This window comes from Halichoerus grypus, chromosome 3 (genome assembly GCF_964656455.1).
Source record: "Halichoerus grypus chromosome 3, mHalGry1.hap1.1, whole genome shotgun sequence".
NCBI lineage: Eukaryota > Metazoa > Chordata > Mammalia > Carnivora > Phocidae > Halichoerus > Halichoerus grypus.
The window spans coordinates 84472372-84616550 of record NC_135714.1 but is presented as its reverse complement, the minus strand read 5'-3'; the positions used below and the strand labels follow the sequence as shown (position 1 = coordinate 84616550).

The 144179-nt window shown below is 36.1% G+C and overlaps 1 protein-coding gene and 1 pseudogene across 1 annotated transcript; one reads left to right on the top strand and one right to left on the bottom strand.

The window, feature by feature from the left end:
* Positions 1-36160: 36160 nt before the first annotated feature.
* Positions 36161-36681, bottom strand: LOC118549229 (translationally-controlled tumor protein-like; annotated as a pseudogene).
* A 3884-nt stretch (positions 36682-40565) lies between these two features.
* On the top strand, positions 40566-119751 carry TACR3 (tachykinin receptor 3). The gene is made up of 5 exons (XM_036113512.2): positions 40566-41439; positions 80156-80344; positions 82794-82944; positions 116291-116487; positions 117955-119751. Exons 1-5 carry the CDS (start codon positions 40904-40906, stop codon positions 118265-118267), a joined length of 1386 nt encoding a protein of 461 aa, XP_035969405.2. The 5' UTR covers positions 40566-40903; the 3' UTR covers positions 118268-119751.
* Positions 119752-144179: the final 24428 nt, after the last annotated feature.

Below are 144179 nucleotides of genomic sequence, written 5' to 3'. Positions count from 1 at the left end.
GGGTCCTCTAAGGAAAGAAAGAGACTAAAAGCAACATAGACCAGAAAGGAACACAGACAATATACAGTAACAGTCACCTTACAGGCAATACAATGGCACTAAATTCATATCTTTTAATAGTTACCCTGAATGTAAATGGGCTAAATTCCCCAATCAAAAGACACAGGGTATCAGATCAGATAAAAAAACAAGACACATTGATATGCTGTCTGCAAGAGACTCATTTTAGATCCAAAGACACCTCCAGATTGAAAGTGAGGGGGTGGAAAACCATTTACAATGCTAATGGACATCAAAAGAAAGCTGGGGTGGCAATCCTTGTATCAGACAAATTAGAGTTTAAACCAAAGACTATAATAAGAGATGAGGAAGGACACTATATCATACTTAAAGGGTCTATCCAACAAGAAGATCTAACAGTTTTAAATATCTATGCCCTTAACATGGGAGCAGCCTATTATATAAGTCAGTTAATAACAAGATCAAAGAAACACATTGACAACAATACAATAATAGTAGGGGACTTTAACACGCCCTTCACTCAAATGGACAGATCATCTAAGCAAAAGATCAACAAGGAAATAAAGGCTTAAATTACACACTGGACCAGATAGACTTCATAGATATATTCAGAACATTCCATTCCAAAGCAACAGAATACACACTCTTCTCTAGTGCCCATGGAACATTCTCCAGAATAGATCACATCCTGGGTCATAAATCAGGTCTCAACTGGTACCAAAAGACTGGGATCATTCCCTGCATATTTTCAGAGCACAATGCTTTGAAACTAGAACTCAATGACAAGAGGAAAGTTGGAAAGAACTCAAATACATGGAGGCTAAAGAGCATCCTACTAAAGAATGAATGCGTCAACCAGGAAATTAAAGAAGAATTAAAAAAATTCATGGGAACAAATGAAAATGAAAATACAACTGTTCAAAAACTTTGGGATGCAACAAAGGCGGTCCTAAGAGAAAAATATATAGCAATACAAGCCTTTCTCAAGAAATAAGAAAGATCTCAAATACACAACCTAACCCTACACCTAAAGGAGCTGGAGAAAGAACAGCAAATAAAGCCTAAACCCAGCAGGAGAAGAGAAAGAATAAAGATCAGAGCAGAAATCAATGAAATAGAAACCAAAAGAACAGTAGAACAGATCAATGAAACTAGGAGCTGGTTCTTTGGAAGAATTAATAAGATTGATAAACCCCCGGCCAGACTTATCAAAAAGAAAAGAGAAATGACCCAAATAAATAAAATATGAATGAAAGAGGAGAGATCACAACCAACACCAAAGAAATACAAACAATTATAAGAATATATTATGAACAACTATATGCCAGCAAATTAGATAATCTGGAAGAAATGGATGCACTCCTAGAGACGTATACACTACCAAAACTGAATCAGGAAGAAACAGAAAACCTGAACAGACCAATAACCACTAAGGAAATTGAAGCAGTCATCAAAAATCTCCCAACAAACAAGAGCCCAGGGCCAGATGGTTTCCCAGGGGAATTCTACCAAATATTTAAAGAAGAATTAATACCATTCTTCCAAAACTGTTCCAAAAAATAGAAATGGAAGGAAAACTTCCAAACTCATTTTATGAGGCCAGCATTACCTTGATCCCAAAACCAGACAAAGACCCCATCAAAAAGGAGAACTAAAGACCAATATCCCTGACGAACATGGATGAAAAAATTCTCACCAAAATTCTAGCCAATGGGATCCAACAGTACATTAAAAAGATTATTCACCATGACCAAGTGGGATTTATTCTTGGGCTGCAAGTTTGGTTCAACATCCGTAAGTCAATCAATGTGATAAAATACATTAATAAAAGAAAGAACAAGAACCATATGACCCTCTCAGTAGATGCAGAAAAAGCATTTGACAAAGTACAGCATCCTTTCTTGATTAAAACTCTTCACAGTGTAGGGATAGATGGTACATACCTCAATATCATAAAAGCCATCTATGAAAAACCTACAGCGAATATCATACCCAATGGAGAAAAGCTAAGAGCTTTTCCCCAAAAGTCAGGAATATGGCAGGGATGTCCACTATGACCACTGCTGTTCAACATAGTCATAGAAGTCCTAGCCTCAGCAATCAAACAACAAAAAGAAATAAAAGGCATCTGAATTGGCAAAGAAGAAGCGAAACTCTCCCTTTTTGCAAATGATATGATACTTTATGTGGAAAACCCAAAAGACTCCACCCCAAAACTGCTAGAACTCATACAGGAATTCAGTCAAGTGGCAGGATATAAAATCAATGCACAGAAATCAGTGGCATTTCTATACACCAACAACAAGACAGAAGAAAGAGAAATTAAGGAGTCGATCCCATTTACAACTGCACCCAAAACCATAAGATACCTAGGAATAAATCTAACCAAAGAGGCAAAGGATCTGTACTCAGAAAACTATAGAATACTCATGAAAGAAATTGAGGAAAGAAACGGAAAAACGTTCCATGCTCATGGATTGGAAGAACAAATATTGTGAAAATGTCAACGCTACCTAGAGCAATCTAAACATTTAATGCAATCCCTATCAAAATACCATCAACTATTTTCAAAGAAATGGAAGAAATAATCCTAAAATTTGTATGGAACAAGAAAAGACCCCGCTTAGCCAGAGGAATGTTGAAAAAGAAAAGCAAAGCCGGTGGCATCACAATTCTGGACTTCAAGCTCTATTACAAAGTTGTAGTCATCAAGACAGTATGGTACTGGCACAAAAACAGACACATAGATCAATGGAACAGAATAGAGAGCCCAGAAATAGACCCTCAACTCTATGGTCAACTAATCTTCGACAAAGCAGGAAAGAATGTCCAATGAAAAAAGACAGTCTGTTCAACAAATGGTGTTGGGAAAATTGGACAGTCACATGCAGAAGAATGAAACTGGACCATTTCCTTTCACCACACACAAAAATAGACTCAAAATGGATGAAAGACCTAAATGTTAAACAGGAGTCCATCAAAATCCTAGAGGAGAACACAGGCAGCAACCTCTTCGACCTCAGCTGCAGCAACTTCCCCCTAGAAACATTGCCAAAGGCAAGGAAAGCAAGGGCAAAAATGAACTATTGGGACTTCACCAAGATAAAAGGCTTTTGCCCAGTAAAGGAAACAGTCAAAAAAACTAAAAGATAACTGACAGAATGGGAGAAGATATTTGCAATTTGCAAATGACATATCAGATAAAGGGCAAGTATCCAAAATCTATAAAGAACTTATCAAACTCAATAGCCAAAGAACAACTAATCCAATCAAGAAATAGGCAGAAGACATGAACAGACATTTCTGCAAAGACATCCAAATGGCCAACAAACACAGGAAAAAGTGCTCAACATCACTTGGCATCAGGTAAATACATATCAAAACCTCAATGAGATACCTCCTCACACCAATCAGAATGGTTAAAATTAACAAGTCAGGAAAGGACAGATGTTGGCAAGGATATGGAGAAAGGGGAACCCTCCTACACTGTTGGTGGGAATGCGAGCTGGTGTAGCTACTCTGGAAAACAGTATGGAGGTTCCTCAAAAAGTTGAAAATAGAGCTACCCTACAACCCACCAATTGCACTACTAGGTATTTACCCCAAAGATACAAATGTAGTGATCTGAAGGGGCACATGCACCCCAATGTATAGGAGCAATGTCCACAATAGCCAAACTATGGAAAGAGCCTAGATGTCCATCAACAGATGAATGGATAAAGAAGAGGTGGTATATATACACAATGGAATATTATGCAGCCATCAAAAAATGAAATCTTGCCATTTGCAATGACATGGATGGAACTAGAGGGTATTATGCTAAGTGAAATAAGTCAGTTAGAGAAAGACAAGTATCATATGATCTCACTGATATGAGGAATTTGAGAAACAAGACAGAGGATCATAGGGGAAGGGTGGGAAATGAAATAAGATGAAATCGGAGAGGGAGACAAACCATAAGAGTCTCTTAATCTCAGGAAACAAACTGAGAGTTGCTGGAGTGGAGGGGGGTGGGAGGGATGTGGTGCCTGGTGATGGACACCGGGGAGGGTAGGTACTATGGTGAGCACTGTGAATTGTGTAAGACTTATGAATCACAGACTTGTACCCCTGAAACAAATAACACATTATACGTTAATTAATAAAAAAGAAAAAGAAAAGAAAAATGTTAGGTTGAAGAAGCAATTCATGGAAACCAATGAGAATGAAAACACATCGGTCCAAAACCTATGGGATACTGCAAAGGCGGTCCTAAGGGGAAAATACATAGCCATCCAAGCCTCACTCAAAAAAATAGAAAAATCCCAAATTCATCAACTAATTTTACACCTTAAAGAACTGGAGAAAAAACAACAAATGTTGCCTAAGCCACGCATTAGAAGAGAAATAATTAATATTAGAGCAGAAATCAATGAATTAGAAACCAGAAACACAGTAGATCAGATCAATGAAACTAGAAGCTGGTTCTTTGAAAGAATTAATAAGATTGATAAACCACTGGCCAGACTTATCCAAAAGAAAAGAGAAAAGACCCAAATTAATAAAATTATGAATGAAAGGGGAGAGATCACGACTAACACCCAGGAAATAGAAACAATTATTAGAAATTACTATCAACAACTATATGCCAATAAATTAAGCAACCTAGAAGAAGTGGACGTCTTCCAGGAGACCTATAAACTGCCAAGACTGAAACAGGAAGAAATTGACAACTTGAATAGGCCAATAACCAGTAATGAGATTGAAGCAGTGATCAAAAACCTCCCAAAAAACAAGAGTCCAGGGCCTGATGGCTTCCCTGTGGAATTCTACCAAACACTCAAAGAAGAAATAATACCTATTCTCCTGAGGCTGTTTCAAAAAATAGAAACAGAAAGCTTCCAGACTCATTCTATGAGGCCAGCACTAACTTAATCCCCAAACCAGGCAAAGACCCGATCAAAAAGGAGAATTTCAGACCAATATCCCTGATGAATATGGATTCCAAAATTCTCAACAAAATCCTAGCTAATAGGATCCAACAATACATTAAAAGGATCATCCACCATGACCAAGTGGGATTTATCCCCAGGATGCAAGTGTGGTTCAACATTTGTAAATCAATCAGTGTGATAGAACATATTAATAAGAGGAGAGAGAAGAACCATATGGTCCTCTCAATTGATACAGAAAAAGCATTTGACAAAATACAGCATCCTTTCCTGATTAAAACTCTTCAGAGTATAGGGATAGAGGGAACATTCCTCACGTTCATAAAATCCATCTATGAAAAACCCACAGCGAATATCATCCTCAATGGGGAAAAGCTGAGAGCCTTTCCCTTAAGATCAGGAACACATCAAGGATGCCCACTCTCGCCACTATTGTTCAACATAGTACTAGAAGTCCTAGCAACAGCAATCAGACAGCAAAAAAAAATAAAAGGTATTCAAATTGGCAAAGAAGAAGTCAAATTCTCTCTCTTCACAGATGACATGACACTTTATGTGGAAAACCCAAAAGACTCCACCTCCAAATTACTAGAACTCATAGAGCAATTCAGTAATGTGGCAGGACACAAAATCAATGCCTGACACCCAGGCACCCCTAAATGATTTTTAAATTTAAATTTGCGTACATTAAGATTCACTCTATGGTTGTAAATTATCACAGATTTAGACAACTGTAGAATATCATGTATCCAACATTACAGTATCGTATATATCATAATTTAACCACTCTAAAAATATCCCTTTCCACAAAACCCTGGCAACTACTGATCTGTTTACCAACTTCATGTTTTACCTTTTCTAGAATGTCATAAAAATGGAACTATATGGCACTTTCAGACTGACTTCTTTCACTTAGCAATATGCACTTAAATTCATCTATGTTTTTTATGGGCCTTGATAGCTTATTCCTTTTTATCACTGAATATGATTCCATTGTGTGGCTGTCTCACAGTTTGTTTATCCATTTTCCTATGGAAGGACATCTTGGTTACTTCCAGTATTTGGTGATTATGAATAAAGCTGCTATAAACATTTATGTGCTGGTTTTTATGTTGGCATGAGTTTCAGATCAGTTGTGCAGCTACCTACGAGTGCCATTGCTGGATCATGGTAAGACAGTGTTTAGCTTTGGAAGAAATTGCCAAACTCTCTGTCAAAATGGCTGTACCATTTTACATTCCTACCAGCAATGAATGAAAGTTTTTATCATTCTGCATTCTTTCCAGCAATTTGTATTGTTAGCTTTTTGTAATGTAGCTGTTCTAATATATATATGTAGTAGTTTATTTGGGGAGGATGGGATCTAGAATCTGAGTAGCTGAGATAAGTCATGTAGAAGACATCAAGGCTCACATGGGATTCCCTGATTGACAAAACTGATCATGTGTTCTCACATATCATTTCTGGGAAAACTAAGTGTATTCCTGTGTCACTCCCTGGGTAAGGATACCAAGAAGTATATGTCTGTTTTCTCCTGAACTTTGCCCCAGGTATCATTTCCTTTGCTGATTTTAATCTGTGGACCCTTTCACTGTAATAAACTTAATCGTGTATATAACATCTTTTTCTAGATCCTGGGAGTCTTTCTAGTAAATCAGTGAGCCTGAGGGTTGTCATGGGAACTTTATTACAAGCTTTTAATATATTAATCATAATTATTTTGTATTTCCTTTCTGATAACTCCAACATGTGTGCCTTATCTGAGTCTAGTTCAGATGACTATGTTGTCTTTTCCCACTGTGTGTTCTTCCCTTTTTGCATGCCTTATAATATTTTGTTGAGAGCTGTACATGTTATCTTCGGTAATAGGAAATAAAGTAAATGTCGGCCTTCAGTGCAAGGCTTTATATTCATCTATTCTTGGAGTTGGACTGTGTTTAACATATGTTGTGGTTATAGGTGCCAGAGGCCTCAAATTCTCCTAATGACCTTGTTTTTGTCTTCTGTCTTATCATAGAGGCTTCCTAATTATTCCCCAGACAGAGTCTGAGCTCTTTCAATTGTAGTAATTATTATTATAGGAGAGCCCTTTTGCTGTGGTGGTAAGGTGTGAGGGTGGGGACACTTTCTATAATCTTTTGATTAAACCTTAATCTTTTGGTGGGACTTTGATTTGGACTGTGTCCTTCACAAGTATTCCAGACCCTCTTCCATTTTATAGGTTTCTTTTTTTGATGTTTCTCTTCCCTGTCTGTGGCATTCCTAATTCATATCCTTAAAGCCCTGTCCCTGTTGATTATAGTTTCTTCCCCATAGGTGAGACAAGAAAGTAAGAGGGACTGCATTCGACAGGAATTCCTTTCACCCAGCTGAGATAGGGTTTCAAAATTCTGTTCAGGCAAAGATTTTCTTCCCTGGAAAGTAGGCTTTGGGAGTGTCTCACAATGGCTACTCTTCCCCTCACCCTGCCAGAGCCACAAGGGGAACTTTCCAGGATCGTTACAGTGAGCACCTGGTAGGATTCTTGGAGTAGAAGCCTATGAAAGCATGAGTCCCTCTAAGACTACAGTCCTATTCTCATGCTAGTCTAGTCTCAGTCTCAAAATTACCATCTTTCTTCAACTTAATGGCTCTATATGCTTGTGCTCCAGGTAAGCAAATCTTGGTTGCCATACTTTCTGGATACTCCTCTTTTTCCAGATTTTGGGATGACATTTGCCCTATGACCTCAATTCTCTGATGGACCCAAATGAAGGCACCAATTTTCACTTTCTCCCATTTGTTTTCATTGCCAGGATGAGAGTGAAGACTTCCAAGATCTTTACATGTCAGGGCCAAAACTAGAAGTCTTCTAATAAAGTTTTAGAGCATTTATTTCATATATTTATGCTATCTTTTGTGTACCTTCAAAGCAATGATTCTTGCTATGTATTGTTATATGTATGTATGTATTTCACAGTCTATTCAATGAAAAATTGTGTGTTAAAATGATTAAGTGAAATTAGAATAGACTACATTTCATAAGGATCATTAAAAATCAAGGCAGGTCTTCTAGAAAGTTGAAACAAAAATAGAAAAGGCAAAGTGTGTTTTAACACTTTGTTGTGTTGTTTTTGCCTGTCAAGGAAGGGAATGAGGCATGGTTGCTTAGTGAGAAATATAGTTTGCAGATGTAGGTAGTCCAGGGGGAGCAAATGGAGTTCTATTATTTGGATAGCATGATGACAGGACTATGTCAGGTGGAAGAATGTAAGATGTAATTACACAAAGAGTAACAGGGTTAATTGCAAAGCAGGACTGATCATATAAACAAAGATTATAATGGTCAAGAAAAAAATTACATCAAATATTGGTGGATGAAACCCAGCTGTTGAAGAACCAGTATTTCAAAAATGGCCTATTGGCTAAGGCATCTTATCCGTGATTCAGTGTGCTTCAGCATCCTTAGAATGTGTTCAGCAAACAGACATAACCATTCAATATAAGAAATAGCAATTTATGATGTAAGGTATTTTTAAGAATTGAAATAACTTTAGTTGTTTTATTTTTATATTTGAAACTTACTATTACTAATCTACTTAATCTACCCATTACCAATTTATAATATGCTTGGACACTAGACAGTATATTCAGAATTGCTGTTCAGATAACAGTTTTCTTTATTATAAACTGGTTTTTTGAAACTAATCTTTTCTAGTTTTTCAGAGAAAGAATGCTATATCTAGCAACTGATATCCAGAAAATATTTTTTTATAAAGTGAGTCATTTGTTTTGAATCAGATAGGCTGGCAGGATTTTTCATTTCTTAGGTTTTAACTTACTTAAAGGTAATAAAGAAGTGTTCAAAAGATGTTTAACATGAAAATGGAAAACTCATTCTTTCAATGAGTAGCCTATAGTTTCCACCATTCTTTTTTTAATATATTTTCTTTTCTTTAATTTAATTTTATTTTATTATGCTATGCTAGTCACCATACAATACATCATTAGTTTTTGATGTAGTGATCCATGATTCACTGTTTTTGTATAACACCCAGTGCTCCATGCAGTACATGTCCTCCTTAATACCCATCACTGGGCTAACCCATCCCCCCACCCCCTCCCATCTAAAACCCTCAGTTTGTTTCTCTGAGTCCATAGTCTCTCATGGATCATCTCCTCCTCCAATTTCCCCCCCTCTTCGTTTTTCCCTTCCTTCTCCTAATGTCCTCCATGCTATTCCTTGTGTTCCACAAATAAGTGAAACCATATGACAATTGACTTTCTCTGCTTGACTTATTTCACTTAGCATAATCTCCTCCAGTCCCATCCATATTGATGTAAAAACTGGGTCTTCATCCTTTCTGATGGCTGGGTAGTATTCCATTGTATATATGGACCACATCTTCTTTATCCATTCATCTGTTGAAGGGCATCTCAGCTCTTTCCATAGTTTGGCTATTGTGGACATTGCTGCTATGAACATTGGGGTGCATATGGCCCTTCTTTTCACTACACCTGTGTCTTTGGGGTAAATACACAGTAGTGCAATTGCTGGGTCATAGGGTAGCTCTATTTTTTTATTTTTTGTGGTACCTCCACACTGTTTTCCAAAGTGGCCGTACCAACTTGCATTCCCACCAACAGTGTAAGAGAGTTCCCCTTTCTCCACAGCCTCTCCAACATTTGTTGTTTCTTTCCCTGTCCATTTTTGCCATTCTAACTGGTGTAAGGTGGTATCTCAGTGTGGTTTTAATTTGAATTTCCCTGATGGCTAATGATGATGAACACTTTTTCATGTGTCTGTTAGCCATTTGTATGTCTTCTTTGGAGAAGTGTCTGTTCATGTCTTCTGCTCATGTTTTGACTTGATTATTTGTTTTTTGGGTGTTGAGTTTGAGAAGTTCTTTATAGATCTTGGAAATCAGTGCTTTGTCTGTAGTGTCATTTGCAAATATCTTCTCCCATTCTGTGGGTTGCCTCTTTGTTTTGTTGACTGTTTCCTTTGCTGTGCAGAAGCTTTTATCTTGATGAAGTCCCAAAAGTTAATTTTTGCTTTTCCTTCACTAGCTTTTGGAGATGTATCTTGAAAGAAGCTGTTGTGGCCAATGTTGAAGAGGTTACCGCATATGTTCTCTTCTAGGATTTTGATGGATTCCTGTCTCACATTGAGGTCTTTCATCCATTTTGAGTTTATCTTTGTTTATGGTGTAAGAGAATGGTCAAGTTTCATTCTTCTGTATATAGCTGTCCAATTTTCCCAGCACCATTTATTGAAGAGACTGTCTTTTTTCCATTGCATATTTTTTCCTGCTTTGTCAAAGATTATTTGACCATAGAATTGAGGGTCCATATCTGGGCTCTCTATTCTGTTCCATTGGTCTATATGTCTGTTTTTGTGCCAGTACCATGCTGTCTTAGTGATCACTTCTTTGTAATATAGCTTGAAATCAGGCAACGTGATGCCCCAGCTTTGTTTTTCTTTTTCAACATTTCCTTGGCAATTCGGGGTCTTTTCTGATTCCATACAAATTTTAGGATTGTTTGTTCCAGCACTTTGAAAAATGTCATTGGAATTTTGATCAGGATGGCATTGAAGGTATAGATTGGTCTAGATAGCATAGACATTTTAACAATGTTTATTCTTCCGATCCATGAGCATGGAATATTTTTCCATCTTTTTGTGTCTTCTTCAATTACTTTCATGAGTGTTCTGTAGTTCTTAGAGTATAGTATATATATTTTTTTATTTTTATTTTTATTTATATATTATAAATATATATATTTATATACTATGTTTAGATTATATATAAATATATATATTTAGCTAACACTGAGTCCTAAATGTGTGTCAAGCAGAAGATTTATGTGAAATAAATACAGTATCTTCTCAAAAACAATAATCTTAAAAGGCAGGTAACAGTAATGTCTCCTTTATACAGATTAAGAAATTGAAGCAAAAGGAGATTGCAATTTACCCAGAGGTATACAGCTATGAAAAGTTCAGAAATAAAAGAAGTAAAATCAATGAATTACTGAAATAGTAATTAGTAAAGGTTTATTGGGCACATGCCAAAAAGACAGTTTACAAACCTGGAGCACTCAAACCCAAACATTGGATGAGGCTGGGGCTATAGTGTTGTATATAGTGAGACAACAGTGACTGTTCTTCACAGTGATTTGTTATATATTAGAATTTTCCTAAATGATAAGGAATTGGTCAGGGTTACTTCATATCAACCCTGGGAAACAGTGTAAGCTTTGCTTATGATTTCCAGAGGCATAAGCAAGAAATGACCCAGGTCAAGTTAGTCTTGCAAAATAAACTAAATTAAGCTTTGTATGACTAAACTGGTTTTGTCAACTCAGGGAATTTTCAAGACTGGTCTCCATTTATTTTTTAGTTCAACACACCTAATAAATAAGAATATCAAAATTAGGGGTGCCTAGGTGGCTCAGTCGGTTAAAGGCCTAATTCTTAGTTTCGGCTCAGGTCATGATCTCAAGGTCATGATCTCAGAGTCGTGAGATCGAGCCCTAAAACCGGCTTTACACTCAGCACAGTCTGCTTGTCCCACTCCTTCTGCTCCTCCCCCTCCAACTCCCACTGGCATTCTCTCTCTCTCTCTCTCTCAAATAAATAAATAAATAAATACAATCTTCTAAAATGAATATCAAAATATAACTGATAAGATTATATCAAAGACTTGCACCTCTAAATTATTGTAGAAAAATGCTACTGTTGTTATTTGTTTTCTCAATTTTTAAAAATATTTTATTTATTTATTTGAGAAAGAGAGAGAGCAAGAGCACAAGCAGGAGGAGCAGCAGAGGGAGAGGTAGAAGCAGGCTCCTTGCTGAGCAGGGAGCCCAACTTGGGGCTCAATCCCAGGACTCCAGGATCATGGCCTGAGTGGAAGGCAGGCTTAACCAACTGAGCCACCCAGGCACCCCATCAATGGTCCTTTTTTTTTTTAAGATTTTATTTATTTATTTGAGAGAGAGAGAGAGGGAGAGAACGAGTGAAGGGAGGGGCAGAGGGACAAGCAAAATCCCCACTGAGCAGGGAGCCCGATATGGGGCTCCCATGGGGCTCTTATGGGGTTCCGTATGGGACTGGATCCCCACCTGAGATCATGACCTGAGCTGAAATCAGATGTTAACCAACCGAGCCACCCAGGTGCCCTGTTTTCTCAATAGTTTTTCAATCTGTTCCCTACACACTGTTTCCAACACTTTCCATCCACAGCCATTTTCAGAGTTCAGTGCCCAGTGCTTCTCATTCAGATTTACAGTAACCTGTCATCAGCCCTCCTCACTCATCACAACCTCAAAAAATAAAAAAAAAAAATTGAATTTATAAATATGATAAAAACACTTGCATAAAAATGTTTAGTTCTTTAAAAAAAAGATTTTATTTATGTATTTATTTATTTGAGAGAGAGAGGATGAGTGCACAAGGGCAGGGAGGGAGAGGGACAAGCAGACTCCACGCTGAGTGCAAAGGCTGATGCTGGGCTCAATCTCATGAACCTGAGATCTTGACCTGAGCTGAAATCAAGAGTCAGATGCTTAAACGACTGCACCATTAGGTGCCCTAAAAATGTTTAGTTCTAATCTACCAAATGTAATGGCTCTCAAGATTTCATTCATTTCAACAATAATTATTTAAAGAATAAACTATAGCTTTTCATCTTTTAATAATTTAATGCTCAGTTATCTTGGTTCCTGGCTCACATATTTAAAAAACTAATGATTTTATATGGTACAAAAGGGACACAAATCTAATTGCCTAATGACCACATTACCTCTGAACACAACCATTGTTCTATAAAATGGTTAAATATTGTCTTTCTCTTTTATAAATTATAGCTTGTTTCTTTTGAAAGAAATAAGTGCAGTAGAGGAGAATATTATTGTCATATTTCATTAGGCAATTCGGAAATAACCATTCTGTGGTGGGTTGTTGTTTTTTGTTTGTTTGTTTTGTTTTTTTGGTTGAATATAGCTGTTGTCATGCTTTATCATATCTCTCCAAAAACTACTGAGTAGTCATTAAATAACGCCTACCTCAAGTCATGCTCCCAAGGAATCAATTTTATGATGAAGTAAATTGAAAATTGTCTGAATATAAGAAATATTTTTAAAAAAAGAAATAATCGGTTTTTAAACAATGTGTTTTTAAAAGAATACCTCTATGTGAATGGAAGAATTAAGCAATCATATATTTTTCTTTTTGTGTGCATTTGAGCATCAATTGATCATGGTTGCCTAAATTAAATATTATATTGTGACTACAAAATGATGATTTCTCTAACCATGTCATTCCTTATATATGTATTTGTTGGCATTTTTCTGTAAAGAAAAGTCTTCTGTCCCACACCACTTCTTTTAGTATTAAACTTATGATTTCATTGTATTCAATACAGTGTATGCATTATATTTTTATGCTGATTTGGCGCAATTTGACCATTAGATGCCCCTTCGAGCTGGTTCTCTGTCCTTTTGCTATGATTCTATTAATTTTTTAGCACCTCCTTGCTTTCTCCATAATAAGACTGAATGATTTTATCTTGCACTTTCCCTACCTTAGTTCTGAAAGCTGCTAATTCCCTAATAATTTGTGGTTTCTTTTAGTGGACAACAGTATTTAGAAACCAAGAGTTAACCTCTAGTTGTGCATATTGATAGTGGGATGTCATTGTTTCTAGGCTCCTTCTGTGAGCAGAAGGGAAGTTAAGTCAAGGGTTCACACTAAGTCAAGATACCACCAATTCAAATCCAACATTCTGAGTCTTCCCTATCTCTCTATCATTCAATATTTGTGTCTCCCATCTCCCATTATGAGAACCTTAGTTACAAATATATTTAATACTTATGGATTTTCTCTATCTTACAGTGCCTTTAGAATATAGGTTCATAATTACACAACTAATACCACTTACTAAGAGCAAATCTACTATGTAAAGTTCAAAATTCCCTTGCAGTTCTTTCTGTCCTTATAGTTTATCTCATTAATGGTTTACGGTCAGAGTCCAATACTTTGAATCTTTATTAATATTGATTCAAAGTTATTGGAATGAAACAAAGGGAAAAATTTGATGGAGTGTATTTATTATGGCAGCAAAATCTGGAACATTTAGAACAGATCTCATTTTGCTCATCTCTGAATCTCACCTCAAGCATTTCTATTAATGTGTGAACCCAGTAACCTTCCAAAACAAACAAACCAAAAATTTTGCCTAAGTTAGAAAGAATTGGTTTTGTTGCAATCAAAGAATCTGATTCAATACAAATGAGGTACCCACAGCAGGACTAGTTAATATTCCCTAACCACATACATGCTTTTTTGTTGTCCTGCTCACTTACACTATCCCCTCCATCATAAATTTTTTTCTCCCAGTATCCAGAGAGTTAAATGTATGGTTACTGGAGCCAGACTCCTGAGTTTGGATCCTTCTTCATCCACTTAAATAGCTGCAAGTTATGTCACCTTAACTTCTTTTAAACTGAATTTTTCACCAGCCTGAATTTCACCATTATAAAATGATGATAATAAAAACACTTAATTTATAAGGTTGTTATGATGATAGTAAGTTAATAAGTGTAATACTATCTGACACATTTATGAATGTCACAAAGTGATTATAAGCAAGCTAAATGCACGACTTTCTACTTCTCTGATTCCTATTGTGACTTCTGTTAACATATAATATATTTGGTCTTTTAATATTATATTTCCTAACAGTGCTAGACACAGAGTAGATGTTTCAAAAATACATGTTAAAATGAATTAATTTTACATTTGTTGACATAGTATTTAATTTTACTTCCCATAAGGACAAATTCTGTGCAATACGCATAATCATTTTCAATAATACTTGTTAAATTTAACTTAATAGAGACACAAAAGTGCTATATATCATTCTGGTGAAATAAAACTTTGACCCCATATAAATAGAAAAGGGTCTCATTTAACCAAAATCTGGGAGTAAATTGCTTACGTTATTTAGTCCATTCTAGGCCTGAAAATTTTTACTGTGATAATCAGATAAGTTTCATCCAGTTTGATATCTGATAGACTCTTTTTATGGAAAGGATTAAAAAAAGTACAGTATTTGTTGAGAATTACTGAGCCAAATTATAGTTTTTGAGCTATATATGATCTCTTATATGTGCATATAAAATTATCAGTGGGTTCTAATATACAGCCTTTTTCTAGTCTCAGAAAGAAACAGATAATAACCCACTACCAATATGTCCTTTTCATTCCTAATGTAATCAATATAAAATTATTGAGATATTTTAACTATTTTCATAGTAGGTGCTTGAAGTCTAATGTGTATATTATAGCCACTGCCCATCTTAATTCGGACTGACGATATTTCAAGGGCTCACCATCACAAGTAACTAGTGGCTACTATGTTGGACATGGAAGACTTAGTGTCTTAACATTTGTTTATGTTCTTGCTCAAAATAAAGCCTTTGCGCACTGTTTTTTGTCTGTTTCCTTGTTCTTCCTATTGATATCTACTGAAGTTTTGCTTTAGACTAGGAAACTATCCAATTCAAGATGGTTAACTGCTATTCAGTTCATGAAATCATTTTTGTTCTGCTGAATTTCTCTGTCTTATATCTGTGCTACTCCAGTAGATGTTGTATTCTTGGCAATTGCTTTTTATCTACATGCTTTAAAAAGAAATAATGTAAATAATTTTTAGTGGAAAAAAGAATGGCCCAAATCTGTAATAATCCTATGAAGCACTTCTAAATAACACTATTAAATATCCTCCTAGAAGAAAGTTAAGTGACATTATCTTATAATCACTTCCCAGGAAGAATAAATTTGATGCGATTTGAGCTCATCCAACTCTCCAAAATGTAAATTAATAATTTAGCTTTCTAGAATATTTAAAACAATTAATATGTACTTCTGACCAGCAGGTTTTGTTACTTACTCAGCCCAATTTGAATAGTCTCTTACTGAAATTGGTCACCATGACCTCTCTCATTTGAGATTAACAGACCCTCTCAAATACTGTTTTTAAACTTTAGAATGGTAGAATTTTTTTAAATAAAATATTTAAAGATAAAATCTAATCTTTGAAGAGAGAAAACAGGACTTCAATTCTCTTTCTCTTATTAATTCCCTCTGAGGCTTCAGAGAAACTCTCTATGGCATCCCCGTGGTGATGCAAAATACAGTGAGAAAATAAATAGTTTAGAGCAGTTAAGAATAAAATCACATTCAAATTTGAATTAGGTTTCTCTCTTACTTCTTCAATCTTAGAAATTCATGTACACAAAGAGAAAATCTCCATTTTACTCCAAATCCCCCACGAGCAGTTGTAACTACATATGATATCCAAAACCAGATCCTATCCAGTTAAATATAATCTGCAGAGCTATACTTATGTATACTAACTATAATAGGAGCCATCACACAAAATTTTTTTTTAAAAAAATACTGTACAAAGTGGGGAAATAAAGTTGGCTATAACTAATGCCAATAATATGCGTTCTGAAATCAAAAACTCTACTTTTAAGAGCATTTATTGCTATTAATTTTCTTCACTATTTGATAAATGACTCCCTTCGGTAGAGCTATCCTAATAAGTTAGTGGAAATATGATTTTGTTCAAAATACTATTTAGTTTCAATTCCATGGATCAAAAAAAAAATCTTTAAAGAAATGTCAGATTTGTTAAAAAATAATTCAAATTAGTAAAAGATTTTTATAAATATTCAGTTCATGTTTCTAGGAAAATATTAAAGACTATTTCTTTTTATTCACATTATTATAGGAATGTAAACATACAAAAATACACTTAAAATATAATTTTTCATGTGTTTTTCTATCGTACTTTGAAGCAAAACGTCAGAATACAAAAACTATGTGTAAATAGTTGTTTATATGTACAGGTTTCTTTGAAATTGTTAACTTCTCATAAAAAAGAAAAGCAAAAATTAAAGGGATATACATTAAATGAGGAAAAAATCTGTTTCAGGTAGCAGAGGCTTAATAAACAATTTTTTAAAATGATGAAACATAGAATGATCTTCGTAAGTACTGTTTTGAAAGACTGGCCTCTACAATCAATATTTATTTAGTTCTTAACATTGTATGCTGTGTATCTCCTACTGAAGAGGTAAAAAAAAAAAAGGTATAAAGCTTATTCTCAGTCCTCAGGAAGATTATAAGCATATTCTTGAATTTATATTTACTTTCATATGGTGGTACTATTGAGGAAGATGTAAAGGGATTCTGAGAACAAAACTAAAAGTAGGCCTTCCTCCCTCCCTGCTTCCTCTCCACTCTATATTTCTCTCTTGAACCAAATGGCTTCTGAGGCTGTCAGAGTGAATGATTCAGGAGTTCTGGAGTCTGTTGGAGTCTCTATTGAGAACAAGTGCACTATTCACTTGTGGGAGAGGGGTGTGTTTGGAGACCACTCTGGGAGAGACACTATATTGCAAAGCCACAATTCACTGTCTGGACATGAATTTATTCCTAGAGATCTGCAGATGCCCTTAGGAATAGAATAATATCAGGCGGTTCAACCATGCCTAGTTTTTCTGACTCTAAAAAGGTAGTTAAGAATTGGAAGGAGTTACTATGTTGTTTCTGCTTCTTAAAATGGAAAGGTAGAAGGAAATAGGCTTTTGCCTAGTACCTCAGTCAGCTGCCAAGGGAGAGATGAGACAGAAGAATATTCAGCAAAGTAGAGCTGATGGAAGAGGCGGAAACTTTAACTTAAAAATGAGGATGATGATGATGATGATGATGATGATGACAACGACAGGAACTGAGAAAATTTTCCTGTGGCTTGAAAAAGTGTTTTTGAATCCAAAACCAACACAAAACAAAAAAACATGATTTGCCAGCTAAACAAGTCAGTGGATGAATTGAATGAGGAGATGGAAACAGTTGTAACTTAAGTTAATGGCTTGGAAAATGAAGTTTAAAAATATCTAAATCACAGAGCAAAATTGTAAAAAAATAAACATAACTGAAAAAAAGATGAGGAGATTGGAGAATATATTAATGTCACTTAAAGTACAAATAATAGTAGTTTTAAAAAAGCAAAGATGCAAAAGGATGGAAATTAAGCCAAGAATATAAGAAAATGTCCTCAAGATGAAAAGAAACATAGGTTTGAAAATTGAAATGACTCAGGCTGCATTCATGAAAAAAACCCACAACTTGTCCTGTCATTTCTGAATTTTAAAAACTTCAAAACTTAAGAATAAAAAAAAATCATACAAGTTTACAAATATAAATAAAAAGCTTATCTATAAACATTAACCCCCCAAGTCAAATTTATATTGGAATTTTCATTTATAATACTAGCAGCTGAAAAATAATAGAATAGTATCTACAGACTACTGTGAAAGTGGAATACAATCCATGAGACCTGATAAGGGAAGAGTAAGAAAAAATAGTGATGACAAATGAATTTTGCAATATACATCAAATATATATCAGATATAAATATTCAAAGATACATAAGATGTATTGAAATTGATAATTAGTTTTCTGAAAACAGAGAGCTATATACATCAGGGGATATTAAAATAAAATTAAAGATCCAAATTACTAAACTATTTCATCAAAGAAGTTGAAACAATGCTGAAGAGGGGAGAGTATAGAAAGGGTGCAGAGACAGAGACTGAGTCACACTTACTGCCCCAGTTTGACAGCCATGTAGCTTCTCCATAGCTTCCTAGATGATGGACAAATGATGACAGATACATGAACAAATAATATTACTACATGTTATGAAACATAATAAATACTATGTATATAGTATATATATATTATATATATAGTACTATATATCACATGTAGTTTATCTTATATATTTATATAACCATAAAACATTTTTATATATTTAAAATGTACATACATATAGTTTTGTATACGTGCATTTACTATAAACAGGAAATTGCCTCACAGAAGAGAAAAAATCATTTTATTCTATCATAGGTATGCTTAAATAAAGCAAAATATATGAATATTAATGAATATCTGTCTGCATAGACATAGTCTGATATGAAAGCCAAATTAATTTAAGCCAAGTTATCCCTGTTGTCATGCCATAAATGTTATCTTTGGAAATTGCAAGACAGACAAAAATTTCTCATATGTAAGGTGTGATCTGTTGAATTGTGAAATAACATCATATTTAAGGACTTCTGTCAAAATGGCTATTATTAATCAAGCATTTTTTGTTATTATGGTATTCAAGGCACAATAGGTATTTCATTCTCTAAATGTTTGTCACCTTTGGTACCAAACTCAGAGTGATGATCACTGACTTTAACAAAATTTTAATTCTCCACAGTAATAAAAATTCTCCTACAACATACAGTTAAAGACAAGGAATAAGAGAGATCTAAAATTTCCATTTGATGAACTGATGAAGGAAAAATAAAATGAGGGAAGGGAGAAGGAGATAAGATAAAAGGGGAAAAAGAGGAAAAGGAAAGGTAAAGAAATAGTGGTGAAGTTCAGGAAAGAACCTGGAGCATTCAACATTTAGAGTCCATGAATAAGGAGAAGGTACATATAAAGATATAATGTCTCAAACTCTTAAGCGTACAAAGGTTGTTGTTTACCAAAAAACCTCACACATATGCATAACTTTTGCTGTGATGATATACATTCATTAGGAAAGAGATTAAAAAGTTAATATCTTTCAAAAAAAGTTAACATCCTTCATTTCTGTATATTAGATGGCATTATAATAATGTCATTGCCAAATATTATAGATACCATAGAATACATGTGTTTATTCATTTTTGGGTATCACCATTAAATTTAATAATTATGAGATCATAAGCTTGTTTTTTGGGTTTGTCCTTTTTTTTTAGGGTCATAAAAGCAGTTTATTTCTATATCAGATTTACTCCAAAGAAGCATAAGCCTCATGTTAGACATTGTACATCAAACACAAGTTTGCCTTGAATCAAGTTGTTTATGTCATCTCTATATACAAGTAACACAGGTTGTCTTTGCATCCAATTTATTTTTTTATTATGTTATGTTAATCACCATAAATTACATCATTAGTTTTTGATGTAGTGTTCCATGATTCATTGTTTGCGTATAACACCCAGTGCTCCATGCAGTACATGCCCTCTTTAATATTCATCACCAGGCTAACCCAACCCCCTACCCCCCTCCCCTCTAGAACCCTCAGTTTGTTTCTCAGAGTCCATAGTCTCTCATGGTTTGTCTCTCCCTCCGATTTCCCCCCCTTCATTTTTCCCTTCCTACTATCTTCTTTTTTTTTTTTTTTTAACATATAATGTATTATTTGTTTCAGAGGCACAGGCCTGTGATTCAACAGTCTCACACAATTCACAGCGCTCACCATAGCACATACCCTCCCCAATGTCTATCACCCAGCCACCCTATCCTTCCCACCCCTCACCACTCCAGCAACCCTCAGTTTGTTTCCTGAGATTAAGAATTCCTCTTATCAGTGAGGTCATATGACACATGTCTTTCTCTGATTGACTTACTTCGCTCAGCATAATACCCTCCGGTTCCATCCACGTCATTGTGAATGGCAAGATTTCATTCCTTTTGATGGCTGCATAATATTCCACATTGTGTGTGTGTGTGTGTGTGTGTGTGTGTGTGTATACACACATATATATATACACACACACATATATATATATATAGAAGATGTGGTGTGTGTATATATATATATATATATATACACACACCACATCTTCTTTATCCATTCATCTGTGGATGGACATCTTGGCTCTTTCCATAGTTTGGCTATTGTGGACATTGCTGCTATAAACATTGGGGTGCACGTACCCCTTCAGATCCCTATATTTGTATCTTTGGGGTAAATACACAGTAGTGCAATTGCTGGGTCATAGGGTAGCTCTATTTTCAACTTTTTGAGGAACCTCCATACTGTTTTCCAGAATGGCTGCACCAGCTTGCATTCCCACCAACAGTGTAGGAGGGTTCCCCTTTCTCCTCATCCCTGCCAACATCTGTTGTTTCCTGACTTGTTAATTTTAGCCATTCTGACTGGTGTGAGGTGGTATCTCACTGAGGTTTTGATTTGGATTTCCCTGATGCTGAGTGATGTTGAGCATTTTTTCATGTGTCTATTGGCCATTTGGATGTCTTCTTTGGAAAAATGTCTGTTCATGTCTTCTGCCCACTTCTTGATTGGATCATTTGTTCTTTGGGTGTTGAGTTTAAGAAGTTCTTTATAGATTTTGGATACTAGCCCTTTGTTTTTTTATTATTATTACATTTCAATATCCCAAATAGTGTCTGGCTAATAGCAGTCCCCAACAAATTTTGTGAATAAAAAAAATGAACATATGACATAAAAATTCTCCTGCAAAACTCGTTTTCTGGCCTATTGTGTAAAAACACCAGAGTTACAAAAGAATGAGTAATTGTGATAAACTATTCCCTTATCAGACCAAATTGATTTTAGTGTTTTTGAAATCAAGTGCTTGTTCACTTTTTTCCTTGTATCATAAGGGTCTGTGTGTGAAACAGTAATGACGATGGAGCTATCTTTTAGAAAGTATCAGTATTATCTCCCTTTTTTTTTTCCTTTAGCACAGCATAATGAAATAAATATTTAAAATACTCCCTTTTGGGGGAATAAGCAGACTGCTCCTTGGAAATTTATATTTATTTTTTAAAATGTATTGTTTTTTATTTCAAAAGAGAGATGTTGTAGTATTTGTAAAGAATGAATTTATGTTCCCTAAACTTGACAAAATGAAACTATTCATTTTTCTATTATTCAGAATAAATATTATGGGTATTAAATATTTACATATATAGAAAATCCCAAACATATGTCATTTAACCAGTAGATTCTTCAAGATATATCTCTGGCACGGACTTTTAAAAAATACCACAACCATGCTACCATCACACATAGTAAAATTAATAATTATTTAATTAGATAATATTAATAATATCCAGCCCTATCCATACCAATTGTCTCAAACATGACTTAATTTCAAGATTCAAACAAGTCCACACATTGCACATGGTTGTTATGCTTCTGAAGTTTCTCTTATTGTCTATTAGTTATTTCATTTCCTTCCCCTCAACCACCTCTTTAATTCACCTGATTGTTGGAGAACTCAAATGACCAAAAGACACAGGAAAAGATGTTCAGCATCACTCATCATCAGGGAAATACACATCAAAACTATAATGAGATATCACCTCGCACCTGTCAGAATGGCTAAAATCAACAACACAAGAAACAAGTGTTGTCAAGGATGTGGAGAAAGGAGAAACCTCTTACACTGTTAGTAGGAATGCAAACTGGTGCAGCCACTCTGGCAAACAGTATGGAGGTTCCTTAAAAAGTTAAAAATAGAACTACTCAAGGATCTAGCAATTGCACTACTAGGTATTTACACAAGGGATACAAATAAACTGATTCTAGGGGTTTTATGCACCCCAATGTTTAGAGCAGCACTATGAACAACAGCCAAAATATGGAAAGAGCCCACATGTCCATTGACTCATGAATGGATAAAAAAGAGGTAGTATACATATACAATGGAATATTACTCAGCCATCTAAAGAATGAAATCTTGCCAGTTGCAGTGACATGGATGGAGTTAGAGTGTATTATGCTAAGCAAAATAAGTCAGTCAGAGAAAGACAAATACCATATGATTTCACCCATGTGGAATTTAAGAAACAAAACAGATGAACATATGGGAAGGGGGGAGAAAAGAGAGTGAGGGAAACAAACCATAGGCGACTCTTTAAGACAGGACAAACTGAGGGTTGATGGAGGGAGGTGGGTAGGGGATGGGTTAAATCATTGTCATGATGAGCAATGGGTGTTGTATGTAAGTGTTGAATTTCTAAATTGCATACCTGAAATTAATATTACACTGTATATTAACTAACTGGAATTTAAATAAAAACTTAAAAAAATAAAAAATAAAAACATACTTAAAAAAGACCCATATTCTAGAACTTTAGCACTAAAAAATATTTTTCTTGTCTAGATTGTTATTTTGTCTAACATCAAAATTACGACACTTAACTTTTATATTTTGTATCATTAATTTTGCATGTGCCTTGTTTATTTCATGGCTTTTGCCTTATTAGACAATCTGAAAACTTTTACATTTTAATACACTGAGCTAGAGTCATTTATACTTATTGATATGACCAAATATTTGTTCTCAATTCTGTCACATTGTTTTATTTTATTTAAAGCCTACATCACATGGTATACTTTTTTTTATTTTGTCGTATCTCTTATTATGTAGATAAATTTATATTTTTGTTTTAATTATTGGCTTTATACTACTACTACTAATAATATATAATATTCTAGGTCTTCTCCTTTTGGCATACTATTTTATGATTCCTACTATCCACAATAATTAATTAGGCTAATAAAGTCGTCCCCTTCTCTCCGTGTTCTCCAGTATCTAATTAAAATCATATTATTTTAATTTTTATTGCCTGTAAAATACAACTAGTAAACTTATTTTACTTCCATATACTCTCTCTCTCCTCTGCCAATTTTTGATGCTTCTATTATATCTACGATGTCAAAGCATATACATTTATAATTTTCTCATCATCATCCTAAACACTTAGCTTGGTTGCACAGTTGAATATACTTTATGCTTATCACCATACCTAATAATAAAACTTCTTTATGATTGTTTAGATGCCTGAAGTAATTATCTAGAAGATTATTCATAAATAGTTGATGGGAACAATATTAGTCAATTACTCTCATGTTCGTAATTGTCCGTGACCTTTATATTTTGGCTGGATATAAAATCCTTGCTTCCTTGAATATCTTCAATAAGTTGCTCCACTGTATTCTATTATGAAATATTATGTTCTAGAAGTCTTGTACCTATTTGTTTTTTTCCCCTTATAAGTAAATTACTTTTTTTCCTGGTTTCCAAATGCCTTTTCTTAAAGATATTTCACATTCAGTAATTTTAATAGGTTATATCTTGGTGTTGATCATTCTCAATTGAAAGTCACATATAATATTGAAGTCTCCCAGTACATAGGTTTAAGTATCATTCTATTCCATAAATAGTTTCCTTAATGATAATTATTAGTATTTGTTCTAGTCCATTTCCTTGTTTTTCACTTTGGCGATGCTAATCACAGTATGTTGGATCATCTTTGCATGTCTAATTTTCTCTTGAAGAGTTTTTTTTTTATTTTTTAACTCTTAATTTCATTTTCCTTTAGAGATATTGTTATGAATCATATTTAAAAATCATTTCTTCCCCTGGAATTCATAAATGCAATCCAAGTTCCACACTATAGAATCAGGGACAGAAGGAAAAAAAATATTAGAACTGAGACAGACATTAATGCTATGTGCTTGTACTATCCCTCATTCCCTTTTCTCTATTTTCTGCACAATGTCTTAACAACCTATCCAATCATGAATCCCCTTTATATTCACATATATTAAGTTTTAACACACATTTATTCAATTTTGCAAGCCTTACTTATAACCTCCCAATGTAGTAAGTAGCTGTTTCAATTGCCCATTCAAGTTTTTAACTTTTGAATATTTTGTGGATGGTAAGATGTGATGTTTCTCAGTGCATTGTTCCACTGCACCTGCAATAAAATGAGTTCCTTCATCAAATGCTATATAAGCAGAAGGTCCAAACTGAAATGTCTCCAGCTCTAGGCATTTAACAGTGTTAGAAGTATTTTCTTCAGTTGATGGATATGTAAATCTAAATTGATAACAAGTGTCTACACTGGTCAAGGCCCTTTGGTATCTACCCAGCTTTATGAATAATATGTCAATGTAATCTATAAACTATGGACCTGCCTAGATCTACTCAAAATGCAACCATGGCTTCTTTTAGTCTCTAATGTTCCTGTTGACAAAAAAGCAAATACTGTAAGCTTCTAAGACAGTAGGACACATAGTTTTTCTATGTCAGTCAGTGTATTTCTTGGTAAACCCCCCCCATGCCAACTCATCTCATGTGTCCAAGAGACCACTTTCCAGAACCATCAAGAGTATCTACTGGTTGGTTCCAGCCCCCTTCTGAATTTGAATGGCATTCTCTTGGTGGGTATCAATATGACCCACTTTCATTTCCCCCTCCTAAATCCACAACATTCTCCATAACATAGCACCCACTGAGATTCCTTTTGTCTTCCAATTATCTATGTCTCATTTTCTAGATATATTGCTGTTTCATTAGCTATTGCCCTATAAATGTTAAAAATCTATATCATATTATCAGTCAGTGCAAATGCTTTCCAGATTGTTAACCTTCCACTCTTGAGACATCTGCAAACCATGTTGCATTTTTAGCACCTTCAGATAACTGATCATTGGTAGGGGCCCATTTAGCCAGAATGTTAGGTAATTCCTCAGGAAGATTTAATGTGGGACCCAAAGAATTGCTGCTGTGTGTTCATTTATGTAGCTGGTACCCTCAGTGGTTTCTCCTGTTGTATTTTCTTGAATATTTCCAAGAACCAAGAATATTTCCACTTACACTTGCTGAGGAATGTCTCTGTGCAATTCCCATCCTGCTGGGATGATGATCTGATAGAACAGACCAAAATAGGTATTTCAGGTCTCAAAATAACTACATGCCATTCAACAATAGAAGCTTAAATTAAAACCCAAGAAGTACTTAGCAATTGCTAACTGAGTAATGGCAGTACACTGAGCACCAGTGTCCACTAATCCTAATAAAGTTTCTTCTTACCCCAAGCCATTTTACTTATACAAAAGCAAACGACTTCTCAACTCCTGGTGACTTAATTGCTCTACCTCTAAGGTATTTGAATTAAGTGATCTCTACAGTCTCTCTAACATAAGAGACCTTTGAATACTTAATTTTTCTCTCCTTTTCTTTCTTCTAAGCCCAGGGAGAACAGTTGGGTCTATAAACTTTTGTCTGAAGAGTCAGTTCTATAAATAAACTGCATTTTTCATAAGTTTGCTCTCTAAGATTTCAGAAACACAGTCTTAATTACAGCTCAGTAGGTAATACTTTTTATCATCAACAAATTGTAGCAACCAAAAAAGTACAGTCGTAATCACTGCAAAGGCTAAGATCAGAGTTTCCCCATTTTAAGAACGATTCATTCAGCCATTTTTCCTACCAAAATTATTACACCTGATTTCCCCTAATGCAATAAACCAAGAAAAAGTCAATAAATCTATTAGTTTAGTATTTCTAGAGAAATAATTTTAAATCTTTGGATAAAAGATTCATACCAGCTGAATAGAATGCAAGACATCAGGATTGGATTAAGGGTCTACCACAGAGTGGAAATTATAAGCATAATTTCCTAAGGTTAAAAAAATCTTTGCAGTAACCTTACTTTTCACACTACCACTAGGACTCAGGAAGGTGGCACAAACAAGAGAAAAAAGTGTAGATCTCTGTCGCGCCAGCCTCTTTGTGTCCTCCTACTCTAAGCCAACGGGGGGAAATCCTCCAGAGACCAATAGCAATGCATCTTCTCTGTGGCTGGAGAATGCAGTGGCAGTGGGAGAAGAGACAGGAAAGGGAAGTATAGCATTAAAATCTTTTATAACAGATTTTCACTAATTAAAAATCAGTGAACACAGGGCATGCATGCATACACGTGATCATTACTGTATAATTTATACCTTTGTTCTACTATACTAATATATTAGGTAAATTTTAAAATAAATACCAATAGCATAAAACAGTTAAAGGATAAGATAAAGAATAAAAATCATAAAAGTTCTAATATATCCCCCCACATCTTAATGTATCTTCTCTAGCACTACATGCAGTATATGCACCTCACTTGGACACCAATGGTATAAGGAAGAGATGCTAGGGTTAGAATCATTTATATTCATTTAGATGAAATAATGCCTCCCTTTTAATTGTTTTATAAATGTTATTTCTAGAGAATTTTAAATGTTACTTTCTGTCTTTTCAGATTTTCACACTACTTTATTTTATATAAACAATATATTTTCAAAATCCTATAAAAAATTTGAAAATAAAGATTAAACTACCTTGGAAATTTTGCTTTGCCATAGAAAACAATAAAAATAATAAGATTATGAGGGTTGTTTCTGAAATATATTGTGGGTTCATTTCCACACCACCACAAGAAAGTGAGTATCACAATAAGGGGAGACAAATACATTTTTTGGTTTCCTTGTGTATATAAAAGTTATGTTTACACTACACTGTAGCTTATTAAGTAAGTGTGCAATAGTATTATTTCAAAAAAAGTGTACACACTTTAAAAATATTTTATTGCTAAAAAGTGCAACAACAATGAGTTGTAATCTTTTGCTGGTGGAATGTCTTGCTTCAGTGTTGATAGCTGCTGACTGATAGGGTGGTGGCTGCTGAAGGTTAGGATGGCTATGACAATTTCCTAAAATAAGACAACAAAAAGTTTGCTGCATCAACTGACTTATTTTCACAAAAAAAAAATTCTCTGTAGCATGCGATGCTGTTTGATAGCATTTCACCTACAGTAGAATTTCTTTCAAAATTGGAGTCAGTATTCTCAAACTCTGCCACTGCTTTATCAACTAAGGTTATATAATATTCTATATTCTTTGTTGTCATTTCAACAATTTTCACAGTATCACAGAAGCAGATTCCATCTCAAGAAACTACTTTCTTTGCTCATTCATAAGAAGCAACTCATCTGTTAAAGTGTCATCATGAAATCGCAGTAATTCAGTAACATCTTCAGGCTCTACTTCTAATTCTGGCTCTCTTGCTATTTTCATCACATAGTTACTTCCTCCACTGAAGTCTTGAACGCTTCAAAGTCATCCATGAGAAATGGGATTAAATTCTTCCAAACTCCAGTTCATGTTGATATTTTGACTTCTTCCCATGAATCACGAACTTTGTTAATGGTATGTAGAATGGTGAATCCTTCCTAGAAGGTTTTCAATTTACTTTGCCAAAATCCATCGGAGGAATCATTATCTATGGCAGCTTGATTCATGGATCAAGAAATCATTTCAACACTCAAGTCTTATTGAAAAAATACATTTTATAGCAGCATTATCAACAATAACCAAACTATGGAGAGAGCCCAAATGTCCATCAACTAATGAATGGATAAAGAAGATGTGGTATATGCATACAATGGACTATTACCAGCCATCAAAAGAATGAAATCTTGCCATTTGCAAGGAGATGGATGGAGCTAGAGGGTATTAGGCTAAGCAAAATAAGTCAGTCAAAGACAAATACCATATGATTTCACTCATGTGGAATTTAAAAAACAAAACAGATGAACATCTGGGAAGGAGAAAAAAAGACAGAGGAAAACAAACCATAAGAGACTCTTTAAGACAGAGGACAAACTGAGGGTAGATCGAGGGAGGTGGGTGCGTGATGGGTATTAAGGAGTGCACTTGTTGTGATGAGCACTGGGTGTTAAATGTAAGTGATGAATCACTAAATTCTACTCCTTACACTATATGTTAACTAACTAGAATTTAAATAAAAATTTGGGGAAAAAAAAGAAATTGCAATGATCTGAACTTGACTTTGCAAACACAAAATCTTTAGAAGTTTCTCCAAATTTTTTCCACAAGTGGATTGATTCTGATTTATTCTGCACTGTTTCTGTTGCAAGAACCCTCTGGAGAGGTCTGTCTACCTGTCAGGTAGAGCATTTTGACTCATGAATGAATTCTCCTTCTAGAGCAAGGATAACATTAACAAATAGAAGAAAAACCTTATAGTGAAGAGAAACTTGAATTTCAATTTAAATAAAATTGTAAGAACAGGCAAAAAAAAAACCTATCAAGTAAAATGTTCTCATAGGTCCTTTGTTTCTACGAGAAATTGATAAGAACTAATTTCCATTCAAAAAATCCAACCAGTATGGTAATATAAATTAAATATAACCTGAAATATAAATAATTATAAAATATGCTCCCCTTTGCTTTCCCTTTATTTTGTTGACTTTTAAGGAATGCTGATGTATTGTTTTTTTCATTTCACCCTGCGTATTACATTCTGTGTGATGATTTAACATAAAAAAACACATTAGCCTCTTCCAATTATTTTCCAATTAAACTGAGACCAAAGAGTGGTTGATTAAGGCTGTGGGGGTTGCTTTTGAAACATCTGGATTTGAATGCTGGCCCTGTCAGTTAAGTTTCAAATTACTTCTCTGTTAGTTTCCTCACTCATAAAATAGAGATGTTAACAATTCTGGCACTACATTTCTATATACATTTTTGGACTATATACATGTCTATAGTTGACCCTTGAACAATGCATGGCTTAGGGGCACTGACCCCCTACACAATCAAAAATCCAAACTTTTGACTCCCCCAAAACTTAACTTAATAACCTATTGTCTACCAGAAGCCTTACCAATAACAAAAGCAGTCAATTAACACATATTTTGTATGTTACATATATTATGTACTGTATTTCTACAATAAAGTCAGCAAGAGAAAAGAAAATGTTAAGAAAATAATAAGGAAGAGAAAACACATTTACAGTACTGTACTGTATTTATCCAAAATCATCTGCATATAAGTAGACCCATGCAGTTCAAACCCTTGTTGTTCAAGGGTCAACTGTACAATAATGTCTTATAGATGTACCTGAAAGACTTCTATTCAGGGAAAATAAATAGTTACATTTTTTTAAAAATCAGGGTATATGGGGAAAAAAGGATCAGGAACATTTCTCAAAATTTATACAATTTAGTTACAAGAGCACTATCAAAACATACAATCAGTTCTGGGGGAGAGACTTTGGACTATTGAAACAAGCTGGTCAATATGACTGGAGGCAGCCTCAGCAGATATTAAAAATGCACCAACAGGGGGCACATGAGTGGCCAGTCAGCTAAGTGTATGACTCTTAATTTCAGCTCAGGTCATGATCACAGGGTTGTGAGACTGAGCCCCACATCGGACTCTGCTCTAGGCGTGGAGCCTGCTTGGGATTCTCTCTCTCCCTCTCCCTCTGTGCCTGAACCCTCTCTCAAAAAAAAAAAAAAAAATGAACCAACTTCCTAAATAGAGTTATCATTCCCTCATTTGTCAACCCCATGCAAACTAGCATCTACAGGTACTTCAGTATGGAGTGTTATATTTTTAATTGTTGGGATACCGAGGAACTCCAAGTGTTCCCAGGAAAGAGGATAAAACTTCCTAAGAAGAAAAAAGGAAAATATGTGTGTTTCAACCAATTAGGAAGTATATCAATACTATAAAAGTTAGGACAGCCATTTCTGGACACACCTGTTGACTCCCAACTGTGTAGGCAGCCATGGAATTAGTGGGGTTGCTAATAACTTTTGTACAGGTTGTGTGAGGGAAGTACCTATGCAACATTATTAATATCATTTCAAATTAATTACAGGAGAATTTTCATATCGATCACCAAATCTACTTTATGTGAATGAAGATTACATACTGAGATCCTACCTGTATGTTTAAAAACTATTATCAATGGCTTCATCTTTCTTTATCATTAATATCTTAAATGTATATAATACATTAATGCAATAATGCAATATATAAAATTTGTGCATAAATACATATATATTGATGCTTTCTTTTCAGCTCTTGATCAACAGCTGAATACTACACTAGTCAGTATATAATAGTACAAAGATTAGAAGGTAATTTGTACCTCAGAGTGTTAGCTATATTTGATTTTTTAATCTAAACCAGATTTAGATTAAACCATATAAAATGCTGGTTTGATTATGGATTATGTTCTTAGAAATCTTCTTAGAACTCTAAGAACATTTTGGAATAAATGTGTATCCAGAAAATTTTGTGCACTATTTTTTTTAAAGATTTTATTTATTTATTTGACAGAGAGAAACACAGCGAGAGAGGGAACACAAGCAGGGGTAGTGGGAGAGGGAGAAGCAGGTTTCCTGCCGAACAGGGAGCCTGAAGTGAGGCTCAATCCCAGGATCCTGAGATCATGACCTGAGCCGAAGGCAGACCGCTTGATGACTGAGCCACCCAGGCGCCCCAATTTTGTGCACTATTATGAACAAATTTTACCTATTTTCTTTTTAATATATTTCCATTCTTGTGGAGTTTATGCAGTGATCATATTTGAAATGAAAAATTATACTAAGCAAAATGAAGCATACATAAATAAAGATATCAGCTTTTCCTGTACACACTAATTTCTGATTCCTCCTTTAAATGATAGTAAATGAATGTGTAGCACAGAAATTATATACCAATCATGGAATCCTATAATTTTACTGATTAACTTTGATTTAATTAACAGATAGGAGTTCGCCAAGGAGCTCTTAATTTGAGAGCTAGAAAATGCTGAATTATCCAACTACCCCTACTTACACACACATTTAGCAGTTTTTAATTTAGAGTAATAGATACTTTAATGAGTTTTGAAAGATTAATTCTTCTCTTAATTATGTCACCTGTATCTTTTGAATCAACATGGGAAATGCCAGTGTTTGTAGATAACCAACAGCTATCTGACCTACTACCCTATACTTATTTGAGTAGAACACTTTCTCCGCTTAGACAAAAAATAAATAAACAAATCTTGATGTTATTAGAATTCTTTTAATGAATTTGTATGAATATGTTTTTGTTTTTTTTGGAAATTGTATCCAAATTACTTGAGGGTATAAATGCAGGTGGCAAAATTATCATCACTCTATAATTCTATGGAATTATATTATACATGCCTTTCATATTCTAAAATTCCAATAAATATACTTAGGAAATAAACAAGGAAAGAGGTAGGGAGAAAACAAGGAAGGAGAGAAATAATTTACATTTTCAGGTAATGCTCTCCCCATTTTCTTGATTTAGCATAGTCCCAGTGAGAAGAGGAGATGGGAGAAATGAATCTTCAACTCAGTCATTCTCACCTCTCATTGTGTAAAAGTTCTGCACAAGTAAATATGATTCTAGTGTTTAAAATGTGCATTTTGTACCATCTGGACTCTGAATACAATCTAATGCTTTATTTTTCACTAAACTGAAGAAGCAGCAATAGATTCCAGTTTGAAGACTAGCTATTTTGTTCCTTAGGAAATAATGGTGTATGCACATATCATACTTTATAGGTGATATGGAGGATTCTCAAGGGCCATTTTGATAATGTGATTTGCTCTTGCATACAAACTGTAGTAGCTTCTCCTCATGTAATCTGTGACTATGTTGTGCACACATATGTTTAGAAACACTGGTAGTGAGGATACTGATCACCTCAAAGTCCTCACTGTGGCTCAGACCCAACTCTGGTCCATGGCTCCAGTCTTAACTGATAGCTACTCCAGTCCACTTTTGTTGGCTGGGTTTTAGTTACAAAGAGATTATCTCTTTGTTTGGTTGCTTGCTTGTTGTTTGGTTTGTTGGAGTATTGTTTGTGTTCTACAAAACACTCAGCAGTGTTATATCTGAGTCCCTGCATGTTTGAAAATGTCTTTCTGTTATCTGTATATTTGAAAAAGGGCTTACTTAATGGGATAAATTTCTTGGAACACATTTTTCTTTCCCGAAGGATTTTTAAGAATTCCTTAACACTCTTCCAGCAGGTAATGTGTAAAATTTCAAGACCAAATTGATTTATTAAACTTACAGGTGATTTGACTATCTTTGCCTGTTGCATATAACATTATCTCCTTATCTATGAGTCCAGGGGTCTGGTAACTTCACTTGAATATGTCTTGACTTGATTTTTTTGTATAAAGCTTGATTGAGGCATGATGAATACTTCTGAATTCTTAGTTCTTTGGTCTTTTTAGGAACTGTTTCCTGTTTTAGGTAAAATTTACATAACACAAATTCCACCATTTTAATCATTTTCAAGTGTACAATTCAATAGCTTTTAGTACATTCACAGTGTTGTGCAACCAACCCTTCTATCTAATTTTAGAACATTTAAAACATGCTCTTCAAATGATAGGATAAAAGCCCATCTTTGAAGATACTAGGATACAGTTTTTGGACATGCCAAAATTATTTTATGTTTATGCCTTTTACATCTTTGATCTCATAATATAACTCCAAAATACATCCTTGTACATAAATTTTTGTCTGAATTTCTGATTACTTCCTTAGATCAAATCACTAGGATTGAAATTATTGGACTTGAAGAGTGAGATTATTATCAAGATTCTTGATATATATACTTTATATCATATCATTTTTTCACTGCCATAGTAATTCATACACTGCATTGAGGGCTATTAACAACACTTAGTATTGAAGGGGGAGGGATTCATGGTTATCTCTACTCATAGCCTCTCTATTCATTGCTTCCTACCCAGCACTTGATTTACAAAATCTATATACAACAGATGAGCTGTCAGTTTCCAATTTAAAACCTTCCTTAAATATGACCCTCACTATTGTGTCCCTCTACTTCCCTCCACCAAATAAATTTAGTTCTTAACTCCCAGTACCTGTGAATATGACCTTATTTGGAAATAGAGTCTTTGCTGATGTAATCAAGTTAAGATGAGGTATAATAGTTTGGGGTTGACCCTAATGCAATGACTGATCTCATTATAAGAAGAGGTTAATTTGAACCCAGAGAAGGTAATGTAAAGACACACAGGAAGAACATTGTATGATGACAGGGACAGAATTAGAGTGATGCATCTAGAAGCCCAGGAACACCAAAGATTGCCAGCAACCAACAGAAACTAGGAAGGAGGCATGGAATAGATTCTCCCTCAGAATCTCCAGAAAGAACCAACCTTGCCCACATCCTGACTTTAGGCGTCTAGCCCCCTAAACTGTGAAAGAATAAATTTCTGTTGTTTTAAGCCACTCAGTTTGTGGTAATTTGTTATGACAACCCTAGGAAACTGATATAAATGTCAAATGCTAATGCTACAGAGAGGTCAAGGGAGTTAAGGACAGAAAATGACAGTTTAATTTAATACGCAGTCAGTTGATAGGACAATGCATTGACAGAAGAGTATTAAATATTTAATACTTAAGAATATTATTGTGAGTGAGGAAGTGAAAATAATGAGTTTAGATATTTTGTTAAAGAAGCTCATGTGGGAATAGAAGGAGAGAGAGAAAAGTGGTAACTAAAAGGGAATGTGGTCAGAAAAGAGTTATTTTAATGTAGATTCTTAGATGTGTTTCAATCCTAAAGACAAAAAAAGAGATGCTGAAGAGAGAGAGAAAAGAGGAGTTGTTGAAAGAACAGGTAGCACAGATAAAAGAATGTTTTAGGAGAAGATAAACCACTTTCATCAAGATGATAACAAATAATGAAAAGATGGATGAAATGCACAGAAATGTGAAATTCATGGCCGATGTTCTTTTTTTTAAGATTTTATTTATTTATTTATAGAGCTGGGGGAAGGGCAGAAGGAGAAGGGGAGAGAGCAGCATCTCAAGCAGACTCCATGCTGAGCCCCAGTGCAGGGCTCCATCTCATGACCCTGAGATCATGACCTGAACCAAAATCAAGAGTTCGTCACTTAACCAACTGAGCCACCCAGGTGCTCCAATTTGGCTGATGTTCTGAATTTTTTTCAGATAAATTGGAAATAACTTGCTGAGCAGAAGAAGGATGATGGAGAAAGAAGAAAGTTGAAGGAAATTTGGGATTTGGGGAAATGGAAACTGATAGATCCACATGAAAGGGGTGTCTGGCAGAAAACAAGTATTTTCAAGGCACTTGTCTACACAATTGAGTGGAGTTGTATCAATTGCGGATTATTGATTGATTGCCAGCAATACTTAGTAGCCTGATTTTGTGGAAATGACGCAATGTAATTGCAAAGCAGTACGATGAAATAACAAAGGAAAAAAGTGCAAAGCAAGAGTCAAAGTGTGGACTATCAGATCTGAAATTCGTAAGAAAGAAAAATAAATCTCAACACAGTGGAAACACTGACCATATCGAAACAAACTGTCAAAGAGAAGTTTGTTGTCAGAGAAATCTGGAATTTTGACAAACTTTTTCTGAAAATAACTCCTCCACTAGCCAGCACCAACACCTGAAATTCTACCCTATTATTTTTAAGAGGACTGTTAAAATAAAAATACAAGTGTGAAATATGCCATATGGTTTCATTGAGTTGTAAGGGAGAAAAAAAAGAGGAGGAGAAGGGGGGGCAGAGCATGTCATCAGTATCCATTCTATTATTATAAATTGTTAGCAAATTACTGGGGCACATTACCAATATGTATTCTAAGCAAAAATATGGAGGACAAATAAAACTTGAAAGAAGTGTAATCTATTATACATAATAAAATAGATAAACTTTTCTTTGTCATTAGGAATAAATAACAAACATTCACATAAAAATCATAATTTGGGGGCCCCTGGGTGGCTCAGTCTGTTAAGTGTCTACCTTCAGCTCAGGTCATGATCCCGGGGTCCTGGATCGAGCCCCACATCAGGTTCCCTGCTCAGTGGGAGTCTGCTTCTCCCTCTCCCTCTGTCCCTCCCCCTATGCTCATGCTCTGTGTCCCACTTTCTCTCTCTCTCAAGTAGATGAATAAAGTCTTTTAAAAAAATCATAATTTGTATTAATATTTATGCAGTCAAACCAAGATTTAATCACTATTCTGTAAAACCTATTAACATCTCCTATGATACCATGCTTGGCTTATTTCCTAGCAGCCTCATGCTTTTGCATAGGTTTTAAATGTGCTCAAACACATTCCCCAGGGTTTTTTTCCTTACTATATTAGTCTCTTTTTCTTTTGGTAATGTCATTGAGTTAACTACTACTTTTGTACGTGATGAAATGTATTAGGAGTCACTTCAAATGTTGGCACCACTATGAGCATGGTCTTTCCCTTTACTTGAACTCCAAATTAAGAGTTTTCGTTCTTGTTTTTTTCTATTCCAGTCCCAGAAGAAGTTTTCACTGTAGAAGTTATCTGTACGCAGTCTTACGCTTTCTAGCAGCAGTCCACAACCAGGCCCTAACTTCTCCAGGACGCTACACAGGATCGACTTAATTATGTATTAAGCTAAGAGACATTCTCTCAAATGAGTTTAAATGCATTTTATCTTTAGCTAACCTACATGATATGTAAAAAAAATATGCCTTAAAAACAATGCTTCTGCTCCAAATAAATCAAGGTCAAAATAAATGAAGAGCTCAAGATGACATCAGGCCCATTTGTCTAAGTCCTGGTGTTGTGTGGATGAAGAGCAGCAGCTAGTTATGACAATAGGTGATGCATCCAAAGTAATGGCCAAATTCCTTAACATTTTTCCATTTCTAAACCGTCCTTAAAGAAACTCATATATAGGGTCACACCATTCTCACGGTAGTCCAGCAGAGCAACCATGCCATCTGGATTTGTGTTTTCCCTAAAAAGAACTGGTAATTTTTGAAGTTAGCTAGGATTTCATAGCTTCATTTGTTCTTCAGCTCCTATCATAAAAGATTTTACTCTTTCTGGCCTCTGTTCTTTCAGTTTGCCTTTGATTGATTTCATGTAATCTTTGATGTACTTCTTGTAGGCTTCTTTTGTGAAGCTGGTTTCCTGAAAGTGATGGTCCATGACAATAGCAACATCAGTGATTACCGTGCTTCCAGTACCTTTGCCCTCAGGGACTTCAGTGGAAGCATTTCCACCATTAGTGAATCATCAATGTTACCCTCTGTCCTCCTGACCACCTTCCCCTCCACCTCCAGGCACAGCCCATCTATGATCTCCCAAATCTTATAGATGTCGGAAAACATCTTATCATGGCTGAGGAAGTCCTGGTAGATGATCATGAGGGCAGCTGGAGAGAGACCACTGCGGAGCTAATTTAGCCAGAGCCTAGAGCTCTGAGCTAGTGATACAGCCTGAGCAGCACTGGCGGGCAGGACGGAGTGGGCAGAAAAGCCACACTCCCAAGTTTTAAATGTAAGAGGATAGGATCCTTCTCCAAGAGTCACCTTCTGGTATGTTACCATTTTCTCTGCCTGTCCTCCTTCCCTCGGGAGTCCAAGACTAAGACTTTGGAGTTCTTATAGTAATAGAAAGAGGAATTAGGAAACCAGCAGAGTGGACTCAGATAAGGGCAGGATTCAGATTCTGGAGCTACAATGAGTAGATTATTCACCAAATTCTCTTAGGAAGAAGTCTAAGGGAGCTTCTTTCTTAGCCATTATCTTCTAAACCTTCCCATTTTTCAAGGCATAATCTTCTGACAAGTCTATTTTTTGGCAATTCATTTCATCCTTACAAATAAATTTTTGTTAATTGAAGTAGAGTCAAACATAATGTTATGTTAATTTCAGATGTACAACATAGTGATTCCACAACTCTATATGTTATGCTATGCTCACCACAAGTGTGGCTACCATCTGTCACCCTACTTCACTATTACAATACCACTGACTATATTCCCTATGCTCTACCTTTCATCCCTGTGATTTACTTATTCCATAACTGGAAGCCTGTATTTACCACTCTCCTTCTCCCATTTTGCCCATCCTCCCTTTTCCCGCTGGCAACCATCAGCTTGCTCCCTATATTTATGGGTCTGTTTCTGCTTTTTTGTTGTTGTTGTTGGTTTCTTTTGTTTTTTAGATTCCACATATAAGTAAAATCATATGGTGTTTGTCTTTCTCTGACTCATTTCACTTATTATAATATGCTCTAGGTCCAACCATGTTGTCACAAATGGCAAGAGCTCATTTTTTATGGCTGAATAACATTCCATTGTGTGTATATACACACACACACACACTACACCTTCTTTATCCATTTTTCTATCAATGGACACTTAGGTTGCTTCCATATCTTGACAATTGTAAATAAAACTGCAATAAACAGAGAGGTGCATATATCTTTTCCTTACAAAGAAATTATGTGAAGTTGACAGAATCCAGAATCCAGTGAACACAACATCCTCCTGTTCAGTTGAACACTCCCATTTTTCTCTTTACTTTCCTATTCCACCATCCATAATACTTGCTCTAATATCAAAAATATTTCTAGACTGCAGGCTCAGGGAGGAGAGGATTCATATCTGGCTTATATCTGTAGTTTCACTGCTCCATCCTAGTACCTGGCACAGCTCCTGGAAGGAAGTATACTCAGTACTGATGGGAGGAATGACTGAAGCAATGAATAAACAATAAATCCTCTACTGGGATACACAGACATTCTCTCTGTGGAAGGCAGATCTAAAAGGAAAGCCATGACCTGGATCCCTCTCTTCCTCTGAAAGGAAAGAACTAACTCATTAAATCCTTTTCACTGGTGGCCTGGGTGGCTTAGTGGGTTGAGCATCTGCCTTCGGCTCTGGTCATGATCCCAGAGTCCTGAGATAGAGTCCGGCATCCGGCTCCCTGCTCAGCGAGGAGCCTGCTTCTCCTTCTGCCCAACCCCCGACCTGCTCTCTCTCTTAAAAAAATAAAAATAAAAAATCATTTTTTAAAATATACCCCTTTCATTGTAAGTACTTCTAATTCTATCACTATCACTTTTTTTTTCATATCATTTCCACTCAGGGAAACATCCAATGAAGGCAGAATTACAGACCTGATACTCTGTATGGATAAGTAAAGCACAGAGTAAACTGAATGGATTTCTACACAACTAGGTAATTTTACAACGTTAAATATTTGATCAAAATATGCATAATAACCAAGCGACCACATGACTTATTTGATGACTGATGAATGTCGTACAAATTTTTTTTTAAATTCTTCCTTGATTTCCTTATGGAAGAAAGAGATTTTCATTTGCAACTCAAGTAATTTCTAAGTGGTGAATTGGCAGAAAGAAATAATCTGCCTTTCAAAAGAAAATGGTTTAGTTTAGAATTAGTAAACAGGACATGTGGAATCTCATTAAATTCATTTATGATTTATCACATATTTTCACAGGCCTTTCTGAAAAAAAATAGTAAATAATAACTTTTGATAATTATTATTTTCAGCATGCATTTATTTTGAAGCAGGGTTGTATCAATATATTTATTATCAGGTTGCCTCAAAGTTATTTCTATACACTACCTTGTGTGTCATAAAAACTACAAGAAAGAAAACATTCATTACCAGACATCCAGGTCTACTTGTAGAATAATCACTGCAGAGTTTTGGAGAAATATGTTCTACACCAGGAAACTAAAGAATACAGAATGTTCACAAATCACATGCTACCTTTTCTTGAAGCTAATAAAACTTTCTGTGCCAGTCTATTTTACCTGAAAATGTTTAGATGAAAAAAACAATGAGAACAAGAAGAAAGGATGCTAACATGTATTGAGGTCTCCCTCTTGCCTCCTGTTGTTGAAAGTCTGTTGAAACTACTTGCCCCCTAATTATTCTGTAAATTAGATTTTTTTAATATTCACTTTCAAATGAGGAAACTTGGGTTCAAAGAAGTCAATGTTTTGGGGAGGTTGCTAAAATATGTTTAACTCCAAATCCCGTTATTCCTGCCCCCAAGAAACTAATAAAGAGTTTCCTCTCTGGAACATACTGATAAATTGCCGGTAACATCCATCTCCAGCTTGCACTCCACAAACACTGCTGCTCACCTGCTCCCAGCCAAGCTCAGAAGTCAGACCCTCCGGGTCTGCACAGGAAACAGGTTACTGTCACTCACCCTTATCAGAGTGTCCTCATGGTCAGCCCAAAAACTAAGGCGCCAAATGTCCAAAGCCATATACCAAATGAATGTGTTTAGATTGCTTACAAGATATGTTCACACCAGAGAAATGAAGAGATTCAAGTCTTGTCATCGTATTTCAAAAAAAATCTGCATCTCGGGTTTCTGATTTACCCTCAGTGTGTTATGGCATTCCAACGTGAGCAGAATCCTCCAGGAGAAACCAGAGTCTCTGCCCGGGAGGAAGACGGAGACTGATTTCTGGTGACAGAGATTAGAAGAGGACAAATGGGTAGACTTCGGAAGTGTGTGAGGAAAAGGGATCTGAGAAGTGAGAACACACACACAAGCAGAAAGTGGAGCGAAATTCCAAAAGCCAGCGACACCTATCAAAGTACGCGTCTAGCTGTACCCGCAGCCTGCAGCAGGTTACACACACACACACACACACACACACACACACACACACGCTCTTGACGACAAATCTTCTGGGATCCTGCCTCTGCTTTGGGTGAATGGTTTAATTGGTTTAGAAAAGAACAGCCCATAAGAAATGTCTGAGAGCAGGGACCTCAGCAAAATATCTTGAAGTTAAAAAAGGAAAAATCAATCACGTACAGATTTTATTTTATTTTTTAAGATTTTATTTATTAATTTGAGACAGATACGGAGAGAGAGAGCATGAGAGGGGGAGAGGCAGAGGGAGAAGCAGCCTCCCAGCCAAGCCAGGAGCCAGACGTGGGGCTCGATCCCAGGACCCTGGGATCATGACCTGAGCCAAAGACAGACGCCCAACCATCTGAGCCACCCAGGCACCCCTCATGTACAGATTTTAATTACAACTGAGGAAGTGCAGCCCTTCCTGAGCGTCTCAACCCGCCACGCTCCCGCTGCGTGGCTACAAGAAGCGAATGAATGAAATGCGAAGGGCGCGACGGAGGAAAGGAGCGCAATAGTAGCCCGCGAAGGGGTTCGTCAGCTCCGCGGCCCCCACAACGTCACCAAAGCATGGCACTGTACGAGACTATAAAGCCAGCTGCAGCGCCTGAACCTCAGTGCTCCAGCCAGGGCCCGGGAACCAGAGCAGAGGCAACCCCGGAGTTCTCTGCTGGTGACAGCTCCTAACGTCTCCCTTCCCTCCCATCTCATTCTTCCTGCCTGCTCGAGTCGGAAACTCCTCCGAGAAAGTGACTCCCCTGCTACCCATCACCTGCTGGCTCCAAGCATCTCATAACCAGCAAGGGCTGCGGTAGCTTCTCCACCTTGCTTCCAGGCAGGGCTGAGGTCCGCCCAGCAGCAAAGGGACCGGGAAGCGGAGAAGAACTTCGAGGGAGTCGGCTCCGGCTGGCGGCGGTGAGTGGGGAGATCCGGGGCTGCAGACCCGTGGCGATGGGCACTCTCCCCGCAGCCGCCAACTGGACGGACGGTGCGGGCACCGCGGGCGCGGACGCCGGGAACCTGAGTGCGGCGCTCGCGGCAGGGTCGGCTGAGGCTGAGTGGCTGCATCTGCTGGTCCAAGCCGGCAACCTCTCGGCCTCCTCCTCCGCGCCGGGACTGCCTGCGGCCTCCCCCGCACCTACGCAGCCCCGGGCCAACCTCACCAACCAGTTCGTGCAGCCGTCCTGGCGCATCGCCCTCTGGTCCCTAGCATACGGCGTGGTGGTGGCCGTGGCGGTCTTCGGGAATCTCATCGTCATCTGGATCATCCTGGCCCACAAGCGCATGAGGACCGTCACCAACTACTTCCTCGTGAACCTGGCTTTCTCCGACGCCTCCATGGCTGCCTTCAACACCTTAATCAACTTCATCTATGCGCTTCACAGCGAGTGGTACTTCGGCGCCAACTACTGTCGCTTCCAGAACTTCTTCCCTATCACGGCGGTGTTCGCCAGCATCTACTCTATGACGGCCATTGCGGTGGACAGGTGAGGAGAGAATAGGGAGGAATGGGGGGAAAGGGAGAGAGGAGAGCTGGGCAGTGGGATAAGGTTACCAAGGACATGGTGACAAGATGGATTTGATGAAAGGAAAGGGCCTAGGAAAGAGTTCTTGGAGAAAGGAGGTCACTAACACATGGGTAGTGCTCCAACTGGCTGAACCAGTTTCTGCTTCTATGGCCTCCCTCACTCTCCCCAACCCCTGATCCCACTAAGGGCATCTAGAGGCACTGAGAAGACCAATGAGGGAGATGGGGAAAATCTGTCATTCCAAGAGGGACAAACTCAGCTAGAAACAATACTAGCAAGCTTTCCCAAATGGCTTCAAACAATTGCTACAAAACTTATGTTCTCTGTAAAGGGTGCTTTTTGGTCTTCCTTCTCTCTGTTAGTCACTATTCTGTCAGAGAAATGGACGATGAGTCACCCTCCACCCTTCCCCCCCTCTCTCTGGTCTGCTGGTCCTCAACCCCACCCACCCTATTCCCTATCCTTGCTCCAAAGCCAATATTGGCTTGGCCTCCCAGTCATGGAACATCCAATAGAGGTAACGATGTCCCTCCAAAAGACTGCTTTATGCTGAAAGTTTCCACAGTGACTTGGGTTAGATTTCACTTTCAATAATCTGAGGAGGCTATGAGCTGGGTACACCTTGTTCCTGGAAGATTACATTCAGCCAAATGTTTCAGACGATGGGGAGAAAATCCTAAATAATGAGATGTACCACTTTATAGCTATTTAAGATGATTTTTTAGAATGTTCCCCCATCTACAGTGGGGATTCTGAGATTCTTAAACAATTAAAAGAAGACTGATAGACTGCCAATATTTGTTCTCATATTTAAGTTTTTAAAATTTCTGTTTGCATTTGCTTTCTCCTATGGAACATTATGAAATATGCATAATTGTGTTAAGACAATGGTAAACCCCTACTTATTACTGAAAGCTGGTTACACTAATTCAGTATTATTCTAAAACCCAACACCACCAGTTGATTCGTGTCTGTTCTGTGACTGGCAGCTGCATGGGGGATGTAGGGGGGTGATGTGACTTTAACGTCAAGCCTCAATGTTCTTAACTGTGAAAAGAAAAGAGCACTTTTTTTCTATATTAACAACCTGTTTCAAAATGAAATTTTGACTTAATATTCTTACTACATTAGCATTTTTAGAAGGCCTCTAAAACTAATCTTCCCTTTATCTCTGATCTTCCACATGTATCTCTTCCTTCACTTTTGTAGGAACAGGAGTGAGTGCAAAGAAGGAACAAAATCAGCTCCAAGTTGAGGAATAGGTGAAATTGCCTCTAATTTTCTCCACCAAGATAGAAACAAATGTTCCTTTAGCTTGAGCATCTTCCCTTTTGTTTTGTTTTGGTTTCCTTTTCCTTCTTTTTTTAAATTACTTGTAAACATGTGATTTTCAATGGCATCAGGAAGGGAATTAGCGTATCGTGTTATAAAATTCTCGCCATCTTCTTGAAATATTAATAATTCCTAATGAGATTTGATGAAATTTTAGTGTTGTGAAATTGGTATTTCAAGTCTGAGCGGCAAAAAGGGGTATTTTTCCAGTTATTTTCTGCCAACAGTTAGACAAAATCTGAAGTGGTCTTGGAGTTATTTTAAGATAATGCTATTTCATTACAGTCACTGATTTGAAATTAATGAATACTTTACTTCTTCTTTACTATTTCTTTAGTAGAAAACATTATTTAATCAGCAAAACAATACAAAATTTATCGAGCATGCAATTTGCAACAAAATTTGAAGCATGCTCAGCTTAGATACTGAAAATCTTTTTAAAAACTGTAATTTAAAGTAATACTTTGTGCACAGAATTGATGAAAAGAAATACAGACATATAGAAAAACCTGTTTAAGATAATTTTTAGAATCAAAGATCATTCAAATATAACAGTTATTAGAATTTTCAATAGTTTACCATCCTGTGGAATCTTTCTGCACTTGTGTGTTATCAAACGTGAACTGGAAAAGCTAGTCCTGTGGTATTTGCCATTACATTATAGATTCAAGTTTGCAAGGTTTACCCTCTCTGAGAAATTTTAGGTGAGTCATGGTGCCTTTGGTTATGGTTGCATGGACTCCCCACCCCATATAGGATATAGGCAATAGTATGTGCTCACAGAAATTATATTTTCCTGTATAATTAATGCTTTATTGAAATAATCATAAAGGTTATTAGTTCCCTAATTAGTTCTTATTGATAAAGGAATACATCATTTAGACTGTGATGTGAATACTTGTCTTATTGAATTGTGTTTTCTATCCTCATTTAATATAAGCTGAATTGTATTCTCCCAGCCTAAATAGAAAACATATTTAACTCACTCTGTCCCTCTGCATAAAATCAAAAAGATCCTCTGAGCTTGAAAACTACTTTAGCTTGACTCAGACACAAATGGCTTTTCTTCAGCTAGAGCAAAATGGTTGCAATCTCCTATGAACTTGGAAATTTTAGACCTGACTATAGATATTCCCTTAATGAACACATGTATTTTACAAATGGAGAACCTCAAGCTAACTGTCACACATTTTGTTTTGTTTTGTTTTTGTATAATTCTAGTAATTCTACCAAATATGTGCATGTGAGGTCACAGGTTCTGGTCTTATCCTGATACGTGTTACCTTCTGTTTTGTTAAAAATTTCTGCAAAACTCTTTTTTATTGGCTCAGAAACCATCTTTCAGTTCTACACAGTTCCCTCTTGCCTGGAAGTCTACTTCAGCATCCCTACACATCAATACCCACACCCACACACATACACACACACACACACACACACACACACACACACACACACACTGGAATTATTTGCCAATCAGGTCACTGTTTCTCTTCACCATCCTTCCCAAATTTACCATTTTGAACTTTAACATTTAAACACAACATTTATTCAAAAGACGCTAAACTTTCCCAAGATCATGCAGTAAAGCCAAGATTCAAACCACTGTAACCCACTCAAGGGTCTGTGCTATTCTCAGCCTCTACGTTAGTAAAATGGCTCCTAAGGAATTCTGATGGTTGTAGAGTTTAATTAGACAAATTATTACCTTCATTTAAATTAGAATTTAGTGCTTGTTTATACTATATAAACTATATATCTATATATTATATATCTTAAATGTACATTTAACACATCTTACGTATATAGTACCTTTATTGTAATTGAGAATGTAGATAATAGAAAATTATTAATATAATACAAATATTGTCATTTTATTCATTTATGGCCATATACCACTTGATATGTGGGAATATATTAAAAAACAGAAAATATTTTCTTCCGTTTTCTAAGCACATTTTTGAGATTAAGTTAGAAACTCTAGGAAGGGTTTATTAATATATAGTAAAGGAAAATTTCAGAACTCATACTCCAGTATTGATTGTAATATTTAATTAGAGAATTTTTAAAATGACATTCACTCTTTCTTACCTGGAAACCTTAGGGAACCATTTCAATATGTCTTATTTAATAGTCCTAAAACATTAACAAAGACAGCAAAAAATACTTTATATTCTTCAAATCCAGGGACACACCCTCAGCATGAATAATTGTAAAAGAAGTATTTTATCTAACTGAACTGTTTTATTTTTCATTCAAATAGATAAAAGTTGATCTTATATGCTACTCTTCATTTTTTTTTTTAATTTCTTTAGGAAGATCCTTTTTCATAAAGCTGTTATGCAGAGTATTCATAGAACATCTATTTCTTTTGAAGTTTATTATGGACAAATAAAAAATATGTAGTTATAAAAAATCATGAGGCCTCGGGGCGCCTGGGTGGCTCAGTCGTTAAGCGTCTGCCTTTGGCTCAGGTCATGATCCCAGGGTCCTGGGATCGAGCCCCACATCGGGCTCCCTGCTCCACGGGAAGCCTGCTTCTCCCTCTCCCACTCCCCCTGCTTGTGTTCCCTCTCTCGCTGTGTCTCTCTCTGTCAAATAAATAAATAAAATCTTAAAAAAAAAAAATCATGAGGCCTCAATGTGATAAAAATTACCTAAATGTACTGCAGTTACTTTTACATCACTGCTATGAATATTATGGATATAAACACTTCAGTAAATTTTTAAAAACTCCCTCATCAGTCTTTAATTCTGGTGCCCTGAGCCAAACTCCTCATTCTTCTCTATTTTAGGGACAGCTACTATCCATGCAGGTAATATTCTTTATTAGTGTTATGGTAAAACTTGATTCAATATTTAACCCAGATGATGAATTGGATGAGTTTAGCCTAAGATTAATTGCTCTATCTTTGCTTTATTTACAAAATAGTAACTAAAACTATGTTTGGGGAAAGATTGTTTTTAGGGTATTTACTGTGAATCTTCAGCTCTTTCTACAATTTGTAGTTGTTATCTAAGGATTTTAAAATATCCCATTTATATCTACTAAAATTACTGCTGTAGTGAGCTGTGAATATTCTGTTAAAATTATAATGCAAATTCTTATAAAATTAATCATGAGCACATAGTGAAAGCAATAAATATACATTAATTGAATGGGTGAAACATACGATCATTATAGTATAAGATATAATCACAAGTGGCTCTTCTATAGCTAGCAGAACTCTAGTTGATATCAAGGTTTCATTCACCACAATGGGAAAGACTATGTTGAAAAAAAGTTCGCAGCATATTTAACAGACCTAGTGTAAAGACAAAACCTTAAAATATAACACATTCTTACACACTAATAAGAAGATACAGCATTAATATAAAAAGAACAAAAGACATAAACAGAGAGTTCATAGAAGAAAAAAATGTCTAACAAACATAAAATTATGGGCTGCTTACATTCCATATCTCCATTTCTTCACCTGCTCTTTGCTCCTCAAGCTACTCAAATCTGAATTCGTCTCCCAAAACTCTTATCTGAAGATAAGTTGTGAAACCCAGTGGGCATTTCACTCCTTAACTTCCTTGATTTTTCAGTAGTATTCCTATCAGGTAGCTCACTGCTTCTTGGCTTCCAACTTCCCAGGTCCCATCCTTCATCCTTGGTCTGTCTTTCATGCTTATATTTCTGATTCTCTGCCTCTATCTAGTGATTAAATACATAGGTTCCTCAATGCTAAATCCTGGGCCTGAGTTTGTCCTAACTTTATTCTCTCTCCCCAAGTAAGCTCATCCAAGCCCATCACCTTATTTTTCACTTTTGAATAAAGAGCTCCCGTTTTTTTCTATTATCTAATTGGTTTTCTTCTGGATTATAAAGATACATAACAATCTGTGCAGTAGACAAATATAAATGAATGAAAAGTTAAGACTGGAGAAAATACTAAAAAATCAGGGTGAAGTTATAACATAGACATTTAAGGTAAAGAGTTCTAATCATTAATGAAAAGTTGAGCTTCAGATATGTCTGCAACTCTTGATATACATGCAAAAAAACACAATTAGTAATATAGCTTACACCGTCCATAAAAACAATACATACACATTCATTAAGGGCTAAGGAATTTCTGGTATTGAGTTTTAAGAAATTCTTTGTATGGGTAATAAAGAGGACACTGTCCTAACCCACACTGTCACCAATGTTTGTTAAGTGTTCCTCTGGGTGAGCTAAAGGCAGATGCCAAAGCAGAATTCAGTGAATGAAATCCTCAGGGTACCAATTCTCTATTTCAATAGTTTCCAGATGTTCAGGTTTGATGCATTGAAGAAATTACAAGAAGGGATAAAGTACATTTCCCCCAGAAGTATTTTTCTCACCTGAACTTTGGATATAGTTTGAGAAGCAGAGAACTCAAAGTTGTAAGTTATGGCTAAAGCCCTCTAAATCATCTTCCTTCCAGCCCCCAATCCCTGATCCTTATCTATCCTCTATACCAGTCTTTTAGTCCAATGTATTATTTCAATCATTCATTTTAAGAGGCACATATGCACAGTGTAAAAAATACAAAAATATATCTAACAATGAATCATGGATCACTACATCAAAAGCTAATGAAGTACTGTATGGTGACTAACATAACATAATAAAAAAATAAAAATAAATAAATTTACATATGCTTATCCTACTCCCCACATATAGCCAGCCTATGATCTTCATATTCATATTTCAACTCTCATTTCTGTGATATATTTATATAATCTCACATTATATGTATGACATATATACACACCTCTCGTGCACAGTACATTATATACATGCATAAATACAGATGTCTTTCCTTTAACTACTAAAATAATGTCACATTATTGTCATTTTTAATTTAATAAACTGTTATTAAACTTTTATTGAACAAATTATAAATCTTGGACATTATTTGATATGAGAATATAGAGATTTATCTTGCTCTATAATATTCTTTAAATTTTTAATAGACAATACATATATTTTGTTTAAAACTCAGTAAATGGCTCACAATTTAAAATTCTATATCTAAACCTTCTTCGAGCTCTGGTTATGTATATTCAATTATCTACTTGACATTTCCACTTGGATGTATAAAAAGCCCCTTAAACTCCACCAAATGCATTACCTTACCTCTAAACCTTTTCCTTTTCCAGTGTTCCCCATTTCAACAAACAGTACAAGCATCCATTCAGTTGTTCAAATAGCTCCCAAATCTATTACCTTTTTTCTGTCTCTACCTCAGTTTCCCAAGTCCAAGCTACCATCATGGTCACACAAAGAATGATGCTTTCAAAATATATGTAAGAACATGATTCTGCACCCCTGCTTAAAACCCCACATGTTTGCTCATTGCTCTTATGAGAAAAAGAATATTCTTTTTTTTTTTTTTAATTTTTCCTCTCATACCGTAACTCAACTGACCTAATCTCTGTTCCGCACACTCCTATCTTCTTTCAAGTCCCTGAACGTGTGATGCTCTATTTTTGCCACAAAGCTTTTTTTTTTATGTTATGTTAATCACCATACATTACATCATTAGTTTTTGATGTAGTGTTCCATGACTCATTGTTTGCGTATAACACCCAGTGCTCCATGCAGTACGTGCCCTCTTTAATACCCATCACCAGGCTAACCCATCCCCACCCCCATCCCCTCTAGAACCCTCAGTTTGTTTCTCAGAGTCCATAGTCTCTCATGGTTCGTCTCCCCCTCCGATTTCCCCCCTTCATTTTTCCCTTCCTACTATCTTCTTTTTTTTAACATATAATGTATTATTTGTTTCAGAGGTACAAGTCTGTGATTCAAGTGTTACACAATTCATAGTGCTCACAATAGCACATACCCTCCCCAATGTCTATCACCCAGCCATCCCATCCCTCCCACCCCCCACCACACCAGCAACCCTCAGTTTGTTTCCTGAGATTAACAATTTCTCATATCAGTGAGGTCATATGATAAATGTCTTTCTCTGATTGACTTATTTCACTCAGCATAATACCCTACAGTTCCATCCATGTCATTGCAAATGGCAAGATTTCATTCCTTTGATGGCTGCATAATATTCCATAGTATATATATACCACATCTTCTTTATCCATTCATCTGTCGATGGACATCTTGGCTCTTTCCATAGTTTGGCTATGGTGGACATTGCTGCTGTAAACATCAGGGTGCACGTACCCCTTCAGATCCCTACATTTGTATCTTTGGGGTAAATACCCAGTAGTGCAAATGCTGGATCATACGGTAGCTCATTTTCAACTTTTTGAGGAACCTCCATACTGTTTTCCAGAATGGCTGCACCAGCTTGCATTCTCACCAACAGTGTAGGAGGGTTCCCCTTTCTCTGCATCCCCGCCAACATCTGTCCTGTCCTGACTTGTTAATTTTAGCCATTCTGACTGGTGTGAGGTGGTATCTCATTGAGGTTTTGATTTGGATTTCCCTGATGCCAAGCAATGTTGAGCACTTTTTCCTGTGTCTGTTGGCCATTTGGATGTCTTCTTTGGAAAAATGTCTGTTCATGTCTTCTGCCCACTTCTTGATTGGATCATTTGTTCTTTGGGTGTTGAGTTTAAGAAGTTCTTCATAGATTTTGGATACTAGCCCTTTATCTGATACATCATTTGAAAATATCTTCTCCCATTCTTTCAGTTGTCTTTTGGTTTTGTGGACTGTTTCTTTTGCTGTGCAAAAGCTTTTTATCTTGATGAAGTCCCAATAGTTCATTTTTGCCCTTGCTTCCCTTGCCTTTGGCGATGTTTCTAGGAAGAAGTTGCTGCAGCTGAGGTCAAAGAGGTTGCTGCCTGTGTTCTCCTCTAGGATTTTGATGGACTCCTGTCTCACATTGAGGTCTTTCAACCATTTGGAGTCTATTTTTGTGTGTGGTGTAAGGAAATGGTCCAGTTTCATTCTTCTGCATGTGGCTGTCCAATTTTCCCAACACCATTTGTTGAAGAAACTGTCTTTTTTCCATTGGACATTCTTTCCTGCTTTGTCGAAGATTAGTTGACCATAGAGTTGAGGGTCCATTTCTGGGCTCTCTGTTCTGTTCCACTGACCTATGTGTCTGTTTTTGTGCCAGTACCATACTGTCTTGATGATTACAGCTTTGTAATAGAGCTTGAAGTCCGGAATTGTGATGCCACCAGCTTTGCTCTTCTTTTTCAACATTCCTCTGGCTATTCACGGTCTTTTCTTGTTCCATACAAATCTTAGGATTATTTGTTCCATTTCTTTGAAAAAAGTGGATGGTATTTTGATAGGGATTGCATTGAATGTGTAGCTTGCTCTAGGTAGCATTGACATCTTCACAATATTTGTTCTTCCAATCCATGAGCATGGAACGTTTTCCCATTTCTTTGTGTCTTCCTCAATTTCTTTCATGAGTATTTTATAGTTTTCTGAGTACAGATCCTTTACCTCTTTGGTTAGATTTATTCCTAGGTATCTTATGGTTTTGGGTGCAATTGTAAATGGGATTGACTCCTTAATTTCTCTTTCTTCTGTCTTGTTGTTGGTGTATAGGAATGCCACTGATTTCTGTGCATTGATTTTATATCCTGCCACTTGACTGAATTCCTGTATGAGTTCTAGCAGTTTTGGTGTGGAGTCTTTTGGGTTTTCCACATAAAGTATCATATCATCTGCAAAGAGTGAGAGTTTGACTTCTTCTTTGCCGATTCAGATGCCTTTTAATTCTTTTTGTTGTCTGATTGCTGTGGCTAGGACTTCTAATACTATGTTGAATAGCAGTGGTGATAGTGGACATCCCTGCTGTGTTCCTGACCTTAGGCGGAAAGCTCTCAGTTTTTCCCCATTGAAAATGATATTCGCTGTGGGTTTTTCATAGATGGCTTTTATGATATTGAGGTATATACCCTCTATCTCTACACTCTGAAGAGTTTTAATCAAGAAAGGATGCTGTACTTTGTCAAATGATTTTTCTGCATCTACTGAGAGGATCATATGGTTCTCGTTCTTTCTTTTATTAATGTATTGTATCGCACTGATTGATTTGCAGATGTTGAACCAAACTTGCAGCCCAAGAATAAATCCCACTTGGTCGTGGTGAATAATCTTTTTAATGTACTGTTGGATCCTACTGGTTAGTATTTTGGTGAGAATTTTTGCATCCATGTTCATCAGGGATATTGGTCTATAATTCTTTTTGATGGGGTCTTTGTCTGGTTTTGGGATCAAGGTAATGTGGGCCTCATAGAATGAGTTTGGAAGTTTTCCTTCCATTTCTATTTTTTGGAACAGTTTCAGAATAGGTATTAATTCTTCTTCAAAAATTTGTAGAATTCCCCTTGGAAACCATCTGGCCCTGGGCTCTTGTTTGTTGGGATATTTTTGATGACTGCTTCAATTTCCTTAGTGGTTATGGGTCTGTTCAGGTTTTCTATTTCTTCGTGGTTCAGTTTTGGTAGTTGATACATCTCTAGGAATGCATCCATTTCTTCCAGATTATCTAATTTGCTGGCATATAGTTGCTCATAATATGTTCTTATAATCGTTTGTATTTCTTTGGTGTTGGTTGTGATCTCTCCTCTTTCATTCATGATTTTATTTATCAGGGTCATTTCTCTTTTCTTTTTGATAAGTCTGGCCAGGGGTTTATCAATCTTGTTAATTGTTTCAAAGAACCAGCTCCTAGTTTCATTGATCTGTTCTACTGTTCTTTTGGTTTCTATTTCATTGATTTCTGCTCTGATCTTTATTATTTCTCTTCTTCTTCTGGGTTTAGGCTTTATTTGCTATTCTTTCTCCAGCTCCTTTAGGTGTAGGGTTAGGTTGTGTATTTGAGACCTTTCTTGTCTTGAGAAAGGCTTGTATTGCTATATATTTTCGTCTTAGGACCGCCTTTGGTGCATCCCAAAGATTTTGAACAGTCATGTTTTCATTTTCATTGGTTTCCATGAATTTTTTTAATTCTTCTTTAATTTCCTGGTTGACCCATTCATTCTTTAGTAGGATGCTCTTTAGCCTCCATGTACTTGAGTTCTTTTCGACTTTCCTTTTGTGATTGAGTTCTAGTTTCAAAGCATTGTGGTCTGAAAATATGCGGGGAATGATCCCAATCTTTTGGTATGGGTTGAGACCTGATTTGTGACCTAGGATGTGATCTATTCTGGAGAATGTTCCATGGGCACTAGAGATGAATGTGTATTCTGTTGCTTTGGGACGGAATGTTCTGAATATATCTGTGAAGTCCATTTGGTCCAGTGTGTCACTTAAAGTCTTTATTTCCTTGTTGATCTTTTGCTTAGATGATCTGTCCATTTCAGCGAGGAGGGTGTTAAAGTCCCCCACTATTATTGCATTGTTGTCAATGTGTTTCTTTGCTTTTGTTATTAATTGCCTTATATAATTGGCCGCTCCCATGTTGGGGCATAGATATTTACAATTGTTAGATCTTGTTGGATAGACCCTTTAACTAGGATATAGTGTCCTTCCTCATCTCTTATTAGACTCTTTGGTTTAAAATCTAATTTGTCTGATATAAGGATTGCCACCCCAGCTTTCTTTTGGTGTCCATTAGCATGGTAAATGGTTTTCCACCCCCTCACTTTCAATCTGGGGGTGTCTTTGGGTCTAAAATGAGTCTCTTGCAGACAGCATATCAATGGGTCTTGTTTTTTAATCCAATATGATAGCCTGTGTCTTTTGATTGGGGCATTTAGCCCATTTACATTCAGGGTAACTATTGAAAGATATGAATTTAGTGCCATTGTGTTTCCTGTAAGGTGACTGTTACTGTATATTGTCTGTTTTCCTTTCTGGTCTATGTTGCTTTTAGGCTCTTTCTTTGCTTAGAGGACCCCTTTCAATATTTCTTGTAGGGCTGGTTTCCTGTTTGCAAACTCCTTTAGTTTTTGTTTGTCCTGGAAGGTTTTTATCTCTCCTTCTATTTTCAATGACAGCCTAGCTGGATATAATATTCTTGGCTGCATATTTTTCTCATTTAGTGCTCTGAATATATCATGCCAGTCCTTTCTGGCCTGCCAGGTCTCTGTGGATAGGTCTGATGCCAATCTAATGTTTCTAACATTGTAGGTTACAGATCTCTTCTCCCGAGCTGCTTTCAGGATTTTCTCTTTGTCTCTGAGACTCATAAGTTTTACTATTAGATGTCGGGGTGTTGACCTATTTTTATTGATTTTGAGAGGGGTTCTCTGTGCCTCCTGGATTTTGATGCCTGTTTCCTTCCCCAAATTAGGGAAGTTCTCTGCTATAATTTGCTCCAATATACCTTCTGCCCCTCTCTCTTTCTTCTTCTTCTGGGATCCCAATTATTCTAATATTGTTTCATCTTATGCTATCACTTATCTCTCGAATTCTGCCCTTGTGATCCAATAGTTGTTTATCTCTCTTTTTCTCAGCTTCTTTATTTTCCATCATTTGGTCTTCTATATCACTAATTCTTTCTTCTGCCTCCATTTATCCTAGCAGTTAGAGCCTCTATTTTTGATTGCACCTCATTAATAGCCTTTTTGATTTCGACTTGGTTAGATTTTAGTTGTTTTATTTCTCCAGAAAGGGTTTCTCTAATATCCTCCATGCTTTTTTCAAGCCCAGCTAGTATCTTTAAAATCGTCATTCTGAACTCTAGTTCCAACATCTTACTAATGTCTGTATTGATTAGGTCCCTGGGCAGTTGGTACTGACTCTTGTTCTTTTTTTTTGAGGTGATTTTTTCCATCTTGTCATTTTGTCTAGAGGAGAATAGATGAATGAGAGAACAAAATGCTAACAGGGTAACAACAACCCCAGAAAAATGTACACTAAACAAATCAGAAGAGACCTGAAACCAGGGGAAAACAAAGGGAAAGGAAGAAAAAAAAAGAAAGAAAAGAAAAAGATTTAAAAAAAAATGATCAAAATAATCAGGCTGGTGCATAGATCAGTGCCACACACTAGATTTTGGGCATATTTTGGTCTGTTAGAAGAAAGTGCCTCCCAAAATTTTAAAGAAAGAAAAACTTATATATCTACAAAAATAAAGGTAAATATGATAAAGGGATGGAATATGACTGTACAGATGAAAATTATAAAAGATTTTATTAAATGAATTGACAAGAACTTGGTTGAAAAAAGAAAGAGAAATTTTAAAAAAAAAAAAAGGAAGAGAATGTGATCAGGCAAGAGACTAGAACAAAGCCATACACTAGAGATTTAGGGTATATTTTGATCTGTTAGAAGAAACTGTATCCCAAAATTTTTTTTTTTTTAAAGATTTTTTATTTTATTTATTTGACAGAGAGAGAGAGAGAACAAGTATGCAGAGAGGCAGGCAGAGGGAGAGGGAGAAGCAGGCTCCCCGCTGAGCGGGGAGCCCGATGCGGGGCTCAATCCCAGGACCCTGGGATCATGACCCGAGCCGAAGGCAGCCGCTTAACCGACTGAGCCACCCAGGCGCCCCTGTATCCCAAAATTTTAAAGAGAGAACAACTTATATATATATATACCAAAAATAATGTTAACTACTATGAAGGGATAGAATATGACTCTAAAAAAAGGGATTGATAAGACGTTGGTTGAAAAAGGGAAAAAGAAAAATTTTTTAAAAAATAGAAAAAGAAAAAAAAAGAAAATTAAAAAAATTGACTTTGAAAGACTAAAGAATCATGGGGAAAAAGCCATGAATTCTATGTGCAGTATTCCCCTAGCGCTGGAGTTCTGCCGTTCTCATTGATCGGTAAACGTGGTCTTGGCTGGCTGTTCTTGCTGATCTTCTGGGGGAGGGGCCTGTTGCCATGGTTCCCAAATGTCTTTGCCGGAGGCGGAATTGCCCCGCCCTTGCCTGGTCCGGGCTAAGTCATCTGCTCGGGTTTCCTCTCGGGAGCTTTTGTTCCCTGCAAGCTTTCCGTTAGGTTTTGGAGGATGAGAGTGAGAATGGCGGCCTCCCAATCTCCGCCCCAGGGGAGCTGAGAACTCGGGGCCCCACTCCCCAGTGAGTCCCCAGAGAAAAGCAGTCAATCACTCCCATCTCCCCAGTCTCCGGCCACACTCCCTGCTCACCCCGCCTGTGACCAAGCGTTTCTATCTCTGGCACTAGACTCGGTGTGGAGTCTCCAAACCCAGCAGATCCCTGCGGTGCGCTCCCGTGCTGCTTCTCCCGGGGGAGGAAGGGGAGTCTCCCCGGATCTGCCGCTTGTTGGGTCCCTGCTGGAGGAGCAGTGGCCCGACTGTGCTGCGGATCACAGTTTATGGCAACCCCGAGCTGAGAGCCCGCGCCTCGGCTCCGTCTCTGCAGCCGGCTTCCCCGCTCCAATACCTGGGAGCTCTGCCGCACTCAGGCACCCCTGGTCTTTCTGTGACCCCAAGGGTCCTGAGACCACACTGTCCCACGAGGGTTCCACCCCCCGCTTAGCCACTGGAGCGACGTCCCTCAGCGGAGCCGACTTCTAAAAGTTCCGATTTTGTGCTCTGCTGCTCTATCACTTGCCAGAAGCGGCTGATGGGGGCCCCCTCCCCCGCCGTCTATCCTCCCAAGTATCTCCTCAGATTCACTTCTCCGCACGTCCTACCTTCCAGAAAGTGGTTGCTTTTCTGTTCAGAGAGTTGCTGCTATTCTTTTCTTCGATTTCCTGTTGAGTTCGTAGGTGTTCAGAATGGTTTGATCCCTATCTAGCTGAATTCCTGAGAACGGACAAAATCCAGGTCTCCTACTCCTCTGCCATCTTGCTCCTCCCCCGCCACAAAGCTTTTGAACACAATTTACCATTTCAAATCCCCTTCTACCAACTCCTCATTAGTTAAATGTACTCCTCTTTTAAATAATGGCTCAAATGTCACATTCACAGGTAAACCTTCTGTGAGCCTCCCAATTTAAATTAGATGTCCCTTTATAGACTCAGCACATCTCAGTCATGGCATTTCTCATATATTAAATTTCATATTTATATTTAAGAATATTTGATTAATAATTTCCTCTAATAGACTTGTAAATTCCATAAAGACAGGTTCAATTCTGATCCTAGTGCTTTTTGTATCCTTACGCTTATCATAGTGGTTTGCACATGGTAAGGACACAATCTGGACTGCTGAATAAATGAATCCTAAGAGTAATTAAACAAATGAAAATTAAAGTAATGAGATACAACTCTTTATTAAAATTGGCAGAAACTGGTAAGTATGTAATGAACAGAGCATTTTTACATATAGTTTTAGATTGAGCCATATGCAATTGCCATTTTTTATAGTTTATTTTTTTAAGATTTTATTTATTTATTTCAGGGAGGGAGCACAAAGGGAGAAGCAGACTCCCTGCTGAGCAGGAAGCCCAATGTGGGGCTCAATCCCAGGACCCTGAGATCATGACCTGAGCTGAAGGCAGATGTTTAACTGACTGAGCCACCCAGGCACCCCGCCATTTTTTATAGTTTAAAATGTAATATTTTATATGGTTTAGCCTAACAGTTGGATATATTTTGTCAAAACCTTTCAGGAGTTCAATTTGCCAATATATTCGGGGATATTTTTCTTTCCTCTTTCTCTCTTTTTTTTCTTTTTTTAGAGAGAGAGAGAGAGGTCGTGCACAGGAGAGAGCAGGGGATGGGCAGAGGGAGAGGGAGAAAGAAAATCCTAAGCAGGAGCCCATCACAGGGCTCAATCTCAGGACCCTAAGATTGTAATCTGAGCCAAAATCAAGAGTTAGACCCTTAACTGACTGAGCCGTGTAGGTGCCCCTCAAGGATGCTTTTCAAACCAAAATTAACTGAAAACATTAAAAATCCCTAAAAAAAGCAAATGACCAAATAAATGATGGGGTATCTATGAGGCCAAAATGAAATTTAAAAGTCATGTGTTTGAATATATAACATCAGTCCTCTCAAGTCTCCAGGCACACATGTATAAATGTGGTAACATTAGTATAAATATCTAAATTTTTTTAGCTCATAACCTTTACTTATAAACTACTTCTTGCCAGTCTCCAATAATTTCAGAATCCCTAGGGAGGTCTGATAACAGTTCATCAGTAGTCCTCTTTAGCACTTCTAATCTCCCCATCCCGCCCTAGGGGAAAAAGAGAAGAAAAAGCAGTGTCTTCACATTGGTACAGAGCATGACAGTTTCTCTGGAGGAGGAAGCCATGTCCTTCTCCAGATTGTTGTTTGGGGCACATTGCATCCAAATCTGCGAAACTCATAAGTTACAAACTTTATCCTTTGCTTGAAATTTTTGTGATGACTATTTTTGTTGAAAGAGAATTTAGAAGAATGATCTAGTCCCTAATCTTTCTTCCATTAACAATTTCCTAATGACCAATAGTCCTTCATCTTCTACTTGCAACTCTCTCTCCTTGGGGCTCAGCCATAAATGGTATGTCCAGGATAGGGAATTGTCCATACCTCCTCTTCCCCATGCCTCATCACTCTGAACATAAATCATTTTTATTGAGGCTTGCTCACTGGTACATTAAATAAATGCTGCAAAATAGACAATCGGGGTTTGCAGCCCTACCACTTCATTAGACACAGTCAGAGTCTGAATCCCATTTTAGACTCAGCAGAATCTCTAACACATGAAGGATTTTTAGACTATGGATTTAACAGTCTGATATAATTCCATAGGTACAACAAGGTTGATTTGCTCTGAATGGTGAGACTTTGGGGAATTTTATTTTGTTTTGTACTTTTCTTTTTAAATTATTTACAACATGCACTTCTTTTATATGAAACAAATTATTAATTAATTAAAGTTCTATAGATAGTGGTGAAGGAATGTACATGTGAATGTACGTAATACCTGAACTGTACACTTAAAAATAGTTAAAATGGTAAATTTCATGTATGTTTTACCACAGTACAAATTTTTAAAATATTGAGTATTTTTTAAAGAACCAATAGTGACTGAGATATATGCCAAACAAGTTGGGACTCCAGAACAGAACAACTTGATTAAGCTTTGTATAGACATTCTTATGGTAGATGTTTTATGGCAACATTTTTAAACACATTTTCTAGGCTGAATTCAAATTTATGAAGAAATCTCTGGCAAAAGAGTACTGTTAACCTTATAACAGATTATTTTGTAGGCTGTGAAATCTTTTTCCCAAGCATTGTATAATAATATCTCAGATGTGTGGATAATATAAAAGCCTGGCTAAATATACAAGGATAAACTTAGCTTGGTATGTGACATAGGTTTCTAAATATTTGCTTAAATCCCCCATTTTGAGCTTTTATTATCACTTACGAGATTTTTTTCCTTCCTATCTGCCCAACTATCAAGCTTATTTAAAAGTCTTTTTTTTATGCACACCTGTTAGTAAGGAAAATATGTATATGATTTTTTGGGGGGGAGAGAAGATAGTATCATTTTATTTTATTTTAAAACATTAAAGAAATTTTAATTAAAAAAATTTTAAGTTCCAGTACAGTTAACATACAGTGTTATATTAGTTTCAGGTGTAGAGTGTAGTGATTCAGCACTTCCATACAACACCCAGAGCTCATCACGACAAGTGCACTCCTTAATCCCCATCGCCTATTTCACCCATCTCCCGACCGACCTCCAAGATAGTATTATTTTAAGCCAGCATTTAAGATCATAGATTAAATAATAAAAGAATAGGAAGGAATGGGAAAGTGGATTGAAAGAAGTCAAAAATCATTAAATAAGTATATGATTATATCACTAAACAAGAGCGGGCTTAGTTTTGTGCTGGAGCTGCTTTATACCGGTTAAAGGGAATCAATTGCACACATTTCTTCCCAACTCTGCATTTAGTGATGTTACTTTGGTAGCCTGAAACCATGGTAGGAGTTTACACCACGAAAATCTGCGAACACTAGAAATCAGAGTTTTGTTTTCAGTTTGATTTTTTTCTGCAGAGTGCTTGTAGTTAAACATTTACCAGCACACAACTCATTATATTTGTAGTCACTCAACAGGTATTTCGTGAGTACCTTCTAAGTACTAAACATGGTATAGGAATGGTACACATTGGGATAAACAAGGTAGATATGGCTCATACACTAATGAAACCAATTAATATATCTAGCTTGAACCCCTCAACTATATTCCAGAATCTTAAATCCAACAACTTATTCGACTTTACCATTGAGATGTCTAACAGGCATCTCAGACTTTACTGAGATTGAGGTGTCTCCAGACTTTACTGAGTTCCGATATTCCTCCAAACTTACTCCTCCTGCAGTCTTCTGAGGTCAAAATCTGAGCCTCAGGTCAAAACTTTTAGACATATTCTTGACTCATCTCTTCTTTCATATTCCATATCCAACCCATCAGCAAATCTAACACCTCTATTTTCAGAATATATGTAGAACCTAATCACTTCTTAAGGTGTCTACTGTTGCCTCCCTAGTCTTGGTCAATCCATTTCTCACCTCACTTGTTTTCCTACTCCTACTCTTGCTCCTTTTTGATTTGTTCTAAATGAAACCACCAGAGTGATCCTGTTAATAATGAATCTGGTCATTTTCCCCTCAGCAAAGTCTCCAATAGCTCCCCAGTTCTCTCAGGGTAGAAATCAAAGTTCTTACAATGGTCTGTAAGAATTTGTAGTAACTGGTCCTTTGTTACTCTCTGATCTTATCTCCTGCTACTCACCACTCCACCACTCTGCTCTACCATCATTAGTCTCCTCTGTTTCAGCAATATACTAGTCATATTTCCACTTCAGGTTCTTACGTTCTGTGTGAAACATGCTTTTTCCAGATAGCCACATTTCTCATTCCCTGTACTACTTCTGAACCATGACTACTCTACTTAAAATTGCTTAAAAAAAAAAATTGCTTTATTCTTTATCACACGTATCACCTTCTGAAATACTATATAATTAGTTCATCTTTATTGCTTATTGTTTTTTGTCTATCTGTCCTACTGAGTTATAAGTTCCATGAGGACCAGACTAGACCTGTATTTCAATTAAATGAATGTAAAATAAAGTTCATGATAACTGTAAGAACACATAGTAGGGGAAAGCACATGTGGAGTGTTAGAACAGAAAAAGACAGAAATTGTAGAAGCATCTTTAAAGTTCATTGTACAGAGGAATAGAAAATATCTCCTAATAAATTAACTATGAGTAGTTAATATTTAAATAAAAATAAAACATCTTAACTACTCTATTCAGCCTAAAGCATGATTATATTATTCAGCTGAATTATATATAAAGAAAAAGACTTGGAGATTTTCAAAGCATAAGGAACAATTTTGAAAAGACAAAATACTCATAAAATTGAGTGTTTATGTTGAGTAAGAACTATTAATCACAATTCAGAATTCCCAGATGAATAAACCTATTAAGTTTAAAAGATGGCACAGCACCATGTATATTGATTTTTATACCTTCAAATTGAATAGATATATGTAGGTAGTTTTTTCCAGTAAGCTAACTACATAGTATAAAATAAATTCAAGGGCGCCTGGGTGGCTCAGTTGGTTAAGCGACTGCCTTCGGCTCAGGTCATGATCCTGGAGTCTCCGGATCGAGTCCCGCATCGGGCTCCCTGCTCAGCAGGGAGTCTGCTTCTCCCTCTGACCCTCCCCCCTCTCATGTGCTCTCTCTCGCTCTCTCATTCTCTCTCTCAAATAAATAAATAAATAAAATCTTTAAAAAAAAAAAAAATAAAATAAAATAAAATAAAATAAATTCAAAATTCTTAAACTATGCCTCATGTTTTCATTAGCTTAAAATATTTTACTCCTTAAATCAGAATATTTTCAATATCTCTTCAACAGAGACTTACATAATCCTAATTTCATGGTGAAATATTTCAGAATCAAACAAAATGAGGATAATCCAATATTATTGTTTTAAAAAATAATAGATTAAAATATCTTTCCTATACTATATTATTCCTGGCAATCCTCATTCACCAGTCACAGAACCATTGCTGATAAATATCTTTAATGAACAAGAATGAAACAGAGAAACATATAAAATGATACCAATTTTATAGCTTTAGCAGCTCACAAACAGAACACTGTATGCTGAAGATTAAATAAATAAATAGATGAATAAATATTTGTGTGAACAGATTGCCAGTTTTATACATGCACTTCTCACTCGGCACAAATTTCAGTTACCAGATTTAGTTATATATCAGTCCTCTCAAGAACATGGCTAAAATTTTAGTTACCAAGTCATATTAACTGTAATGTGGTGGTGAGGTGTGAAGAAAGGGCACGTGTTCTTGATTCCTGTGATTAGGTCTAGCCATTTACTGAGCACATGCCTCTGGCCTGTGAACTTCTGAAGTGTTTTTCTTTTTCTTCCCCCTTAGATGGTACAGGATGCTTAGAGTGGGCTGGGGTGGGATACCTCCCTTCTACTTGGAAGGCCATCAGGGCTGGATTTGGCTATAACTTTCCCCCAGGACAGTTAGACTCTGGTAATACCCTATCTGATTAGGCTCTGGCTAACTAGTTCCCCTGCAGGCAGACCTTACTAAGAACAGTCTTTGATGTGTTTCACTTGGTTCCTCTTCCTCTCTCCTTGCCAGAGCATGAAGGGCTGTTTCTCCTGATAGTTACCATGGTAACATGGTCAAGTTCCTGGAGATAAATCTGATAATATTGTGGGGGCTCCGTTATGATTGGGTCTCCCTGAAGTCTTTAACGCTCAGATATGTCCACTCGGAGCCTCCAGCAATTCACATACTACAGCTCAGGTACCAGTTCTGATGAAATTTTTGCTTGTGAGCCTCTGCTCAGATATTTGCCTGTCTGCCTAATCTTAGGTGCAGTGGTTTTCCCTGCATCCTACCCTGTCTTCCAGATCTGAGAAAAGTTGTTGATTTTTCAGTCTGTGCAACTTTCTACTTGTTAGGATGGAGTAGCAACTTCCAAGCTCCCTACATGCACAACCAGAAACCAGAAGTCCCATGATACTTTCTTTTACAAAAAAAAAAAACAACACTTATTTTTTAACATTTCTAATGTTTAAAATTACACTGTATGAAATATTAGTTTTACTATTTTTTCATTTCCTTATGTATACATAACTGAAAGTAAGATTTTTAAAATTTTTGACAGATTTTTAAAGGTCCCAGAAAATCTGTCATTTGTCTCATTGATTTTTTTTTAAAGATTTTATTTATTTATTTGACAGAGAGAGACAGCGAGAGAGGGAACACAAGCAGGGGGAGTGGGAGAGGGAGAAGCTGGCTCTCTGCTGAGCAGGGAGCCCGATGCGGGGCTCAATCCCAGGACCCTGGGATCATGACCTGAGCCGAAGGCAGACACTTAATGACTGCGCCACCCAGGCGCCCTTCTCATTGATTATTAAGATTATTTTGCACAGTTTCAACTTACATGGTCATTTTGATGTTCCCATAATACTTGGCAAAGTGAGAACTGCTGGCATGGCAAGTATCACAACCTAACTGCCTAAGTTTGGTAATAAATAAATACTTTTGTCTCAGGCATTTACACACTATATAGATAGTACATATAGACCATTCTATTCGCCAAACATAATTATCATATTATTCAAGAATAAATCTTGCCATTTGCAATGATGTGGATGGAGCTAGAAAGTATAATAATTAGCAAAATAAATCAGTCAGAGAAAGACAAATACCATATGATTTCACTCATATGTGGAATTTAAGAAATAAAACAAATATGCAAAGGGGAAATAAAGAAGGGGGGGGCAAACCAAGAAACAGACTCTTAACTATAGACAACAAACTGATGGTTACCAAAGGAGAAGTGAGGGGGGCGATGGGTGAAACAGGTGATGGGGTTAAGGAGGGCACTTGTGATGAACACCGGGTGATGTATGGAAGTGTTGAATCACTATATTGTACACCTGAAACTAATATTACACTGTATGTTAACTAACTGGAATTTAAATAAAAACTAAAGGGGGTAGTAAAAAGGGAAAAATGAAGGGGGGGAAATCAGAGGGGGAGACGAACCATGAGAGACTATGGACTCTAAGAAACAAACTGAGGGTTCTAGAGGGGAGGGGGTGGGGGGATGGGTTAGCCCGGTGATGGGTATTAAGGAGGGTACATATTGCATGGAGGACTGGGTGTTATACGCAAACAATGAATCATGGAACACTACATCAAAAACTAATGATGTAATGTATGGTGACTAACATAATAAAATAAAATTATTTAATAAAAAAATAAAAATAAAATAAATAAAAACTAAAAAAAAGTACCTTTGTCAGAGATACAAATTATATAGCTGTGCAAAGAGAATTTAAAAGGAAAATGAGAGAAAGGAAGGATCCAGTAGGAAAGACAACCCAGAGAAATAGAAATTGGCTGAATACCAGAAACTATTAATATATATTGTCAAAAATAAGCAAATGATCATCTAAATGAATTTTGAAATGCATCCAAGATAACTCAATACACATTCCTAACAGAATTCTTGGTGAATTACAATATATGGTACTTTCTTAACATGATAAACAAATATTTATCCCCAAACACAATATGTGAGAACTATATGAAATAAACTTTACACACACACACACACACACACAGACTTGAAAATGAAGACATATAGTAAAAAAACTAAACCGTAAAAATGTAATCGTTGTCTTAAGGCTCAATGTAATTCTAGTAAAACCACAGTGGAAGTTGAATAGAATCTAAAATAGTCTACAGTTTTTCTGACAGTAAGTTGGTGGGACTAACCAAAAAATGTTTGTTAATAATAAAAATAATAATAAAGGGAATTGCTAATGAGAATGAGAAAGTATTATAAGTTATAATAAATGAAAAAATTTGGAACTGTTGAACAAGAACCAAGTCAGGTTGATAATATATGTAATGAAATTCCTACACGTATGAGATTATACAAAGAAAATATCACAAGCCAATAAAAGCATAATTAGTCAAAATAAGAAATTTGGAATTTATCTAATTATTTTGGAAAAACACAAGTAAGTTAGAGTCTCACTTTACACCATGTGCTAATAGAAATATCAGATAGACTAAATAGTTAAAATATAACAATTAAACCATGAAGAATAAAATAGAAAAACTTATTAAATAATCTTAGGTAGGAAAAAAATTTCTAAGCATCAGGACAGCAAAAGAATACAGAGAAAGCTATTAGTTGATTTGACTGTAAGAAACTATATAACCAAAACTTTATATAGTTTAACCACAAAATCAAACGTATTAAAGCATAATTAAATAGCAAGCAAACTGTTTTAGTTATTTTCAATGTAAGTGATAGACACAAGGTTAATAACTTTAACTTATAATGAGCTCCTATAAATCAATAAGAAAATATTAATGCAAATATGCAAAATGACAGTTTTTAAAGGAATAAAACTACTACATAAATAAATGAAAAAATATTTATCTTAACAATAACCAAAGAAATATACATTCATTTAAAAATATTTTATGTTAATACAGTGCTAATGAAAGTTAGGAAAGCAGGCATTCTAATTTTTTGCTGGTGGAAACAAATCAGAACATTTTGAGAAATCAATTTGGTAATGTATATATTAAAATTGCTCATTCCATTAGACACAGCAATTCTAACTCCAGGTATCTATCCATAAAAAATAAGGTTGCAAAGAATGACTTTATTGGGGGCCTGGGTGGCTCAGTTGGTTAAGCGACTGCCTTCGGCTCAGGTCATGATCCTGGAGTCCCTGGATTGAGTCCCGCATCGGGCTCGCTGCTCGGCAGGGGCTCTGCTTCTCCCTCTGACCCTCCCCCCTCTGATGTGCTCTCTCTCATTTCTCTCTCTCTCAAATAAATAAATAAAATCTTAAAAAAAAAAAAGAATGACTTTATTGTTTGCAGTTTTTTCACATCATAAAAGGTCAGAAATAGACATTCTTATGCACGTTTTAGGATATTATGTAGTAATTAAGAATAGTATTTTGATAATATTTATATTCAAAGAGCATGCAATCAAATATTAATTATAGAGAATGTAGATAATTATAAACAGGTACAAGATATAATTATATAATGATACATGCATAAGTATGCATATGCATAAATAAAATAGTAAAAAGGAAATGAAAAATGAACCAAGATATATAGCAATATGGTCCCTTAGTGGCGGGATTATGGGGAATTTGTATTTTCTTTTTTTTAATTTTATTTATTTGAGAGAGAGAGAGTGAGAGCAAGGGAGAGAGAGAGAAAGAGAATGAGCACAGGGAGGGGCAGAGGGAGAGGGAGAAGCGGGCTCCCCACTCAGGGAAGGATTCCAGGACCCTGGGATCATGACCTGAGCTGAAGGCAGACGTTTAACCAACTGATCGACCCAGAAGCCCGTGCATTTTCTTAATATACCCTAGTATCCTCGGTTTAATAATCTGAGGGCAAAATGTAACTTTCTATAAAGCGGGATAAGATTATTTTTCCACAATTTCATTTTGTAGAAAGACCTGAATGTTCATATGCTTTCTCATTACTCTGTTACTTTGCTAGAAGCCTGGACAATGGTTTTGCCTTTGCTGTAACCTGTTCCTTAGAACTCATCCTGAGGTTCTTTACATGTACCTGTGCCCGCAAAGCTCTGGAGTTATATAATAGGGGATATTTAATGACCCTTTGTACAATATTTTCCATTCATCTGCTATTTGGATATGGTTCCAGTATTTGTTAATTTTTAGGGAAAATCACTCTGATAGGTTGTTTTAAAAAATCCTACAAGCACCACATATATAAAGTTTCAAAATAAATCAAGAGAAGTGTTGACATTGTCTGATGTGATGAACTCTCCTAAGTACATCAAGCTCATTAATCATGTTCACATCTTCATCTTTTCTAGGTTTTGTTATTGTTGTTTTGCTTTCTGTTCTATCAGTTACTGAGAGAATTATGTGATAGTCCAACTGTGATTGGAATGTATTTTTTATTTTAGTTCTGTCCATTTTGTTTTGCATATTTTAAAGCAGTGTTAATACAAATCTAGGATTTGTTATGCTTTCCTGTTGAACTTACTCTTTTTATCATTATGAAATGTCCATCTTTATATTTAGTATCACTTCATGCCTTCAAGTCTAAAGTTTGTGAAACATATGGTCAATCTTTTTTTTCTTTTTTTAAAGATTTTATTTATTTGACAGAGCACAAGCAGAGGGAGAGAGAGGGAGAAGCAGGCTCCCTGCTGAGCAAGGAGCCCGATGTGGGACTCGATCCCAGGACCCTGGGATCATGACCCGGGCCAAAGGCAGCTGCTTAAATGACTTAGCCACGCAGGCGTCCCTTATATAGTCAATCTTTTGGGGGAGGGGGAGTTAGTGTTTACATGATAACCCTTTTCACACAAATATTTTAATACCAAGAATATTTAATATGATTAGAAATCACAAATTTGATTTCAATGATGTGTGAAAATCTAAATTCCAATTATACAACTTTATTTTAAAATTAACAGACAGTAAAATTGATTTTAATTGATGTACAAATGCAGGACTTTTAATGCATGAATAGATTTACTTAACAGCCACCACAATCAGAACACAAAATAATTTTTTTCCTTTATGCTATACCTTTTGTAAGAATGATTTGTGTATTTTAGACACAAGTCCTTTATTAGACGTATTATTTGCAAATATTTTCTCCCTGTCTTTGGCTTGTATTTTTACTTTCTTCATGGTGAATTGGAAGAGCAAAATGTTTAATTTTGATGAAGTACAATATATCATTTTTTCCCCTTCATTGTTTGTGCTTTTGTGGTCAATCTAAGAAATCATTAGTTACCTTAAGGTAGAGAAGATTCAGCTCTATGTTTTTTTCCCAGTCGTTTTATAGGTTTAGATCTTACATTTATATATGATCCATTTGGAGATAATTTTTGTGTATGGTGTGAGGTGTGGGGTAACAATTCATCTTTCTGTGTGTGGCTATCCAATTGTTCCAGTACTGTTTGTTGAAAAGACTACCCCTCACTAAATTGCTTTGGCACATTTGTCAAAAATCAACCAATAAGGGGCGCCTGGGTGGCTCAGTCCTTAAGTGTCTGCCTTCGGCTCAGGTCATGATCTCAGGGTCCTGGGATTGAGCCCCACATTGAGCCCCACATCGGGCTCCCTGCTCAGCGGGAAGCCTGCTTCCCCCTCTCTCACTCCCCCTGCTTGTGTTCCCTCTCTCGCTGTTTCTATCAAATAAATAAAATCTTAAAAAAAAATAAAAAAAATCAACCAATAAATGTAAGTGTTTATTTCTGAACACTTGCTATTTCTAGATCATTGATCTATATGTCTATTTTTCTGCCAGTACTATACTATCTTGATTACTGTGGGCTCATAATAGGTTTTGAAATATGGAAGTGTAAGTCTTTCAACTTTGTCCTTATTTTTCAAAATTGTTTTGACTATTCCAGGAGACATTTCCAAATTATTTTTAGGATCAGCTTTTTAAATTTTGAAATTAGAATAAGGATTTTTTTAAGGATTGTGTTGAACCTTTCAATCAACTTGGGAAGTAATGTCAGCTTAATGAGACTTCCCATCCATGGACAGTCCCTCCTTTTATTGAGGTATTCCTTAATTTCTTTAATATCTTTTGGCAATGTTTTGTAGTTTTCAATGTACAAGTCTTTCATTAAATTTATTCCTAATATTTTATCCTTTTTGGTGCTGCTGAATGGAATTTTAAATTTTTATTTTTATTTAAATTCTAGTTAGTTAACATACAGTGCTATATTGGTTTCAGGAATGGAATTCAGTGATTCATCACTTACATACAGCACCCAGTGCTCGTCTCAACAAGTGCCCTCCTTAATACCCATCACCCATCTAGCCCATCACACACCACCCTCCCTCCATGAACCCTCAGTTTGTTCTCCATCTTTAAGAGTTTTTTATGGTTTGTTTCCCTCTCTCTTTTATTTCCCCCTCCCATATGTTCATCTATTTTGTTTCTCAAATTCCTCATTGCTGAATGGAATTTTTAAAGTTCATTTTCAGATTGTTCATAGCTATTATGTAGAAATGCAGTTGATTGAACTTGTATCCCTGTGACCTTGATGCACTTTTTATTAATTTTAATGGGTTTTGGCTTTTGTGCATTCCTTAAGATATTCAGTATGGAGGATCATGTCACTTGCTAATAAAGACATTACTTTCTTCTTTTCAATTTGATGCCTTTTATTTCTTTTTTTCTTTTCTTTTATATTTTATTTTTGTTTGTTTGTTTTTTGCCTGATTGATTAACCTGGCTAGAACTTCCAGTACAATTTTTATTGGAAGTGATGAAATTGGACATCTTTGCCTTGCTCCAGATTATAGGGAGAAAGAATTAAATTTTTCACAATTAAGTATGATGTTAATTGTAGATTTTTCATCAATGCACTTTATCAGGTTGAAGAAGTTCCTTTATATTCCCAGTGTGTGGAGAGTTTTTATTCTGAAAAACTTTTGGATTCTGGATAATTATTTTCTGCCTCTGTTAATATGACCACATGGTCTTTGTTCTTTATCCTATTACTATGGTATATTATATTAACTGACTTTCAGATCAACCTTGAATTTCTGAAATAATTCCCACTTTTCCATGATGGATAATACTTTTTGTATGTTTCTGAAATAATTGACATATTATATTATATTATATTATATTATATTATATTAGTTTTGCATACACAAAATAATTTGATATTTGTGTATATTATAAAATTATCACCACAATAAGTCTAGCTAACATACATCACCACACAGCTACAATTTTTTTCTTGTGATGAGTACTTTTAAGATCTATTCTCTTAGCAACTTTCAACTATACAATACAGTATAAACTATAGGAGCTATGCTGTGCACTACATCCCCATGACAGGTAATATTATTTCATTAAATGTTTAAGCAGATTCACCACTGAAATGATTTAAACCTGATTTTTCTTTGTGGGAATATTTTCAATTTCTAATTTTATATCTGTATTTGTTATATGTAAATTCAGATTTTCTATTTTTGTTGAGTGAATTTCAGTCTTTTATTTCCTTTTAGGAATTCTTCAATTTTACTTAAGTTTTCTAATTGGTTGGCATATTGTTGTTCAGGAAAGCATGGAAGAGTTATGGCCCACAAAGAAGAAAAGTTATTAAAATAAAATTATCTTATATTTATAGTTGTGTTGTAAGAGGACAAAAAAGCAACTCTTACAAAGAAATGAATAGATACCTTTCATTTTCTCAGCGTATATCATATGTGAACTGAGTGATCACCATCTAAATAGTAGACTCATGTTATTTTCTATCCACATATTGTGCTTTGTTTTTCTTCATAATATTTACTATTATCTATTTTGTTTACTACTATATTCATAACATCTAGGATAATGACTACATATATTTGGCATTCAATACATATTTCTTGCATGACTGAGTGAATGGAAGAAATTTTTAAAATTGTTTTCCTATCATTTCCTATCATTGAATAATTTGAGCACAAATTACCTTAAAAAGATATAATGAAAACATAATTAGAAAGAAAATAAGATATGAAAAAGCTTTCATTTTCCATCTTTATAATCCAAGTTTAAAGGTTATCTATTACCTGTTTTCTTCCATTTGCACAGTTAAAGAAGCCTTTACATCATCACAACTTAAATACCCAAAGATTTAGAAATCCTCCTGCTTTATGAGTGTCATCATCTCTATGAGTTTAAAGATAATCTAGTGGAGCTGCTACATGCCACTATTTATTTCAGAAAGGAGTTTGATATGGTGTAGATCCACATTAAACAAAATTGATTCCTAGTATACACAAAGAATTTTAAAAATCTCCAAACGTAACACTGAATAATTCCATTTAATCATTGAATCATTGAGCATTAGATGTCCTTATTGAAGTTGCATAGAAATTTCATTACTCCCTATATAGAAAATTGTTTCAGATGGAGAGACTTAGAAGAGAAATACCTATACTGTTGCTACCCTTATAGGATAAGTTTGTGTTGAAGAACTAGGGACAATATCAAAAGATGTTTTTTCAATCCTTAGATTAGAATTTGGACATAAACTTGTTTTTCTTTCCATGCCAATCACAAGTTCTAAGAACCATGTTAAATTGTTTTGCTTGTTTTTGTCTCAAACTTACCACTTTAGCTGTTTTGTTTTTGTTTTTGTCCTAAGTGTTAATTTCATCTTATTCAACATAGTTGGGAATGTTTTAGATTGAGTGTCTACTGTGCCTGACATTAGCTGAGTCTCTTTGAATATACTGTGTTATTTAATGTTCTTTTAACCTTATAATCATACTCTATATTATGTTTATCATTCCCATTTAGCAAAGTTAAGAAAGCTATTCCTTTAAAAATTGTATACATGCTGAAGTCTCCATTTGTAATCAATTATTCACTCCATCCAAATATTCAACAACCATAGAAGTATTCAAGTATTCAACGTCCAAATATGTAATAACCATTTGCAGTCACTATTAAACTATCATGTCGACTACTATAGATACTTTGTTAGGTGCTACAGAACACAGAGAAGAATAAATCAGTAATTCCAATGATCTAAAATCAAAATATGAGCATAAGGCTGTTGGAGCACTGAGAAAGTTAAAAACTAACTCTGGACAGAGAGAAGGGAAGGAATCCACGGTGATCTTTCTGTAACCTGAGTGGAAACTGAAGGATGCCTAAAAGTTTAGCAGTTGTAGAACTTTAGAGTAAGGTATGAGCAAGAGAAATCATTCCAGCAAAGAAACTACCAGGTGAGAAACATGAAATTATTAAAGGCTATGTGAGCTGGACAATTTCCATTTCTCAGTTCACATTTACTCTCTACTTAGTCTACTCCATTTTTCTGCCCCTTCCCCACCAGGCTGACCATATCTGTGGACTAAATGCATGTATAGGGTCCCTTGCTCCCTGCTCTCTTCTTGGCTTTGCCTAATGGGAGACACTTGGAGGAAATGGGAGGAAGAGAGGAGAGCAACTTTGGGTTGTATCTACTACCACTCCTTCCATTCAGGATTGCTGCAAATTGGCTAAGCCCCCAACATATCTCTTGTCAAGTGCTCCTCCCCTAGGGGTTCATCTCCTCACTTCAGATTATAGCATTCTTTCATCCTTCAGACCTGGCCAGGGGGGGCACCCACTCCTCCCACTCCTTGCTATTGCTAGTCCTAGGAATGTTCATTTCAAGTTGATTTCCTATTACACTTTTGTAAAATGGGTTTGTAAATGGCTTATCTATTTAATTTTATAAATGACCTCTTTATTAAACTCTCTAGTTTTCCCGGGGCGCCTGGGTGGCTCAGCCGTTAAGTGTCTGCCTTCAGCTCAGGTCATGATCCCAGGGTCCTGGGATCGAGCCCCACATCGGGCTCCCTGCTCAGCGGGAAGCCTGCTTCTCCCTCTCCCACTCCCCCAGCTTGTGTTCCTGCTCTCGCTAATTCTCTATCAAATAAATAAATAAAATCTTAAAAAAAAAAAAAACTCTCTAGTTTTCCCCCGCAGGTGTGCCATCTGTTTCTCCTGGAGCTCTGACTGATACAATGTAGTAAGTTTGAGTGAAAGGTAAGATATTTAGTGCCACTGTACTAAAGGGTGTGCAGAATTGCAGTTAATCCTGTCAAAAGTGAAGAGACAGTGAAATAATTTAGAAAGATAACTTTAAAGACATTGTGAAGAAAGAGTAGCATCAGGGAAACCCATTTTGGTGATGTTCCAATAGTTCAGGAATTGAGAGTTGGAAGGGAGGACAGAATAGATTTGATGGTGTCAGAAGCTGAACTGATAAGGTTTATGATTATGCAAAGGAAATGAGAAAAATAAAGGGGTTCAGAGTAACTCATATGTACATATGAATAATACTTACAATGAGCACACTCAAAAAAGTATTCATTTTCCCAAAATGTAAAACCTATTATTGAAATATAAACATATTTTCATATATACATAGTAATATTCATGTTTTTTCTGAAGTCATTCACCCTGTCAAAGAGTAGATATAAAATGTTTCCATCCACTCTCATAATTCTCTTAATGTTGCTGTTAGTTAAGAAAAATGTCTGCCAAAATTATTGACTTGTAGTGCCAATTATAATATGTAGCTTTTACTTAATCAATGCATATAAAAGTCATATAAAAAGAGAAGTCAAATAATTATAAGGGGAAGCTAATAGAGGGGAAGTGAATTTTGGCTCAATACTATTGGATATATGAGTCATACTTGTAGTACTCTGCAAATTACACAAAGTAATAAGTTACTTCACTCAGTTGTCCCAGTAATCTGCTTCCTGTTATAATTCTGATGATGAGGGCCTGGAACTATAATTAGTTTTCAGACAACCTCCCTCTGATGAAAATTAGAATCTCAAAGTTGTGTGGGAGACTACTTTTATCTATTTCAACAATTCACCTTACATTTATAATCCTTTAATTCACTCAATAAATGGTGACTCATTTTATTCCTGATTCCTGAGTGCCTCAACAACAGAGAGAGAGAGAGAGAAGAAAAAGAGACTTATTACCACTGGAGACACTCTATTGTCCCCTAGGGAGTTGTGATTCATCTTTCTCCAGAAACTGTCGTCTGAGCTCTACCTCCTATAGTGATCTAAAACTGCTCTACTATCTACACTACAGCTCTTTATACATTTGACTAAAGCTAGCAAGTGTCCTGAGTCTTCTTCTCTTCTTAAGAAATTTCACTTCCTTTATCCGTGAATTATAATTTGACATGTCTATTGCTCCCACCTGGGAGTTTCTTTTTTTTTTTTTTTAAAGATTTATTTATTTGAGAGAGCGAGAATGAGAGAGAGTGTACATGAGAGGAGGGAGGGTCAGAGGGAGAAGCAGACTCCCCGCTGAGCAGGGAGCCCGATGCGAGACTCGATCCCGGGACTCCAGGATCATGACCTGAGCCAAAGGCAGTCGCTTAACCAACTGAGCCACCCAGGCGCCCCCCACCTGGGAGTTTCTTTAGCTCTTACTCTAATTCCTCCACTTTGGGGCAACCTTTTGAATTGTCCCTTCATCTAAAAACTCTTTTCCTTATAAAATGAAATTAAACTGGATTGAATATCTTTTCTTATTGTTCTGAAAAGAGGTTTTGTATGCATTTTAGGAAGCATATTACCTTATAGTATAAATAGAATATCATGTATAATTATACTATACACAATTATGTATAGTGTTTTGTGTTATCTCTATAAAATACTGAATACTAAAAATATTATAGGTCAATTTTAACTTCAGATATATTTTAATGAAGGCATTGCTTCCAGGAAAATAATCTGCCAAGAGTTCAAAAGTATTTTCAAGAGGAATTAGTTTCTTAGCAAAGAAACTAATTAACTTTTTAGTACATGATTGATAACATAAAGGTGACTTTGTGAAAGCAGTACTTTTGAAGTGATATATAGAAGTGGTGATGTATGTTCCCATTATTTTTCTGAAACAATATAGAAATGACACAAAATGTTAGTAAATTGGACTTTAAAAAAAGTGATTTAGAGTTTTATAGTATCTCATGGATGAAATAACCTATTATGTTCTGATTTTTGAACTATTTATCATCAGAGGTAGTATAAATAACATAAGATAATCATTAGCAGTAAGTTTTATATTGTCAATTTAGAAAACCACTTCTAAATTCGTGTCCGATTTTGAGGAGAAATTGTTTTACGTCATACTCACTAATGAGGTAGCATTTTGTTATAACTCATTTTGTAATTACTACAAATAGAATTTAAAGATTAAATGATTTATACATAAAGCTCTTAGAATAGCATCTGGTACAGGTGTTAGCAATTATTGCTTTTATTGTCAAGAAAGAAAATCTAAATATATATTGGATATATAATATCAGTGAAGTCATGATTAATACCTACATCTCCAGCCTCATTTGACACCTCTGCTTTTCCCTCCTCTGTGCTGTAGAGAAGCTGGCTTTTTTAGTTTCTCAAATACCTTATGCTTTCTCTAACCTCAGGACGTGCTATTACTTTCTCTTCCAAATCCACCTTCATTCTAATTAACTCCTGTTTATCATTCTAAACTGATGTTGCTTCCTCAGGGAAGCCATGCCTATTAATATCTCTACCATCATTTCAACCTATACCTCAGACTAGGTCAAATTGCTTGTTTTATGCTTTATAATTACTAGTACATGTCTTCATAACATCATGGTGTACACAAGGGAGACAATTTTATTTTGCAGACTTCTCAAAGGATTATGCTAGACAGATTAGCCTATTGACAGTACAGGGAACTGGGCTAAACTGCTCAAGGCATTGTACATGATAGGGTCACCCATGTTACATGGAGAGTTTTTTTAAATTACAGAAATAAAGTGAGTATAACAAAGAGAGGGAAAGTCGAGTTTAGAATCAGGACAAAGAGTGCCAGTATATTCTCCCCTCCCCTAAACTCTTAAATCCAATTAAATTTTAAAATCTGAAATGCTTTATATAATTGGATTTGTTGTGGAAATCATCAGTACAATTTCACAGCCAGGTTCACAATGGGTGAGATGAATGTATTTCATATAGATTCAAGAACAGAAACAGAGGGTACCAAATAGGACAGATTGGATTTCACTTAGAAGTCATGGGGGAGGGTGCTGAACTTGCGCAGGCCATTACAATAAAGCTCCAAGGAAAGTTTAACTAAATATCCCAGAGGCAATGTTTCCTAAGCAACATTTAGGTAGTAATTTCTTAACGTATTTTGTGACTATCTGAATAATGTATATCTTCTGTGTTAGACTCTGAACTCCAGAAGAGTAGGAACTATATCTATTTCATTTACCAATATGGCCAAAGATTGTAATACAATCTTGAAAAAAAGCATTCAAGAAATAGTTGAAAACAAATAGCTGATATTCAGTTAATAAATGAATAGATAGACCTAATTGCTAAATTTAAATTGAAAGTATATATAGTGAGGGTCAAGTACTTTCACTATTTGGAAACTTTATTTTTTAAATATAATCTCCCTCAAATGCCTGTTTATAAATTTTATTTATAAAAATCAAAAAACTTGGGATGCCTGAGTGGCTCCGTCCGTTAAGTGTCTGCCTTTGGCTCAGGTCATGATTCCGGGGTCCTGGGATTGAGTTACGCGTTGGGCTCCTTGCTTCTCCCTCTGCCTGCCGCTCTCCCTGCTTGTGCTCTCTCTCTCTGACAAATAAATAAATAAAATCTTTAAAAAAATAAAAAAACTTGATTAAGTAGCGATCTGTTTCTCGCTTGATAATATTTTAAAGTTCCTATTATATGTGTACATGTATTTGAATATATGTATATATGTTCATTTTAATAAATACTTGTTCCTTTCAAAATTCACTAAGACAATATAACAGATTAATTGGCTCACTCTTGCTTCTTTAAAACACTTATGAAAAAGCACAAAATAAAATTGTCTACAAAATGCAATTTCAGGGGCGCCTGGGTGGCTCAGTCGTTAAGCGTCTGCCTTCGGCTCAGGTCGTGATCCCGGGGTCCTGGGATCGAGCCCCGCATCGGGCTCCCTGCACCGCGGGGAAGCCTGCTTCTCCCTCTCCCACTCCCCCTGCTTGTGTTCCCTCTCTCACTATGTCTCTCTCTGTCAAATAAATAAATAAAATCTTTAAAAAAAAAAAATGCAATTTCAGAAAAGATTATATTTCTCTCTAGTGACTTTTCAAAGCAGAAAATGCCTTAGCACCAAAGGTCAGAAGTTGAAATTTTATGTGTCATGAACACGTATTGCAACTAATTTTTACTTTGCACAGACAGTAGCTAGATAGCATTTTATATATGGGCTTTACAGACTAAGACATTGTCTACTGTGGCCAGAAGCAAATTGGAAAACAGCCAAACCCATGTCATTTCGCAAATATTCTTTGCATTGTTAATATAATCAAGTGCCCATCTGAAGAGTGCGCTCTGTCTTCATACCAAAATTTTAAAATTTGCAGAAGCACAAAAAGATCCAGAAACAGAGCTTAATAAAAATGTTAACAAAAAGAAGAATTATACCGGACAGATATCAAGAAGAATTGCAAAATGGAAAAGGCTTACTTATTGAAAAAGTTATGTCAAAATATTCTATTTTAGACATCAAAGGACCAGAAAAGACCCTTCAATTATATCAGAAAAAAGTAAGTGGTAAAGGAATTCATTAGAATGAAAAGGAAAATTGATAAAATATGGCATTAAAAATATGAGATTTCAGTGGATGCTTCTGAAAATTTCAGACTCAAACGATAATAAAAAGTGATTTTAAACTTGTTTAAGTGACATGCTAATTGGAAGAGTGAAGAATCCAATCTTAGCTATTACATACGAAATAATCAGACCAAGGAGACTAACATATTTGAGAATCTGTTTAGTGAGGGAAGAATGGTAGTGAGAAGCTCAGACAAAAACCTAGGAACAGCTAATGTGATCACATCAAAGATACAAATTTCTTGAAAGGAGAAATAAAAGTCCTGACAATCATTTAGGTGATAATATAACTCAGATTGGATCATTTCTTCTCAGGGTTCAGATGATATTCATGTGGATGAGCCCAAGGATCCTTTTATTTTTTATGCCTACTTTTGAGCAAATTATTATTGCTGGAGAGAGTCACAGAATAGGAAATACTGATGCCACAAAGAATTCTTAATTACCAATTTCAAACTGGTCTTGTCAGCAGTGCCCGGCAATTGTACCCACTTCTTTGGCCAACTGGCTCTCCCTTTCTACAATGTTTCAACATTCCTTTATTTTCCTCAAACCATTAACATAATTCAATCTCCCAGCTAACACCCTACTCGAAGCAGCAATCCTCTCATCGAAACCAAAACAGAGCCAAGTTACTTACTCCCCTGCTTCCATTCTTTTCCTTCCTTCAGTCCCTTCTCCATACTAAGATCTGATGATTCTCCTCTGACTGATCACCTCAACTACTTGCCATAGGACAAAAGACCTACCCTTGCTGTACAACTCCGTCTCAAACCACTTCCCCCATTCACTTTCTATGTTTCTGTTACAGTGGTCTTTAATTACTCAAGTGCCCAATGCTTCCCCCTCCTTACCCATTGCTTTGGTTTCCTGGGGCTGTTGTAACAAAGTAACACAAATGGAGTGACTTAAAACAACAGAATTTTACAGTCTTAACAGTTCTGGAAGCTTGAAGTCTGAAATCAAGGGGTTGACAAGGGCCAAGCTCCCTCAGAAACCTGTAAGGAAATCCTTGCCTCCTCCTAGCTTTTTGTGGTTTGCTGGCAGTCTTTGGCAGTCCTTGGCTTTTATTTATTTTTTTAATTTAAATTCAATTAGCCAACATCATTAGTTTTTTAGGGTTTTTTTGTTTGTTTGTTTGTTTTTATTATGTTATGTTAATCACCATACATTGCATCATTAGTTTTTGATGTAGTGTTCAATGATTCATTAGTCGCGTATAATACCCAGTGCTCATCACGTCACATGCCCTTCTTAATGCCCATCACCCAATTACCCTATCCCCCCACCCACATCCCCTTCCGCAACCCTCAGTTTGTTTCCCAGAGTCAAGAGTCTCTCATGGTTTGTCTCCCCTTCTGATTTCTTTAGATGCATCATTCAGTCCTCCATCTTTGTATGGCATTCTCCATATGTTTCTCTCTCTTCCCAAATTTCTCCTTTAAATCAGTCATATTGGATTAGGGCCCACACTAATGACCTCATTTTGACTCAGTTGCCTTTATAAAAACTCGATTTCCAACTAGGGTCACATTCTGTGGTACAGAGGTTTAGGACTTAAACATATCTTTTTTAGAGACACACAATTGAACCAATAAAAACCCATTAACACAGAAGTTTTTCACACGTCCTTTGCTCTTCCACAAATCTTCTGGCAATCCTTATTCTTCTGCCACCTTGCCTAGTCACCTCTCCAAACTTCAAGCCAGAATGACTTTTCTTAGGGAGGACTGAGTCACAATCTAAATATGTTTTTCCCAGTAAAAGCATTCACATGGCTATATGTTGCTTGCCTTTGTAACACTTGTCATATTTGTAATTTTATGTTTATTTTACATTATTTGGTTAGTATCTATCTACTTCACTGGACTGTGAGCTCTGTGAGGTCATTTCTCCTCAGTGTTGTATCACTGTAGTGTTTAGAATACCACAGTAGGCATTCAATGAATGTTTGGTTGAATGAATAATGGATCAAACCAGAAATGATAAAAATGTCAACTTGAAGTTCCTAAATTTCTATTTTCACTAAAGTGTTAGTTAATGAGAATATAAATTGATTGTTTTCATATAATTCATATAAGACAATATTCTCCCTGTCAGGAAATAATTTCTATAATATAGAGTAAGTCACCAAAACAATCAATAAGCAACTTGCACCTTTTTTTGAATTATTTGTGTTGTAGTAACTGTAGAAAACTCTAACCCTGCTCATGTCACTCAAATTCTCTTTTTAGTCTCAAAAAATCAACTGTCTAAACATCCAAACTGCATTCATATACTTCCAGGGCAAGCAAAAAAGCCAAAGATTATGAGAGAGTTGGGAAATATTCAGTTCAGTACAACAAAATTTATTGGTAAGTGCCGTGCTTGGCTCTAGAAACGTCCATTAAGCAACAAGTCAATATAATGAGAGAAATGCTGTGGTGAATCATAATCAGCAGCAGTGGAAACAGAAATGCCCAACTACAAATATTACCTTTCTATGCTTGACTTTTGTCGTTAACATTGCACATGAACGCTTTTGCATTCCAAGGCAAAATGTGATTCTTTGGATGGCATCTACCTTATATATTTTTCTTTCTCTTCCACAATTCCTTACATAAGCAGTCATATTCAAAGCCACAGTCTGTAAACATATGGACTTTGAAGACTGGCAGAACTGGTTTAGAATTCTAAGCCCTTACCATCTGGGTCATTTTGAACAATTTGCTTAATGTCTTTAAGCTTCAGTTTTCTGTAAAATAGAGATAATAATATTATTTGGTTGACTAGATTGTTCTAGATATTAAATATATATAGTGTATATAATAAATTTCTTGCTCATGGTTGGCAATCAGTAAACGTTGCTATTATTCACCAACATAAGCACAAGAGGTACATTTTCAGTTTTAAACATATGCATCTTATTTTCTTGTGTGGTTTACTTAATTTTCTGAAACTATGGTACTGTTTTTATGATTTTTTTTCATACCTAACATTCACTTATACCTATTAGCTGTCACACATAATAAACTAAGGATATTTCCTTTAAGTAAATTTCAACTAAAGTTAATATTATTAGTAGTATATAGATAAGTTCCAATATATCTGTTAAAGGTCCAATTCTGCCTAATAGTTATAAAACAAAGAGCAATAAGCAAATTAATAAATTATCCTTATCTTGAAACATTTATTCTTAAGATTAAAATGTTTGGGGTTTAAGTAACACTCATTCTTTGATTAAATTGTTGCCTTTGGAAATTTTGCATAAATCAAAATATATTTGAAAAACACAAAATGGTCAACAGTAAAATAATTTAAATAATGTTTTATTGATAGAAGTGCAGAAATATAATTGATTTTATGTATAATTTGTAATTAACTTTCTGCTCTATTAGCCAGAATTTGGCAGTGAGACATATTATCCAATTTAAAACTTTAATTGATTCTCCCAGACATAGTTACTATTTTACCAAGTGAAATAACTTTTGTTACCATATTCAGAGAGTTTCCAATTTCCTAGAAAGTTGCACTACAAAAACCATATGTAAGTGTGTTTTTAAGAGTCTCAAATATATTTTTCCTATAACTATTATGTTATACAGAGTTACATAGATACTGTGAAGATTTTCATGATAAACCATGAATTCAATTTTAGAGGTAACAGCAAGGCACAGCCTCAGTCAGACTTGACTTACTCATTATTACCTGAATCCTGAACTTGTATCTTGATGTTTTTAAATGAAGTTGTTGATGATATCTTCACAGGGGTTCCTCATCTTTGTCCATCATATCCATATTAGTTCTCTAGAATTTTCTTGCAAACAGGTAAACATACAGGAGAAAAATGGAGGTCTCGAGGTACAGAACTCATATTTTTAAGCACTTACTACACACTTTTCCAATCCCATTCAGCAGACCTTTATGAATTCTGATAATGTGCTAGGCACAGCACCAAATAATCAATACCTTTCACTTACATTATTTCTATTAATCTTGACTTCACCCCCTAGGAGGTGGGTGTTCTTATTTCTATTTTTAAAATAATGAAGCTGAGGTTCAAAAAGGTTAAATAAGTGACAGAATAGGATTTGAAACTTAATCTGCCTGATTCCTAGGACTATGACGGGATTATCATTCTATGCTAACTCTACGTAAGCAAAATCCTCATTAACTTGCTTACCGGAGAGATAGCTCCTTTGAAACTCCATTTGTAACTCTGTAGCAAGAGATACAACAAAATGGTTTTGTTTGTTTTTATATAGGTATATGGCCATTATTGATCCCTTGAAACCCAGACTGTCTGCCACAGCAACCAAGATCGTCATTGGAAGTATTTGGATTCTAGCATTCCTACTTGCCTTCCCTCAGTGTCTTTACTCCAGAATTAAAGTCATGCCAGGCCGTACTCTTTGCTATGTGCAATGGCCAGAAGGTCCTAAACAACATTTCACGTAAGTTAATTCTCCATTGCAGTTTTCAATTCAATTTATTGAACACTTGGGAAACTACAGGTTGGGAGAAACAATTAAGCAAATAAGACATAAGCATTTCCTCCCAAGGGTTCACACATTACTTGGGAAAATAGACATATTAAAATATTATAATACATGGAGAGCCTGGCTGGCTCAGTTGGTAGAACAACTCTTGATCTCAGGGTTGTGAGTTCGAGCCCCATATTGGGTGTAGAGATTACTTAAAACTAAAATCTTTTTTAAAAAAAAAAGGTTTAAAATACTGCAATATGATATGATCAAGAAATTTTATAAGTTACAAAGGTTTCTAATAGGAAAAATTTGATGACATTTATATGGGGTAGAGCTAGAGAGTTTCCTGGAGAAAGTGATAAGATCCCTGGAGATGAAAGCATTACACAAACAAAAGCAGGGTTATTATTGATTGAGAAAAAAATGAGAAAAGAAGAACTGAAGCCCAAAGGTGTTGACTGCCCTTTTAAAATCCTGGCCAGGGAAAGGCAGTTCTAGTAGGCTCTTAGTTGTGTTCCTTTCTTTTAGCATTAAAAAAACATAAACACTAGGTTAGAATGGAAATACGAATTCTATATGACAGAATTTGATATTTCATATTTTGGACCCATCTTTTAAAAAGAAAAAAAAACATAACTGGGCAACTGTTTGCATTTTTTAAAGATTTATTTATTTGAGACAAAGAGAGAGAGAGAGACCGGGGGAGGGGCAGAGGGAGAGAGAGAGAGAGAATCCCAAGCAGACTCTGTCCTTCCAAACATGGGGCTTGATCCCAGGACACTGAGATCGCGACCTGAGCCGAAGTCAAGAGTTGGCAGCTTAACTGACTGAGCCTCCCAGATGTCCCTGTTTGCATTTTTTATTGTGATCATGTAAATTTTAATTCAGTAAAATCTTATGTAGTGTCCTATTTTTCCCTTTAACAATAACAAGAATACAAATATAATGGTCATCTTTTAAAGCAGCTGTTTTATCAAACTGGTCTATACCCAATGTCCAGATTTTTTTTTTATTTTAAGTTTTTATTTTAATTCCAGTTAGTTAACATGCAGTGTAATGTTAGTTTCAACTGTACAATATAGTGGTTCAACAATTCCATGTAATACCCGGTGCTCATCACAAGTATACTCCTCAATCCCCATCACTTATTTAATCCATCCTTCCACCACCCTTCCCTCTGGTGACCATCAGTTTGTTCTCTATTGTTAACAGTGTTTCTTAATTTGTTTCTCTCTCTTTTTCTTTTCTTTGCTCATTTGTTTTGTTTCTTAAATTCCACATATGATTGTAATCATATGGTATTTGTCTTTCTCTGACTGCCCAGAGTCCAGATTTTTAAATAAAAATATTAAGAAGTATTTATTGAAGGAAAAGAAGGCAGTGGTTATTAAACCGAGTACTGTTATTCTATCTGATATTAATAAATCTTAGCTGTATAACAAAATAAAAGTAACCATGATAATAAAATTAAATTATTTGTTGACTGAATTGCTTCCCACTGACGGTAATTCAATATTTAATAAGCCATCAGGAAACGGGAAGGCAAGGAGATTTAAGATTCTCTTTACAAAGAAACAGATACTGAGAAGACTAGTGTTCCAAGTTCTTTAATTACTTTAAAGCCTTCCTAAGACAGTGGAAATTACGCAAAACTTCTACAAATTCTAATTGTGTGGTTATATTATCAGTTGCCCTCCTATTCCTCCCCAACTGCATCCTTATAATTTTGATTGAAAGCTATGAAGTCCTAGAATTTAGTTTGCTAAATAGTATCATGACACTGGTGTGACTAAAACATCTGAATATTATTTACCAAATTAATAATGCTATCAGATGTGTCATGATGTTGGAAAAATGCATGTAAATGTCATTACCTGATTTTCTTAAATTACAGTCATATAGCTTGTGGATCCAAAGTGGCTTAGAGTATCTAGTTACATTTTTTATTCAGATAGAAAACAATTTATTTCAAATATGACTGTTGTTGCAGAGATATATAGAATAATTTTACATATGAGAAAATATCTGTCAGTTGATTCGTTTATTCTGTCTTATCTCTTTCTCTCTGATGATAAATTTAATTAGATTAACTGAACAATTACCAAGCAGAGAAATGGCATTCATCCTGAACCTCTGGGCAGGAAGAACATGGATAGTTTAAATCAGGACTGCAATGCAGCTATAGTTTTTGCATATGAATCAGAGATTGACAAAGATCAACTGGTAGCATTTGGATGCCTGTAGTAGACAATAACATGATATCTTGATGGATTTGGGAAATGAGGACTTGGAGAAAATGTGGAAATAATCTTTGGAATTTTCAATTATTATTTAAAAGGGAATGAATTCAAAGTTCCACATATTGCATCTCGATATGCTCTTCAGCATGTGGTGTTTTTTTTTTCATTTCTTGCAGTTACCATATTATTGTCATTATACTGGTGTACTGCTTCCCATTGCTCGTCATGGGTGTCACATACACCATTGTTGGAATTACTCTCTGGGGAGGAGAGATCCCAGGAGATACCTGTGACAAGTATCATGAGCAGCTAAAGGCTAAAAGAAAGGTACTGTTCCATTATCATTTTACCTAGCATTTGTGTTAGTGACCCATCAGAGAGGGGAAAACCTAGTCATGGCATTTTAATATAACACGATTGGATGCTTTACTCTTATTTTTTTTGTCTTGTTTTCATTCTTTCTATCAATTTTTTCTTTTAATTTCTTTATGTCTTCTATAAGCACTGTCTATGTACAGTATCAGTCTGGAATACAATCAGTTTCTTATAGCAGGACTTGCACTACCTTTTGCAGAGTGTTCTCAATTACTCCACCTGAAACTTCTGAAATTTCACTTGAAGTTCCAGTGATTATATTTCTGCGGCTATAGCTACCTTTGTCCTTTATTGAACCGAATGCCTCTGATGTCCTCTAATCTTCCAGCAGCTTCTTTTATCCCAGGAATCTCTCCTAGTAGGTGCTATAATTTCCAAATATCCATCTACCCATCCCTCTCCCCCTACACATGCCTCCCCTACTCCCCCAGCCCCATCTGGTTTCTAGCCAGCCATCATGTAAGCCTGATTAAAAGATGCGAGCTGCACTAATGCTCTTCTATGACTTACTGGGTGGCAATAAAAAGCTTATTTTTGAACAATTCACATGAAACAAAAAGCCTCTAAAAATTATTGTATTGACATTTTATTAGGATTTTTTTAATGAAGATTTTTTTTCTACCATCATGTGACTCAAGTGAGATTTTTAAAAAATTTGTGGAGTTGAAAAGAATCCTAGAGTCATCTATTCCATCTTCCTCTCTCCAGTCAATGTGTTCCTAATACAAATCAGAGAGGTCTTCCCAAAGATGAAAGAGTCATACTGATTATGCCAATTATTATTTATTCCATTTACTATTCATTTTTTTATTTATTTATTTGAGAGAGAGAGAGAGAGAATGAGAGAGAGAGAGCATGAGAGGGGGGAGGGTCAGAGGGAGAAGCAGACTCCCCGCTGAGCAGGGAGCCCGATGTGGGACTCGATCCCGGGACTCCAGGATCATGACCTGAGCCGAAGGCAGTCGCCTAACCAACTGAGCCACCCAGGTGACCACGATTCATTTATTTATGTAAAACTACTAATTATTACATGGACACTTCCCTTAAAAAAAACACTCAACAATTTAAAAACCACTTACCTACAAATTCTCACTTAACAAAGATCAATCACGTTTTAAAATCTAATGTAGCAAATTGATTCCATTTTAGTACTGTTATGTTTTTCCTGTTATCATTAAATAATGGAAGATAAGATTTATGTTCAGTTCACATTTTATCATGGTCTCTAGTATTTGAAAACAAAAAGTAGCATGAACTTCTGCACATTAATTTAGTCATTTCAGCCTATAATATGGATAAAGTTATAGATTTATTTCTCTTTCAAAGAAACTTACCTTAAAAATGAAGTGCACAATTAAACTATGCCTTTAGGGGCGCCTGGGTGGCTCAGTTGGTTGGGCAACTGCCTTCGGCTCAGGTCATGATCCTGGAGTCCCGGGATCGAGTCCCGCATTGGGCTCCCTGCTCAGCGAGGAGCCTGCTTCTCTCTCTGACCCTCCCCCCTCTAATGTACTCTCTCTCATTCTCGCTCTCTCAAAGAAATAAATCTTTAAAAAAAAAAATAAAAAAAAATAAACTATGCCTTTAGCACAAAACAACAACAACAACAAAAAACCTAAATCTAGAAGAACAACAATAACACAATCTTAAATGAACAGTTTCTCTTTCTACTTTGTCGTTTCAGCTCATTTTCCAACATCTTGCTCATATTGCAGAATACTTTTGAGAGTAATATTTTTTTAGCTATGTTTTAGGGGTCATCACATTAAATAACTGATAGCTATTTCAGAATAATGTCTGTGTCTATAGTACCCACTTAGTTTCCCATCTTTTATTTCTTTCTTTTGGTTTAGGCATCTCTTTTTTTTTAACATTTTTTTTTTCTTGTTCACTCCTAAACAAATTAAAATAAGCCCAGTAATTGTTGATGATTGTTCTCTTTTTCTCATATTCATGTAATGTTGTCTAGCAAGAAATGAAAAGTTAATGTGAGTGTTCCGTTTTATTTTTTGTTTGAGTCCCAGAGGGAAGAAAAGCAAGAGGGAATATTTTTGTTTTTGCCCTTCTATAACTGATGAGAGCAAGGCATAAATATTTACTTTTTATTTCATTACTCTACAATTTCAAAGTATAAATACCAATTCAAACTGAGAGAGTGACCCTTCTAGAACATTTCAAAAAAGTAAGACATTTAAGAGTTCCAGTCCGTATTTCTGTCATATTGTGTTCTGGGCTAAAATAAGACAAAATGATATCCATGACATGGACTTCTCATAATAAATCACCTTGCCCTTGGATTTCTTTCACAGGCATGTATTTGAATGATCATTGGTATCTCAGAAGTAACACTCATTTTGTCTAAAATTTTTAAATTTCAAAATAGAGCTGGCTTTTCTCTTAATTTCTTTATTTGTACCTAAAATTAAAATATTGTCTGATATGGTCTGGGATACAGTTATTTATCTAGTAATCATATGTTTTTTATATTTTAATATGACAACTTAGTTTAAAGATGTAAATCCTACTCTGGATGAGCACTTTAATTATATGCTATCATTTAAAGAATACATCCTTGATAATACAGATTGGACTTCAGAGATTAAATAAGAGGGCATCAGTTATTGGGCGCCTGGGTGGCTCAGTTGGTTAAGCGACTGCCTTCGGCTCAGGTCATGATCCTGGAGTCCCGGGATCGAGTCCCACATCGGGCTCCCTGCTCAGCAGGGAGTCTGCTTCTCCCTCTGACCCTCCTCCCTCTCATGCTCTCTGTCTCTCATTGTCTCTCTCACAAATAAATAAAATCTTAAAAAAAAAAAAAAAAAAGAGGGCATCAGTTATGACAGTACAAATTCATGATGACTGTGGGGAAAGAAAAAACTCCATAAACAACTCTGAGTCAGCCTCCTAGTAATAAGAGAGTAGTGGAGCCCCCAAAAACACATGAACAAGAATAAATGAAATTTAGGCAAGTCACTGAGATCTCGGCCACCACTGAGAAGCATTACTTCCATTTCTCTTTCTCCCACAATCTGCAGGAATTATGCTCAATTTAAAATATTATACATTAAATTCTCTGAAGAACAGCCAGTAAAATAAATTACTATGTCTAAGCCATAATGAATTTAGCAACCTAAAAATTAAACTAATATGAAACTTTCAGATAATTAAGGATTAACTTCCCCACTCAATCTTTACATATGACCTGCCTAAGTATATATATAGTTTGAAAATAATACCAGTAGTTCTAGCCAGCACCAGGTAAAAAAAAAAAAAAAAACTAAACTAAATTATTAGTCTTGAGAAATAAGTTAATACCTCTAGAAATATTTCCTCATCATTAAAATTGGAGTGTTGAAACTGAAAATCAGTATTAAAATTCGATGGCTCTAAACAGCTCACTAAACTCTAGGAGGTAATACGTAGGATTGTCTGACATTTGAGTCACATATATAGAACCAGTCTTCCAAAAATATGTTAGCAATCACATTAATAAACTCTTATGTAAGTGTATTTTACAACTTCACAGCACTTTGTTTACCTCATAGCACAATCAGGTATCCTTAATTTATAGTAAATGTGCTAGATTTTAAAATATTGTATGTTATATACCCATTGGCTTTCAATATAAGTCTATTTAAATATGCATAGTGAAATAATAATGTACCTTTAATGTAATAAAGTGGTTAACTTAAGAATCCAGGCACTTTAAATAAGATTATCTTCAAATAGTAGCAAAATATAAAGTTTCAATTAATATCACAGAATTCCCAGAGTCTTAGCTCTCACTGGTTCTATTTTTTTTTTTTTTTTTGGTAGTAATTGGTTAATATTCTTGCCAAAGCTCTCCTTCAGGAAATGTGCATTATTGTGTACACTGCTATAATATTCAAATTGAAAATTGAAATTATAATATTTTTATAAATTTTTAAGAGAATGTTTTTCTAACATTATCCTGTTTGCTGAGCTTGTTATACTAATGCTTACATTCCAGTGTAAGAATAATTTAGTGTCCAGAAGAAAAAGCTGATCCTGTTTATTCTACTTACTGGTGGATATAGTCACAGATTTTGGCTACCTGTGGTTGAAACGCTATGCATGAAAGCAATCTACTTGAAGTCATAACAATTATATGACAAAATTTGAAACTGTATCTCTTTATGTTGGCATATAAAAAGTCAGATTTTAAATATCTAGTGGTCAACTCACAGGCTGATTTTAAAATACATTTGCAGTTTAAAAAATGTATTCTAGAATGACAGATCTGATCAGAACCTAAAATTTCATGAATCCCTTGCTTACTGCTATTATGGATTAAAATCAAATGCAGTATAAGGAAGAAATGAGTACGGGGTGCTAACATCTCATATTTAGGATGTTTTGGTAAAAAAAAAAAAAATCAAGTATGTTCTTTGATGTTTTTTCAGTCCTGTCAATATTGTTCCATTTCCTTAAGTATCTAGAAATAAGAAAACTATAGATACTGTCTCAGAAGCCATTGTAATGCTTATTTGAGTTAGGATCTTATCTACAACTAAATCTACACAGCTACAGTTTGAAAGCTACACTTTGGAAACAGAGAAGAGTTGCTATCCATCTCTCCCACTTAGTATTCTCATATACTGACTACTTTCTTGGCAATGTGGGTGAAAAAAAAGTAGTGACATTCTCCTATAAATAATATTAAATTCTTGGCGATGACAAAATATATCCCAAAATATATGTGTGAGTCTGCTGACATCTTGGAGTAACTATGTAGAACATAAATTCCAGAAGACCAGTGATAAGCAAGATGGAAAGAAAATAAATTATGTTTATTAATAGGTATATGAGTTGGACATAAAACATAGCTTAATACTTTAAATAATTATAATTATTAAATTCATCTATCTGAAAAATAAATGGTGGCTAGATAGAGAATGAAAACAATGGTAAGAACTGTATCAGATCAACTTTAACTCATTCATCAAAGGTGATATATTAAAAGTTCCTATTGTAGAAATACCACTGACAAAGTTTGTCTGATATCAGAAAAAAAAATGCTATCTTGTAATATTCTTATAAACCAGATAAAGAAAAATGGCCTTGTTGCAAATCATATTAGTATTGATTGAATTTGGACACTCCATGTGTGCTGATGAAAAGAATGATGTCAGTCTAAACAGAGGCTTTGAGGGGCACGCCACAGAGCTCTATCCTCAGTACTACCTCATTCAAAACTGATCAATAACAAGAATATCAACTCTGTGGCCATGATAAATAAATCTACATATAGAGACAGAATCTTAGATGACTGAATTAAGATCTAGGAAGGCCTAGAACACAGTGCCATGTGCATGATAGGTTGTGCATGCTGTATGGTCTTGATCCGTTGGCTGACCAGAAAGGGTGGGGTCTTGGATGTCAATGATCTCTATTCTTTTTTTTTTTATTTAAAGATATTTATTTATTTAGACAGCAGGGGGAGGAACAGAAGGAGATAGAGAATCTCAAGCAGACTCCATGCTGAGTGCAGAGCCCGACCTGGGGCTCGTTCTCATGACCCTGAGATCATGACTTGAGCTGAAACCAAGAGTTAGGTGCTTAACCAACTGAGCCACCAGATGCCCCACCAACTGATCTCTATTCTAGTTACTGTCCTATCAGTGTGATCTTAGACACATCTCTTTAACTTTCAGAGTCCCTGTTTACTTAAGACTGTGGAGGTTTGAGAAAGGACCTTTTGTATTAAAATTCGGTGGTTCTAATGCCCAGCATCATGCCTTTTACAAAGCAGGCACTTAGTTCCTGTTGATATTTCCCTCTTCTTGAGTCATTTTCTACCTTTTTCAATATGGAGAACATAAAACTGAATGCAGAACTCATGCCCAAACATTTATATCTGACCCTCACTTTACTCCTTTTAATAAATCAATGATTTGTATTTAAGATGGCTGTAGATTTTATCAAGACTTACAGTTGAGATAAATTACATTAAAGATAAAATCCATTTCCAAGCGGCCTAGAGTTGTTTTTTTTTTCTATGCATTAATTTAACAAAAAATATAAATGGAAAATTTCCTGTGACTACATTTAACCAAAGTAACAACAACAGCTCAACCACAAGGGGAGAAAGAGTTACTTTCAATGTTTCAGATTTAGCCTATAAGCCTCTTAGTCTTGGAAAATATCCATTAAAGCAAGGTGAATCAATAATTCGATAGCACATTTCCTTTTCTGTGTTTTAATATTTACATCACATTTTATGCTATTAATGTGATTTTTTTCCCTAGCAATTGTCTTCCTTTAGCTACCCAGCTGTAGCAAATAACGTAACACAGCATGTGCATATTTTTCTAAAAGAGAGCTCACTGTGCGATGTCAGCAGTGGAAGGCGTTCAGATTAATTGGGAATCTGCTGAAATGCTGGCTTTGTGAATAAACTAGAAGTTTTGTGTCTGACTCTTTCCCCATAACCAGTTGTTCTATCTTTATGTACTTCACTTTGTTGCAGTAAAAAAAAAACTTGATATTATCTATATGATTTAGACTTCAAATGCTAATACATTATGTAAATGTACAAGCGAGTATATAATTAATTCAGTGTGATTTTCCTATCTTTGTGTCCCTTCCTCATTTCTGTGTCTCCATGACACATTTCCACTTATTTCCATGCATCTTTCCCCAATAATTTGGCATAATAATATTATTATAAATATTGTTAATCATAAAACCATATATCCCTTTTAAAATCTCTATAAGAAATACATATCTTCTCATGTCTTCTTTCCTTTAAAATGTATACATTTTAGGTATAGGTATACATATATATATATATATAAACCTAAAGTTTATACAGGTATAAAACCAATATTTTAGTAGTAGATTTTCTAGGGAAATGAAAATAAAGAACTATAAAATATCTTTTTTAAGTTTTTGTCATGTATCACAAAATATCTCCCCCACAAAGAAAAATAAATATTGTAAGCACTTTTATATAGAAGTTCATGATAATTTATCAACTATTTTTCATTCATATATTTTGAGAACAGTTTGTGTTTTGGCTGATGAATCAATGAGCATCATTAGAACATATCTCCTTTTTTTATTTTGAAAATTATATAAATACTTTATTCCATCAGGATATGATGAAAATTTATATGAATTGGGTCTTTAAAAACCTTGATGTCTTCAAGGAAAAGAACTAAGATCAAAACAAGTCAAAAAATACCTGAAATTTATGATAGATAGGAATAATATTACCACGAAATACTTCTAATTGAAATAGTGAAGCTTAAAGAAACTAATAGCTGCTCTGTCTCATTAACTTCTACCCCACCGGGGACTACAACCCACAATTAGGAGTGCCTCCTACACCTGAGCTTTGCATTGACTGCAGATGCCACTTAGTTGCAATCTTCTCCCCGCTCTCTATGGGTGGCAGTGGATGGCAATCATTTTGAAAAACCTAGAAAAGTTTCTGTGTATTTCTTTCTGGTTTTCCAGAGGTACTCAAGAAGAGGAGGGGTTTACTCCTTTTTGAAAAGATAGCACTTGTGGAGGAAATGTCTGCAGCCCTTCAGTGCTTGGCAATTACTTGAAAAGATTTCTCCATGGATTACCCATTAATAGTTTTCATTCTGCAATCAGAGGTGCAGAGAAGATTGGGACCAGGTTCAGAAATCGTGGAATTCTCACAGGAAAATTAAGCTTAGCAGATGAAATCTATAACAAGTGCTACAAAATCAATATGCAGGAATCTGTTGCATTTCTATACACTGATAACAAACTATCAGAAAGAGAAATAAACAAAACAATCCCATTTACAACTGCATCAAAAAGAAGAAAATACCAGGAATAAATTTAACCAAGGAGGTGAAAGGCCTGTACCCTGAAACATTGATGAGAGAAATTGAAGACAACATAAATAAATGGAAAGATACTCCATGCTCATGTATTGGAAGAATTAATATGTTAAAATGCCCATACTACCCAAAGCAACCTACAGATTCAATGCAATTCCTATCAAAATTCCAACAGTACTTTTTACAGAAAAAGAACAAACAATCCTAAAATGTGTATGGAACCACACATACACACACACACACACACACACACACACACAAAACCCAAATAGCCAAAGCAATCTTGAGAAAGAAAAACATAGCTGGAGGGATCATACTTCTGATTTCAAACTATATTACAAAGCTATAGTAATTAAAACAGTATGGTATTAGCATAAAAAACAGACACATCAATCAATGGACCAGAAATGACAGCCTAGAAATAAACTTACATATTATTTTACAAGAAAGGAGCCAAGAATATAAAATGAGAAAAGGACAGCCTGTTCAATAAACAATGTTGGGAAAACTAGACAGCTATATAGGAAAGAATGAAACTGGACCACTGTCTTAAAATTCTCAATACTTCAGGACACACAAACACACAATGCACACACAAGAATGGTATCAATTATTATAGGTTTTACAAAATCACCATATGGATAGATGAGATTGAATCAAACTCTTCTACTGGTTTTTGTGTGTTTGTTATTTAAAACTTAGATCTATCTGAAGTTTATATAAGTTGTAGAATGAGAAAACAGTTTTATTTTCTAGATGCTCTTCTGTTGTACCTGCCATTATTTACTGCATAAGCCATCTTTTCCAACACTAACTTAAAATGTCACAATTATCATATCCTAAATTCTTAAATGTGTTTGAGACCCAGGAGACTTTCTATTCTCTTCTGTCTGGCTGTTCATGCATTATCACCATATAGGTTAAATTAATGAAACTTAATGTATTTTAGTATCTGACAGGGTGACTCTCCACTCCATTTATCTTTTTTCTTTCCAGAATTTTCCTAGCTATTCTTACATGTTTATTTTTACATAAAAATGTTATAAAATCATTTTGTCTAGTTAAAAATGATTTTTGATTTTGAAATTAGATAACATTTATTAACTTTGAGAGAACTGGACCATAAATATTTAGTAAGGGAAAAAATGGAATGGGTTGATGAATGGCTAAACCAATGGTATTCTTTTACATTACTTGAGACAATTGAATGTAATGACTGGGAACAGAGACTCTTAGTGTGCCAAGTTCAAATGTTGATTCTGGCACCTATCTTGGGCTATATAACCTATCTGAGCCTCAGAGAGGTTACAACCCTAATAAAATGAAGGAAAAATAATAATAATGCATATACATGTGGCTGTATAGAGATTAAATGAGGCAATGAATGTTAAGTACTCCAAAGAGTGGCTAGCACATAGAACTGTTCTCGGTAAATGGTACTTGTTAATGCCAGTACTTTACGGTGAATATATATGCCAGTATTGTAGAGATCAGAAAGCATCATGTGATAGCAAAGTAAAGAGGTATAAAATTGGCCATTTATCTTTTTAAATATATTGACCTACATTGTGTTTGTGTGTGCTCTTAATCCCCTTCACTTATTTCATCCATCCCCCTACCCACCTACACTGACTTCCCTTCCACATATATATTACTTAATTCTCACAATATCTATGTGACTTTTTCTTGCTTTACAGAAAAATGAAACTGAGTCTCAAACTTATAAAATTAATAGGTGGCAGAGCTTGGACTTGAATCCTGGACAGAAGTTTTTAAGGCTGTGTTCTTTTAGAGAACTACTTAGTTCAAATAACCAGTTTTCAGGATGGTACTTTATGTCTGAGTATTATTTGTATTATACAAGGTGCATTTTTTTTAAAGATTTTATTTATTTATCTGACAGAGAGAGACACAGCGAGAGAGGGAACACAAGCAGGGGGAGTGGGAGAGGGAGAAGCAGGCTTCCCGCGGAGCAGGGAGCCCGATGCAGGGCTCGATCCCAGGACTCTGGGATCATGACCTGAGCTGAAGGCAGACGTTTAACGGACTGAGCCACCCAGGCGCCCCTACAAGGGACATTCTTATATACTGTCTGTACTGAGCTTCATAATTTCCCTGAGGAAGTATGCCTGTTGGAAGGTGTTTTCTTTCACTAACAAACTGAAGCTCCTGGAAGGTGAAAGTGTCCCAAACTTACACAGCTGGTAATTGTATACGTGGAGTCCATTCAGTACTATGGAATGCAAGATGACCATTTCTTCCGTTATATTCAACTGCAAAGAATTGGCAGCTACCTTTAGCCAGTCTTTTGTGCATTAAAAATTTCTTCCTGGTCATTCCATTACACATCCTGATTTACTCTAGACTAGTGCTGTCCAATAGAAATTTCTGCAATGATGGAAATGTTCTGTATCTCGACCGTCCAGTGGGATAGTCATTAGCCACATGCACCCAATGAATGAACACCAAGTACAGCCATGATAACAAGACATGAAAATTAATTTACTTTATTTTATTAATGTACATTGAAATTTAAATGCCACATCTGGGTAGCGACTACCATATTCTTATCAGTGCTACTCTAAAAAGGCATAAAAACAATAAACCAACTAGTTATTTTACAACTAATGTTTACTCTCATTTACTGTGATAATGTAGTAAGAATTGGAGAAAATTAAAAATTCTACCACGAGGTTCATAAAAAACTAAGATTCCTTGACTTTAACATTTTGCTCGTAGAATTCTGGTATTTGAAATATTTTTTCTCTATTCTTGATTCTTATTATGTGTTATCTGTATTTTAACTATATTGTGTCACATATATACACTTATTTTGGCTACTAAGTTTCTTGAACCATAAGTAAAGATTTCTTTGTAAGAAAAGGGCCATCATGACTTCCTTACATTTCTGACATCATGCCTAACACAAATACATGTAACATATTTGTACAGTGTTAATGGGGAAAAAACAAAACAAAACATGAACTGTGGAGTCCGATAGGCTGGTTTGATTCCTGGATTATTGGCTACTGGTTCTCTCACCCTTAATCTCTCACCCTCCATTTCTTATTTATAAAATACCAAAATACTATTTCTTTTCTTGAAACTTTTTGATGAGGGCTAATCAAGATAATGTATGTATTAAAGTGTCTGGTACCTAATGCTCATAAATATGCAATTCTAGTCTACACTTACTTTCATCTATTCATGAGACAAAAATAAACCTAATTATGATCACTAATAAAAATAATGCTTATGATAGCTTTATAAAAGCAACAGCATTTATTATTCTTGTTATGTGCCAGACACTTGATTTAGGTGCTTTAAATAGATGAGCCAATTGAATTCTGACAACCACATGAGGAAAGTACTATTATTATTTCATTTTACAGATGAAGAAGCAGTCAATAGATGGGGTAAGGAATTGCCTAGTCTACTGAATGATAAAGTCAGGATTTGAACCCAGCAAATCTGATTCTAGAGAATGTGTTCCTTTTTTTTAAGATTTATTGATTTATTTTAGAGAGAGGGTGCACACGCGCATGGGGGGGAGAGGCAGAGGAAGAGAGAGAATCTCAAGCAGACTCCCCTGCTGAGTGAAGAGTCTGATGCGGGGCTTGATCTCAGGACGCTGAGATCATGACCTGAGCCAAAGTCAAGAGTCAGATGCTTACCCGACTGAGCCACCCAGGCACCCCTAGAGAACATGTTCTTAACCTCTCTATTATACTGATCATTTCCATACTTTGCTCCAAGTATGCGGGGGGGGGGGGGGAGTAAATAAGATAAAAGAATTCTTCACTTATTTTTCAATTTATTTAATTACCAGTAATACAATTGAATTATATTATTGTATTATTTATTGACATATTCTGAATTAAAAGGCTTTTGAAGATTAAACTAACCAAAATACATAACATTGTTTTTAAAGAATAATTATTTCCCAGTACTAGCAGTCAACTTAAAATTTATTTCCAGTATCAGCAATCAACTTAAAAATTAATTGTTAGGAAACAATCCATCAGTAAACTAAGACTGCATGTATTTACCAAACTGAAGAGGCGTCTATTTTAGATATGCAAAAATGTGCACTAAAAATGTGTTACTGATCATTAAAAATTGTAAGTCAGCTCAATATATAGTATTATTTTGTTTTTTGTTCAGATCAATTTTTAACGTTCTAAAGCTCCTTTTAATACCTAAGAAATAAAACAACAAGCCCCCCCAACAAACTGCCCTTAGTTACTATAACATCCTAAAGCATACTGATATTAATTAATGGTTTTGCAGTAACTAAAGCAATTTCACAATAATTACACTGCCATTGCCAAATATCAGTAGACAGATATAAATACAACTGTTTCTTATATTTGGAGAAAATCTAGATTTGTAAAGCCAAATAAGCACAACATTTTGTGTGTGCCAGACAGCAAGATGAAAAGAGAGGGATTAAGGGAAGGAAAGAAAACTAGGAAGGAGAGTGATACACATGATCTGTAACAAAAAAGATGAAAGGTTTTATAACACAGTGGAAGGAAAACTGGGATTCAGGACAGCTGAGTGCTGGTATATTTCAGCATTCTCTTGTTTGAATCACCACTTTTCTCTGGGCTCATTGTCTTATTTGTAAAATGAGAAGATTGAGATATATCATCTCTAAGTTCTCTTCCAACTATAAATATCCATGATTGAGATTCATGAATTATTTATTCAACATCGAGTGTGTACTAGGCATTGTGCACAAGTGATTTTATTTAACCTTACAAAATCCTATAAAAGAGGCTATATTTCAGGTCAGAAATATTAGTGGCCCAAGCTCACTGGAAATTTTCTAATGGGTTCTGTGCAGTTGATTTTGCTTACACACCAAAGTGTTTCCTCCTATCTCTGACCTCACTCAAGCAACCAAAGTCACACATATTATATTAATGTCTGCAAGTGATGTATCAGGCAGGAATACAGATGGGAAGACCCACACTTAAGGTCGGTTCAGCATGGAGTCCCCTCCACTCAAAAATAAAATTTATTCTTCTAATTTGTAACACTTCAGTCCCTACATTTTTTTCTCTCTGATCTCAGCCACCCCTCCACCTCCACCTCCTACCCCCAGCCCTATCTAGTTGAGGGGAAGAAAAATTATGTGCTTTGACATATGCTTAGACAAGTGTTTCATAGGAACACTAATGGGACAGAAAACAGGAAGGAAAATCGCAGGAAACATTAATACTTAGAGTATCAACTTATGCTTATAGTGTAAGGCGGTGTTGTTTATATGCAGTAGTTCTGTGTCCATTACTTATATAAATATGTATTCATATAAAATATACATAATGTTTTTCTATGCACTGCAGCAGTGCACTAGATGATGAGGTAAGGAAGCAATAATGGAGTCTGAAACTAGCTCAGAATCTATGATGAAAAAATTTTCCAATTCCATAACCCTTATGACACACAATCTCGACATTATTTTAGAATTTACACTCACAATAATGCTCCAGGATAGATAGGAAAGGTTTCATCTTACTTTAGAGATACATAAGCAAGAGAGTCAACATTAGAGAAGGTAAAGGTGAAATAGAAAGAGATCAATGTGAAAAACTTAAAATAATCATCAGAGTTTGGTGACTGATTAGATATGAAGACTGAGAGAGAGGAAATTAAAAGTTCTATTTAAAGACTCAATTGCTGAGAAAATTGAGATGCTTGTGACAAGAAATTTGCCTGTGAGCAAATCCAGCAATTTGGAGTGAAGATGAGTTCACTTTTAGAAGAACCCAGCGAGGTGGAAATGGTCCACATGCAACTGGAGGTGTGTTCCAGCAGAGGGAACGCTTACTCGTGCTAGGGAAGATGACAGCTCATATTACAACTGCAGAAAATGTCTCACACTTCTGTAATCTAACACCACAAGTTTCAATCTATCTATTCTGTACTGTGATTAGAAATTTTCATAAGAAGAACATTCTATCCCACCCTCTGAAGGACATAATAATTGTGAATATAGGTGCACCACCTACTGAGTATCAGGAACACAAATTCCTCTACTCATGTCCTCTGCTCATGTCCCTTCCTTCCTCCCATTCTCCACACCATCAACCTCCCGAAGCCCAAGTCAGAGGAGCAGAGAAAAATTCTTTTGCCAGAACTACCTGCTTCTATTTATATTTATTTCATTATTTCTATTTTTTCTTATTTCCAATTCTGTTAAAAAAGATCTTTCAACCCATGCAGAAATTTCCATTGACAGAATCGTTCCTCTTTACTAGAGGTAACCAGTTAATAATAGGTTAGTAAAATATTCTTTGAAACAGATGAATGGCTAACTGACCATTTATGCAGCTATTCTTGTGCTCTCAAAAGTAAGAGAGTGAATATCACCTGTCTTCTTCTATTCCTATTTAATTTTGCATCATCATCATACAGCCTGTTTTAATAATAATGTGTAGTCTTCTGCTTGTGAAGTCACCTGATGTGACTTGGTAAAAGTCAAAATCATGAAAGGGGGGAACAAGTTCTGGAATTTAGACTTCCTGAGTTCTACCCTGGAACTCTGCTCCTTGTCCCGACACACACAGGAAAGATTTTAGTCTAAATCTGTGGAATAAAGTGAATGTCTTCAGGACTATATTAAAATCCTCAGCACTAGAAATGAAGTCTACTGATCTATTGCTGAATGAGTTAAACTGTTCTTGAAAAGTTTCCATATTTCATTAAATAAAAATATTTCTTAGCCCTGCCACAAGTAAAATAATATATAGGACTCTCCCTATTGTATAGATGCGTGATACAGTATTCCAGTAAGCTAAAAAGTCTAGCCAGTAAAAGGAGTTTATATGCATGCATATAATATTCATTATACAATTCCAAATTCCTTTAACACCAAACTATGCTGAAATAAAAAAAGCCTCCTTTCTTTCATAAAGGAGAAAAATACTTCAGTGTTATGCAGGACTAACTTTATCAATATCAAACATAAATTGCCTGACCATGTACAATAATTAACAGACAGTTTCAGCTAACAGAATGATGGATAGCAGAGGGTATACTCTTAGGCTTACGTATTGCCTGTCCCCATAGCAGGTTTGCCATCCTAGCAAACATTTCCCACAAACCTCCCATTCCGCCCATGCCCTCAGCTGGTAACGTTAGTCGCGAAGCTTTTTCTATAAAGAAAACTGCCTTCCAAAAACCCAAAGAATACATGAAGAACAGCCTTTCTTTCTTAGTGTTCTTTTGGTTGACAACTAGGACACAGGAGTTGACAGAATCAAGGGCTCTCTCCGCTGGAGGTAACCAGTAAGAGATACCAGATTAAATTAGCCATCTCAGCCCCAGGAGCAGCTATGTGAACGGCACATGTATCAGCTTTACTGTGGATCTATCTAGGTCAGGTGACAGAATACAAATATCAGTTATATTTCATAACACCTGCCACAAATGATTTAGAAGTGGTAAGGGGATGTGAGGAAGAAAGGTGGAAAGAAAATGTATGAGTTTGTTAGAGAAGCCATAGCAAACAACCACAGACTAAGGGACTTAAAAACAGAAATTTATTTTCCCGAAGTTCTGGAGGCTTAGAAGATCAAGGGGTCGGAGCACCTGGGTGGCTCAGTCGTTAAGCGCCTGCCTTCGGCTCAGGTCATGATCCCAGGGTCCTGGGATCAAGCCCCGCATCGGGCTCCCTGCTTGGCTGGAAGCCTGCTTCTCCCTCTCCCACTCCCCCTGCTTTTGTTCCTTCTCTCGCTTTGTCTCTCTCTGTCAAATAAATAAATAATCTTAAAAAAAAAAAATAGAAGATCAAGGGGTCATCAGGGTTGGTTTCTTTAAGGTCTCTTTCCCTGGCTTGTAGATGACCATCTTCCTCCAGTGTCTTCATGTGACTTCCCTCTGTATATAAGGGCACCAGTCATATTAAATTAGGGTCCATCCATAGGACCTTCACTGTACCTTATTTAGCTTTTTAAAGGCCCTGTTTCCAAATACAGTCCCACTCGGGGGTACTGGGGGTTAGAATTTTAACATATGAATTTGAGAGGGGGACACAATTCAGCCCATAACAAAGATGTCATTCCTAATTTTTAGAAAGGAACCCTCTGATTAAGTCACTTCAGGGTTCTGGCTGCTTGCTGTCACCAAGGAGTATTTCTGCTCTGTTATGAAGAGGCAAATCCTTAACAAGGGAGAGAGAGTGCACTAAATGAGGGCTAGGGTAGTGCTCCTCTCCACTTCATTCCAACAGGCTTATCTTCAGCTGAAAGAAAATTGAAACCATTTTTCTGTTTGTTTGACTTGAACGTTTTATTCTTTTTCATCCCTAGTTGGCAGTTTGCTTGTGAGAGCCCTTTGCACTTCACCGTTCTCCTCCAGTCCTCTTTTTTCATTCCTGCCCTCAAAGAAACTGTTCCTTTTGAAACGATTTCACCTTCCCATCATTATGTAATCTCTGCAGTCCTGTTAAAGTGCCTGGCATGATGCCCGAGGCCCCCAGCACAGCGCTCTGTGAGTGACTCTTACTCCCCGCATGTTTAATGACAGCCCGTTCCCAGGACTCTCCGTATTCATTTATCATTCGTTATGTGACCTGGTTTTTAACTCACTTCATACATATCACTTTTTTCATATGTCCTGAATGAAAAATGTAAACTCTCTCGAGGACTTTGTAGATTAGTCGAAAGAGAGAATTTGCCTCTCAAAACATAAAACTCCTTTAGCATGTCTTCTCAAGTCAGCAACCAGGTAATTATGTCAGTCTCTCTCCCCCTTACCTTCTCCCTCCCCACCTTTCCTTCCTGCAGCCCCTCCTTGATCCATTTCTCTGTTCCACAAAGACCCTGCACCCACAACTTTCAAGGACAAATTTAGTACTGTTCCTAGAGTTCCAACTATAGTACTGTTCCGATAATTCAAATAGTTCCAAACTTGCAAATTCTCATCTATATCCATTACCCTTCTCAGCAAACAATATATCCTCCCTATACTCAATTTCTCTCTCTTTTCCATGTCAGGAGAGTATTACAAATTGAAAAATAATGTTGTTGTTGTTGTTGTCGACGTTGTTGTTTTCTGTCACACTATGTTGACAGACCCTTTATGTATGTGATTCTAATTATTTGCTCTAAGTCTTTTTCAGGTGTCTTTGTGCTCCTGTTTTTATTTTATTTCATTTCTGAAAAGATTTCAGAGAGACTTTCCTCTCCTACTTTGCTTAGGTGGTCAATCCTAAAGGACTATGATTCTCGGTACTTCTATATGCTTTCCTCAGTGTATTTCCAAATTTATGTATTTTTCAAATCATTTATATTCCTTCCAAACCTATCTTTAATCTGTTTTTATTTGGAAATATTTAGAACTGGAGAAATAATACATTGTGAATTCTTCTTACATTTTCATTCTCAGGTATTATCCTCAGATTATTTCTGCCTCATTATTTCATCATTCTCCAACATGATCTGGCAGCATTATACAAATCTCTGAAATAGGAATTTCTAAAGCCTTTTGCCACAGCCATCTAAGCCCAGATGAGAAGAATGGTTTTCACTGACACCTTAAAGGAACACATACATGCTTCACATATTAAATCTGTAAAGGAAAAGATCATCTTAAAAGAACTGAAAACAATGGATAGAATAGTAGTTGCATACCAAAAAGGAATTCAGTATTAATTAGAATAAACAACAGGTCCTTCAGCGTTATCCATGCTGATTAAAAGGCAGAAGATCAAGTATGAGATAATAATTTCCTTTATATTAACAGTGCCTCACCGGAAATTGAAAACGCATGACTGATGGCCATAAGCTCATATACCACATTAATCCAGCTTGAACATCACAGACCAGTTTATTTTAAAACAAGTCTTCATGGAGAACTAGAAGACACTACTTCATTCACTTGACTGAGAAAACAAACCAGGTCTCCATCATCACAACCCCAGTCTAACTTCTAGCCAGGAGATTTCATGGGACATCTCATAGAACATTTCATTACCAGACCAGGGATTTTACTAGCAAGGACTCTGTACAAAGAGCTCTAACTCCAGGGCTGGGAGACAATTAATAAATCAACTTGCATTTACTTGGGGATCACCTGTAATACGTTGAGTGGGAGACCACAGACCTTACAACTCGGTTTCTGTTGTTCTCCTATCTTCCTATAAGACATCTTAGAATTTAGGCAGCTTTGAGAAAATGATTCATATGTGAAGATTTTTACCCACACCTTCCTCAAGTCCCATGGCCCAAAAGGGAAGCATGGTCAGGAATGTTTTGCTATAGTGATTTCATTTTTTAATACATATATGACATACAAATGGCTGTTCTATTATATTCTGTGATGACAAACCAAAAAAATATTTTGCCGTAAGCAAAAGGAACTATTTTCCAGCACATGAAATTGTTAATATTTTTTAAACTTTTGTAGGAAAGTCACAGAATCCATGTCTTTGGGTGATTGAACAACATAGATCAGATTCTCATCTCTCTGAAATGTGTTGCTTCACACATAATCATTCTTTTCTCATCCAGCTACAGTACCAAGTTATATTAGTTGGCTGGGGAAAAAAAAAAAAGCTTCTAGTTGTTTTTTTAGCTTCTAGTTTTGTTTATATTAATTTTAAGGAGAAAAGGATGAATCTATTTTGAATCCTTTTTCTAAAACAGTCGTAGTAGGTATATTCCAATTTGAGGACAGGTAGATCCAGCAAATGACCTTACAGCATTCCCATTGATTTCTGTCCTCCAATTCATTGTGATTCAAACTTCACTATGCATTTATTTTAATTCTGGGAAGTGTGGTTCCTTAAAGCTGGTGAATGCCCTTCCCCAGTGGCCTTAACAATGGTTGTCACTCCTGGGTCTTCTTGCTCCATGCAACTGAGTTCCATGACTCCACAGCAACCCATCTGTTCTGCAGGACAGAACTATATATATATATATATATATATATATATATATATATATATATACATATACAAGTTACATAATATATTAATGTTTCTTATATTGGAAACATCTTTATAATACATCCTGCCCTTTATCTTTGATTGTACCTTTTGTGCTGTGTAGTGACCCACAAACTGGTACTAATGTTTCACTTCATATTCTTTAATATCCCACCTTGGAGTTTCCTCTAACACAAGTCATTAATTTCTGACATTACTGATCTGAGTCCATATAATTTAATTTTCTAAATCACTTCCAATTTTCCTGACACATTATGGGGAAGAAGAATTTGCTGTTTTAAAATATATTTCTGGAATCGTTAGAGCAGAGGATATCAGTCTTTCCCAGAAATTACTCATGCATCTAAAGGAGTAGATAGATAGGTTTTCTTTTTTCTCAGATGAACTTCACAAGCCAATTGAGATCTTAAAAACTAATAGAAAAAATCCTGAGATTGTAAGCCTTGGATTAATTTTATGCTCTACATATTACAATTAAAAATTAAATGGCCATGACAGTCTAAGTGTTCTTTAACTTTTTAAAAACTTTTCTGGTCTTTTTATTGTTCAATTAATATTTTATTAACTAAGTTTCACATTGCTAATTTTCCAGTGGTAAAGCTAAAAGAAATATCAAAAACCAAACATTTATTATTCTTTTTCTTCCTGGTAATATAATAGTTTTCTTACATAGGAAAGTTTTTTAAGGAATACCTGTTATCCTGTTGTTTTATAGAAATATGCCATGTTGGAGAAATGACAAAGCCACTCTAAGTATATAATAATTGGCCTTGTTGTTTTTTTATTCTGTAATGGAAAACGTGGATTTGATGTTACTTCTACTTTCTATTACCCTCTGTCTCACTATCTCTGTCTCTATCATTCACAATCACAGACACACACATTCACACAAAGATAGTAGGACTATGATTGAAAAAGAGCCATTCTTAAAATTCCTATTGTCTGCACAATTTCTGTTACAAAATTTGACAAAATTTCTTGGCTTTCTAGTACTCAATTTGCATTTTACCCATTGTCCCCCAGCCTGCCACCATAGTCTTTCTTTGCCTTTACAAAAGGCATGTTTGCAATCAATTTACATGGTACCAACAATTTAAAATTTGCTTATAAATTAGTCAGATTGGGGAATGAAGTGAAAATGAATATCTCAGGATGCCCAGAGTATCTGATGAGCCTGGCATCCACACTTCCATTTAATCTTCACAGTCCCTACGTGAAAAGTGTTCTTGTCTTCTCTTCACTAATAACACTATTGATATGAAGAAAGATGAAGTAATTTTCCTAAGGTCACGTAGCTGTTTATGAACAGGCTTAGATTTAAATCAAAGTCTTAGAATCTAGTGCTCTTGACACTGCAGTACATTGCCGTGCAATGAAGCCTTCAAGTCTTCTAACTATTCCAGAGAGTGTATGCTTAAAAACACACCACTGGGCAGCCATGTGATGAGCCATTACAATTTTTTTTTGCCTCAACACTAAATAGAACCGAGTTAATAATGCCTTAAAATATCAGGGAAAGAATTCCTCTCAACAACTCCTTAAAAAAGTTGTGTGTCTCTCCAAATTTGGACATCATTCTTCCTAGGCCGAACAGCGAATCACAGTATATTAATATAAATATTAAAACTAATATCAAAAGAAAAACATTACTTTCTAGAAAGCACAATAGATAATTGGCAACTCAAAGGAAAAGTCTAGGAAATAAAGGAACTAAACACATCCTAAAATGAGCACTTGAAAATATATTATCCTACATTTATCATTGCTAAGGACAAATTGTGTCCCCCCAAAATTCAGATTTTTGGAGCTCTAAACCCTAATATTGTATTTGAAGGTAGGGCCTATAGGGAGATAATTAGGGTTAAATGGGGTCATATGGATAGGGCCCTGGTCTAATAGGAATAATGTTCTTATAAGAAGAGACACCAGAGAGCTCACTCTCTCTCTTTGTGAGCACACAAAGAAGAGGTCCTGTGAGCACACAGTAAGATGGTGACTGACTACAAACCAGGAAGTGGACCCCTCACCAGAAACTGACCATGCTGGCACCCTGATCTTGGACTTCCAGGCTTCAGAACTGTGAGAAAATAAATGTCTGTTATTTAAGCCATCTAGTCTATGATATTTTGTTATAGCTGTCTGAGCTAAGACAGATATTATTTTATTATTAGCTATTAAAATATAATAGTAGCTTTGGGAGTTTTCCCCAATAAGATGCTTAAAAGCATTATTTGAAATAACCTTCCTGCCAATCCTATGTAAGGTTCGTCTCATTTCACATTTGAGAAAGCCTAGAGTTCTACCTTCTCGTCTACAACTTGCTAATTCGCCTGAGTGAAGCAGCAACTGAGATAGGACAGTGGGCCAAGCTCAGAGGGGTGTGAAGCCCAGGGGTGCTGCAACCCAGGAAACAAAGGCCCAGGGTTTTACGCATCAACCTCATCATTCCTGAGACTGAGAGAATGCTAATGTTCCCACTAGGTCCACGTGGGGCAGACAGCTTTTTACATCCTCCAAGAACACACAAGCAGATTTGCTGCTTGAAGAGAACACTTTCAGTTTATCTTTATAAGCAAGGATGAACAGGGCCTGGAGTTGGACAAAAGAAATAAAAGCAGGGGCCCCTGGCTGACTCAGTCAGTAGAGCATGCAAATCTTGATCTCAAGGTTGTGAGTTCAAGCCTCATGTTGGCTGTAGAGATTACTTTAATTTTTTTTTAAATCTTTAAAAAAAAAAAGAGGGCACCTGGGTGGCTTAGTCGTTAAGCGTCTGCCTTAGGCTCAGGGGGATCGAGCCCCACTTCGGGCTCCCTGCTCAGCAGGAAGCCTGCTTCTCCCTCTCCCACTCCCCCTGCTTGTGTTCCCTCTCTCGCTGTCTCTCTCTCTGTCAAATAAATAAATAAAATATTTTAAAAAAATAAAGAAATAAAAAGAAAAAAGAAAGAAAGAAAGAAAAGCAAACCTCAGGGAACCCAGCTGCTAGAAACAAGACAAAGAAGCAGAGCACCTAGAATAAGCTGTACTTCATGAACTAAAACACAAAAGATAAGATCACTTAATTATGGTAGAAAAATTATGAGACTAAATACATGATTTTTAAATGTAAAACTCCAGTCGTTAAAAAGATGTCACCATTGCGAAGTGAAGAAATATATCAAAACACAAATATACAAAATGCTTAAGGATCATGAGGGAACAAGTAACAGAAGTTTAGAGGAGGAGTCTAGGTTAGCGATATGAATTCATTCACTTGAAAAACGAAGAACTCACTGTATAGAAGAATGTTTTATTTACCTTTATGTCCAGAATCAGCCTCTTCTACTTCTTGACAACACTCCTTGTTAGAAAAGAAATGCATGTCTAGTTAACTGTAACTGAAACACAGTAGGGCACCTCCAATATGTACCAAGTGCATCAGTTAGAGCGAGGTAACACACAGAATACATGTAGCGCAGTCCTTTGCATAGAACAGGTCCTCAACAAATTTTAGTTTCCCTTCAACTTATTTGTCCTTTACTTTTTGAAGTATTTATTTATTTATTATCCTCTTTCTTATATTTATATTCTTATATTCTTATAAAACCAAATGCACCTACATGTTAGTACCGCATTCTGAGTTAATTTCTTACAATAAAAAGTCATTTCTTTCTTTATATCATTGCTGCTATTAAGAGAAGAAAGTACAAGCTTTTAGAATATATATCTTGACTTATATTTGCCTTAGGGTGTAAATAAATCTATACTGACACAGGATCACACTCTACAAAAAGAAGTTTGTGTGTGGAAATAGTTTCTGTAGCCACCATTGAAATAAAAGACAATGTACAATACAGACATGTATCTAAGCTGCCTTTTATTCTTCTGTCTGTATATCCTCTAGGTTTCAGCTTAAATAGTGCTTCCTCAAACAGACCTTCCATTGTATTCTACAAATCTACGTGTGATTATCTTTATCTATAGAATTTACCATAATTTGTAATTTCGTATGTTTTCTATACTTATTATTTAACAAATGTCTCCTTGAGAGGATGCTCTCTCTCCTCTCAAGGAGACATTTGTTAAATGTTATCAACACCTAAGTGTGATAACAAAGAAGTCTCTCTACAAACTTTGTAGAGAGTTCATAAATGCTATGAAAATAGATAACATTTTTTCTTTTTTAATTTAGCACTGTATCTCTAGAGTCTGGAGCCTTGGTTTCTTTAGAAAAATGGCATTATTGTAAAACAGTTGTTACATAAGTGTAAAATAAATTAAGTATGCAATAATAATTGACTTCCTTCTTAAGCCTAAGCCATCACATGGTTCAAATATTCTTTTCAAACTTTGTGCTAAACACAAAAGTCAACGGCAATAATAATTATCTTAATTTAGATATAAGATATTTAAATATATTTTTGTTTTATTCACTTAAATAATATTTTTGAAACAGAATCAGACCTATAAATATACAGAACAAACTGATGGTTGCCAGAGGGAAGAGGGTAGGGGTTTGGACAAAATGGTTGAAGGGGAGTGGGAGATACAGGCTTCCAGTTATGGCCTGAATAAGTCATGGAAATAAAAGTCACAGCATAAGGGAGTAGGGGGAGAAGGAAAAAAAGAAAAAGAAATTCTGCCTTCCTAATTCAAAAATGCATATTTTTTAAATCTTATTATGTGCATGATAGGGCAAAACACTGGTAAGACAAAGATAAATGATGCTTCTTGCAATTAAAGTGTTCATAAAATGAGTGAGAAAATTCAATACCTTCAGTCAACAGTAATTTATTCAATGTCAAGAACTATGCTAGGTTCTGGAGACACAAAAACGAATAATGCATATGCCCATATTTGGAAGGAAACAGAAACATGCTTGACTATAACATGTATCTGTGTTACAAGATGTAAGCATGATTTGCTAAATCTCATTAGGAATTATCTAACAATACCTGCAGTAAGAAATGAGGGAAGCTACTGAGAGAGGTGAACTTGAGGTGACCTCCCGAAAGATGCATAGAGAATTTTGCAGGGAAAGATATCAGATCGGGGCATTCCAGAGTGATAAGCATGTGCGAATCACATAGGTTTATTTCAAGGTAACTACAAATCAGGACAATAACATTATTTATAATCCACGCCTTATCAGATTGTCATATATCATAGAGAAAAATATTAATATTCAGTGGCTGATCTTATTTTCTACCAAATTTAGTGTAGTAAAACATATTTTTAAGTATTCTAGATTTATGCTGTTTCAAAAAGCAATTAAGGTATACACACTTTTAAGACAAAAAGCCAACTGCAAAAGTACTTTAAGACACTGGCTTACTTAATATTTCAGACCGCAGTATATTAATAACAGTGTATTTTTTAAAGGACAAGTTATGTCAACATAGAGCAAGACATAAAATCTCTTGGTCGGGCAAATGATGTCAGCCTAGCCTTTCTCACCTGGCCAGGCACACTCCCGAGATACCAGATCTCCCCCAGCAACTCGGGGAACAGAAAAGGAAGAGCTGACGCCATGCCATGTTGCCAGCAGGCTGGCAGCTGATTGCAGCTGTTGGCTCTTTCGCACTCACTTCCCCACGAAGGTAATTGAGGCAGAAATTCTCTTCGCTCACTCCCCTTTTGTGAATGTCAAAGGATCTTAAATCCCAACAGTAACTATTTATTTGGGACTAAAGTAATCCTTTTCCGCAGACCTGCTTTATGGCTACTAGATAAAAAGAATATAGGAGATTGTCAAGAATTTATGCTTCTTGTCCATCTGTCTTTAAACATGTTCAACATAAATGAAGTCTGTGGAAGTAAGTGAGCCCATAAAATATCTGAAGTTCTGAGTCCCTATTTCATAGTTTCAATGCAGATAAATCTGCCCATATTCCCATAGCAATAGATAAACCAGATTCCAACTTTAAGTTCCCAGCCCACTCCACCATTCCAACTTCTTTTCTCACTCTTTGATCTTCCAGCTTTAGGAAAAGATCCCATCTTACATGAAGCTCAAATGGGCAATTCCTTGGCAAAATAAGGTTGTCTGACTACCCTTCACTTAACCATCCCCTGAGTATGTTAAATGAGGAAAGAAGCCAGGACTACTTCTAAAGGTCTTGAGAAGGAGAATGTATGCAAAATGAGCCCTGAGCTAATGAAGAATTAAGAGATCCAGGAATCCTAGCTCTGAACCTACCTTTGGGATGCTGAGAAAGCACCCCACCTCCTGGGTTTTAAGTCTTACACCCATAAAATGGAGAAGCTATATGGTCAAAGGTTTGTCATGAAGGTCAGAGAAGTTCATACATTGGAAAGATTATTTTTCAATGATTATAAAAAGCACTAAGCTTGTTACTAAAGTCAAAAGTGAATACCACGCCACTGAGTCATCCGTCAGTATCACCCTCAAATGCACCTGCTGGCCTTGCCTCACTCAAAGGACAGTGTTGCTATCAGCATGCTTTTCCTTTGCTGAGCCTCAAAATGAGTGTTAGAACTACCGTCCGGATGCATAGAGCGCAGGACCTGGGCTGAACGTTGCATTCTGTAGCAGAGTCCGTGGCACCAGAAACAAGCGCAGGAAGGTAATGAGGGAAAAGGTAAGGGAATAGAAGCTTTGGAAGGGAGGATGAAATAAGTAGAGCACAGGATAAATTTGAAAACACTGCTGTACCTTCTAGAGTTTATAAAGGAGAAATCTGAAATGCAGAGTCAGGAATGGGCTCTTCACCGCACTCCAGTTAAAATGTAACAACCCAGCCCCTCTCCCTAAGAGCACAAATACTGATCAAAGAATTTCAAACTTCATTCCCATTACCAGACCACTATCTCGTAGTCCATTATGAATTAGTATTATGTTTTGTCAACATGTTGTGAATTGTATTCTTGTATTACATTTTTGTGTTAATTTGCTAAACATACACTTTAAAGTAATCCACGCTTTTTAACCATACTCTGACATTCCTTTCCATTCTAATAAAACAGAAGCCTCAAAAACATGACTTTGTCCCAGTATTCACAATATGTGACAATTCCTTTTCAAAAACTCTTATTAAAATTACTCTTGATTGTTTGGACACCCATGAAATGCTGGTAAATAAATCTACTTCTACTGTTTTTGTAAACCGTAGAAATTGTTTTCTGGCTATTTTCTATTTTAATTTTCTTCCTCTAACCTAACAAGCCATAACAGCTCTGCTCCTTCAGAGGTGAACACCTAAGTGTGATAACAAAGAAGTCTTTTGCTTTAATCAAGGGGACCACTCTTCAGTCTAAGCTCGAGTGACAGATTCAATTGGATTTTTGAATTGTATAACAACCAAGAAAAATCCATCATCTCATTTAGCAAGCAAGCTTTCTATATGCAGTGTCATTATTTCCGCTGCAAAGGAATTAACCATGGAAAACAGTGCTCCTGAGGAAGACCGTATATAACCTAAGTGAGGCTCATCTGATGCAAATGGAGATCCTGGTCTATTTCTGATATTGCTAAAAGCAATTCTACCGGCAATCCAAACCCCTCTGGAAATCTCCATTTTCTGGGACCCTGTAGGGTATTTGCGTCCTATTTTGCTGGGCATGAAGCCATATCATCTAGTGCCCTCAGCATTTCAAACCCTGTTGCTGACTTTTCAGGCTGCCATAAGAACATACAATAGACTGGTGGTTTAAACCACAGACATTTATTTTCTCGCTGTTCTGGAGGCCAGCCATCTGAGTTGAAGGTGTCGTCGGAGCTGGTTTTCTCTACGGCTTCTCTGCTTGGTTTGCAGGTGGCTGCAAACCTCTGTCTTTCCACGGTCTTCCCTCTGTGTGTCAGTGTTCTAATCCCTTCTTCTTTCAACAACACCGGTCATACTGATTGAGGCCTCCTCCTAATGAATTCATTCTAACTTAATTACCTCTTTCAACACCCCATCTCCAAATTCAGTCTCATGCTGAGGTACTGGGGATTAGGACACCAACATGAATTTTGAAGACTGACATCAGCAAGACGACAAAATAAGACATCTCTTGTCATCTCCCTGATAACAATGTGGCATGCATCCACAGGCAGAAGTGCCTTTGTAGGAGCTGAAGGATCCAGATGGATCTGGTGCAGTCCAAGAAAGAGGAGAGTCATTTTGAGGAGGCAGGCCTGCATCCAGGAGGCTAAAACCAGGTCCCAGCTGTAGACCCAGAAACAGCTCTATACCCTGGAGGATTTGGCTCTTGCCTCATTTGGCTTTAGCTCTTTCACCAGCACCAAACACCAAAGGATCCAGGAGGAATCTCACCCACTGTGAGTCGGGTAATGGACCTCCATGCAGCTCTGGACCCTACCGTGGCACAGGAACCAGCTCTAGCTCCTCTCAGCTACAGTCCAGGAGCCCTGGACAAACTGATTTAGATAATCACCCATGGGCCAGAGAGCCATGTGGAAGTCCAGGAGTCTAGCCGAGAAGTTCCAGCACAGCACTAGAGAAAAGAAAAAATGTGATGCAGATGCCCTGGAGAGGGTAAGAAGACAGTTTGACTGCCCCCACGTCACCTCTCCCTGAAAGTGACACAGCTCAGAGCCAAGAGGGTCTTTCTCAGAGGTGATTTCTCCCAAGGGGGGAAATGAAAGTATGTGAGTGAGTGAGTACCCACTGCCCCAGCTCTGCAGGGTGCTGCCAAAAAGGCCCATTTCTCTCTCCCTCCGTCCAGAGAACTGAGTCAGGAGCTGCTGAACTAGGAGGCAGGTGAGTGGCTGGGAAAACAGCAAGCAGGGTAAATGGAACCTAGCAGAAGGACTTGGATTCTACTAACCAGTCATGGACTCTACAGGAGGCCAGTCCACAAGCAGCTGGGGATGCCTCTCCTGCAGGTCTCCCACTGGCCCAGTTATAAGATGAATACAGTCTGAGGATCTGATGTGAAGGACGGGGACTATAGTTAACTATACTGGATTATATATTGGAAAGTTGCTAGTAAATTTTCAATGTACTTACCACACACACACACATGCACAAACCAAAAACAGTAATTATGTGTAAGCTTATTGTGTTAATCATCTCACAATACATACATGTATCAAATCATTACATTGTGCACTTTAAATGTACACATTAGATATCAATTATATCTCAATAAAGCTATAAATAAATAAATAAACAAGGTTTGTAAACTTAAAAAAAATGGGGGAACACAATTTGGTCCATAAGAAGACTCCATACATTTTTGTCTCCAACCATGATCCCATAACATCAGACCTTATTCATCTTGCTTTAATGTACTTCCTTTTCTAATTTCTTCCCTTTTGTGGCTGCTTTGCTTTCTTTGGCTTTAGACCATCATAAGCCTAAAATTTTATGATGCTTTCAAAGTCTAAGTTTTCAATGGAAAAAATGAAAATACACTAAAAACGAAACATGTAAAGAAGGAGAGTCCAAATACAACACTGCACACACACACACACACACACAGAGAAATGTTTTCCACACTTGCACTTACACACACATATAGGTTTTTTTCGTTTGCTTGGACTTGACATAATTTCTTACAGGCATTACTCTAACGTTAAATGTGGGCATGTGTTACTTGGAATCGGCACCAGTGTCACCTTTCTTGGATGACACTGACACAGTGCGCCCGTATTCTCATCTAATTCTAAAATCACTAGTAAAATTCAACTCGGCTTCTGGACCCTGGTGCCCTTTTTTTCACAACTATTATTACTGAGTTCTTATGTTCTCACTCAAAACTGAAATTTTTAAGCCTACTGAATGTAACTGAAGCAACAAAAGCTCAACCTAAATAGCCCATGAAATGGTACTTTACATTTTGATGCTTTTTTTTTTAATATTTTATTTATTTATTTGACAGAGAGAGAGAGAGACAGCAAGAGCAGAAACACAAGCAGGGGGAGAGGGAGAGGGAGAAGCAGGCTTCCCGCGGAGCAGAGAGCCCGATGAGGGGCTCGATCCCAGAACCCCGGGATCAACGACTGAGCCACCCAGGCGCCCCTACATTTTGATGCTTTTATGGAAATTTTTCCCGCATCCTACTCTAGAGGATTTTATCTTAATTTGCTAATGTGTGGTTAACATAAGCAGGCCTGCAATTTTGACTTAAATATAAATCCATTTAAGAATGTTTGTACAGACCAAAGGCGTGGTGAGGTGGTAAGATGTGACCCATGGGACGGTCCTCCAGAACAGACGTTCTGAAGAGGTTCTAATCATAGCAAGAAGCCTCCTGTCACATGACGTTGAAAACTTCCGGGTCAGACGTTTAGGAAGAATAAATCCTACACTGAAGAATATAATCTTAGACATTTTTTATGGTTGGCACCATTTTATTGCATTTCCTAGACTTACTTTTTTTCTCTTTTATGACCTAAACTTCAAAATCATACCTCCTACACTAATTTAATATGAAAGATAAGAACAGCTGCAGGCATTCCAGTCTAACCGCTATAGGATACAAAAATCAAGGATTTTTTTTTTCCCTTTGATACACAAACAAAAGGTTCCCAAAGCTTATTTTCACTTACCAGGACATGCATTTCAATCCTGCCTATGTGAGTAAAGTGGATTCTTAACTACTAAAGCACACAGTAGAACCGTATGAGCTACATCACTTCTGTCCCACCTCCCTTCTTCCTCCTGCTGGTAAGTGTCTGTGCCAAAGACAGTGGGCAGCCACGACTGTCCTTGTTGCCATGGAAAATGGAAAATAAATCCCATTGCCTCAGAAGTGGGATGCATCTCAGATTTATGAAATACCCAACATCAATCAATCTTTAAATCAAGTTGTAACACAATTTGTTAAAACATGGTGAAAGATTTGAATTGTCTCTATCCCAGTCTCTAATCTTGCCTAAAAATTTCAGGATTTTCAGGAAGTCTACCAAACTAAATCCTTTCCTGCTTGGTATTTATGTGCTAGTGCCATTGCCCAGCCGTGAGACACGGGGGAACTGTTCACGGCTTTTGCGCATCTATCATTGCTCAAGGTTTGTGCTTCAAAGTGCTCTTTTCCTTAGCAATTTAAAGCGTAGGATTACAATTTCATGATTTTGGCACTTCACAGAGCAATGCAATTTCTCCCACCTACGACCCTGCTTTTGCATTTACATGACACCTGGGGTCCTGAAAGTTGGATATCTGAAATAATTCCACAAGATTTTGTGAGCAGAGACTGAAGCTAACAGTTAAAATGTATTTTATAGAAATAAAAAAGTGAAGTATATTATAACCATGTTTCACTGTAAAAGATATTTTCTTTGAGTCTTTTAGAGTTTTCCTTATTTTCAAATAAGTTTCTAAATGTTTTATAACAAGGTCCACAAGGCCCTATATCTGTGAATTAGAAGTTATCTGAAACTTCTGTTCCAGAGGCATTTTCATTTAATTTAATTCTCCACATGCACTTTAATTTTTCCACATTATTGATGGTTGGAATTCACTTAAAAGATTCGGATAGCCTTTGTAGGTCTTTAACTACTATTGTTGGAAAACAACTTCATGCAGAGGGAGTTTGTGGACAGCCTGCAAAAAAGCATTCAGAGAAGCTTTTATGCATATTTGCTGATACTGTATTTATCACAGTAGCCTCTACCATGTTCACACTGTCATAGATTTTTTTTTTGCCCTTAACATTTATTCAGAATAAAATTTAATGTTTTCATGCACCTAAAATAATATATTGGTTATATTATTTGTACACTCATACTCTTTTGAATTTGTTTGCCTAGAAAAATGAAATAGCAATAAAACATCAGGCTCATTTTATACATGCATGTCCATTTTAAACTTGGAGGACAAATGATACCAGTAATTAATGACCAAGTAAAATTGGGGACATCTCTTAACCACCTATATGGCTCTTCATTTCTTTTTTTATTCACTTCCATGTATTTATTTTAAAAAATTTTTGAGCACTGATTATGTATGAAGTCCAATCTATGTGCCTGAATCCATCAGCAGAAAAACAAAGCAAGCAGAAGATTCTTGCGCTCTTATATTCTAACATGAGGAGACAGAAAGTAAAGAATAAACATAACAAACTGAAAATAAAGAGCAAGCTAAGGAGTTTGGTGCTGGAAGGGCAGACTGCAATTTTAAACAGGCTGGTCAGAATGGGAGTCACAGAGAAAGTGACAGTTGTGCAAAGGCGTGAAGAACATGAGGGTGGTACCCTGTGGGAATAATTGGGGGAAGAGTGTTCTGGAGGGCAAATAATTTGGGGCAGGAGCTTGCCTGTCGTATTCAAGGAATAGTATGATGTTCGTATATTCAAAATAAAAAGGCAATAAAACTTGTTTCATTCAGTCTTCTATCCCTGGGCTACAGTTACCATGCACCAAATCATTCTTGCTTATAATAAACTAGTAAGTTCTCATAAATATTATTTCAATTTTATATGCACTTGTTTATATTCACCAATTTCCATGCATTTTTTATTTATATTTTTTCATTATATTGTAAGCTTCTTCAGGATAAGAAATGGGTCCTCTACTCATTATTTTTCTCTATTCTGTTTTCTAGACCCAAGAGACATTCAACAAATGTTATTAACTGTAGACAGGAAGAAAAAAGATTTAAGAATCTTAGTTTTAAAACTCCAGCCATGGGGCGCCTGGGTGGCTCAGTTGGTTGAATGTCTGCCTTCGGTTTGGGTCATGATCTCGGGGTCCTGGGATCGAGCCCTATGTCGGGCTCTCTGCTCGGCGAGGAGTCTGCTTATCTGCTGTGCTTTCCCTCTCTCTCTCAAATAAATAAAATCTTAAAAAAAAAAACAAAACTGCGGCCTTGTTTCATGAATCACAGTGGTCAAATCTTTTGGTCTTTGCCTTAGTTTCCTAAAGCACAATTGAAAACCAACTAATAAGTTGTTAAATACATGAAACATTGTATAAATGTGAATTAAAATATGGTTCTCACTTATATTCCACAAATATATGAATAAGAAATCACAGAGATAAATGCAGAAATCTGAATACAGCTTTTCAGGAAAAAAAAAAAATCAGCTTAAAGAGCATGGAGAAAAAAATGCTTTAGATGGTGTGGCCAGTGATGACATTCTGTGACCTATTGACCTAGATCTTCAGCTCTGATGAAGCTCAATACTAGTTACCTCGATGGTACGGTGATTAGGCCCTTGGGAAAGCTTTGCCTTCCACATTGATCCACTTCATGCTTTGCCTTGTTCTAGAATCATGTCTCTCCTGACTCTTAACCTTGCCAACTTTTCATCTGAATCCCAAACTTGCAGTGAAATGATGAGTACAGTCCATAAATATTGTATTTTCTTAGTTCTAAGATGCCTCATAGATCACTGATGTCGGGACTCTCTCTGATTTGTGTGCTGATCTGACTAGGGATAAACCCCAAAATTATTTTATTTAACATATATCATTCTAAACATTTTACTATTTCCAAATTGCCAAAAGAAGTATGGACAAATTTAGTAGACAGATTGCTGGTGAGAAATATTAAATGAGGTCATCATAGAATATTATTATTTCCTTTTCCACACAAAGCCAAGCTGCTTTGAGCCTACCTTTCTTATAGTCACAGACAATGGACAGATTTTATTTCATTTAGGGACACATAAAACATCCTCCCATTTAACCTACTATTGCAAATTGTACATTGTCATTCATTATTCATTCATTCCATATCTAATTTATTTTCAGCTATATACTTTGGATTGTGCTAGATGCTGGGAATATTAAGATAATTAAGACAGTCTCTCTGCCTTTTAGGAACTTAAGGCCTAGTGGTGGAGAAATAAAGGTTGATAGGCTACTTTGGCCAGGGCTTTCTAGAATATTTTGTTTCAAAGGTGTGGAAACCAAGGAAATGATCCATGCTTACCAAATTCATAAGACCTAATGTATAAACCAGTTGATTGCCTATTTACAAATTTAAAGTTAATGATATTTCCTCAGACTAATGTGAATACTCATAATCACTATCCAGAGAAACCTTTCCCAATACCAGATTACAAGAGAAACCAAGTTGATATTCAGAAGGTTGCCTGGTGAGCATGGTATTAGAGTAAAGAAATCTGAATGGTCTTAAGCTATAGTCAGGCTATGGTAAATACTGAGGAACCAGCCCAACCCTTACAGCCTAAATTACCCCCACCATGACTCAACAGTCAGTTTCTCTAGATATAATATCTCTGCTATTTTACTGTTCAGGCTAGCACAGCCAAATCTTGCTCCTCTCTCCCCTAAGCTCGTTGGATTTTTGTAAACACTTATTTTCTTCAGGCCAATTAATATATATTTGTTTCTGTTTTGAGTTAGTGCCATCCATTCACTTGGGGTAGGCAGTGAAGGAATGGTGACATCAGCATGCTTTCTTGAGACTTATCTTAGGCAGCTGTCCCTGGCTTACCTCCCACTTTTTAATACTAATCCTTAGGCATGCTATATGTATTTAACTATATTGGCAGAAAAATATGATTTGCAGTAAGCTACTGCAACTAATACATTTAATGACTTTTAAATTTTCCAAAACTGACCTCTTTCCTTCTTTCCTTCTAGGTTGTAAAAATGATGATAATTGTTGTGGTGACATTTGCCATCTGCTGGCTGCCTTATCATATTTACTTCATCCTCACTGCAGTCTATCAACAGCTAAATAGGTGGAAATACATCCAGCAGGTCTACTTGGCCAGCTTTTGGCTGGCAATGAGCTCAACCATGTACAACCCCATCATCTACTGCTGTCTGAATAAAAGGTAGAAACAAAATTACCAAGCCCAAGTTTCTTGTCACTCCTGGCTTAGCTGAAAGCATATCATTTTGTTCCAGCTTCTTAGTGCAAATTAAAAATGCAAACGGAAGGAAAAATTTAAAAATTCACTGAGAGGATTACAGAGCTTGATTTTTTTCTAGACTTCCTCCTACTTAATGAAATAAAAATCCCACGTTAACAATTACGTCCTCAAAACAGAACTTAGAAGCTCTAACTGGGAAATTTTTATATGGCCTAAATTCTCCCTCCAGACCTTTCAGAATTTTGTCAGCTAAGAAAAAAAAAAATCCATCATGATTGAAGGAGGTGAGTTGAATATGTGCTCAAGTCCTCAAAGAAATGAAGACACTTCATAAAAATATACAGATAATTTTTATAAGATGGGGAGAAATGATGGCATATGTGAGTGGACTCTATTAACAAGGATGTCTTGTAAATAGACTTCAAAATAGCAGATGTTGCTGTGAGGGTTATAGAATCAACAGTAAGGTGAGGAGAATTCCAATCCTCCTGCCTATACAATGAGGTCAGTGAGTAAGACAGGGTGCAGTCTCCATGGAAATGGGCTGTGAAGAAATTAAAGTGGTCAGGGCAAAGCTACTTTTATAGTAAAGTTTTTAAAAGGCAGTATTTGACTATAGTCAAATTTAAGACTGGAAAGGAAGGTAAAATGTTTCCAGATAAAAACACCTTGATTGTATGTATAAAACACACGGAGGGGCAGGGTTAAATTTCATAAGATTGGTAATTCCCTGAAGAAACCAATGTGTTTTGAGCACAACTAGAAATAGAACTTCATGTAAGTAACTGTAAGCCAAATCCTAAACTGTCTTTCCAGTTGGGCCTCCACTACACTGTGCCTAAGTTTGTTAAACACTTAATTCTTCCTTATTTTTTTCATTAATTGCATAAGCCATATATCAATTCAAGCCACCCCACAAGCAGTACATCTGTTTTTAATCAACTTCACTTAATGGTTTACAAAGCAAAGGATTTTGTGCTTTCACATATAATTAGACAAAAACCATCAAGATTAGTAATTAATTCTAACATTAAATGAGACTTTAATGTATAAATGTGTAATCATTTCCGAAAGAAGCTATTTTGAAATATGTCATTTTTTAGTGCCTTAACCACCAAGCCTAATTCAATCACACTTCTGCAAACGTATAAAATTACTGAAGAAATGTACACTGTTTCTTTGGCATAAGGATTACCTGACGCTGTGCTTTTACTCTTCGATGACTTGCTTCTCATTGATAGGAAACTAAAATTCAAACAAGAAAACTTAAAAGACTAGTACCAATACTGTGGCATACATTTAAGAGTTGGAAATCAAATTCAAAACTTGATTTTGCTTAATTGCCTTAAGTAGGGCTTTCTGTGGCAATTGAAGGAAATTTCCACTTAAAAACATGACTTTTCCTTTCTGTGGCCTGCTTCTCTTCAGATTTCGAGCTGGCTTCAAGAGAGCATTTCGCTGGTGTCCTTTCATTGAAGTTTCTAGCTACGATGAGCTGGAGCTCAAGACCACCAGGTTTCACCCCACTCGGCAAAGCAGCCTATACACGGTGACCAGGATGGAGTCCATGACAGTGGTGTTTGAGCCCAGTGATGCAGACAACACCAAATCCAGTCAGAAGAAGAGAGTGACTCCAAGAGATCCAAGCTTCAGCGGCTGCTCCCGCAGGAATTCCAAATCTGCCTCCACCACTTCAAGTTTTATAAATTCGCCCTATACCTCTGTGGATGAATATTCCTAAATTCATTTCCTGAAGTGAGAGAGTCGTGTGAGGGCATCATGGTGTCAGCATAAGCCCCTATTCTCGTGTTTAGCAGTCCTGTCCTACCTACTCTCTGGAAACAGAGGGCAATTTTGGGCAGCTGTGCTTCAACTGAGGAAGGTAGAATAGAAATGTAACAAAGGCACTATTAAGATATTTGTCCCCTCAAAAATAAAATGGGCTTTGCATTTATTCTTTGAAAACTCTAAATTATTACATGCAACAAACCAACAATAGATCTGAAAAATACTTCTAAGGTGTTACACTTTTCTCATCTAAAAGTTGCAATTATACATTTATGACACTAAAGTAACATATGATTTTTCCAAGAGATTAAAGAAACTTTAAAAACATAACGTTGTAAGTGAATAAAAACAAAATCTATATAAATGAAACATTTTCATCTGTAGCTATAAAACAGAAAAAAAAATAAATGACTCATTTTCCCATTGGAATGAAGGAAAATTGCCTCAACGAGTAGGAATTAATGAAAATCTTTGCTCAAATGAACTTACTTTGTAGAATGAAAAATTTTAAAGATTTAAAGATTTTCTCCATGAAATGTAACTGGAAAGGAAATCTAGCAAAATTATTAGACAGCTGTACATGTCATTCTCTTTATTATTTTCTCTGAGAAAATGGCTTCAAAAGAAAAAATAACCCTTTACTTTTTGACCGTTATATAAAGTACCAAGCTAAGAAATAGTCAAAGTTAGGACCTTAAAAGGACAAAGCAAATTCCTATGATCCTCTTTACTTTATTTTTCACAGATATTTAAAAATTTTTAGCAAACAGGCAGATTATAAAACATTAAAGATGCCTTCTAATGAGAAGGGAAGAACCCCATTTGTCTCTGAAACTGGCTACCAATTTTTAGGCAAGAATTAAAGATCGTAATTCATAATTCTGATGGCAGGCAGGAACATCTACCAGCTCCAAAGGAAGAAGTGTTTCTCCCCATAACTCAAGGAAAAAGCTTAAGATGGACATCGACTTTATCAATTGTATAGTGTCCTTCTCCTATCCTCTCCCTGCATTGAAAAAAAAGTAAGGACTAGGAGAGGTATCAGAAAATATACTCAAATGCAAATCCTTAGAAAAGTAAGTCTACGTACCACCTATATGTACTAATAAACATGTGTAGAAAGGTGAATCAACTTTTAGAATAGAAAGCAGAACAAGAGTGGATACATGTGAGCTAATACCAGGCAGACAAGAGTATAATACACACCTTTCCACAGAGAGCTTTCCTTTTGTCTATTTAAATAATTCAGACATCCCCCAGAAAGAAATGAGCTAATGGTCCTAAAGAAGCATCTGTTTACTATAAAAAAATTTACTGTCATATTTCTAAGAGCCATAACACAAAAAAAGTACACTTTAAGTGTAGAATTCAGTGCTATAATCATCTTTCTTTGAATAAAAATACTGTCAATTTTGCTCAAAAAAGCAGAAACCTGAGAATGTGTATGTACAATACAAACTTTTCAAGAAGTTTAAAATATTCAGTTAGATTTTTTTAAAGCTACCCAGCTAAACTAATTACCTGTAATGCTTTACTGGATTGTTATGCCTCCATCAACATAGAACCAACTATTGTTTTGAAGAACAAGATAAAAGCAATTATTCAAAAGCAAATCATGGTCCATTGCTGCCACTACATTAAATTTTCCAATCCTCTTTCCTATTTTGGGCCCAAAGCCAGAAATATCTAATTATTACAAAGTGCTAAAAAAAAAAAAGTCTATACAATTCCACCATGTGTTTAAGCTGATTTCTTCTGATTGTACCAATAAACAGACACACATATATACACTCACAGGTGTGTAAATACAATCATTCTAATGTATGTAACAGCTTCAAAGAATTAAATTCAAAATTGAATGCTAAAATAGTAAGTGGTTATTACAGAGTTGCCACAAAAAGATCAACAAATTCTATGAAGCTTGTGTGCATGCTTTGGATAAGCAAATTTATCATTATTTATCATTATTTAGTATTTAATTGTTGAATATAATTTTTTAAATGTTCATTCCAAAACATGTAAATGCTTATCATATAATGTTAAAGTGTCGAGAAAAAGTCTAATATTTTAAAGGAAAAATTATCTTCTTAAATTTACAAATGATTATGAGAGTAGCATTAGCATTCTAGATACATGGGGCCATATTCAGCTGCAGAACGTGAATGTGAAGTTTGGCCCTCAGGTTCACTGTAGTCAGCCACCACCAGATACAGTTTGAAAAACCTAATTCCTGGCCTTCATATGTTAGGAAAATTTAGTATAATTTGCTAGGACATCTATGGAAAAACATTGCTTCAAACCGCTGTTTGGTTTGGTTTATTTTGGTTTTTGTTTTATTGGGGTTTTCCAGTAGATTTGTTGTTGCTGTGCTTACCAAGTTTCATCTTTCGAGTGTGACAGAAACACCTTACTTAGGTCCAGATGGCACCAGGAAAACTGACATCATTAACTCAATATTTATGACCTTAAATGAAAACTTATGAAGCAGAATTTTTAAGGTCAAAAGTTTAAAAAATAATATTAAAATCAGAACAATGTGAAAGAGAGAAGATTTTAGTCCTTTAGTCTGAATTTTGACACAGAATTATAGAATAACACACATGAAATCATTTTCAATAGAGGTCACTTTAAATAAAGCTATGCTGATATGTTCACATTTGTCAGGGCTTGGAATAATTTACCTCCAAAATTCACCGTACTCTCTGATGTTAAAGTTTACTCCAAATCTTTTCCATTATTTGAAGGTAAAAACTGACTAGAAATACTAGGCAGATGGTTAAAACATCCTAGGATATTTTGGATTTAAGTCAGCAACAGAAAAATACAAAATCTTTTGAGAAAAATCTGAGAGAATCAAAAACACTTGCATCATTTTAAATATTTTTTTAAAAGACCAAAGTAAATAAATAATGAATGTTGTATTTTCATTATTTTGCATCTGGAAAAAGTGTTTTTGAAATTACCTGCATAGGAAAACATTAAAGCAAACATGATTATTGTAGAATCTTATCTGACATCTTTTATTTTTTAGCAAGCTCAGTATGCTGCTGCAGTTTTCCATCTCCCAACTTCATGATGGTGACATTTCTGACCCAGCAGCCAAATTTGTATTCTTCTCCAGATCCTGCCAATCTCTTATCAACAGAGATCCGACCAACTTCAAAGTGACCTCCATGCTTACAAAGCACAAAGAAGAATGCCAAGAAGCTTAGCATCAAACCTCAGAAGTACAAAATAAATGTGAAAAATCAATACTAGCCAGCTCAGATTTGAACTTGAATTTTGTTAATGCAGAATTTCATCAAAAAACTTCTGATTAGTGTCTGGTAAATTATTCCATCAAATGCAGTCAGGAGAGTTACAATTTCTCACACTTTTAACAGTAACAAATTGAGATCCCACTTGTTGCTGATAGCATTCTTACAGTTAAGGAAATGAAGCATGACACTGGCCATGTAGAATAATGTTGTAATAATTTCCCTTAGGGCTAAGCAGGAATGAAGAATAAAGTACAATAGCTCTGTACAAGGTCAGTGATTGTGTGTTATAAAATAGCTTGGCAAAAATTCTGTGTATGTAAGAAATAAATGAATATAAAGTTTGTAGCTAGTGAATAAATATTTTTAAGTTGTTCTAGTTATACTGAATAGTTTAATACATTCATACCCTTTGTATATGTGGTAATATGTGACAGATTTGAATTTGCTTTTTTCTTTAAAAATATTAAAAATAATATTAAAAACAAAAGCAGTCCTAATATTTTCCTCCTGGCTAGCAAAAAAAGGTCCTAAGTTGTCTGAACACACTCACCCTCAGAACTATATTGTGCTTTGCTTTCTTCCTTAGTTTTCCTCATTGAAAATATCTAGTTTTCCTTAGTTACCTTGATGCAGGAGAAAAACATCTATGGAAAGAAAAGTTATCAAAATGTAGAAAATATCCTGTGTGGAGAGCACATGAATTGGAATATAGAGTATAGAGCATAGCATTTTAGAGCTGCAGCATCAGGTCTCTAACAAATGACAGACGAGTTTAAAGCTAAGCCTCACCAACTGAGAGCTGGGGAACCTGGGGCAAGTGATTCTGCTCTGAGCCTCATTTTAACTCATCAATAAAAAAAGAGAAAATAATAATTTCTTCAAAATGCCGATGTGAGAATTGAATGAGCTTATGCATGAATAGCACAGGGCCAAACATTAAACACATGTTCAAAACTTCATTAGTATCATTGTGTGCATGGGGAGAATATTAAAGAAATCTTTTCATGCCTCTATCAATCTGCCCCCATCCAAAGCTCTTTGAGGCATTAGTAGCCATATAGCCTCCTAAGCCTTAGTTAGCCCTGGGCTATTTTCAGAGTCTGCGCAAGATCTCATGGATTATGTATGCGTTTTCTGGGAATGTGCTCTCTGGCCCTGGGCCCCCATGTAGGGGAAAGCTGTATAGGTGAAGGGTTAGAAATGGCCAATTAATAGAAGTGGCTTTGGACATGTGAAGTTAAACTCACTTCTCAAGAAAGATGCAGCCATTTTAGGTTGAAGAATAAGAATATTCAAAATAAAATAGATAAGGAAGAGAATGCAGAAATTTTCTTTTCAGGGCTCCTGGGCAGCTCCACAGACTGCTTTCTTGGTGTTCTTCCATGTGTGTGAGAAGAATGCCCAGAGACAATTCCACGTCAGGTGTCAGCAATGACCCTCATTGCCTATCCATTTCCAACAGCTGTAAAGACATCTTCCTTGATCTACTTCCTCAACCCCACTCAGATACAAGCCAAGTATCCTCTACCCTATCTTACCAACTTATCAATAAAGGGAAGAGAAAAAAGAAGCAGGATATCTCCACCGGCCCACCACACATCCAAAGCATCGGGACAGCCTCTAGCTCTTAAAATATACCCAAGGTTCAACTGATACACGCCATGTCAACCGCTACAAACCTGGTCCAAGCACCATCATCTCCTACCTGGATTATTGCAAAAGTCTCTACCCCATGCCTTCCCAAAAATTGATTCTCAATAAAGCAATCAGAGTGATTCTTTTAAAATAACTTCACATCATTTCACTCCTTCGCTCACAATCCTCTCAGGGCTTCCCACTTCACCTAGAAAAAAATATTTTCTTCAACCACAGTGGAATGAAACTAGAACTCATTAACAACAACAACAAAAAAAAGTAGAAAATTCATAAATATCTGGAAATTAAACAACATGCTCTTAACTAATCAAAAGATCAAAGAATAAATCACAAGGGAGATTAGAAAACACTTGAGATGAATGAAAACAAAAATACAGGGCACTTGGGTGACTCAGTCATTTAAGCGTCTGTCTTCTGCTCAGGTCATGATCCTGGGATCCCTCATCAGGCTCCCTGCTAAGCAGGGAGCCTGCTTCTCCCTCTCCCTCTGCTGCTCTCCCTGCTTGTGCTCTCTCCCTCTCTCTGCCAAATAAATAAATAAAATATTAAAAAAAAAAAAGAAATATGTATTTGGCCCTAGGTCCCATTTCTAACACAAAGCTCTTAAAACTCTTGGAATTTCCTAAATTCTGAGAGCAATAATGAGTTGTTATGTTAATGAGGTGACTTTTGGACCCTGCCTAAGGATTAGGATTGGTTGCCAGGAGAACTAACCCTGTGATGAAAGGGTTGGAACTTTCAGTCCCACCCCTTTACTTCTAGAGAGGGGTCATGGAATGAAGTTGAATCAATTGCCAATGGCAGTGATTTAATCCATCATGCTTGTCTATGTAAGGAAATCTCCATAAAAACACAAAAGCACTGGGTTCAGGGAACTTCCGGGTTGGTGAACACACGGAGGTACTAGGAGAATGGTGCACCTGGAGAGGGCATGGATGCTCCACACACTTTCCCCACACCTCGCCCTGAGCATCTCTTCCATCTGGGTGTTCCTGAGTTATATCCTTTTATCATAAGCTGGTGATCTAGTAAGTGAAATATTTCTTTGAGTTCTGTGAGCTACTCAAGCAAATTAAGTGAACCCCAATAGGAGGTGATGAGAACCTCTGATCTATAGCCAGTTGGTCAGAAGTACAGGTAAACAACCTGGACTTGCAATTGGCATCCTGAATTGGAGAGGGTTGTTGGAACTTCCAATCTGTAACCAAAGGGTAAGAAACACAGATAACAACCCTGGCTTCAGACTGGCATATGAATTGGAGGTAGGCGGGGAAGCAGTCTTATAGGATCAAGCCTTTAACAGGCGGATTCTGAGACTGTCTGAATTGAGTTGAATTCTCAGACACCCTGCTCGTGTCTGAGAATTGCTTGATGTGTGGGAAGACCCCCTGCCCGACTCCCCCGCCCCCCATACACACACATACACACGCGTTGCAATTCGGTCCAGGAACCCAAAAGACCCTGAAAGGGAACATAAGAATGTTTTTCAGAAAACCCTAGCCCAGGGGTAGAATTTACCCTAGACTCAGAAGCATGTTGCAATAGGATTCCAATCACATAACAAAAAGTAATCCGCTGATTCAGTGTTTCTGGTTACAAGCAATAGAAATGAACTCAGGTACTCTTCGAAAGAATTTTATAATACACGTTAGGTATCTAACGAACTCTGAGAACTGGAAGAACAGGCCTGGGGCAATGCAGTCACTGGAGACAGACAAAAGAACATCTCAGAGCCACGAAAGTAGCAATACTGCCACCAGAACTGCTGGGCGCAATCACGGTTCTTCACAAAATTTTCATCCCCCAAAGCAGGCAGCCAGCACGGCTGAAGAAGCGCTGCGGCCCTAGCCTCTGGAAATTGCACGTCGGAGCCGCTGCTGCACCGCCTTCGCTGGACTGAGTCTTCCTGCGTCTCCGCTGCTTTGCTCCCCCGCTTCCGATCCAAAGCCCACGGCGGCTGCATCCGATTGGGGTAGCCTACGCTGGGTGCACGCCCTCAGCTCCAGGCCCACTTGAAAATGAGGATTAGATTTCCTGCTTCTAAAATGGGAGCCAGGCTCTGCCTCGTAGGTGGAAATTCCCCAAACACACATGCTACGTATTCAGTAAGGGTGGCAGATGTTTGTAACAGGTGCCTTGGGGAAAGGAAATATATTTAAAAGTTATGTAAATACCTTTAGTTAGTAGAAGCACAGTTTACAGTTTTCCTTTTATTTTTGTTTTAACCATATTTTCCTTAACAAGCAAATACTGTATAAGTTATAAAAATTTTCAAGAGCATTATTCTGCAGAAAAAAAGTGAAGCTTTCAATTTTAATTGAATTCATAAGAAATGTGTCCACTTTTTTTCAAGGTTATTGTTACCGTGGCTTGCGAACATGAAAAACAATTGCTACGGTTTTTGGAGGTTAGACTATTTGGCTACTGATTGGCAGATGACATCGCTGTTAGGGGAAATGAACATAATTACTCCCTAAATATAATGTCACATTCATAAACACATGTATAAATTAAAGTAACTCCTGTGACTCTGACAAGCCAAACAAGGAATGATGAATGATGACCCCATCTCCTCCTCAGGACCTTGAAATTGCCCAGTCTGAGATTTCAGGAGGACAAGGTGAAGACCTCTTTTGATTAATTTATATTTTATTAGCAATAAAATGGTCTTTTCAATTTATAACAAGACACACGTAGTTCCTTTTAAAGTATATTGGAAAAGCTATAGAAAAAGATCCTAGCGTATGAATGAAAAGACATCAGAATATGGTCCTGTGTGCTAAATCAGAATTCTCATTTGCACCAGAGGTCTCAAATGTTGGGTTCCATCTTCCTCCAACCTCCGAATAACCTGAGAGTGGATCTGTATGGGCAGTCCTAGGTGGCCTGAGAGGACAAATGCATTTTAACAAATATATTCCCTGAGCATATGCCTATGCACCAGGCTAAAGAAAGCACAAAAACATGTAAAGCTTCAACTTTGTGTTTCTAAAAGGCAGACCCCAAAAGTACATGACTCTTTAACACTGCACCATTAAGTCTTAGATAAGCAAGTGTAGTGGGTGGAGAGAGTTTGCGGGATGCATGGTTGAACTAATTGATTTCAAAATAAGCAATCACAATAGCAACAAATTCTGAGCACCCAAGAAGCTACAGAGAACCTGAACTAGGCAAAGAGAGACCAAGTGAAACTGCCCTAGTGGGCAGTACAGTGGGGACCCTGGATCAGTGAAGAGTTGTCTGATGGTTTTAAGCAAGAGAAACTGACTCAGAAATGTTCAGTACTAGGAGAAGAACCCAGACATCTCAAACAATTTTGCATAGTTAAATATATGTTTGTATATTCGTAGAATTCATGCTAAAATGACAATCTTGACAAATATGGCTCATTACTAAAAAATGAAGGAATTTGGCTGAAATTAAACTTTCTCTGCTTATATGATAAAGGTACAAGTGATCAAGAGCATAAATTTCGTAGACAACACTCTTCACCCTTTCATTTCAAGGCCTCATGAGTATAGGTCAGAATAACATTGTTTCTTTACTTAAGAATAGTCATCCAGGGGTGCCTGGGTGGCGCAGTTGGTTGAGCGACTGCCTTCGGCTCAGGTCATGATCCTGGAGTGCCTGGATCGAGTCCCACATCGGGCTCCCTGCTCGGCAGGGAGTCTGCTTCTCCCTCTGACCCTCCCCCCTCTCATGTGCTCTCTCTCTCATTCTCTCTCTCTCAAATAAATAAAAAAAAAAAAAAAAAAGAATAGTCATCCAGACTAAATGGTCCAAAAAATTGTGAAATTTAATAGCTGTCATATCTGAAAACACATGAACCACAAATATATGTATAGATTCAAATGGAAAAATGAGATATCATTAGCCTTCTTTGATATTGACTATGGATGTTAAAACATGAAATAAGTAAAAATACTCCTTATATGAAAATAATCACACAAAGTAATTAATCATTACACTGATTTTTCCCCAATTACACAGTTTTTCCTAATATCCTGGTCTGTAGTTCAATTGCTTGCTCTTATATCCTGACAGGTGCTGTATATTCTTAGGTGATTAACAAATATTTCAATGGGCCGTGTATGGACACTGAAGAATGGACCTTTTAATATAGAAGATTTAAATATTTTAGAAAAAAATTGTTTTCAATTTTGTAAGTATGCATGCGAAGATTTTATAGGAAGTATCCTTCTTTGTTCTTGGCTTATGGGAAACCTTCTTTCAGACTTGGAGATCCAAGTTCCTGGTGAACCAAAATCAAGCAACCTCTTTGCAAGATCTTTTGACTCTGACTATGACAGCTGAAGGATACATGCTAGCTGTTCACTTCAGGCTGAAAAACCTACCACCTTAAGTTTAGAGATGGCTGCTTCCTCTCCTGGCTGAACCTCTCTTAAACTTCACCCCCTGATTTCTCCCAGAAATGAAAGGAACTTCTGCAACCATGAATCAGCCATTTCCCTTTTATGGTGGTCGGAGTCCATGGAGATGATGGTGAAATATAAAATGTAGTTCCCACCTACCTCATATGATAACAGAAAAGCAGCCTATTAAGGACAGCCCTTTTCAGATAAAGATGAAAGCAACTAAAACGATCTACACATTATGTAACTGCATTGCTAATATTCTTCAGTGATTACATGACATTTTATTGTTCAGAATGGGGTAGAGACAATAGTAAAGTTTCAATTTATTGTTATGATCATCCTCAGAGAATATAGTGAGTATATAGACTATTAGGGCATACACCATTCACAATAGTCCATAATATTTTACCAAGGACACAAGGATCTCCTTTCCACATAGACTTAGAGAATGTTCAGTTTATTCCTCTTATTTTGTCTGTTTTGAAAAGCAAATATTTGTGCGAAGGCAAGAGGATTTAGTAGATTTCTTTTTAAGTTAGCATGTTTATTTCAGCAAATAAAGTTCATCACCATCTTCAATCAGCCTCACCCTCCTTATTACCAATTAGAGCACTTAGTCTATACTTTTAAAGTCATAGGTGGCTTATTAATTTTTCACACAACTTTATAAAGTAATAAAGAAATTAATTTAATAAAGAAATTAAAACAGAGATTTTAAGTATCTTGCCCAAATCATAGGCTTGCTACTGGTGAAACTTAACTTTTTAAAAAAAATTTTTTTAAAGATTTATTTCTTTGAAGGAGAGAATGTGTATGCATGAATGGGGGGGCAAAGGGAGAGAGAATCTCAAGCAGACTCCCCACTGAGCACAGAGTCCAACACAGGGCTTGATCTCACAACCCTGAGATCATGACCTGAGCTGGAATTGACAGTCGAACACTCAACTGACTGAGCCACTCAGGCACCCCTGGTGAAACTTAACTTTGAACCCAGGAAGCTTGACTCCAGAAACTATCTATGCCTTTGACTAGTAGTCTGAGATCTAGCCACATGGACTTGGTGAAGTAAAGGCTGTATATGTCTGTCTCTGATAATAATCTTAGGAAACAAACAACCCTGACACTTTCTGATATTTTAATCTTTAAAGTATGAATGTTATGCATTTAAGGTGGTAATTTTGAAGTAGATGAACTACTACTTCCAAATGTCTCAAAACATGTAATGTTTTCAGAGAAGATGCTGGTCAGTAAGATGCTAAGACATTTCATGAGGTCTAGTTATCCTGATGAATAAACTTCAGTCCTGGTTCTTATTCTAAGCCTGAGGGTATCTCAGGGTTGATTCCAAATCAGGAGAGTTAAGTTATTTTAGCAAAACTGACAGGAAACTGGAGAAAATACCAGAATGTTGGCTAACTAGCACACTAACATCCTACATGGAAAAACAATTATTCAGGAAACTGAGGAACATGGAATCACAACAAGGGTTATTATATAGTCATTTTCTTTTATTGGTTTTCTCTATTTTTTTTCCTTGGACTACAATTCTTATCTGTGACTAAGACACTGTTGATAAATATAGCATCTATCCTTGTTGAATCTATCTTGTTGAATCTTCAAAATGTTAAGCTCAGTTGCATTTATGAACAATAATTTCACTACAACATGGGGCGCCTGGGTGGCTCAGTCATTAAGCATCTGCCGTCGGCTCAGGTCATGATCCCGGGGTCCTGGGATCCAGCCCCGCATCAGGTTCCTTGCTCGGCAAGGAGCCTGCTTCTCCCTCTCCCATTCCCCCTACTTGTGTTCCCTCTCTAGCTGTCTCTCTCTCTGTCAAATAAATAAAATCTTTAAAAAATAATAATAATAATAATTTCACTACAACATAATAAATGATTAAGAGATTTACAGTAAGGCGGCATGGGAACAGACTGGGGAGAGCACCTCTGCCTCCCTGGAAAAATTGCAAGGAAAGAAATGCATAGAGAATAATTTTCACAGATGATGTTTGAGCTGAATCCTGAAGGATAAATAGGAATTCTTCAAAGAGAAGAAAAGTCAATCACAGAGAACAGAGTGCACAGAGGCAAGAAGGCCTAAATAATCCACAAGTTTTTTTTTTTCACTAGCTGTTAAATTACTTTCAAAGTTAAGAGTAAAGAAAGCCAATACTAAAATTGTCTTGAGGTTTGAATATGCCAAATAATGGATTACTTCTGCCAGCTTTTATAATACCAATTTAGATTCACACCACCAAAGAAGCGCTCACATCCCCTCACATTCTCTTAGGTTCTTTCAGCCGTGCATCAAAGTCATATGAATGACACTAATCTGATTACAAATGACCAAGGCCTTTCCTGTCTGTAACATTTCACATTAAACTCGGTGTGCAGAGAATTTCCTGAATCATTGCAAGCAATGAAAAGAATTTTTTATTATTCTACGCTATTGGTTCAAGCTGTTGGATTTATTGGGTACATAACATTTTATTTTGACCCAGAAACATTAATGCAATCATTTTTTTTTATTTCAGGAAGACTTTAATATGAAATATTCAGCTTTGTTTTATTATCATACTGTTTAAAATAGACATGTTCACTCCATGTCTGAGACCGACCTCTTAAGGTCAGGGATGAAATGAAGGAAAAGATGAGGGTCAAGTGTGAGTGGAGAGATAAATGGCTTAGGGTGGAAGAAAGAAATATATAGAGGTCAGAATGGAGTGACATCAAGTTCCGAGTGAGTCATGGCTGGAGTGAAGATCATGTATGAAGTAACTCTGAGGCATTACTTAATTTTTAACAAAATCTTCCCATATTTGTCATATGTTAATATTTAAGAGATGTATGCAATATAAGAATAACAACATAGATGATAGATCGATCAATCGGTAGATAGAATTATTTTGCTACAGAACTCTATATTAACTAGTGTGTCCCTCCTTAGAATTATTATTATTATTTAAGTCAATATGACAGTTCAAACTTCGAATAGATTTTTTTAAGAGTGAAGTTGAACACAGAAACTTATAAGTTCAGTAATACTAATATTTTTTAAAAACTATTCCAATGAGCTATCCTAGGCATAAGATAAAATGAAAAAAACAGTTGAAATTGGTTTTGTTTTTATCCTTACTGTTAAACGGATCCCTTCTACTTCCACTTATGACTGAGAAGAGAACAATCCAAGTATTTACTGTTCATTCACACTATACAAAGCCTTGTGCCAAACACTAGAAATATCATTAAGAACAAAATAGAGGGGCACCTGGGTGGCTCAGTTGGTTAAGCGGCTGCCTTCAGCTCAGGACATGATCCCAGGGTCCTGGGATCGAGCCCCATATAGGGCTCCCTGCTCAGTGGGGAGCCTGCTTCTCCCTCTCCCTCTGCCTGCTGCTCTGCCTTGTTGTGCTCTCTCAATCTCTCTGTCAAATAAATAAATAAAATCTTTAAAAAAAGAACAAAATAGAGATCAGGATGTCTTAGAACTTATGGTCAAGTAAAGAGATAGTACTCAAATAATTACCTGGATATGCATTTAATTATGATCATCAGAATTGTAAAGGAAAAATCCACAATGAGAATACATAGCAAGGAAACATAACCTAACCTGAGAGGTCAGGGAGGTTTTCCTGAGAAACAGACATTTAAACAGTACCTAGGATGATCCTGATTATACAGAAGAAAATGGGAGATTGTTTTTTCAGGCACAGATGAAAGCACATGCAAATATTCTGAAGCAAGAACTTGTTTTGTTTGTGAAAACTAAAAGGCTAGCCAAGCTTCAGCATAGGTATTGAGGGAGTGTGACTTTACAGAAGGCAGGGCCATGTGGTAGGTGCGTATATCTCTGCCTGTTGCAATTTCTCAGGGGATAAGTACTTACCCTATTAGATAAGAAACACCCCACAAATTGTGACATTGGCCTTTGAAAGAGAGATAAGGCTAACTTCCTATGGAAAAAGAATGAATGCTTCTTTTTTTGTTTTAAAAACTTATCTATTTATTTTATAAAAAGTGTGGGGTGGGGGTTGGGGGGCAGAGGGAGAGGGAGAGAAGCAGACTCCCCACTGAGCACAGAGTTCAGGGCTCAATCTCAGGACCCTGAGATCATGACCTGGGCCTAAACCAAGATTCTAATGCCCAACCGACTGAGCCACCCAGGTGCCCCTGAATATTTATTTTCTATATCTACATGCCTTAGATTCCATAGGGGATTTTGTTGTCAAAATCACACAATAACTAAACGCTAGAGACCAGTAGACACCACTGGTTTCAATGAACTATAAATGGGGACCAGCAAAAAATATCCAATTTCCTCTCCATTTCCCACAACTCCACAAATACCCTCTGCTCAAGGTTATCAGGTTGTAAATCCAAAGATTACTTATCTTACAAGACAACTCACGAGTATTTGTCACATATGATCACTTCCTTCTTGAAATGTTTCTCTTGGATCATGATACTTTATCTCCTGGTGTTCTCCCTATCTCACCAGCTACTCTTCCTCTTCTCTTTGATACTTCTCTCAAAGTGGAAATATATCCAAAGCTAAGTCTTGAGCCCTTTTCTCTTCTGTATCTATGTACTCTCCCATCCAGGACTATGACTTGATATATCAATAGCTCCTAAATCATCACCTCCAATTCTGACTCCTCACAGTTCTAGATGTGTATATCCAACTTGACAACTCCATGTGAATGGAATCTTCACACAAACATCTATCTCACATGTAACATAGCCAAAAGAACTCCAAGTCCCCTCTGTATTATAAGATTTAGAATTTCAAGTGCTGCCCTGACATCTTTGAGCCTCACAGGGCCCCAAATTCTAGCTGTGAGTTCCTCTGCTCTTGCCAGAAATGCTCCTACCCAGTGGGAAAGTTTCCCCATCTGACTACTTCCCCTAATCAGCTGGACCAGTGGCACCCACCCCCAAACTGATCCTCAACCTAACAGATTCACCTCCCTGCTAACCCACAAAATTATTTAATCATATCCTCCTGCAGAAACCAATGGGCACTGCACCCTCCTGTTACTATAAGGCCTGCCTCCCCACAGCCCTTCTGGTTCACCCAGCTTCCAAGTGCAACACCTATATGGCCTACCATAGCATGCAGTGTCCTCTCCCCCTGCGCTGAGAATGCATGACTAATAAACTGCTGTCAATCTCATCTATCCAGTATCAGGTGTTGTGTGTTTGGCCATCTCCTATAGTTTAGGGCACAGGATCCTTCCTTCACCAATGGAATGAATAGGAGGTGGTCATAACATCGTCTGATCTGCATCTCAATACATAGTGCTACCATCCAACAAGTTGTTTAAGCCAGTAAGCTATCTTCGATTCTTTTCTTTCCTCCTATGCAATCTAATCAGTTTAAAAGTCCCGTCAACTCTGCCTTAAAAACTGTTTCTTTCCATCTGCATTACCTCCTATGTTTAGCTAACATTATCTCTCACCTATATCACTACAGTGACCCCCTCAAGCTGGACCCTTTGCCTTTACTCTTATCATAAACAATTCATTATTCACACAACAGCCAGTTTAAAAATCTCCAGTGGGTTTCCATCACACTTAGAATATAAATTCTTTAGCTAGTTTACAAAGTCTTAAATGATTTTATTCTGCCTGCCTCCTTGATTCATCTTGCCTTCTGCTTCACATCACCCACTCTGCTTCAACCACATTAACCTTCTTCTGTCCCTAGAACTAGATTCTTGCCTTTGGGCTTTTACATTAGTTGTTCTTTCTGCCTGGAAAGAGTTCCTTCTGATCTTGTCATGGCTGGCTAATTATTGTCAATCAGATCTCAGTTAAAATCAGTTAAAATGGTATCTCCTCTTAGATATATTCCCTGATCTCTCAGTCTCTATCATATCACCTTCTTTTAATTTCCTTCATACATTACCACCATCTGATATCTTTCTTGCTTATTTATTTGCTCATTTGCTTTATAACCGTCTCGGCTACCAGACTGAAAGCTGATGAGAGCAGGAATCATGGTTGTCTTATTTACAATCTCAGTATCCAGGGCCATGATTGACATATAATAAGAAATTAATGGCTAAAAGAACAAATGAATAAAACAAAGGAATGCAATTGTTAAAGCATAAAGTTTGGATTCATACAGGCCATTGTTCAAATCCCAGTGTATGATCACTCTGAATCTTAGCATTCTTCTGTTTCAAAAGTGGTTGCAGTCATTTATACTCCTGTTTCCAGTTGTTCCACATCCTCAACAACTTTTGGATTATCTGTCTTTTTCACATTAGCTGTCCTGGCAGTGGTGCATTAAGTTAGATTATTGTTTTAATTCTTTACTTATGACCAACGAACAAAGTTGAGCACCTTTTTAAAAATATACTGGTCAGGGGCACTTGGGTGGCTCAGTCAGTTAAGTGTCTGCCTTCGGCTCGGGTCATGATCTCAGGGTCCTGAGATCGAGCCCCACATCGGCTCTCTGTTCAGCAGGGAGTCTGCTTCTCCCTCTCCCTCTGCCTGTTGCTCTGCCTACTCGTGCTCTCTCTCTCTATCAAATAAATAAAATCTTTAAAAAAATGTACTGGTCATATTAATCTATTCTATTATGAAGTGCTTGCTTGAGTCTCTCGCTCAATTTTTTATTGGATTATTTGTTTCTTCTAATTGACTCGTAGGATATCTATGCATTTTAAATATGAGTGCCTTGTCAGATATGTACATTTAAATATATTCTTCTACTGTGTAGCTTGAATTTTCTAACATTTGATTAATATCTTTTTATGAATAATAGTTCTTAATTTTAATATATTACTATTCACCAATCTTTCCCTTTATAGTTAGTGCTTTCTGTGTCCTTAAAGAAATGGTTGTCTACCTTAAATTTAGGAACATAATCTCCTTGGATTTCTTTCAGAATCTTTTTTGTTTTACTTTTGACATTTAGATTTGCAATCTGTATGGAATGATTTCTGTGTATGATGTGAAGTAGGTGTCAAGATTTTTTTTTTTCTTACATATATCTAATTGCTTCAGCACCACTTTATTGAAAAGACCATCTTTCTCCCACCTCACTAAATTGAAATGCCACTTTTTGGCAGTATGAATATGTGTAGCTATTTTTCTGGATCCCATTCTATTCCATTGGTCTGTTTGTTTATCTCTCTGTGTGACTCTCTTAATACTATAGCTTTTACTAAGTTGGTATGTGTAGGTGAAACCCCTCCAATTCTTTTCTTCCTTTTCTTCAAGACTGTCTTGGCTACTCTAGGTTCTTTGAAGTTTTGCATTAGCTTGTCATTTTTAACAAGAAAATCTGTTCATCTTCAAATGAGATTGTAAATATAAGAATAAATGAGAGGAAAATTAATATCTAAACAACATGGAGTTTTTAATTTATGAACATATATACTTGCATTCCTTTAGGTTTATTTTATTTTTCTCAATAACTAGTAAGCTTCTGCTTAGAAATCATTGGAATTATTCATAAATACCAGATGTTTTAAGATACTATATTAATGGTATCAATTTTTCACTTGATCTTAGCCAAAAGGCCGAGAAGCGATTAATGGTATCAATTTTTAATTTTGTCTTATACCTATATGCTTCTGGTACAGAAAAAACTTATTGTTTTTAATAAGATTCTTGTGATTACATTGGGCCCACTGAGCTAATTAATGAATGGATGAATAGAAGAATGATGGATGGATTGACTATCATCCCCCAAAAAAGATTTTATAAATTCCAGGCACAACTCAGAAAGGTTTCTAACTACAGAGAAATGTTGACACAACAATTTCATCCAGAAAAAAAAAAATTCTTTTTGTTTATTTTTTTAAAAGATATGGCCAAATTCAAGAAGGCAAATGATTCATTTTACAATTGTGATTAGCACCAGATCACAGGGATATAAAAAACCCTCGCCTTTGTGGTAGGAGTAGGGACAGTTGGAAGAAAGTAAGCAAAGGAAACAGTTGTTGAAACTTTTATCACTATTCTGTTCAAACATACACTAGAACTATGTTGGAAGTTGTTAATTTTCCATTTAAACCTATAATATTCCAGTCCTAGCTATATACCTGAGAAATCTACACATGTGTGTACCAAGAAATGCATTCAAGAATGTTTATACCAGTACTATTCATAATTGCCCCAAGCTAGAAACAACCCAAATGCCCACTAGCAGTAGAATGGATAAATAAATTGTGGTATATTCATTCAACAAAGTACTGCAATAGCAATTTTGCAAACAGCAACAAAAATGAACAAACTATTGAGAGAGAGAGAGAGAAAGAGAGAGATGCCTAAGGACTCCCAGCTGTTTCAGACCTCAGCTGTTTGAATCTCCCCAGACTAGGCCCCAAACACAAGAGTGAATAAGCCTTTGAGATGACTCTAGCCCTAGCCACTATCTGGACACATCAGCATGAGAAACCTTGAGTGAAACAGCCTAGGTGGGCCCAGCCAAGCCCCACATTCATAAGCAAAATAAACTATTGTGGGGAGCCTATCTGGCTCAGTTGCTTAAGCATCCAACTCTTGATTTTGACTCAGGTCATGATCTCAGGGTCATGAGATCGAGCCCCACGTTGGACTCTGGGCTGGGTGGGTGTGGAGCCTGCTTAAGATTCTCTCTCCCTCTCCTCTGCCTCTCCCGGTCTTTTTCTCTAAAAACTAAATAAATAAACTATTTTGACTATTAAAAAAACAACAACAATAACAAACTGGGCAAGAGAGTACTAAGGGGAGTACTCAGTGGATTGCTTGGTAGCCATATTCTTCCTGCCCTCACTGTGTAATTATGTCCATACCCTCTCCTAATGATAAGAATCAATTACCTCTGCCAGGTTGGTGACTCCTCTTTCTTCAGGATGGTTGATGAGCACAAGGAGGACAAAATGCACAAGTAGAATTTGTAGCTTTTAATTCAATAACCCGGAATTCTAGAAACCAGGCACCCAAATTTCTCCAATCTGGTCAATTGGAATAATGGCAAGTGATGGTCCTGCTTATACGCCCTTGTTTTCCAGATCCACATACTATCCTTTTGAGGACCAGAACCATACAAAAGTTTTTTACTCATGGTGTATACTGAGGCCTAGAGAATGATTCCCAACGCTACTGAAATACTGCCTTGAAACAGAACTTCACCTGGGCCTTCAGCAATCCATTCTAATTCTCTATTAGGCAGCAGCTTCTGGGTGGTGCAAAATGTCATATGATCAGTGAATTCCATGTTCATGGGTCCATTTCCATGCATTGTTGCTATAAAGTGGATCTCTTCAGCTGATAATATTTTTTCTGAGAATTCCATGAGAGTGGATCAAAACAAATACGTGTAGTGTCTAATGTTTACAACAATCCTTTGCAGTTTTCAAAGCATTTTTATAAAAACAATTATTTTGTCTCTTCATAATAATCATATGTAATAGGTATTAGTGTCTATATTTTACATTTAAGCAAGTCAGAGTTCATGAAGGTTAAGTTCTTTGAAATGTACAAATAGATACTAATGAATATTTAAAATACACTTTAAAGATACGATCCAGAGGGGCGCCTGGGTGGCTCAGTTGGTTAAGCGACTGCCTTCGGCTCAGGTCATGATCCTGGAGTCCCAGGATCGAGTCCCGCATCGGGCTCCCTGCTCGGCAGGGAGTCTGCTTCTCCCTCTGACCCTCCTCCCTCTCATGCTCTCTGTCTCTCATTCTCTCTCTCTCAAATAAATAAATAAAATCTTAAAAAAAAAAAAAAAAAGATACGATCCAGAGAAGGACTTGGCATTTAAGAAGTATAGATGTGATGCCTATCTTATATGTAGATTGAGAGTAAACAGTTGACCAGGATTAGGAGCAGACAGTTATCAGAAGTATGATTTCTTAAAAAAATCATGTGGAAAAAAAATAATATAAGCCACTATATTTGTCAGGGTTCTACTGAAAAAACATAAATTTGCTCTACCTAGTTTGAGCAAAAAGCAATTTAATTCCTTGAACTTTCTAAATCATTAGAATGCCTTGAGAGGTAGGCCCTGGGCAAGCCTCCAGGAATGACTCCAGGAAGGGCATCAGAGACACCACCTGCCCAGGATGCCACCTGCTCTGTCTTTCCAAAGTCACAGAGGCCATATGATTCTTCTTCATTACCCAGTCAGAGTTCAAGATTAGTTGTAATCTTTGGGAAGACTTTGCAGAAACCCCCCAAATTTATGGCACCTCTGTAACTTATATGATATTAGAACAATGCAGTTCCCATTTGCATTCCATTCCATTTGTTTCAATGTGCACTTCTCCCTCTAAACTCAGTTCTTAAGGATGTGTTCTCTTTTTAGCTATATCCCAAATTGTTTATCACAGGCCCTGAATTATAGTAGGCCCTCAATAAATTTTATTAAATACTTATTTCATATCATGAATTAACTTATTTGATATTCAAAATTTCCTTGTGAGGAAGGTCCAGTTATTATCCTCATTTAAACCTAGGCAGTCCAGATCCAGAGCTCACATCCTAACCACCATGCTACCTTTCCTCGTTGTAAAGGTAATGTCTCCCAAAGAAAGCAGTTTCGGGAGATTAGACGAGAAGCAGTTTAAGAAAAAAAAAAAAAAAAAGGAATATTGGTGAATAAAAGAAACACTGAAGCTCCACAGATTCAATCAAGTTATAGAGACTTTGAATTAATCTAATGGAACTTTAATGAAAAGCTTTTTGAAAGCCATCTATATTGGAATAAATAATCTATCACAGTTTATTGCTTTTTGCAATTAAAAAAAAGTAAAGCTAGAACCTGTTTATAAAGGATTTAAATGTGACGTTCTATGAAAGAATTCAGATATGGTAGATGATGACTTAAGAAAGAGCTCACCACTCCCTGATCTGAAGCTTGGCGGGATAAAGTGCATTGTAGACGGAGAGCTTTGTGACGAGAGTTTTAGGGGAACGTGACTAAAAAGCACAGTGTGGGAAGAAAGGGCTAATGTATTTTAAGAACCCTTAGTTTTTCAGTAAATGTTGGATATTAAGTCTCCAATTTTCTCTTTCTCCATTGAAAGCATTATTTCAAGAATATATATCTGAAAAGGCATGCAGCATAATAAAGAAGGCAATGTGAAGATCCTGGACAACCTGGAAATTGGATAATCAGGCCCTTGGAGGTCTATAAAACAGAACTACTGCTTTGCAGTAATTTATATTAATTGTTCATTTCAATGGCTTTTTGGGGAATAGTGCAATATTCCTATAATCCATTCTTTATCTACTGAAGGAAAGGTGGGTTAGATGACTCAAGACTGCCCATAGCAAGACAGTGGCAGCTCTGAGACCATTCTTTCATGCCCATGTGTCAGCTCTCTACTATGTCTGCGGAGAATTCTTTCCCTCTTAAAGGAACAAACACCACACATAACAACTGCTTAACATTCCAAAACCCAAATTAAAATATTGTGAAAAGAATAACTACTTCCTGAAGCTTTTTCTAAGCCAATCCTCATAAATATTTTATTCTGTTTCTGTTCAAGATAATTGCATTGGTCTTTAGCCACTAGTAGAAAAAAAAAAAAAGATAAACTGTATCAAGTCTTTGTTCATTGGCCATCTCTGCCACCAAATATACCTTTATTAAGATACAATCTTAAATATTTTTCTTCATAAGACTATCAACATAATTTGTGTTTAATATAACACATTTAGATATAACCAAAATAATAATAACATTGATAATAAGTTATTGGGCTAAAGATTCATTCTCATACTTCTGATCTTTTGTTTTCATAAAGGGCATGCACCTGTCTTGTATGTTGAGAATTGTTGTGAAACCTATGTATAGTCAAGAGAATATACTAATAATAACTACATATAATTTAGGGCCAGATAATGCTTTTCAATTCCATTGTATATAAAATAGATTCAACTATGTCAAAATGGATGTATAGAAGTAACTTAGTTACTGAGTGAGCCAACCAAAATTTCAGTATTCAAATCTCATCATTGCTTAAATGTTGCTATTTATCATACAAATTCAGCAACCCTCAGAAATTTAAACTTTACTGAGTATTAATGTGTGAAATGTATAAGCTACAGAAATATTCACAAATTTAGAAATCCACCAAGCTCCAGAACATGTGTTTCGAAGATAAGATGACTTTATGTTCTGGTTCCCCTAGGACACAGTTTTTGCATCTATTGGCTCTGCGTAAGAATAGTAGCACCCCTTTCAGTCTTGGTGGGCTCTGTTTAGATGACAGATCAAATGGTTTCCCTGCTCACTGATGACAAAACTCTATTGTATTACCAAATTTTGATAAGAAATATTTATCAAAATGTTCATGGGCAATATTGGCAAAAACAAATAACAAAGATATATAAAGTGGTTTTGACTTTGTCTCTCAATTATTTTAATAAAGACTAAGATGTTCTCATTTTATTAAAGTTCCATCACTAAGACACCTAAGAATCTGAACCTTTAGTTATATTTTCCTATATTTCTCCTTCCATCCAACCTGTCAGTGACCTGTCACAGCCTAATACGGCAGCTCTCAATGTATGGCAGTGGATACGTGACTATTTTCAAAATAGACTTTTCTCTCCCTTTCTTCATAAATGTATGGTAGAGTTTTCCAGAGACTATATGATGTATGATGACATCATCACTCTGGTAGTTAATGGAAAGCATGCTTGTGTATTCTGTCATGTTCTAGATTTTTCTAAAGTAGGGTTTAGGGGATAAAAGTGTACATGTTCGGATTTAACTCATTTTTTTCTCAGTACCTCTACTGTATTGCTCCTATGGTCTTTCGTTATATTCGTTACAATCTCTATAACTTCATAATCACACAGTGAATCATTACTTTAAAATCTCTAAATTTTTCTTATTTACTTATCACCTCCTACATAGAAATAAAAAAGGTAAGTTTACTACATAATTTTGTTTTGTAAAAATAGTTTATAATTTTTTGGAAACATTTCTAAATTTTACATTTTATCTGGAGCTGCCATTGTTTTAGGATTTAAAAATATTTAATTCTAAAATTAAAGAAAAAAAACTTTTTCATATGGATCATTAGTTGTTTTTTTTTTTTTTTAATTATTTTTTACAGAGAGAGAGTGTGAACTGGGTGAGGAGTAGAGAGTGAGGGCTAGAAAGAATCCCCAGCAGAACCCGCACTGCAAGTAGAGCCCAACTTGGGCTCGATCTCATGACCCTGAGATCACAACCTGAACTAAAACCAAGAGTCAGACACCCAACCAACTGAGCCACCCAGGTGCCTGGATCATTAGTTTTAAAAGAGAGGGGCTCCCTCCAAAGAAACTGGGCAAAACTATAAATAACAACACAAAAATATGATGAAAATTACTTTTCCCTTAGTTATATAGATATTAATAATTTACCTTCCTATGTGTCATTTTATTCAGTAAAACATTTTTAATAATATTATATTGGCTAAGTTGAAGTGTCATTTTGAGACTGTGTAGTTTTTGGTTTCTTCTACTTTGCAAAATGCATTTAAAGTTTATCCATATTGTTGCAGAATCAATAGTTCATTTCATTTTATTGCTGAATAGAGAACTCCATTGTATGGATGTACCACAGTTTTTGTTTGTTTGCTTTTACTTTGTTTTGTTTATTTGTTTGTTTTTATGCATTCACCTGTTAAAGGACATCTTGGTTATTTGCAGCTTGGGCAATTAGGATAAAGCAGCCATAAGCATTTGTGTACAGGGTTTTGTGGGAACATAAATTTTCAATTCACTTGAGGAAATGCCTAGGTATGAAATTTCAGATTGTAGGTAAGATAAAAGTTTGTTTACCTCTATAAGAAACTGTCAAAGTGTTTTCCAAAGTCACTGTATAAGTTTACATTTCCACTGGTAGTGAATGAGAATTCTTATTGCTCCATATTGGCTTTTAAACAAGTTAAAATTCCTTTTTTTTATTATGTTCAGTTAGCCACTGTATAAGTACATCACTAATTTTTGATGTAGTGTTCAATGATTCATTAGTTACGTGTAACACCCAGTGCTCATCACAACACGTGCCTGCCTCAATACCCATCACCCTGTTACCCCCTCCCCTCACCCCCCTGCCCTCTGAAACCCCCAGATTGTTGCCCGGGGTCCACAGTCTCTCATGGTTCGTCTCCCTCTCTTATTTCTCCCCCTTCAGATTTCCTTCCCTTCCCCTGTGGTCCTCCGTGCTATTGCTTATGTTCCACATATGAGTGAAACCACATGATAATTGTCTTTTTCTGCTTGACTGACTTCACTTAGCATAATCCCCTCCAGTCCCATCCATGTCGATGCAAATGGTGGGTATTCATCCTTTCTGATGACTGAGTAGTATTCCATTGTATATGTGTGCCACATCTTCTTTAAAATTCCTTTTATTTTAAACTGAAGTCTGGACTAACCTGGAAATCAGGAATGTTCCACAGCTATACTGCTTGCAGCTCAAGGAACCCACTTCTGGAAAGCTGTTTCCTTCTAATCTCATCCCACTGCCAGCATAGTCCTCATTGACATAATTCTCTTATTCTTGCGAGGTCCTGGTTGTCAGGGTATGACTGGTACAGAGAAAAAAATCCAAGTAAATGAGGATATGCATGAGTTTTAGCCACTCTGGAAAACAGTTTGCAGCTAGCTTCTCATAAAGTTAAAACAAACATACTAATCTCACTCCTGGCTATTTATACAAGAGAAATAAACTTATGTGCACACACACGAAATAGTCAAAATCTCATCCCAAATGGATGCAGACATCAGTTTCCTGTACTCCTAATTGGGGCCCACTGCCCAGTGTAGTCATGCTCATAGGACACCAGGAAGACCAGAATAGAAATATTATAAGTCTGATGACAGTTAAAGAGAAAATAAGAGTGGTTTTTTTAGTTCATTTTAAGTCTTAAGAGAATGAAAAACAGCTAATGTTCTCAAATGGATTTTAAATCAGATTTGCTTTAGAAATTGACCCTAGTGAAGTGTTCCCCTACAAAACAAACCCTGTTAGGATAGAACAGACTATTAGCTTGCTCCAGTTTCCTAGGGAGATCACACCCAGAGTTTGATTTTTTAGCCTCTCTGAGTACATTAATCTCTTGGGTTTGTAGGAGAATTCTATAAAACTCAACCTTGTAGAATAAAAGATAGAAAAAGATAGAAAGGATTTAAAGATAATTAAAATAATATCTCAATGCCTTTAAAAGATTATATAACCTAATCCTTGATTCTTAGACATTTATCCAGTTCTGTGACATTTTATTCAGGCAGAGTGATAGGCTTAGTTTTAAATTTGGTTTGTTTTGCCTTAGTGTGAGTTTGTCTTCTAATCTAGCTTTGACCTTCTTTTCCAGTTTTTCTCTTTGTGAATTATTTACACTTAAATAAAATGAAGTGAAAATTAAGCATGTTTATATATTTAGAGGATAAGGAGGAACAGATTTACAATTGAAGTTCATTAATATATAGAATAGGCCTTTTTCTGCTATCTCAAAATTTCAGTTAATGCCTAAAGCTGGAGAAAATGGATGATACATTCTGAGAAGCACACTGGACTTAATAGGAGCTATGCAAACAGCTCCTTTGACAACTTCAAGCTAGATGAAAATGAAAGAAATCCATAAAAGTAGAGAGCATTATGGTGGTTCCCCTCTTGAGGGAGAGTGGAGGGGTGCTTAGCCTCCTCTTCAAGATAGGTTGGAGAAGGGAAAGCAACTCATGGAATCTGCAATTGTCTGCAGTGGAAGAGACTAGAATCTTAGATTTGTGAGGTCTTCTCTTCACTCTCACTCGTGGAAGCATGGAAGCCAGGTGAGTGATGCTTTTCTCCCAAGCACACTGACCTCCAGGGTTCCCACTTGATGCCAACTGATGGTAGTGTTGCAGCTGGATGATGGAGCATTAATGATCTAAAGCTCGGAAACCAAAAGTACATACTTCTAAAATGGAAATATAAATACTTATTTACCTCGCTCTATTCATTATATCTCAAATATAAACCCCAGGTAGTCAGCATTGTGTAGTGAATTACAGCCCAAACTTTTTCATCAATTACACTTCCATTTTCATCCTTTCCTTACCAGTTATGTAAACTTAGGTGAGTTATACAACCTCTTTAAGCTTCAGCTTTCTCACTGGCAAAATATCAATATATTATATAATATATACGTGTGTGTGTAATTTAAGTTTCTGATTGTTGTACAAATTGAATAATATATGAAAACACTAAGCACAACATAATGCATAGTCATTCTTCCATAGGTATTTTTGTTGTTGCTGTTATTATTTCTTTAAGGACAAGGTTCATACCAGTATAATAGTATCTACTTACATATTCACAAGTATTTGATGATTAAATTACTTTTTCTAATTAATGTCTAGTACACATATACATTATCTCAATGGAAGAAAATATTTGAGAAGAAAATTAATGTCTATTGATGAAGACTGTCTTAGTAACAATTATGATCTACAAAATATCTAAACCACACTTTCAAATGTTCCAAGACAAGGATTCTAAGAAGCTTCCTAATGACCACCTCCAGTCTCACTGAGCACATTTTTTGATAAATTTTCTAACATGTATTACCCCCAAAATTGCTTTTATA

Coding starts and splice junctions, on each gene's coding strand:
- TACR3 (XM_036113512.2), top strand. CDS start 40,904: ATGGGCACTCTCCCCGCAGCCGCCAACTGGACGGACGGTGCGGGCACC. Junction 80,345..82,793: donor GGTCCTAAACAACATTTCAC/GTAAGTTAATTC, acceptor CATTTCTTGCAG/TTACCATATTATTGTCATTA. Junction 82,945..116,290: donor AGCTAAAGGCTAAAAGAAAG/GTACTGTTCCAT, acceptor CTTTCCTTCTAG/GTTGTAAAAATGATGATAAT.